Here is a 144,179-nt window from a genome sequence, read left to right as displayed (position 1 = left end):
TAAACAAACAGCTTCTCTGTAGATTGATTTGAGTGGCGTATTACTTGGTGACTGGAATGCATTACGGGGGCCCCCAAGCTCACAGAGGAGTAGCCTAAGGTCTGAGTCAATGGATAGAGAGTTTGGAGGCCGGTTATCTGGGAGGGCTGCTTGCACTGTGTCCATCTGGACGTATCACTTCTGGGGAAGGAGTATTGGGAACAAGGAGTGAATATTCGCTGTCTCTAATCTTTCCGGATTGTTACTTTCAAGTCCTGACCTCTTGATCATGAATCGCATACCCTTAAAAGACGTTAAAGGCCTGACTCCCCGGCACCTCGGAATGTGACTTCCTATGGACACAGGGGGCATGGCCTATGTAATTTGTTAAGATGACATCATGTTGGAATAAGGTAGACCCCTCGTCCAATAGGACTGGCAGCCTTTTCAAGAGGGGAAATTGGGACACAGAAGGTAAAGAAAGAAGTCACACGGAGGATGCCATGACAAGACAGAAGACAGGATGCCGAGGCATCGGGAGGGGATGAGACCAACAGATCCTTCCTGGTGCCTTCAGAGGGAGTGTTGCCCTGCTGATCCCATAATTTCAGACGTCCAGCTGCCACAACTGTGAGACAATGCATGTGTGTTGCTTTAACTCACCCAGTTTGTGGTGCCCTGTGTGGTAGCCAGCCCCAGGGAAAGAATACACTTAGCTCCATAGATCCAAATAATTTGGATGGGAAGAGTGGTGTGAGCCTACCCAAGCCAAAGAACACACATGTTCTTCTATTTTCCAACTTAGGTTCTTGGGCTCCCTGGTCTTGTACCACTGAGGTCTCAGAACTCTCTGGCCTATCTTGGAGGTGTTTAGGTTTCAGGGGACTGAATCAGCTATGAGCACACCTCAGGCCACATGACTAACAGAGGTCAGGATAGAACTAGACAGCTGCTTGGTATGATAGACTTCTGCTTTGAATTCCTACCTCATCCTTTTCCTTTATTCTGGAAGAGCAGCCAAGAGAGAAATGCTTCAAACAGGGGTTCGCTTTAGAGTCAAGTGTGGTTAAAGCCCCAGATGGTTTTCGTGGATTTTCTTACCTACTTGATCCATCTCAAGACCCTTTGTAGTAGATTGAAGTGTGTCCTTTAGCACTCTTCCCATGCCACCTCCCACCAATAACAGGTGCCCAAGAGGAAGTAAAGACCCTCCGGGTTGAAAATAGTGTATCCCCCCCCGCCCCAATCTCTCTGTTACTATCCTAGGTTCCTGAGGTCCTCACGAGTTCCTTTCTCCATTTGGCTATAGCTCCATGCTGGGGAAGACAACCAGCAAGGACATTTCTTTTGCCCTGTCCCTTACTTTTAATGGCCATCTTTAAAACCTTTGGCTCATGAGGTAAAAGGAACTCTAAAGATCAATATTAAAACTTTCCTATGTTTGCTCAGGAATGTTGAGGTCCAAAGAGGGAATTGAACTTGCCCCAGGTGCTCCTGCTTTAAAGTAGACTTTGAGTTCCCATATTCTGAACCTTGCTCTTAGACACCATGGCCCCTTCCTTCCTCTTCTCTGCAAGCTTCAAGGCTTGCCCCATGACTTGACAACTTCTCACTCCTCGGTCTTCCCCCAAACTTCCCTCTTCGTGCCACCAGACCACCTAGGATTGTTCTTTTTTTTTTTTTCTTTTTCCCCTATGGAGCCTGGTCTCTCTCCTGAGGCTACTTTTGTCAGGAAAGAAAGGAGACTTCATGTGTGCTGAACACCTGGTCTTTATCATGCCTTGTGCTGAGGGCTTTCCCCGTGTTAGCAGATGAGGACGCTGCAGCTCAAAGAGGTAAATGCCCAAGATCATGGCACAGCTATTAAAGAATAGAGCTGGAGAAGGTGCCTGGGGGCCCAGTCGGTTGAGCATCTGACTCTTGGTTTTGCCTCAGGACATGATCTCAGGGTCATGAGATCCAGCTCCAAGTTGGGCTCTGCTCTCAGTGCAGAATTGACTTGAGATTCTTCCTCTCTCTCTGCACCTCCCTCTCCATGCTCTCTTGCTATCTCTTTCTCTCTCTTTCAAATAAATAAGTAAGTAAGTAAATAAATAAATAAATCCTAACAACAACAACAAAAAGAATAGAGCCAGAATCCACATTTCTCTGGGGAGGCTCTTTCTCCAGCTAGAGAAAGGGGACCACACCCAGTGGTACCATGCATGGGTGTAGTTGTCATAAGCAAAGGGAGGGTGAAAATAGTACCTCTGTGCTACATTTCCATTCTCTGCCACGTTCTTCCAGCTCAACTGTTTCTTGTTTCCATGTCAACAAGGACATTTTGATTCAGTAAGAGCAATGCCTGCTATCTGTAAATGAGGTGATTTATTTTTTCCTGCTCCGAACCTTCCCATCATAAATAGAGCACATTTGGTGGCGGCATACACAGACCGCTCCTTTGCATGCTTATAGGTCCAGCATCAGAGTCAAAGCAAAGCAACAAATATTTGGTGGGTGCCCACGATGCCCAAGGTGAAAGGAGTGATGTGTGAGTTCCTCTGTTTGAGTTGGTTACTGGCCTCGAGAGGGATGACTCAGGTGCCACTCAACAAGTTGACGTGCCAAAAATAAGGATGTTCCATGAGGAAACCAGCCGTTGGCCACCCTACAATTCACCTCCAAGCCTCTTCTGTCACGTCTTTCCACTCCCAGCCTCATCCTGTTGCCATGGCCACTGCCACGTCCTGCTCACTCATTTTGGTGCCGTGGCTGAGATTTTTGCCCTACCTCCTCCAAAAATGTCCCGGTTGATGTAGTGGAAAGACTGGGTGCCTGGGCTCCTGACCCTCTGATCCTCCTCTGTAAGACGACCTAAGTGGGGCAAAAATCCACTGGATCTGGTTTTCTGCATTTGAAAATAAGGGGAGGCTCTCCCAAAGGAAATGAAAACTGGGTATGGAAAAGATATCTACACTCCCATGGTTATTGGAGAATTATTCACAATAGCCAGGATATGGAAACAAGGTAAATGTCAGCCAGTCAAGGGATGAATGGATAAAGAAGATGTAGTGTGCGCACGCGCGCGCACACACACACACGTTGTTCCGCAATGAGAAAGAAGGAAATCCTGCCATTTGCAATAACATGGACAACCTGGAGAACATTACACTAAGTGAAATAGTTCAGACAGAGATCGACAAATACCACGTGCTAGTCCTTGTATGTGGAATCTAAAAAAGCCAAATTCCTAAAAACAGAGTAAAATGGTGATTACCAGGGGCTGGGGCTGGGGATGGGGGAAAAGAAGAGATATTTTTTAAGGGCACAGATGTGTAATTAGGAGACAAATCCTAGAGATAGAATGCACAGTGTAATGAGTATGGACAACATTGTATATTGTCACCAAACTTGCGGAGACACTGGATCTTAATTATTCCCACACCACAAAAAAGAAATGATAATTATGTGCCATGATAGAGGTGCTCATGATCTCAATCTAATGACCACCGTATTATAATTTTTCAATGTATCAAATCAACATGTGCTTCACCTGAAACTCACACAATGTTATATGTTAAAGGTACTTTGGTAACAAAGAACATGGTAATAAGGGAGTTCTACTTAATAAAAAAAAAATCCAGTTCAAACCTTTATAATTTTTCTATGCCAGTCCCTGTTCACTCACTCTGTTCAAGACTTTAGCCAAAACTCTTTAAAAATTGTTTTCTCCTAACTCATTATAATTCACTTTGAACTTCAACCCAATTAACTAAGTAGATTAAAAAAAAAAGATTTTATTTATTTGAGAGAGAGAATGAGCAGGGGACAGCAGATGCAGAGGGAGAAGCAGGGAGCCCGAAGCAGGATCGATTCCAGGACCCCGGGATCATGACCTGGGCTGAAGGCAGATGCTTAACTGACTGAGCCATCCAGGCGCCCTTAATTAAGTAGTTTCTATATTGTTTTGTTTTTATAAGGTCCTAGCATAGTTTCACAATTGTATATTTTGTTTTCGCGCAAGACTGTTGACTACTGAATGTAGAATTGCTTCATTCATATATTTACAATCCCAGGCACTCGACAAATTTGTATAGTATGAATAGACTTTAACTGTGAATTCCTATGTATGAACTTGTCACTGATAATATTTTTTCATCTGGTTTTCTGTTCAATTCTTTCACAATTTAGATATTTTGTAAGTATACACTCCTACACTTGTGCAGGTAGAAAAGATTCCCAAGTGGGTGTCGGGAAAATGTTATACAATTGGGGTAATATGTTGGTCTCGGGTTATAAAATACACAAAGAAAGTTTATGCTCTTAATTTCCTCAGTCTTTTTAACTCTACGTCTTTCTTTTACTGGTATTTATTATTCATGAAGATAAGATGGTCCAGAGGATCAGGGTTTCTGGACTCTGGTGGTTGTTACCTCTCCCTTGCACCAATTAAACCTGGACAAAGCAAGGACCTTTATTCATTAGTTACAACAGATACTGATTGAGTCCTCATAAATGTCAGGTACTGTGCTGACCTAGCAGAGGGCAACCCTCAAGGAGCTTCAAGTTTAAATAGGAAGACAAAGCAAATAAAAATTATTGGAAATCATGACAAATAATTGAAGAAAGGAAATGAAGGCTGCTCACAGAATAATCAGGGTGGGGTGGATGGAGGGAAGCTGAGGAAAGGCTCTTTGTGGAGAAGGCATCGAAGCGGATACCTAGAAGAAGAGGGGTGCCATCAGGAGAAGGAGGGCAGGGGGCAAGGGACAGCGTTCCAGGCAAACACAAGAGTATATTCCAAGGCCCTGAGGTGGGGAAGACTCTGGTCTAAGGGAGGAACTGAAAGAATGTTGGCAAGTTTTCCGTTGTGGAGTCTGGGCGCAGAGGCTGAGGAAATTTTCAAGCCCACCCTGCTAGAAAGTGGGGAATCCGAGTTTGTGCTTTTTCCTGTCCACCATTCTTCAAGGACTTGCAGTCTGCTGGGCGTGTGTCTTTGTAAGGAAGTCAGAATGGATCACCTGTCAGGACTAAGGAGTCCGGGGCTTGTTTGGCAGGATGTGGAGTGTGTGTACTTTCTGTTTATTCTTGAAGTTTACTTCCCTGCAAATACATGCGTAGCTGCCATGCCCCTTCTTCAAGGAAGCCAATGCCGGCACACCATCGCTTATGAGCAGTCCTGCAAAAACAAATCCATATCCTCCATGCAACCCTACGTGCCGGTCGGTCAGGCCTGCACTGGCCGGGCAGCCCAGAGCTTAGGAACAATCTGGTCCTCAGGAAGGGAGGGAAGAAAAACAATTTCAAATTCCAGGCACTGAGGGCCTCTTACAGATGGCCATTGTTGGGAGAAAGGCAAAGTCAACTGTGTAAAGACGCCTCTGGAAAGAGAGAGGATATTGAGGTTAGGGACTGCTGCTCAGGCTGCGTGAATGGTGGGGCTAGGGACAGGTAATCTGAAGACAGGGCTCAACAGTGAGCTTGGGCAGCTTGTCTGTAAGGGGAGTCAGCTTCCCCATGTTTAAAATTATGAGAAGCATACTATGTGCCCTTGGGTTGAATACAGGAATGAGGATAGTCTTTTGAAAGGGTACCAGACTCTTTAGATGTCAGGAGTTCTGAAAGGGGGCTGCCTCTCTCTTTAATGATGTTGGTGGCTAGACTCTCTCCCTGGCCCACTCCAGAATGTCTTAATGACTGTCACCCTTCCGGGCAAAACCGTGTGAGCAGAGTCCTGTAGTTGTCTATTTCTGAAGATGAAGGTGGTGGGTGAATATTTTTCAGTGTGATCTAGAATGGCTTTGTTAGCTGCAAAATGGTACCAGTGCATCAAATCTTAAAACAGCAGGAGTCAGCTTGGAGAGATGTAGGGGCCTATTTTGACATTTTGATGACAATGATGATGATGGTGATGAAGAAGACGATGATGGTGATGGTTGCCCTTCACTGAGTTGACTGAATACTATTGCCCACCATGTGTCTTAGCTCAGGCTACTCTAACAAAAATATCACACACTGTGTGGCTTACAAACAACAGAATTTTATTTCTTACATCTCTGGAGGCTGTGAAGTCCAAGGTCAAGACACCAGCAGATACAGTGTATGATAAGATCCTACTTCCTCCTAGACAACTTTCTTCTCATGGGTAGTGCATATGATAGAAGGGGAACGCTCTCTTGTTTTAGGGCATTAACCCATTCATAAGGGCTTTATCCTCAGAACCCAAATGCCTCCCAAAGGTCCCACCTCTTAATACCACCCCATTGGGAGGTAAGGTTTCAACATACAAACTTTGGAGATATAGGTGTGGTCCATTCCTTCTGGTAACTCATACTCAGCACTTCATTCTTATTGTCTAATTTGGTCCTCAAAACAACTCTATGTTGCAGGTGCTAGGGAAGCCCCCATTTTGCAGATGAGAAGACTGAACCACAAAAAAGGTTGATAATTTTCCCTAGGTCATGCTGTTAGTAAATGGCAGAGCTCACTCTCAAAGCCATGTGTATATGACTTCAAAAAGGATGATTGACCAATTATATATGGATCATTTTTAAGAGATGAACCTTGAAATTTAAGTAATTGATAGCTTTTTAATAAACTTATATAGCATATAAACTACATTGAACATTTATTTGTTAAAAACTATCATATGGGATTGCTTAATTTATTGCATTGCACCCTCTTCCTTGGAGCTTTCAGCCAGACAAAATTTTGATATAATGCAAAAACTCAGCTGTGGGCTCATACTATTTGTTTTCCATCACATGCTTTCTTGTCTAGTAAAAGTTGGCCAGAGAAAGGAAAGGTGGGGAGAATAATTTCCAGACAGATAAAACAGTGAGGCATAATTCAGGTATCATGAGAAATATGGTAGGTTCTGGGGACTACAAGTCAGTGTGATGGTTGGACCATAGAGGGCTAGGGATATCTGGGGTACCGTGTGAGGTGAAGTTTGGAAAATAGGCTGGTTCCAGATCAGAAAAGGCTTTAAATATAATGTTTAGGACTTTAGAGTTAAGCACAACCAAATGAAGGCTATGAAGCTGGAGGCTGAAATTGGGATTTTAGAATGGAATGGTGACTGCAGTGGACCACTTCTCATGCTGTAGACCTAGATCCATTCCTTCTCCCACCCATACTCAGATTGTGAGAGCAGTTGAATTTTTTCATCATTGGGTCCAATACTCCACTGGTGCCTCGGAAGTGGGATGCCATTTTCCTCTTTGGTGTCAGAAAGTTGAGCTAACCACAGCCATTGGGATAGCCATGCACTAATGCACTGAGAATGTGGGTTCCCTTCCTGGTTTTCGGTCCAGGGGTGTGCTCCCCACCATTTCTCTTTGTGGGATACTAAAAAGACAGTTGCTGGGTTTCAAGGCTTTGCAATCTATTCATGATTTGTCTTTATGTTGAGTTTTGAAGAATGTTTAGCTGAAACCACTTGGGCGCAGAGACTGATATGAGGTCATAAGTGATTTTTCACTTTAGCTCTAAGTCATCCTACACATCAAGAAAAGAAAACATTGAAAAGAACCATGGGATCTCTTAATGACAAACAGGATGTGTGTCTCCATCCCTGACTGACACTTAGATCCTTAAATGTAGTCTCCACTATCGGCACTGCAAGTTACCCAGTTAAGCGAGAGGTGAGTAAAGATTTTTAAAAATTGAGCACATTGGCCTTTAAACGTGTCCAATTGACTGACCTCTCTCCTTGACTTTGCTTTTCCCTGAAGTCCATGACACCAGCTTTGTTCAGTCCTCATCAGAAACAGAAGGTCACTGTGGAAGGCATGAAGGGGAGGAGGGTGTCTAGATCCAGACTTGTTTTAACATTGGGAGTACTTGGTACTTTTTCTGATTCAAGTGTCCAATTTATTCAGATCACTAATAACACATCTCTTGAGGCTCAGTTGTGAAGGCCAACTAATCAGAATCAATGGGCCTGGGTAATGAATGTGCCAGGAAGCAGAGCCAGAGAATTCCTTCCTTGTTACTTCATAGGTGTCAGGTCTTCAGAAGGTGAAGGACTGTTGTTTGCAGAGTGGGTCTTTGTCACCTGAATGGAGCTTGGGAAACTTCGCAGCTCTTCTTCGAGCTCCCCTGTAAGAAGTCAGAGCAAACACTGGAGGTCAATGACTAAATCATGTCTTAAACCCTTTCCATGAAGTCAAATTCCACTGCCAGCTGTTTAACCAAGACATCTGGTGACTGGATGTGAAATTCTGACATCTATTTTTGAAGGAACTGTCCGGGGATGATCACCTGCTACCACCTTTTGACCAAAGGAAGAAGAAGGAATAAAAAATGGTAGAACATGCTGTATTGCCTTGATTTGGTTAAATGGTTTGACAGTCTCAGGGGCATATTTGAAGGTTGACCATTCATCAATTGTTTAGGATGACTTACTTCCCTTCCATTTTATTTTCCCAGTATGGCGTTGCTTCAAGTTCTGAATCTTATCTGTATTAGAAGCCGTGGTTAACTTAGGATGAGAGCAATATATTGTGATTAAGCAGACTTATGGAGACACACTTTTGCGCAGCAACACACTTACTATTTAGCTCAGAGATTCAGCTTTCTAAAAAGCACCAAGGAGAAATAATCCAACATGATGAATACCACTCTTTGTGTCTTCATTAACTCCTTAAAAATCCATAATCTCTGTTGGATGAACACAATGATGGGCAGACACATTTGTTCTTGGTATTTTAACCCTTTTCAGCTTTAGCTGGGCAATTGCATCAGTATTTAAATGCATGACAACATGTGAAGATTAGGCAGACAGCCTCTCCTCTCTGTCCTGCCTGATGTTCCTTGTGGTGTCTTCAATAAACTTCTATATTCTTTAAAAAAATATTAAAGATTATGTGTCAGACTTTGTGTCGGGTTCTTCAAGGACACCCCCACACCTAGTGGGTGTTATTCCGTAATGGGGGATGTATTGCAAGGGTCGATGTGGGGTCGGGGGGGGGAGGAATGCTATGTCCTTTGTCACAATGTCTCCCTAGATCTTGGTAGATCCACGCTCATGGAGAACTGGGCTTTAGAGACTAGCCTTCTCTTTGCCTAATGAGTCATACCTTCTCAAAGAAAGGATTTTATTGGACTTAGATGTCTCCATCTTACATGGAGAACCTTACTGGGCAGAATTAAGGAACAACATACCCAGAGACATTTAGCTTTTTTCATATCTAGTGTGTATGTGGCTATCTTTGGCTTATCAGTCCTTCTTTGGGGGTATCAGTTGTGGTAAGACTTCAGGAATGGCTGGTTTATCCATCCAACATGGCAGGAACTCTATCATAATATATAGGAATGAACCACTTTGGTCATTTTTCCTTAATTATGTGTGAACAATTAAGGCATCTGATGATTTGGTACATCTCCTGCAGTCCCTTTCTCCAGCCATTCTCATCTTATCCAAAGCCTTAGAGTATAAAGTCACTGGTGTGGCATTGCCAATGCATTTTGTCCCAGTGATAAAATCTGGTTTTTATAGGTGTATCCAAAGACTGCTCTTTGCCTAACTTGTATTCAAATAAGCCTATAAATATACCAGCTGGAAGCCCAAGGAACCTCGAGTGAAGACTGAGGAATAGCTCTGAGAACCACTAGTCCCCTCATCAATGTGAGTTTTGTCCAGAGACTTCTGGGAATCCTCATGTGAACTAAAATTTAAATGTTGATCCTGCTGTTGTATTGACTCCTGCTCTGCTCTAACATCACGTTTCCCTTGAGAGGGTTATGTTTTCAGTAGACATCATGACCCCATGAGACAAACTGCATTCAAGAAATGTTCTCACACTGTTGTTTCCTTCCTTGTCATTTCTTGAGGAGCTGGGACTATGGTGAGGTGAGCAACATACCTCGAGAGCAACATGTAAGGAAACACTTTCAGGGTCACAGAGGTGCACGGTTGGTGCCTGAGAACGAGTGTCTCCTGATGTCTTGCAACCTTGGTGCTTCATTACTTCACCCAAGCACAGAACAAAACCATGTTTTCATTCATTTTTCACAGCCATAATATTAACAATAACTGGAACCTCCTGTAATGTGGACTTCCAGGGATTTGGACTTTCAAGCCAGACATTCCCTAACACCCAACTCATCCTAACCCATAGGTTTTGAAGCTGTGAATTGCTGAAGGTCAAGAATTCTCAGAGAAGTTCTCCAATACGTGAGATGTCACATATCAAACCCCAAGATTCCTTTGTCTCAGCATGGTCTATTAGGCAACTGATCCTTGGACCAGTTCACTGATTCATTATTGTAACAAGTATTTATTGAGCCCCTGCTATGTGCTGGATACTGTTCTAGATGCTGGGAACACAGCCACGATTAAATTAATCAATGTCTCTGCCCATATAAATCTTACATTCTAGTGGGAGGCGGGGTGAGCAGATCAAAAGTAAACAAATGTGTGATACGATGCCAGTAAGAAAAATACAGTGGATCTAGAGGGTAGCGCATGTTGGGTGGTGGTGGGCGCCATGCTGGAGCAGTGGCCAGGAACGATCTCTCTGAGAAAGTGGCATCTGAGTAGGATCTTGAGTGACATGAAGGAGAGACACAAAATGCAAGCATTACACAGAAGTACAGTAGTTATTTTGTGAAATAAATGCTTTCTACAGTGCATTTGACTTTTCAGTAAGAAAGTACAAGGTCAACATGGACAACAATGTCACGACGAGGCCATCACTCACCAAGCAAGGTTTTCTGAGCTATTTTCATCTACTTGCTGTGGCAAGAGGGAGTAGATGGGGTAGATGGTCCATAAAACAGTTGGCTCCCTGGGCATCATTTTCAGACTGGGGATTTGAGGTCTGTTGAGTGATTCTCTGTTTGTTCTTCTGAATTAAATTAGAATTGGGCTGGCTCCATGTCGTGGTTTTGTTCTTTGGTCTCTGGTGGACCAGAGCATCAGCCAGTTTTCATTTGTGTTGACTCACTTGGAGGAAAAAGCTGCCTGACATGTGTGAAATACAACCATTTCTGGTTGATGGATGGCTGCAGACAGTTTCCATTAGCCATTCTGTGGGGCAACGTTTGCAGGGTTTTCAATGACGCTGCACGTGGCACGACCCAGGAGCGCTCATGTAGTGGATTTCTAAGTCCTGCCAGAGGCTGGGGGTGGACAAAACCTGCAAAGTCATTATTATGTGCCGTTGAAGGGGCTGGTGAATAGGTCAGGGGAGGTCCAGACTCCATCTGGATGGATGAAGCTCTAGCCTGGGATGAGCACTTTGGCTTGAAGACAGAGGCTGGTTTGGGAAGGCTTTTTCATCTTTTCCAGACTGGCCTTCAGTGTGATCCAGGTAAGTGTGACTGGGGGTGCTGGGAGACGCCTGGGACATCGTTGGCCGGAGGGAACACTAGCCCAGTTCAGAGCAAGATTTTAAATTTGGGTAAAATATGTGCTTTGCAGCACAAAATTTTCCTGCTTTACCTTGATGAGTTGTTAGGTGAAAAGGCTCAGGACCTTAGCTCTACCCGCCCCTCCCTTTGATCCCCTACTTCCTCCTCTAGCTGCAAAGTCCCCAGCTCATGGTGGGACCCCGAGTAGATGTAGGCCACATTCTAGGAAGATAGCTGGGAAGAACGCAGAGAAGAAAAAAAAAAGGCACAAGGGAAAGAAGGAAGTAGAAATTTCTAACCCATTCTGGGCCAGTCTCAGAGAGACTGTCCACGGGACACGGTGCCAGCCTCTGGAGTTAGAATGGTTGGGTTCTGCTTTCATCCTTGGCTGGAAGTCATTTGTGCCCTCAGACACCTTTCTGAGCCTTGGATTTTCCTCATCTGTAAAAGGTTCATTTCAGCAAAATAACACCAGCCAAATGATGCTGCGAAATTGCCTGTCTCATCATCCACGCATATAACCTGAGAGTTGTTTCTTTCTTACTTTATTTAGACACTGAGACCCCCACATCCAGGGGAGGGCACTGCCTGGTACCCCCATGTCCCAGACCCACAAGGTCTGTGGCTTTACCTAGCTAAGAGTTTTGAACAATCCCAAAGGTTCTGCAAATACAAGAACTTCAGAGAGTTTCAGATGCCAAGGAAGCCATTGAAAGCAGGAATGGTTGCTTTCATGTCAACCTGGCGAAGATAGAGCAGTGACCTGTTTAATTGAACAGTAGCTGAAACATGCTGAGAAGCTATCCTGCAGACGTGGTTCACATTTACAACCTGGGGTTCTGTAAGTAAAAGAGAGTACCTCCGTGATGTGGGTTGGCCTTGTTTAATCAGTTCAAAGACTTAGGAGCAAAAGCGAAGGTTTCCCAGAAAAGAAGAAATTTGCTTCAAGATTGCAGAATTAATCCACAGCTGAGGTTTTTTGTGTCTTTTTTTTTTTTTTTTTTAGATTTTATCTATTTATTTATTTGAGAGCGAGAAAGAGAGAGCACATAGAAGGAGGGGCAGGGACAAGCAGATGTCCCCTAAGCCCAGAGCCCAACATGAGACTTGACCTCATGACCTTGAGATCATGACCTGAACTGACACTAAGGCTTAGCTGGCTGAGCTACCCAGGTGCCCCCACACCGGCATTTTTAGCTTGTTGGGCTGCCCCGTGGATTTCGGATTTCCTAGTCCCCATAATCACATGAGCTGTTTCCTGAAAATAAATTTCTTTATTATGCACATATGGAGATCAACACACATACATACAATGTATCATGTAAAATATATTTTATTATTATTATGCATACATATAATGTATATATGTATTATATTTATTGTATATCATAAACCAATGTATTTATATTCACATATAAACTATATTAAAATACATAAAACAAATATTATATATATAAATAAATACATATTAATCTTCTATTGATTCTGTTTCTCTGGCTAACCCCGACTGGCATAGAAACTCATGAATTACACACGTACGTGGATAATTTTTAGCTGGACTCTTTTTTCAGCTCATCTATTATAGGACTCAAGACTTGAGTCTTTAATGAAAACAAACAGAAAAAAAGGATGAAGGCAGGAGCTTCTGGCTCGGTGGGGACCGGTGTGGGGAAGGATTTCCTAATCCTGACCTGAAAAGGGAATTTCAGGGTGGAATGGACAGCATCCCAAACCCCAGCCCAGTGTCCTGTCTCAGAAAGGCTCGGGGAGGAGTAAACAATTTGGGTGGGGTGTGCAGTTTCGTCGGCTCCATTGCCTGGCATTCTGGGCCTTTCCTCCAGGCTTGGTCATGGTGGTTTGTTTAAAATTAGTTCTTGTTTGGCCTGCGGGGGAAGAGTGAATTGCACAGTCTGGGATTTACTCGGAGACTTTTGCATTTTAGGTTCTGAGACTGGATCACTTGGCTATTTAAAAAGTGAACAGACGTGAGCCCAGGACTACCCCGGGACCAAAGCTCTGTCCCCATGGACAGACCTGGCTAGAAGCTGACACTGAACTGGAGGCTGTCACCCTGGTCCAACCAGGGAAGGATCCCCCCTGTTCCAAATAGAGCTCCCCACCTCCTGTGCTGAGATGTCCCTGAATCTTCCCAGATCTTTGTCCCTTTTGGGAATGATCTGGCAATGATCTCCCCATTGCGGAAGTGTCATCCCAAAGCTGCCCCTGACCATCAGCATCCACTGACGTTGAATTTCTTTTTCTTTTCTCTCTTTCTTTCTTTCTTTTCTTTATCTTTAAAGAGAAGTCTGTGTTGTTAAGGCTACAGATAGGCTCCAACTTTTGTAAATTTATTGGCCCCTTACAGTTTTCTTTGAATGACTAGCTGCTTTATGTCCTTTGCCCATTTTTCTACTAAGGCATTCATTTTTAACTTTTTGGTTTTTAAAAAGATTTTATTTATTTATTTGACAGAGAGAGAGAGAACAAGGAGGGGGAGCAGCAGGCAGAGAGAGAAAGAGGAGGAAGCAGGCTCCCCAACTGAGCAGAGAGCCCAATGCAGGGCTCGATCCCAGGACCCTGAGATCATGACCTGAGCCTAAGACAGAGGCTTAACCCACTGAGCCACCCAGGCGCCCCTGACATTGAATTTCATCTTAAGGGCTAACCGGCATCTCCTTAAGCAGGGTCACCATGGAACAAGACTCAGGATGGGCTCGCTTGGATAGGGTGGCTGTGAGGAAAGTTGAGACGCTAACTGCATATAAATACTTTGGAACTTCGGAAAAGAGGTCTGGCTCTTTGGGAGTCAAGACACAATCATTGAGGACTAGGGAGTGACAGATACTGCTAGATGGGCTTCCGCAAAGGGACAAGGGAGCGTAAGATCTGGCATCCACCCACTCCGTCAGCGTGTCTATAGCTGCCATGAAACCTTCTCTGACTCCAGAGTTGTTTCCTCTACATATATGTGTTTCCTCCTTTTCTGTAAAGTTGGTTTTGATTCTAGCATCAAAGTCAGGCTCCATATGGCTGACTATACAGAGTGGCTGGTCCCTGTGAAAATACGTAAAGCACTCTTGTGTTCAGGGGTACGGCTAAGGGCTGTCTTTAGTGCATTTACTCTGGGCAGCACATATTTAAGTCAAGAACCACATTGACAAGCCGTATTGCAAACACGTGTTGTCAGCTAATAAAACACACTCTCATAGACACACTTGCTCAAATAGACACGCACACACGTAGAAGCCATTCTGTTACGTTATAACCTGGGCTTGGTTCTAGTCAATTCATTTCAGCAATTCTTGATATCTTTGCCAGATATCAATGGTATCTGCCTTTAGACACCTGACGGCACCTGCTTAAATCTTTGGTTGGCAATTCAGTCTCATGGCTACCAAAACAGTGATCCTTGGGGTAAAAATAAGCTTGGTCAGAATGTTAGGGATTTTATTTCATTTTTTTAAAAAGATTTTATTTACTTATTTACTTATTTACTTATTTGACAGACAGAGATCACAAGTAGGCAGAGAGAGAGAGGAAGGGAAGCAGGTTCCCCACCGAACAGAGAGCTCGATGTGGGGCTCGATCCTAGGACCCTGGGATCACGACCTGAGCCGAAGTCAGAGACTCTAACCAACTGAGCCACCCTGGTGACCCAAGAATGTTAGGGATTTTAATGCCCTAGATGGAGTCAAATGAACAAAAAAGGAAGGGAGAAATAAGTGGAGAATTTTCTGTAAACTCAGATTAAATTATAATAAAAAATTTCTGCACAGCGGTCCTATAGGCTAGTAGATTTCTGTTCCAATCCCAGGTAACTATAGTCTGGCATTCAGTTAAATAGGTTTATGTAATTTGTATTCAGACAGATAAATGAACAACGAAAAAACAATGAAACAAAGAAATGAAATTTTTGCCATGCCTCCCTAATAGAACCCTGATTTGTTTGAGGTTTGGAGGAGTTATGTGTCCAGGGAGGTGGGCAAGGAGCCTGCTAAGGGGGGATCCTTGGTCAATTTAGGACAATCATGAGACTCTTGAACTTTCCCTTTCCATTGGTAAACTTGGATGTGGACAATCTAATCTTTACATATGAAGGATAATGGGAATATGCTAGAGGCTTTGGGGAAATATTGCATGAAAAGATTAATCAAAACAGGTTCTTCCTTTTCATCTTGAATGTTGCCTTATAGGAAGTAATTTTTGAAGCTTGCAACCTTCAGGGAAAGCCAAGAAACTCTGAGAGGAGCCAACTGTTGGGCTTCTGAATTAACCCTTCCTGGAGCCACCTACCTAATAACTTCTCAATGTGTCCCTCTTGTTTAAATCACTTTTGTCACTTGGTTCCAAAAGCCTTCCATTGATGTACTTGGCTCTATTAATTAAGATGAAAAATAAAGGCAAATTAGGTTCAGTCTTTGTATCTTTTTTGGTTCTGAGTCAAAGTAATGTGGTGGACAAAAAGTCAATTGTACTTTTTGTAACCATAGTAGCCATCATGTAAGAATAAGGCAATTTGACACCCTCCCACACATGTGCACGTGTACACACACGTACACACACACATTCCATTCTTGTGGCTGATATATTGGAGTGAGCTAGTATTAGATGTGCGATGAGCTGGTGATTCATTAACAGGTAGAGAAGGTAGGCAAGGGGTCCCAGGACCAATGGGGTGGGTAATCTCCAAGGGAAGAGCAATGCTCAGCCTTGTTGGAGTTCTCTTCTAATCATATCATTTCCAAGCTCAGAAGTCACCTTTGCTAAGTGTGCTTTGCAGGTAGAAAATTCAAGATGCAGAGAAGTTAGGACCTGCTCATAGGAAGATAATGGTCTAAGTGCTCAGGGCTCTGAGAGAATTTTCATTGCTGCACATTTCCTCTGGCTTGTCTCTTTTTATGAACAAGGGTGTGCATGCCTGGTCAGCCCTCTGAAGACCCATTGCCTCTTTATAAGCTCAGTAGAAAGGAGGTTAAGCTACTGGTGAGTCTGCTTGACTTGAAACTGTGAGTTGGTCACAAGAAAAATGGTTTTCATTTCAATTAACCCAGGCATCTGCACTGCTCAAGTCCTAATAGCCAAATGTAAGGAATGGCATTTGGAAGAAATTAATTTACTTTTGTAGTTTAGCTAGGGGGTCATACAGGTCACCCTCAGGGCCTTGCCAACACCAGACTAGCCACTGATGGAGATCTTAACTGGGTTTGACAGGTCTGAAAGTCATGTTTCCAGGTTGCTTTAGGGACACACTTCCTGAAAATCACCTCTGATTTAAAACTTTACCCTGACACAAAGGCACAATATCCATATTGTCCACCAAAGGAACTCAAGAAAACATCTACAGGTTCTCATGAACATTTCTAGTTCGATGGCCATCAAGTAATTTCTTAAAGACAAGATGTGTATGAAAAATAGTGTCCATGAGGGACTAAGATGGTTCAGACACTCAATATTTCTGAGGCATGAGAATACCACAGAGTTAGGAACCATTACAAACAACCCCTCTCCATTAATTAGGGACAAGAAATGAAAAAGTTTTGATACAAGCCTAGTAGGGAAGAGATACAAAGTCAAGGACCTCCAACTTTCTACCACTTCTACTCCACCTCCCTCTTCGTGACACTGTGAGGTGGTCACACTTACCCATGGTTATGCTGTTCCCTTTTCTTCATGGGAGTTGGGGAGTGTTAAGAGAGATTTTTAAATGTCCTTCTTTAGACTAAGACAGTCTAAAGCTTTTCAAAAATATCACTGTTTTTTTAAGAATAGATTTTTATCATAAGAAAACAGAAAAGTGTATGAACATGAAATGTATGTGTTTCCAAAAGTAATTCTTAGAAAACTAAAATATCCCTCTAGAATAGCTGCTAGGACCAACAGGTTTTGTCCTCATTTCTCTGGTTCCTGTTTCTGTCCCATTTGGTCTGGAGCTTTTTTTACTCCTTAGAAAGCAGTAGGCCTAAGCTTCCTGCTCTGATTAAAGTTGCATGTTAACTGGCATTTTTCTTGTTGTTCAAATATATGTGGTCCTCAGTGTGTATCATCTGAGGACAGGATTATGATTTAGAGGGAGAATCTTGTTCTGTGTGTATTTATGCAGCATATAGGATTAATAGACCTTGTGCCCAACAAAGGCATAAACTCTTCCTATTTTTCCTCTCACTTTCACTGCTATCTGCCTTATTCTTTAGATAAATCTGTGCCCTCCTTTTGGGAATTTTCTACCAAGAGTCCAAAGAAATCTGGTAATTGCTGCAGTGGAATTAATTATCATCTCCCAAATAATTTCATGGAACATTGATCCCCAGTGAACTGGTATTTCATGTTCCACCTAACAACACCTTCGAGAACCCATGTCCTTAAAGAAGCAATTTGGGAAATGTTGGAATGATGCAATGTTCCGGGGAAACACACAGGTAGCACTGAAAAAGTTGCCTTGAAATATTGGAGAACATTTTCCAAAAGAGGGGACGCTTAATCTTGAACCTGAAGACTTAGTAAGAACTCAGTAGGGAACTCAACTAAAGGAAGAGGCTAATGGCATACTAGTCTAGATTATGATGAAGTATGCAGAACTCAAAGAACTTGATATGTTTGGGACTTCGGAATGTCCATTATGGAGGCTACCTTGAGGGAGGGCTGGAGGGAAGTGAGGAGGAGTTTGGACCAGAGTTTGAAATGTCTTCAATACTCTGTTGCATTTCTTCCATGTGTCTCTTCAGGTCCCTCTTCACCCTTGTCCACTTTGTTCTTGTAAGGACATCAGTGGGTCTCCTTGCCCTTTAGCTTCTGGTTAGATTCTCCCAATGCAGAGCTCTGGCAGGAAGCTGGAAGAAGGGGGAGAAGGTGAAGTTAAAGTATTTACTCTGTTGGCTCCTTGAGAAGTCAAGGTGGCAGTTGGGATTGGCTGTTTCCCCAAAATGAAGGTTGTTGGCACTCTAAAGCTGGTCAAGTCAACTGGTCCTTTAAAGACCACGTAATTTTTGCCTTCTCTCATCCCAGTCAGGTCTTAATACTGGGTGTGTTAATAAAGATGCATGTATGTCACATATGACAATTTTGTTTTCCAAGGACTTCGATAGCCATATTTCCACATAATTTGTTCTTTTTTCTTATAATCCTATGTATTTCAAGTTATGCATTTAAACATATAAGTCTAGGGGCGCCTGGGTGGCTCTGTCAACTGAGCATCCAACTCTTGATTTCAGCACAGGTCATGATCTCAGGGTTGTGAGATCAAGCACCACATGAAGCTCCACTCAGGGATCCTCAGCAAGGAGTCTGTTTGAGATTCTTTCTCTCTCTGTCCCTCCCCCCACTTGTGTTCTCTTCCCCCACCAAATAAATAATAAATAAAATTTTAAAAATAAACATGCAAATCTATAGACTTTAACAAATTTCCAAAAGTGTTCATGGCACACAAAATTTTAAGAACTTTAGTTCATTCACAGATATTCAAGAAAATATAGCAAGGGTTGGGTCTCAGGGATATAGCTTTCCAGAAAACAAAAAAATAAGCCCCCAGGTAGAGAAGGCCTAGATAATTTCTATATGTGGAGTTTCTAGACTAAATTCTTAGAGTTCAGTGTGTTGAGTGTACTTAAATCATCCTAAATATTTGATCTGATTCTATTTTTTTTCTATTCTTTGTGTTTCATAAATGAATTTCCTATTTAGCGTTTGACTTCCAGTGTTAATAGCAAAACTTGTCATCATTGGCCTTATTTTAATTTTCATTATGTAAACCTCTGAGAAGTAACTCACAACTCAGTGTCTCATAACTCACTTCTGAAACATCCAATCAGAAACTGCCAAGTTCTTCACAGTTGTTTATTTTGGTCCCAAAACACTGTCCATGCCCTGGTTGAATATCTCGCCAAATTTCCTCCAATTTATTGCAAAACCAATTGGCAGAACAATGAGGAAACCTGTTTGGGGCCAATTTGAGGCAATTGATGGTGCCGCCTCTTTCCCTCACCCCCACTTTCCACTAATCCTTCAAGTTTCTTCCAGATCTAGCCATTCTTCATAGGAATATAACACCTTGGCTTGACTCTAAATATGAAAGAAACACATTCTTTCTATCCTCACCCCATTTCTCCCCTCCTCTCTTTTCTATCCTTTCCTCAATAATGACACTCCCCAACACTTAAGGTCTCTCAGTGGGGAAAATGGTCGACCTGGCAACATCCAGAATAAATCTCATTTTGAAAATAGGTGATTGTGCTCTTATCAATAAAGGAAATTGGAGATTTCAACCACTTCCTGTCAAGGTGCAGGGAATTTTTCACAAAGCAGTGAATCTGGAGTGTTTCCTGTGTGGTTGACATAAGTGGGAGGAGCTGTCTTGCTGAGACCATTGAGATCAAAACTGGTATCTTTACAGCCTGTTGATACTAAAAGTAGTTTTGAGCAGATGATGGTGTCTTTCCAACATAGACCTTGAAGCTCTTTCACATATACTTTCTGCTGCATTTTTAGGGCTGAGCTCCCATTTATGGTCTGAAGACTAGAGGCCACAAAGGGTTATGTGACTTGTTTAAGGTTATTGAAGCAATTAGTATCCAACCCACAGTGAAATTATTTTCTCTATTAGACTCTGCTGCCATTTTGTGTTTAAGAATATGTTGGGTTGATTCTCAAATTTCTCCCTAGGCAATAGGCAGAAAGAATCTTTGGATATTGCATTGGTTAAGAATAGGGTAGGAAAACAGAAGCCACAGTATGAATTTCAACAGAGAGAATTTAATATAGGGGAACACAGGAGGAGAATAGGGTTATGGAGCCCAAGAGATCAGAGGGAGGGCCCAGAGGAACTGGGGCACAATCACCTGAGAAGGAGGTTCTGTATGGCTGCTGACAGCCTCTGAGGGGCTTGGAGGAAAGGAGTGGTACTTCAGACCTTTGAGGAAGGCATCATGTTGCCCTGGTGAGGCTTGTACTTCTCAAGAAGCTCTTTGAGAGACACCTGGGTGGCTCAATGGGTTAAGTGTCTACCTTTGGCTCAGGTCCTAATCCTGGGGTCCTGGGATCCAGTCCTGAATCAAGGCTCCCTGCTCAGCGGGATGTCTGCTTCTCCCTTTCCTTCTGCCCCTCCCTCTGCTCATGCACTCGTGCTCTCTCTCTCTCTCTCCCCCTGTCACTCTCTCTCTCTCAAATAAATAAAATATTAAAAGAAGAAGAAGAAGAGGAGGAGGAGGAAGGAGAAGAAAAGAAGAAGTAGTAGTTCTTTGAGACTGGCTCTGGGAGGTGGAGCCTGTGTCAGTGACTGGCGTGAGGTAGCCTTGGCAGGAACAGCTAGTAAAAAGGGTGAGGGGAATATGTTGTTCATTCTCCTGCTCTCAGTCTCTCTCCAGTGTCCCTATTAAGAAGCAGCTAGCAAGGACAGAATATCATTCACAGAGTTCCTTTGCCATCAGAGGCAGAGGATAGGTTTTAGAGCGAGGGGACGATAGCTTACTACCTCACCCAGGTATGTGGGACACTTTCAGATTACCAGAGGAAGCATCAGTCACCAGTAGGGACATTTGGTATCAGGAAGAGGCTGATTTAATGGGAAGTCTCCTGGTCATGGAGGCATGGCCTAGAGCCGGCATCTGAGTCATTGGGATCTCAGAGTTCCTGGGCCCTCTCTCCTGTTTGCACAGTCCTGTTGCTTGGGGCAGAGAGAGTGGCGCTGGTGTGGGAAGAATGAGATTGCGGCATGCTGAGCTGTGGGCGGGGGTGCCGGTGCCCCTCGTCCAGCCAGGCAGGTACTAGAAACTCTAGAGCAGTCAGAACCAGGCTAACTGGGCTGAGCTGCAGTCTGGGGTTTGGCAGAGAGGAAACTAACAGAATATCCGAAGGACCAGACCGATATCATTTTCACGAGCAATCACTAGGTCTAGGGAGGCATCTGCACCTGCTTCTGGCTCAGGTTTCTGGAATTATAAGGAATAGAGAGAACCTTGATAATATAAATCTACAGATTTGTGTGGTCATCACATAATTATGGAAGGTCTAGTAGATGCTGCCCACCATGCTAGGTGAATCGGGTGAAGATGAAGCTGCCTTCAGGGGAGTTAATAATCAGGGAGCTTAATATTAAGAAGTGCATTTTTTTCTGGCAGAGTGGGAACGGAGTTGAGGGGAAGTTAACTTGATGAGGACACACCAGGGACAGCTTTGGAGAAAATACAGAACCTGAGTCTTGATATAACAATGGGCATTCAGTGAGTGACAAGGGGGAAAGAAGAAGCAACATGTACAGAGGCCCAGAAGTGTAAGAACAGTCTGGTGCACATGAGAAAGTGGGAGTGAAAACATGAGAAGCTGAGGGTCTCCACTAACACAACATCTTCAACCTCTTTCTCTGCTCAAACATGCTACCAGTTGGCAGCCTGACCGGTTTGGGTTTTACCTTCTGCTTGCCTCTGATGAGAGCAGTAATCATCACTATCCCAGAAAGCAACCAAAGGAAGAGGAAACAGAGACGATTTGGACAATACATCATTGGGATAATCAGCTCTTGGATGATTGAGAGAAGGTGGCCACGTGAAGAGTTTTGATTTACTTATGAAGTCGGAACCCAATGCCCTTGGTGTCTGCCTTTCTCTAGAACCAATCCTTGCTTTCCAAGATAGAGATGGCATGTTGGGACCTTTGTTTCCAAGGAAGAACCCCAAGAACCCTTTGGGGTTCTTCAGATTTTAGAGAGAGAGGATCCATAGCATCTGGGTATGCAGGGTGTGATGAGCAGTTCCCCGTGAATGAGTGGGCTGTTAGAGTCAGTCACTTCCAGGAAGCTGTCCTGATTTAAGCTGTAACAGCAGCCTCCTCTCAGCCTCCCTCCCCCACACAACCTTTGGCTTCCATCTGACCAGCCTTGACACCCAGTGTCTAAACACCGATAAAATTGATTCTCCTAAGTGTGGGAAAGTCCTAGAGCATCGATTGTTTCCGCCTCTTCACCCCCCTCCACTCCTCCCCATGCTCTGGTATTAGCACTCTCCCAGAAAGTACCTTGCTTGTTTGGTGGGATGAGGTCAAAGCCCTGGTGAAGAATGAGTGGAATTCCACAGGACTAGGCCAGTCTTGATAAATGACAGCAGGGGATGGTATGGGAGGGAAAGGATCCAGACGTGGGGAGAACTGATTGGCTTGACAAGAGTCAACTGTGGCCTTTACTTGTTCCACCAGTCTGTCTAGTGCTCTTAGAATGACCGAAGGCTTGCCATTATAAATACTTGAAGTTTCAAAGAGGGATCCAGGGACTATGTTTCTTTTTTTCAAGTTAAAATACTTTAAAACTTTTTTTAATGTTATTGTTAGACCTCAGAGCACTTGGAACCACTCGAGCAGGATTGGCTGTCATTGCTTTGGGGCTTCTTTTTATCTTGACACTATTTTTTTCTTATTGCTGTGAGCCTGATCAGCCCACTTTTAGCTGTGAGTATCCTATTGCCCTCTTCCCTGGGTTCTGCCATCAAGTAGCTCATGACCCTCAGCTTGCTGTCAAATGAGGGGTTGGGTGGTACCAGGATGAGACAGAGAGTCCTCACACAGTCTTTATATCTCCTCAAATCCGACCAGGGATCGCAGTGCCAACACACCACAGAGAATCATGGAGGTGTTTTTGGTTAGTCTGCCATGGGTAGGTTAAGTTGTCCCCTGTGAAGAAGATATCTGCCCCTATTATCAGGCAGCTAGATACAGATATGATACCTTGGTTTCAAATGCTATCCAGATATCCGACTTAGGACCACAAGTGCAGAGACCAAATGGCTCTTGAACTTATGACCAATAGTCTTCTTTAAAGGCCCCTCCCAGTCATGGGAAATGTCTTTTTATTACTTAAGCTTCTGCATAGATCAAGAAGGGACCTCCATTTCTGTCAGCTCTGAGTTTAAAAATCAATGAGGGACTTTGGTGTATAGGATTAGCTGGGATAGGATTGCATTTATATACCCTCTGTTCCTTGAAGATGAAGATGAGGATGAAGATTTCTGTCCATTTAGGTTCTCATCTGGAGGTGATCTTGTTTCCAATGGCCATTTGCAGTGTCCATAGACACTTTTGACTGTCAAACTGGAGGGATGAGTGTTACTATTCACATAGTGAATAGAGGCCAGGGTTCCTACTAAACAGTCTACAATGCACAGGAAAACCCCACACAACAAGAATTATTTGGTCTCAAATGTCAATGGTGCTTGAGAAATCCTGTGAGAAATCCTGTGAAATCCCGTGAGAAATAATGATTGAGAAATCCTGATTTAGTGCCTCCAGGTTCCAGAACCGTAGGACGGTAGTGGGGGTTGGGCTAAAGCTTTCCTGTGGTTTAGTGGGAAGATTCGAATTCGATATTTATATTTGGTTTTGCTTATGGCCAATAAGCCTGGCTGGCTGTGGAGTAAAAGGAAACACCTCCTTTATCAACACTGCCTTCAAAATATGGCTTGTCCCCATTTTCTGGTGAATCCTATCTCCATTCACAAGTGTGGAAAGAAGGAAGGAGGCCATTGAAAAGCTCCCCAAGGACATGATAACCGGATGAGGAAGCCCTAAAACCAAAGGGGTCCTAATGACCACTTCATCCATTCCTCTGTTTGGAAGATCCAAAACCAGGCTCATCCGAGATGAAATTATGAATTTTGCAATTTTCAACACTGCTTTCCAGAATCTACACTCCCCTCCATTGTTCACACTCCTCTTGGTACCTTCTCTTCTTCTGGACTCTTACCTGAGCAATATTCTAGCTACTTTGGATCGCCACATCTATGGAAGAGCACAATCCATTTGGTTATTTCATGACCAATGTCAGCAACTCATTGTGCCATCATGAGCAACCCTACTAGCATCTTTAAATGGAGTTCTTGAGGAAAACATAATGCTTAGTCCATTTTTCCAATGGTGCAGCACTAGGTGTGATTTTACCTGCAAGAAGAAAGCATTTTTGACCATGGGTTTCTCACATCTCTCTTCAAATTGTTGTGTGTAGGCAATCATTTACCCAGTAGCTACCTTATTGATGATAACACAACATATTATACATGTTATATAACATTATGTATCTTCCCTGGAAACACACCTGAGTATTCAGCAGGATGGAATCCTTTAGATAATGTCACTATATTTGCCTAACTCTAAACTCTTAAGTAGAATGAAAAAGTAATCCATCTGAATTGTCTCAGAATATTCATGATTTATAGCTGCTAAACAGCAAACCGGTGAAGTCTCCTGACATTAAACATGATTTGCCTCTAGGTGTGCCTTAACTAGCCCTTTCCAGCTCCCTCTGACATGGCGTCCCAGACCAGAGATAAGGCATGGGTGAGATGAGGCATGAGTGTGCCTCTGGCTCCTGAGTTTAACAGAAGGAAGGAAGATGGCACCTTGTGATCAGGGAAAGAAAAGTCAAATGAAGCTTAGGAGCCTACCCACCTCCCCCTTTCCCTCTAATTCCCTAAGGAAAAGGCTGAGTCTGGGGTTCTCAGTGATGAACCACACAGTCTGTTCTCATCTCTTCAGGCTTCCCCACACCTTTTATGACTCTGTTTTAGAGAAAGAAAACCACCCTTCAAAGGCTTGGCTCTACCAAGTTCTCCTACCATATGTTCTTATTAAAATGTTTACGACACTCTGTATCTTAGGACTATGAAGTTAGGACTGCCAACAATTAACAAAATATAGCAAACTATAACTTACTGTTGAGTTTTTTTTTTTTTTAATATGGGAGCAATGGTTTTAATCATTTTTTTTTATAAAGCTAGTCCCAAAGTATTTTCAATATGAAAGAATGTTAGCAGGTCATTGTTATTTTCAGGCTAGAAAAACACTGGATATATATTTTCTGATGTTGGGGTCACACTCCTTGTGATGCTGTTTGTCACAAGAACACACCAAGTGTATTCCAAGGCTGATAGCAGCAGAGTAGTTATGGACATAGCTTAGATATTTTTCAGTTGTCATTATTAGACAAATATGGCCTCTGTAATTCCTTTGATGTTGGTATTTTAACCAAGCAGTAATGTGTGATCGTATATTAGCATTAGAAGCACATAGTAAACACGCTATTTCCATTAAATGTTTTGATTGATTATTAAAGATACTATGCTCATTGTAAAGGAGAAAATATATATCAGTTATGATCCCATCACCCATTTATAACTGTGAACTTTTTGATATGTAGACACATTAGCATTTAACTATATCACATATGTGCACCCATATAAACGAGGAAATACAGACATATTTTGGTAATTCGATTGCATATATATTTTCTATACTTTCATTCACATTATATTCTGAGTGTTATCTCCTATCAGTGCAGAATTCTTTATAAATGATTTTTAAAGGTCTGGTAGTAAAGCATTATGTGGGCACAACATAACGTTAGTCTTAGCAGTTACACAAGAAGACTGGTTTCCATTTTTTACTCTTACAAACATGGCTACAATGAGCATCATTGTCCCAATCCTGTAGCCTTCGTGAAGATGAAATGAGATGGCCCATGTAAAATTTCTAATATAATAGTGGTAAACATTCAAAATGTTATTCTCTCCAATAGTCTCTGTCATCTAATCTTCTGTTTCTCCATCTTTAATGCATTTCCCCTAAAGAATAAGACCCTAAAATTGTAGCTATTTAGCAAAAGTATTGCACATTTTTAAGATCTAATAAGGATCCCTAGGTTACTTTGCAAAGAGTTTATACCAATTTTTCTTCCACATTGGGTGTTGTATTGTTATCTGGTTGGATTGGGATTCAGATATCCCTGTACAACTTTGTTATACTCTGTTCCAGGCTCAGGTTATGTTACAATACAAGAGGATGGGGAGCAGGCCATGCCCTGAGGTCAATTATCAAAGACTGAGAAGGGATGTGAGCAGGTTGCCATGTCAAATCCCTGTCCTCTTCTGGCCTTATCCAGTCGAAACCACCAGAGGATCGGTCCAGTTGATTCCTGAGCCAAGCTTGGCAAGACTGGAGGTACCTCAGGAGTTCTGTCAACCCCAGGGGTCAGGAGTTAGGTTCATTGTGGGTGCTGAGACCCAAACACCTTCCTGTCCACCAAACCCATATTATCCCTCCATATTTATTTGGCCCTTAAAATTGAACCTTTGCTCCCCAAATTCCTGACTTATACTTTGCTTCCTCCTTACAGTGGAAACCCTGTACTAAACCCTAGCCTAAACCCTAGCCTACCTAGCTGGGGGCTTAGCCACTGTCTGGTTCCTGTTGACCCCTTACCCCTGGGAAAGGGCCGTCTGTTTCCAATGGTATGTGCCACATGGAAGCCCACTGCTGTCATTCTGTCACACCAACTTGAAAATGTTTCTCCTCTCTCGCACCTACGAGGGCCAATTTCCTTGAGCATTTACCATCTTTAAGATAAAGGGTTAATTTTCCATTCTTCTTTGGAATTTTGGTCACCTCTCATCCCAAAGCACTGGCCCTGGGGTTGAGGTGACACCATGATTCCTAGCACGCTTCCCGCATTCTCAGCCAATGTCACCAAGCTCTGAGCCTGTCACCAAGCTCTGAGCCTGTCCGTGGCCAAGCCAGGCAACGAAACAACACCTTCTTATATGCTTCTGGCTGTTTCATGGCTACGAGGAGTAGCAGCAGCTGGCAGGAATCACGCTAAGTGGACCTGGCTTCTATGGGAATCACAGAGTTAAACATTCCCACCCGTTAGGCCATCTTTCACATTTGATTGATTTTTTTCGATTGGTTGTTTGCCTGACCTGATCAGAGAGTTTGGGCAGCAGTTTCTGTTGACACTTTATTTCACTTTGGGTAAAGTTTAAACATGACTTATCACAACCCTGACACATCTAGAAGGCCATGTTTTGCCCCCCTACCTCTTTCAGTGATGAGAACATAGGGTATCAAGTCATTTTTTCTTTTTTTTAATACATAGGAAGCAAGTTCATTGCTTTGGATCTTTTAGGAGAAAAGTCTTAGACATTCCACACTGTTAATGTATTGAGCTGTTCTTTTCTTTTGCTCTAGAGTTTAAAACTTTCACATACAGGTCAAAATCCTCCATTTCTAGGAGAAATGCTGCTATAAGGTCTCAGATCCCTGGACCAAGGCTTCTATGTGTCTCTTTTTTTCTGTCCCTTGAACTGGCTGAAGGTCTGGACCTGACGTGGCAAGGGTCACCATATCCCCGAGTCTTAGGTCTAGACTAAAAGCCATTCTTAAAGTTTCTCTTGTTCAACCTTCTGCTTAATGTGGAAATGTCTTCTACGACGACGTTCTTGCGTGGGAACCCTGGGCCTCTGTCCTTGTCTGGCATACTCTATTTGGGGCTCATTCTCCTAATGGAAACATCTTTCTCGTACTAAATGGGAAACTACGTCCAATTTCCATTCATTTCGTATTTGATCAATATCTCCTGGGCACCAGGCACGCTGATCAGCCCATGAAATCGAAAGCTGGGTAAATTCCAGGATTTGCCTGGAGGGGTTCAGAATGGAGCAATGGAAATGGTCACAGAGCATGATGCTCAAAGTTCCTGGGAGCAAAGGTGGAAGAGCATTTAGTTCTGCTAGGGGAGGTGGGAGGAGGTTCTGCGGGGCCATGTGACCTGAGAGCTGAGCCTTGAGAGGTAGGGATGAGATCACACTTCTTGAGCTGAGAAAGTGGAAGAAGAGTATATTGAGTCATAAGGAAAAGACAATCATCCCTCTCCAAACTAGAATCATCCATCCATAGCTGCTGCTTTCTGTGACAGGACTGTTATGGGCTGGATGATTCTGGAAAGCTGACCTGGAGTGAGATTGATATGGACCTTGGATGTCCAGCCAAGGGTTTTGAACTTTTTGCTACTGAGAAGAGGAGCCATTAAAGTGAGAAATGTAGGGGCACCAGCAGTATAACTTCTGACTGAACAAGAGAGCCAGGGGTTTGGGGCTGAGGCAGCAGGGAATTCAGTAATGTTTGGAGGCCGGGTCACGGAACTTAGCGGCCACTGTATGTGGAGGGTGACGGAGAACAGCGTCCTGAATTCTGCAGCACCTTGAACACAGCTTTCCTTCCCTAGGCGTGTTCCCTTCTCAGGCATGCAGCTGGTTGACTATTACTATGTGCTTTCTGGAACCGTCAACATCCTCAACATCTCTTCAAACACAGAGATTTGTTGGAGACCCCCAGAGTGAAACACATACACCCAAAGATGGCCCACCAGGGGAGAATGTAGTATCTTTTTCAGTAAATGAGACGCTTCTTCCCTGTCAATTCCATATTCTGTCCTTACCTCCGTTCGGGCTTGGGGGAGCACCTCTTTCCTCCCTAGGTCTCTGTTTATTCATCAGAGTCATCCTTGAAATAAGGCAAATGATCACTTAAAGGGAAAGTGGATAAAAATAATTTTTTAAAGATTTTACTTATTCATTTGAGAGAGAGAGAGAGAGAGTGAGCACACAAGCATGGAGAGAAGCAGAGGGAGAAGGAGAAGCAGATTCCCTGCTGAGTTAGAAGCCCAATGTGGGACTTGATCCCAGGACCGGGAGAACATGACCAGAGCCGAAGGCAGACCATCTGAGCCACCCAGGTGCCCTAAAAATAATTTTGAAAATTCACGTGTTCATTCTGTTAGGAATTTCTGATATTTACAATGTATAGGGCATTAAAAACATTGCCATAAATACCTGCTAGGCACCAGGCATAGCGCTGGGCCTATGGGAGATAATGAGGGAAATATTCCAGAACTTGCCTTTCATGAGTTTGGTCAAAAAGATGTCTAAAGAAAGTTTTCCACTAACAAGTGACTTACAGTCTCGATGGCAAGGAATGACAGCACCCGTGCTTTCATTCGTGTTGTACGAAAACGTGGCTTGCGTTGGATATATTTTCCGGGCAGGCTGATGTGAATTCGTGCCCTTAGTTCTCATAAAACACTTGGAGGCAGGTAGATATTCTTACTAACCTTCCCATTTTATAGAGGGGGAGATTGAGGCCCAGCTGCTCAGGCTCACACAGCTAGGAATAAGTGGAATCCGAAGGCAAATGTAGGAGTTTTGCCTCTGGACCCTGCACCCTTTACCAGTAGGTTGTATCTTCTCTTGCAAATAAGGTCGAAAGAGACAAAGGCCGTGAAAGAGAAAGCGAAGACTCCTGTGCCTGGAAAAAGTGGTCCGTTTTGATCCCTTTGTAAATGATTCACCCTTGGCGTGGGCTTCTCTCTGGCAAGTTTCCGGGTGTGGGGGAGGAGGGCACCCTGGCCTTGCCTCATACCTCTCTCCACTGCCACCTGTACTTAGAGCAGGAGGGCTCACACCCAGCTGGACCGTGGTGCTAAAGGGATAATGTTTTATGCTTCGGCTTTCAGCAGGTGACAATAAAAAATCAATGGTTTGTAATTACAGGTCCTTGAAGTTTAGCGTTGCCACAGACCGTAATGAAAATTCATTTGTAGGACGACAACCACGGATTAGCAATTTATCTCTCCCCAAATAGCAGGGTGGTTTCTTATGTGGCTGGTTTGCTACCTCTTACAGAAGGGACCAGATCATGTGCCAGGTTGTCCCGGTGAGTAATTGCCTGGCTTTATTATATGGGATAAATCAATCACATAGACTTCTTGTGTCGGCTTAATGAGGTTAGATCAGCGAGCACCGGGCTTGGGAAAGAGTTGTTGGTCAAGAGCTTCTGAACGCTGACAGAGGGCCCTCGAAGGGCTGAGTTTGCAGTGAACGCTCAGCAGTTGGCCTGAAGGTGGGTGGTAAGAATCTGGGGTTTGGTTTGGGAATTGCCTTTCAAGAGGGCAAGAGTTCTAAAATACAGTGGAACCCGCAGTAAGCTTTATCACGTCAGTAGATCAGCAACTAAATAAGCAAAACAAAACAAAAAACAAATAAAAAACCGTCTTCTTCCCCCACAGCCAACCCCACACTGGTAGCCCTTGCCACTTCCCCATGCAGTAATGGCTTTATGGCGGGGGGCAGTGTATAGAAGGAGAATGAATTATAGAACACCACAGTGGACTTCCAGGGGAAAGCATCTTGCTTCTCCAAGGCTAACGCGGCTTGGGGTTGGGGAGGGTGGGAGGGTGGGGAGTTGTTTAGAAATGCCTTGGGTTTCCAAGCTCCCAGATGTTGCAAGAGCCAACCTAGCTTGCTTGATTCAGGGTCATGGTAGACGAAAGGCATAGCAATTTCCTTCTGCCCTTTGTACACTGGCTGATCTCTAAGCGAGATTTCCTCTGAGCACCTTTCAGGCATCTGCCAACAGGGACACATCAAAGACCATTAGGACCTTCTTCTCCCTTCTCCCTCCTGCCTAACTGTCGCTGAAGCCACCCCATTTGCCTCCTTCTGTTTGTACATATCACACACTGGAGACTAAAGGAACCACAAGAGGCTGTGTTGAGGTTGCTAGAGCAGGAAGAAGCAGTCCGAGAGGAAGTTCATGGGATGTCCACTATTCAGGTGCTCAAATTCACAGTCATTTCTCACCTTCTTGGCGATTCCTAAAGAAATTCTGGATGAGGAACCTTGGAAGACTTTCAGCCCCAGGTAATTCATTCCATGTTTCTCTTCATGTTTCTACTTTGTCCTTTTCATGACAAGACTTAGATGTAGATGAAAAAACTGAGGCTTCTGTTCTCAACTCAGAAGATGGAAATTTCTTGATCTCTGAGCCCAGAAGGGGGATCACTGAGACTCAAGAAAGCACTTCAGGACAGGGGCCGTGACGGTGTATCGATCAGCGCTGGCTGCATTCTCTCAGTCAGGCTGGTGTGGGTGGTAACAAACATCACTCAGATAATTTTTAACCCTTCAGTGTAAAATAAAACACAGATATTGCAGTCTCCAAGAAATAATACTTAACACATTATTATAAGGCTAACACTCTTGTAACAGGCACTCTTGTTAGAAAATGGGGTTCAGAGGGCACCCCAGAAGTTCTTCCCGTGCCCTGTTTCTCTGCCCCTCCAAAACAACCACCTTCTTGACTTCTCCGTAAAAATACCCAAATCTTAATGGATTAAAACAATTAGAGTTTATTGTTTATTCATACTACATATTTATCACCAGAAACTGAGTGTTGTTCCCCGGTCATTGTACCCATATGCTGGGACCCAGGCTGACATAGAGTTTTCTGGAACATTGCCAGTAAGCATAGCAGAGGGGACAGTGCTTTCTGGGGAGACACATATTGGTCCAGCCTGGAGCTCATAAATGTGATCTTCGTCCACAACTCCTTGGCATTGGGCTAGTCTTAAGGCTCCCAGGAAATGTGATCCTACCATGTCCCCAGAAGGGGGAGCTGAGCGGGAAGGGGGGAAATATTTGGCAGGCAGCACGAAAAAGTCTACCACAGGTTTGGATTTGGACTCTGGGTTCAAATGTTAGTTCTACTGGTGGCTAGTTGTGTGTTTTGGACAAGCAACTTCTCAAAGACCGTGACCTCATTTATAAAATTTATAGAGTTCTGAGAAGTAATGCTTTACAGCCTTGGGACAGGGCCTGGCAGTTACAATCTTTCCTGAGAGCTTATTACGAAGACTGTCGAAACATCGCCTATTCAGGTAAGATGTTCAAGATTGGACGAGATTTCTTCCAACCGCTGCCTGAGACAGGGTGGGGAGAGCAGATCGGATGACTTGAGTGGTCTGAGTTGCTCTAACTCCGCGTGTAAACACAAAGTAACAGAACTAGGGGCCATTTTTGAAAGCACCTTGGAGTCTCTCTGTTTACCCCCCCCCCCCGCCCCCAAGACCTATCAGTTTGAGGAGGGGGTGGAGAGAGAGGCAAGACATCCCCATTGCTAGATCCCTTCGGGGTTTCGACTGTGTTGTTATTGCTTCAGGATGTTGGTCTTTCTCCCCTTTTTGGATGACAAGAAAGTGATTCACGTCCAGGGGAGGGATCCCATCTCCTCTCTCACTGACAGCGAAACTGTCAAAAAGCCCATCCCTATAAACACTAACCTGGCAAAAGACCCCACGCCTCCATATGGAAAATCAAAGTAAGGGATCTGGCAGAGAGTCGCAAAGATGGTTTGAATCAGAGGCAGAGACAGCCCATGGATACTGGGGTGGGGGCTCGGGGGCTGTCTGCGCCCCCGTGCCAAGATGGCTGGGAACCTGGGCCAGTGAGTTTCCATTCGTTGGGGAAGGCAGGCCCTGTCTGCGCTAGAAGCCAGATCATGGCAGGTCTCTGGTTTAAATGCGGCTCATCGGAGGGTCCTCCGAGCTAATTGGGAAGGAGTCGGGCTGTGTTTTCTTTCCTGCCTAATAACAAGGAGAATTGCTTACAGCTCTGGACTTTATTAGTGGGGGTGGGGGGAGGATTTGACATTGTTTGGTTGGACAGAGGCTTCTTCCAGGAGCTAATCTCTTACACCTGTTTGGCTTTGTTAAGGAGCCAAGGGGTCCTGGCCGATTCGCTATTGGTTGCTGCAGGGACGGATGTAAGAGAAAGAAAGGAGGGGACCCGAGAGAGGATGAGGGTTTTCCTCCTCACTCTGCACTCAAAAGATCTAGGGCTGAAGTGGATACAAACAAACATCACGGACGGCGTTAAGTCATAGGACTTCTGCATCTGGACCCATCCCGCAGCTACCTGCTCCGCGCCGGTCTGAGCCTGCAGCACACAAGATGGGCAGAATTCCTGCCCTTTTGGGAATTTATGCACTGGTCATTGCAAGAAAAAAAAAATGGAGCTGTCTCTCATGGTTCTAAGGAGCCGGGTCGCAGGAGGACAGGTCTAGGAACGGCTGCTGGCTCCTTGCCTGCGCACAGCCCCTCACTGGACTGCGTCCCTCCCCTGCAGCTACTTCACGAGGCCGGGGAGCCTTGCCCTGGATCCTCTGGGGAAACTTTATGCTCATTAGTGCTGCTGGAATTCTAGTCGGTGGAACTTGAAGAGAGTACGTGTGGGCATCTATACCTGGGAGAGAAGGGATAGATGCAGGGCAAACCTGGGGCTCACATTCCCTCTTCTTGTGACCTGGGTACCGGCAGAGGCAGAGTCCGTCAATGCTGGACCGAGAAGCTGGTTGGACGGCTGGGGAATAATTACAAGGCGCTGATCCTTGTAAAAAGGAGAGGAGGCTCCCCCATAAGGATCCATAGTTTCTTCTCTTGACTTATGGTATCTGGACTTGAATCTGAGCCAAGTCCAACTACATAATGCATAGTACATTGATGAGACCACAACCTCCCTTCTAGAACATGCTCAGAGTCAGGACTAGGGGTGTGTGAGAGACCCCCCCTTCCTCTCTCCCTCCCTCCAGGTGGGAATGGCTGGGCCTTCCTCTCTGGAGAAATACAAGGTGTGCACGTGACCCTGTCCCTATGTGCCTGTGCCACAGCTGTGGAAAATGATGACCAAACACAAATCTTCCTCCCACTGCTCCAGATAGTGGGTGATGGTCAGGGACAGGGGTGGCGAAGGCAAGACAGGCAGACCCAGAGTATCAAGGCTAGGAAGCAGGTGGACAAGAACCCATCCCAGGAACCCATCCCAGGAGGGCTGAGAGGCAGTGGGAGGCAGGACCACAGGTGAGCAAAGGCCCCAAACCCCTACACATGCTCCATCTGACTTTACTTACAGAACCCAAATTCAAAGACAAAATTATCAAGAATTTTAAAACAAGCACCTGTAGAACATTGCAGTCCAAGCACGGGCCCTTAGAATGTCCCTGGATGATTGCACAGGTTGTCCATCCAGGAAACCAGCCCCGGACTCTGCTTCACCACTAACATGCAGTAGAAGTTTGAGAATGTTACTTAACTTCCATCAGCATGCATTTCTCCATCTACAATGTCATGATGAGGAAGGCACCTATCTCAAAGGGATGTTATAAAACATTTATGGATTTGCCTGCTTGCTTTTCTATAGTAGGATGTAGGATTGAAACTTTATTTTTGTCCATTTAGGTCACTGAGGGACTGCTCTCCTTCCTTTTGGCCTTTTGTGGACAGTGGCAGAAGATTCCAGTGTATTCAGCCAAGCTTAAGGAGGAGACCCACCAAATAGAACATGGGGCCCTCTGCCCCCCACCACAGTATACACACACAGAGGCACATAGACAGACAGACACACACAGACAGAAGCACATACACAGAGACACAGAGACACACATGTACATGCACTGTCTTCATTAACACTAATTTTTAATTTAATTATTCATTAACATTAAATGTTAATGAGGATTTTTTTTTTAAGACACTTCAAGGAGACTAGGGTTCTTCAGTGGTGCTGTGAGGGTCCCCAGGAGCAGATTCTCTCCCCATTCGACCCCAGAAAACTGCCTTTTGGTCTGAACTATACTCTGCTGTCTCACAGATGATTTTGCTTGAAAAGATTAAAGGGGTTTGGCTATTCTAAAAAAAAAAAAAGTACAAAAGCCAGCAGAGAACAGAGCCTGTGGGCCTGACTCTGCTGTAGCTACTTGTCCATGGGGTTTGATTCTCTGGCCGGGTGGATACTGACCCAGGGTGGTGGCCGCAGGTGGGTCAGCAGACAGACTGAAACCAGGGCTCTGGTGTTAGAGGCTCTATGTCCAAGGACGTAGATCTAGGAAGTGTGACCGAGCTTGACAAGAGGACCTCCAGATTCCCAAGTGTCCTCTCTCTCCAGAGCATTGCCTCCTTACTTACATTCAGGTCTAAGAAAGATGGAACGTTCCAGAAGAACTGCTTCAAAGCAGGTATTGTGAACCTCTCTTGAGAAACACTGGGCTAGGAGTCGGATCTGGGTTCTACTTTTATGCCGGTCACCCTTCGTTGTGTGAGTACTTGGTAGAGTACGTAAGCTTTGGGAGCCTCAACATGTTCATCTGTAAAATGGGAAAGCTCTGTCTTGCCTTTATCACAAAGCCCCCACGAGGCTCTCATGATATTGTTGGTGCAAAAGTCCCCTTGGAAACTGTCAAATACTGTCCAGATGTAGGAAAATTTTAAGTGTGGACTCTTCCCTCCTTTGCCTGTCCTTCATGAGCTCTTGTTCTTGGAAGCCCCGACGAAAGAGTAGGACAGCTCATACCGGGTCATCTTTCTACCAATTCTTTCAGTGTTTCGTGAGCCACCTCTATTAAACCAAAGCCAAGGGACAAATCAAACACATCTACACGCACACACACGCACATGTTACATGTACACATACGGACGTATGCACATACTTCTAGGTAATAGTCATCCTAAAAATCATGGAAATTACTCTCTTCCCTCACATGTAGTTAGACTGTGGGACAGTGGTGTGTTGGTAGGTGTTAAACAACCAGCTCTCTGAAAAAAAAAAAAAGTATTCATGTTTATCCACACAAGGAGGTTAGGAATATCATTGACATAAAGGATGTGTAGCACACAATTTGCAAATCCCATATAGTTAATTGATCCCTTTTAAAAAAAGATTTTATTTATTTATTTGACAGAGAGAGAGAGAGCACAAGGCGGGGGAGCAGCAGGCAGAAGGAGAGGGAGAAGCAGGCTCCCTGCTGAGGCTGATGCGGGGCTCCATCCCAAGACCTGGGATCTTGACTTGAGCCGAAGGCAGACACTTAACTGACTGAGCCACCCAGGCGTGCCCTGGTTAATTGATTCCTGAAAAATATCCCACTGACTTTTCTTTTGCAGTTGAGGAAAGAGTCTATGCACTTTCCAACATGAACAATGCTTCATATTTTCATTTTTGTTAAGGAATGAGATAAAAGAATGAAGACATTTGGTGGGGCCTCACTTCTTGGTCGATGATGTAAAGGATTTCTTCTCCGAATCAGGGAATAGTTTTGAATACTGAAAGAATATTTACACAGTCTTTTTCTCTCGCACACTCACACACACACATATATTCCTCGCAATGTAACCACCGTAGAAGTGATAGACTTTTAGGTGTAAAATATTTCATTCATCACTCTCAAGTCTAGACAATTAAAAAAACCATAAATCAAATCCTGATTTGTGGCGTTTTTAGGTTACCATGTGTTACTGTTCTCCTCATGGCCAGTTTTAAGCTATGAATGTGACATCACTGACCACAAAGTGAGGGAAAGATGGACCGTGGTCAGCATTGCCCAGTATTTCCCCCGTGTAGACGCGATAGACCTACACAACCTCAAGACCAGAGATAATAGTACAACTTGGTTCAATAGTAAGGGAGAGATAGGTCCTTTACCTTGGTTTTTAGTATACTTTATTTCATTGTAAGTTTATAGAATTTCACTTTTAATAGCGGCTGTGTCTAAGAACGGGCTCACAAAATGCTTGTAAATCTAACAGTCAGCCCCTGTGAGTGGCCATGAGCTGCCTGCCGCCCCCCACCCCCTGTACATTTTTTTTTTTTAAAATTATTATTATTCCTTGAGAATCTGGAATGTTCCAACATTCAGAACGAGTTATTTGGTACCTAGCCGTGTTTGATGCTGGGATGTGGTGATACGGTCCTGGTTTTCATGGAGCTTACAGTCTCTTTGAAAAACAAGTAGGTAAAACAGTGATTTAAGAGTTTTCTAAGTGAGGGTTGGGTTTTAATGACGAGACGGACAAATCCCATTTGGTTCAAGTGCTGAGGTGCCCCGTCTTTATTTCCCGGTTACCTTATAGGCCTGGCTCTTTCTGTCTGTCATTGTTTTCCAGTTTTTCTGGCTCAAAATTCTTCCTCATTTAATGAAGAAACTTGGCTTGGGACCATGGTGCTTGGGGCCATGAGGGGCTATCTCCCAGTCTGCCTGTAAGTGGCTGGGCACCCACCCCATTTAGAAGAGAGGTCCCCTAAACCCCTGATTTGTTTAGAGCTCTGCGACAGCAAGTCACACAACCCCCGCCCTGCCCCTGTAGCCTCAGAACTTACTCCTGAGGCCTCCACACTCTTCCACGGGCAGAGATGCCTTCCAGGACCCACATAGGAATAAATACAGGAATTAAAAACTTGAAAATGCCCACTTACCCGCTGTTAAGAACAAAAATAGGGTTCATGTCGCATGGGTTTCCTCATTTTGTAGATTCCCCTCCAATCAGGGACTTTCCGAGCAATGGCTATACGTCTGCTCATGCAAGGTGACAGGGCTCTGACAGCACTGATCCAGAACTGGACGCCTGTGCGTGTGTGTGTGCACATGCGTGCACATACCTACACACACACACACAAACACACACTCACACACACAGGCAAAGAGAAAAAGCTTCTCTCCATGTATGATCAGTCATCACTTATAACAGCTCGTGGAATGAATTGGAAAACTTTAATCATGTTTCGGCCTTATTTTCAGCTTCTGTTATCTTTTGAACTCCTAGCAGGTCGGGGGATGGGTTACCCGGCAGCCTGGGCTTTTTCTAAAGAGCCTTTGTCTCTCGGCCCAGGTATTAAGTTGGTGTCGCAACAATCCTAGGTACATTTGGTTCACCGCCCCCCCCCCACGCTACCACCCCCCTACCAAGGGCCGTCCTGGGTCTGAATGTGGGCCTGTGTTCTCCTGGTCCACCGTCCTCAGCCCTGCACAGGGGACTGAAAGAGAATGGGCCACAGGAATGCACCCAGAACAGAGCCAAATTGTTCAAGCTGCGTGAAGAAGAAAGAAAAAACGAGTTGGGGGGGTGGTTGAGGGAAGAAGAAAAGGTTTCCTTGTTGGTTCGATTTCTCTGGAGGAGATTTCTCTTGGAGGATAACACAGCAATTTTTTTTAGGAGGGGCAGTGGGGAGCGAAAGGGAGAGAGCCGAGTTTTATCGGCACGGTGGCCTGTACCGAAAGGTGACATTTGAGAGAACAATTGCTAGGTTGTTTGGTCACATTTGCTGGTATGAATGAAGCTTAAGAAAAGCTGTCTTTGGATTGCTACGAATAGTCATCTTCATCATGCCTGCCCTCTCTCTCTCTCTCTCTCTCTTTCTCGGTTCCCTTATGAAATAAAGGCACACAGGTAATAAACAAAGCACTATAAAAGATCAGATTGACGTATTCTGTGGGCTCATTCAATGTCGCGAGCAAGGCTTCTGCACACCGTCGCTGGTCCTTGTGGCTCCACATCCTGACGCGGGACTGAGGGATAGTGGTGGGATGAGGCTAGACCCCCTGGTCCCCTTTTTGGAACTGTGCTGAATTCATCAGAGCCACGTCCCTGGGCAGCTAACCCACACATGACGACTGAGGGACAGAGGAAAACCTAGCAGGGTAGAGACCCGTGGATTTGCTCATTTGGATTTTTGGACTTTGACCTGACTTTCTTTGTCCATCCTCATGCCAGATGCAGGTGAGTAGTTGCCTGACTTAAAAAGCTGTGGTGCCCTTGAACCTGACTCCCCGCTCCCCAACTTTGACAGGGATTCAGTTGTGAGTCTTACTTGTTTTTCTCTTTGTGTCATCGTGGTTAGATACTCTTGGGGCACATCTCGCAGCAGAATGCTTTCTGGCCACCTGCTGTGAGAGAGGCAGGCGGAGCCCTGCACGGACTGGATTCGTGTCTAGGAAGGAGCGGGGTGGGTTCGCCTGATTGGGGAGGGCTCTCAGTACCGGGTGGATGGAGAGAATCACGAGTGATTCTTCTCCCGACAGGCAAGTTTTCTTGCTGCTGGCCTTCTCCACCCTGCAAGGCTCTGTCTTCTGCCTTCACCCCCTTCATGCTCCTCTTGTGCTTTCCATTTGCAAGATTCACCGTACGTGTAGAAGGGGGTGGTTGGCCCTGGTCTGGATTCAAAGTCAAGAAGTTTAGGCGAGCGAACAGTGGGCCCCAGTTGTGGCTCTGGTTCCCCCCCTCCCCTACCCCCACCATGAGTTGGTACCTAGAGCCCTTGTCTAGGGAGTTTATCCACACGCAGGTGCTGGTGAGCTGGGCTCCTGTGGGCTGTGCCCCTGAGTTGGCGAGTCACTAAAGATGCAAGGGGGAGATCCCAGGGTTTCGGGGCTCTGCACGTCCTCAGAGCCTCGCTATTCTGTGCACTGCTGTTCGCTCTTCTTTTCCTGGATCACCATAGAACCTCGTAATCGACCTCAATGAAATTGTATCAATTTTGCAGAGACAGGAATATGAGGTTGAAGTGGGGGTGTGCGTGTGTTTGTGTGCAGTTAAGCACAACGGAATGTGACATGCATCCTTCACAGACCTGCTTTACGAAGCCCCAAGAATGCCTGTCCCTCCTACAGACAGTGCGATTACATCAGGGGCTTAGAGCTAGGCATCCTAGAGAGAAAACCATTGTAGCATCTATGTATTCCTGTCGATCTTTTCATTAGTGAGTAATGCCAAAGAGGGGTTCGGTGTATGCGTGCTGTGAGATTAGACTCTCGTAAGTTTATACAATGAGGTTAGTCTCAGGATTTTAGGTATTTCCCAAATGGCCCATTTATTATTACTATTATTTTGCTTTTTATTTATTTTATTATTTTTAGCATTGTATATTACTGTTTTTTATTTTTATTATTTATTTATTTATTTGACTTAGAGAGAGAGAGATCAAGCACAAGAAGGGGGAGCCGCGGAGGGAGAGGGAGAAACAGGCTCCCCATGGAGCAGGGAGCCCGATGTGGGGCTCAATCCCAGGTCCCTGGGATCACAACCCAAGCTGAAGGCTGATGTCCAACCGACCCCTATTACTATTTTAGTTTTAACCTCCATTTTCCAACACAACTTTGAAAATGATTCACCAGGGGTTATTCAAAGAGAGCCTTTCTGGAATTTAACTGAAACCCAAAACTTCCCAGATGAGAAAGACTGTGTGTGTGTGTGTGTGTGTGTGTGTGCGCGCGCGCGTGTGCACATCTGTGTGCACGTGTTTGTAAAAACATGCACTATGGAAGTTGTATATAAACAGTGGTGTGGTGCTGGTTCTGTTTCGTTGTGTGTACAGAACGAAATAATCATATGGGAGAATAATGAGTCATTGTGATTTGGTCATTCAAACTCAGGTTCTAGACCTTTCCACAGAGTTTTTTCTGAGAGCATCCTGCTGCAAAGACATGCTATTAATTTGTAGGAACCGGGTTATACGTAATGCTTCATCTACATATTTTGTAGACTTTTGTGCAAATCTTAACATGTCCTGGTCTACTTCATAATCAATAAGAGCAGCTTGAAACCTTTCCCGATTTGTCGTCACTTAGAACATTTTCCCTTTGTCTGTTCACCATGGAGACTTTTCTCTGTGCCTATGTTTTCCAAATGGCACTGGTTTCTCAGAAAATGATGGGGCTTTGAATATGGCTGCTCTAAAAGAAACCAACAAACTGTCTGGCCTTCACCCATGCCGGGAATATAGTTGGGGTTCAGAAACCTTTTGAAGAATTAGGGAATGATTGGATAAGTGTCTGAGCTGCAGGCAGTGCTTGTTCCCCTCTGTATTTATTGACTCATGTAGGTACTCTCTTGAGTAGGATATCCACACAGTCATTGAATCTTTGAGTCTTTGAACTCAGCCGACATATTCTTTTCTTAGTGTCCTTTAACACATCTGCAACTTAAATCCAGTCACTGGATTGCTTTGGGGTTAGGTAAATATATCACCAACCAGAATCTGGCCTTGAATTTTCTTCTTTATGTGTCTCTCATCATTATCCATATTTAATCAAGATATAGTATGGATTTTTTTGAACTATCTCATATATATGTCAATATAGGCTAACACAAGAGTTTGCTTTCTCTGAGACGATGGTTTAAAATTCGTGTGCAGTGTAAGTGAGTGTTCACCAAGTCATCCCGTGGATTTTAATTTCCTTTCCCAATATATACTCATTACTCCAGGTGGGAGACTAGAGTAGCCAGCAGGAATGGTGCAGGGGTCAAAGGCTGTTCTTCACATAAGGTGAAAGGGGGAGAGAACACAGCCTTCTGGAGAGTTCTACAATGAACACCAACCATGCGCCACAAACTCAGCATTTCGACCTTGTGACGTTGGGTGAAGCGGTGGCCAGTGATGTCTGGCCCAGGGCATCTGCCTTCACAGACTTATGGGGGCATGGGGACCCAAGGCTCAGACATGTGTGTTAAGTCACTGTTTCTTTCTCTGCTTATTAGCCTTGTGGGTAAGGGCAGCGTTAAGCAACGGCCCAGCAGCCTTCAAGAACAACGTGGCAAAATGCAGGAGAACACACAGTCTTGTGTTTGGGGCTTTAAGAGGCTCTGAGGTGACTTGTGTTTGGGAGGATTTGAGAACAGATTGGCTTATAGCCATTACTGTTGGCTAATAATTGCACTAATCTTTTGGAGGGAGGTTTTGTGTGCGCGCGTGTTCCCCCTTCCCTCAATCCCCAAGCCGGAGAACAATGGGGGACTTGTGTTTCTGCGCTATTCCATGAGATAGGTCAGGGAACTTCCACTGGGCAGGTCAGGGCTGTGATGACTGACCCAGAGCCTTAGCCCCAAGCCGTCATGATGGAGCCCGGGACCCGAGCACGACTACTTCGGCCGCGTTATAGGGAGACTTTCTCTGGCTGAGCCAATGGAACAGTAGCTGTTCGTTCAGGGCTTATCAGACCCATTGCCCCCTGGGGAGGAAAAGGGCTCAGAACAAGGTGCAATTCTTGCTGAGAGGGAAAGAGCAAGGAGGGGTGCGTGCGTGTGCTTTCCTGCTCTCATACATACTGCATCCTATCTATATTTTTTCTCATCTAGAATTCACTCGGTAAAACTGGTCTGTTTCCTTTAAAATCGCTGGTACTTAACTCAGACTTGGAGTAGAGATGCTAAGTGGAGACGTTCCTACAGAATAAACTGTGTGTGTGAGCATGTGTGTGTGTGCGCGTGTAAGGGGGTGGGGGTGGCAGATACGTCGGTCTGTAATGTTAAAGTCAAGTTGTCCGCTGCATGAGGAGTGACACTCATCCGTAGGATCGGTCTATGATGAGGACCTGCTCTCAGATGCAGAAAATATCATTTACATGTTTTGGGGGTGAGGAGAATTCTCCCTATCGTTTAGAAAGCAAGTACTTGGTACGTACCTATGCCGGGAAGGTCAGAACAAGAATCTCCAGGGTTGTAAGATCCAGAGGGCAGCTGTACCTCATAGTACCTCCGTCACCATGGGCACTTATTTCCTACACTCTCCCTAAAGTGGAGCCCACGGTCACTTTAAACGTCCTGAGCCGACCATGTCCTTTTAGTGAATTTCCACGAGCTGGTTGCTCACTTGTGAGGCTTTGTGACAGCGGGGTCCTTGCCAACATAGCAATCGGGGGTGAGGGCAGAGCATTGTACTTCCACTCTGCCTCTCAGCCGCAGGTTGCCCTAGTGCCCACCTCGGGGGTGTTGAGCTCCTCTCTCCGTCTGCTGCCTGTTAAGCAGCTGCCGAGCTTAGTAACAAGGAGGCTGGTGTGGCCGGTGGATGGAGCGCTCCGTTCATGGAACTTGGCAAGAGGCTGCTCGCTGGGACCCGAGGGCAATGAAAAGAAGAGGAGGTGAGCATGATTCTACAGGACAGGGGTTGGGAGCAGACGAGGGGGCGCTGGCAACCGAAGAGGCCACCTAAGTGCCACTCATGGCTGATGCCCTTGGGATCTGCTGGTCTGAACTGGATTGAGATCCAAGCAGAGACAGTTTCTTCCCTCTCAGACCCCGGGAGTTCTCCAGCCTGAGTGTTCCAGCTCCCCACGAACATTTCCAAATTGAAAAAAAAAAAAAAAAAAAAGTGTGGAAAAATACAGTAAAAGCGACAGCGCCTTCCCAGTTTCCGACAGTTCTGTTTGACTTCATGATTAGCCAAACTGCAGTCCCTGAGTTGCTGGCTTAATGTGTGTCACCGTGAGTTATTAACCGTTTCCCGGCCTCTCCTGGTGGGTGTCCGTCTGGCGTCTTGCCCGCAGCTGGCTCAGTCATCTGTTATCCTGTGCCCTTTCCCTTGGGCTTTAGGCTTGACCTGAACAGCCCTGTTTCTCTTACGGGGTCAAATTTAAATTCACTCCACTGTCACCTCTCAGTTATGCTTTTTGCCAAGTGGTGGCTGAAACAGAAGACCAACGCATGCGACAGCAAGAATGACTGCAGAGTCAGCTCGCAAGGGTTCGGAGTGTCCCTCAGACACCAACCGTCTAGAATATTTTCCCTGATTAGGAGTCAAAAGGCAGAGAAGGGCTCATTCCAGAACTGGGAGGATGTAGCACAGAGTAGATGGGGAAGCAGAAGGAGAGCTAATCTTATGTATATTTTGTATGGGCTAACTTAGTCTTTGTGGCCCAGAGTCACTCCTTCTGGACATCTTATCTCTCCTTTTCCCACCATCTCCCTGGGGACACGTGCCTTTATTTTGTCCCTTGGATGCCCAGGATCTTCTTAGGCAATACCATGTATTCAGACCATTACCCAATGTTCTTTTATTCCCTCAAAACTCTTATGTCCCTGGGACCGTTCTCTTTGGAGCCTTGCACTTTGGGGCCATGCAACTTATTGCTCTGAGAAATAATCCACGCTAATAAATTATTTGAGGGCTACTGATTTAATGCATTACTCAAAAAGTGAATCTCAAAACAAAAGGATCTTTTAGAAACAAAGAACTTGATTAAAATTTTATTATCTTTTTTTTATTAAAGATTTTATTTTATTATCTCCTTAAATATTTTTATTATCTTTTAAAAAGGTTTTATTATCTTTTTTTTTTTTTTAAAGATTTTGTTTATTTATTTGACAGAGCAAGAGAGTGGGAGAGGGAGAAGCAGGCTCCCCGCTGAGCAGGGAGCAGGACCTGGAGCTCCATCCCAGGATCCTGGGATCATGATCTGAGTCAAAGGCAAACACTTAACTGAATGAGCCACCGAGGAGTCCCGCTCCCTCAACATCTTACGTTGTTACGTACATTTGTCACAGGAAGAACGTTACCACTCACTGCATTTCAGAGTTTCTTGGATTTTACCAGCTTCATTTCAATATCCCTTCCCTGCTCCAGGATCTCACCCAGGGCACCATCTTAAGTTCAGTTGTCGAGTCTTCTTGGCCTCCTCCAGTTTGTGACAGTTTCTCAGGCTTCCCTCGTTTGGATGAACTTGACTCTTTTGGGGGGGAAGAGGGGAGGGCTGCTCAAGTATTTTGGAGAATGCTCCTTAATTTGAGGCCAACTGGTGCTTTTTCGTCATGGTTCACCAGGGGTTATGGGTTTTGGAGAGGATGACCTAAGAGGCAATGTGCATTTTCATCATTGTATCATGGGTACATGGCATTCGTGTGACTTATGGCTGGTGATGGGACTCTGATCTCCTGAGTAAGGTAAAGTCTGTCAGGTTCCTCCACTGTCAAGTTCCTTCTCCTCCCTCCAATACTGTAGTCTTTGAAACAAAGTCACCAAATGCATCCCACACTCCATGGGGGTGGGGGGGTAGTTGTGCTCTACCAAATATGGCAGCCTACTTTACAGGCTTTACTGTGCCTTGCCTTTCTTTTTATCTTTCTTTTTTTTTTAAAACAACATATTTTAGAGATGGCCCTGTTATTGGTATATAGAGAAATTCCGTATTTGTTATTAATTTGCATTTATTTGCCTTATTCTGTGGATGTATGGATACCATAATTGATTTAACTAGCCCCCTTGCAATGGGCATTTAGGTTGCTTCAAATGTTTTGATCTTACAAACAAGGCTGAAACAAACATCTGGCACACGTTCGAGTGTATCTTCAGGATAAATTCCCAAAAGTTGAATTGCTGCTTGAAGAGAATGTGATGTGTAGTTTCTCGAGCTATCGCTGTACTGCCATCACCAGAGAGTAGATGGATTTCTATGTCCCCAGCCATGTTTCATCACGATGATTCAGTGGATGGAATTTCGCATGGGTGGAGGAAATGTTTTTAAACTGGTGGACCACTCGATGCTACTGCCGAGCTCCTTCAATCACAGTACAACGGGAAAAACTATAGGTAATCCAATTATCTAGGTGCAACATGGCCTGTGAGCGAATTTAATAGTCTAGAGCCCCCCGCCTTACATGCTGAAGACTTGATCTATCTCCAGCCTCATTCTGTAACTAGGGTCCCACTGTGGCCATTTCCTGGCATGCTCTGGATACCCTCTTTTCTTTGCCTAGAACATTCTTTATGCTTTCAAGACTCTCACCACCTTCTTCCCCTGCTATCCATATATCCATGGAAAGCTCACATCTTGGTTAGGCCCATCTGGCTCATTCTTGGTCATTTCAGCACAAATGCACTCCCCTCAGCCTTCTATGTTGCCATACTCAGACTTGGAAGTCATTGCTATATTGAACAAGGATTTTGCCTTACAAGTGTATTGTGAATATTCTGAGGCAGGGGGTTGTCTTTTCTCTTTATTTCATCATTTTCCAAAGGCTTTTGAACCCAACATGCTGTGAGTCTATGCTGTTGGTCATGCTGTCAATGGACCCTCTTCTCCTCCATCTCCTGTGGAAGGAAACCATTTCTGTGAGGGTATCTGCCTATCCATAGTCTCTTGGTGACCACCTTCTCCTCAGAATTACATGAGCGGGACAAATCATTTCTTTGAGGCTAAGGGATGATTTCCTGGAGGTGGTAAGAAATAGCTATAAAGGTCACTAGTAAGATTTGAAATTACCTGTAAATGTTGCAAATCATTGAAAACTAACTCTTGGCCACAGAAGGCATTGTGGATGTTGGGGACCATGGCTTCTCAGATGTGTGGGCACTGGACTAACATGAATTTATTTATTACCACTGGCTCGGTTGCCTACCGGGAAGGCTTTCCCACTTGGCATCCTACTGGGATCCTTTTGTTGTAAATCTTAGTTGAGGGAGGAATATTCTGTTCTCACACAGGTTGTCTTCTGCCTCAATCTCTGAAACCCAGCCTTCCTACCATCAGAGCCTTGGGAAGGCCAGTCTTGCTTTTGGGGGCAGACTTTTTTATGTGAACAATGAAACATCCCCCTCTATGCTTCTACTCTCTAACCCCCTTACACATTTCTATTGACATGGTTGTTATTCTATGTGGCTCCCATCCACTCAATCTATTTAAATTATGGGATTTTAGGATTTGCATAAATCTTGAAATCTTTAGGAAAAGGAACCCAGAAAGATAAAGTCTCTCTCAAGCCTCACAAAGCTGGTTGAAGTAGCCCAATGCTCAGCTCAGGTGGGTCTCTAAAACCCATGGGATTTTTTTTCTATCATGTTCCCTTATTTATTGAGTATCCAATAATAATAGCTAATGTCTATGGAATCCTTTCTATGAGCACAGCACACAGTGAAGGTTTTACCTGTATTATTTCCTTGTGATAGCCTTCTATGGCAGACAGCTACCATTTTTCCCACCTAGTAAATGAGAACATAGAGGAAACAGTGATAAAGATACTTGCCCACAATCACATGGCTAATTGTAGGTGAAGTCAGGACAGTCAGATTGGCAGAAAGTGCCAAGGCAGAGTGTGCCTTTCTGTAGTACATTACATGGCAAAGGAGCCCAGGGAATGGACATGTTAGGTTTTGCAGAGGCTATGGCAGAAACGATCTCTGCCCTTGGTGGTTTTCATTCTAGTCGAGGGGGCCCTAGGGTTGCCAATAAAATACGGAACGCCCAGTTACACTTGAATTCCAAATAAACACCAAATATTTTTTAGTATAATTATGTCTCAAACATTCCATGGAACATATTTATACTAAAAATTATTTGTTGTTTATCTAAAACTCAAATTTAACCGGGCATTCTGCTAAAGCTGACAACTGCACGGAGCACCTAGAAAACTCTGGAAAGCCAACGCTCATGCCGTGTATGCCGTACACGCTCCCTTATCCTCACGCCACAGTACTGCTCCCCTTCTTCCTTCTCTCCGTCTACGTCCCTTCTTGGCAGACCCCTCCCCATGGCATGTGCTCCATCCAGAATACACAGCCTGGTGGCATGGCGGGCAAGTTGTAGCGCTATGTCCCAGGCTGGCCAGCAGTCAACGTGGAGACATCTTCCTTTCTGCCTGTGTGCACAGCCCCGGGTGTGTCCTGTAGCTCCTGAGGCCTCCACTCTTCCTCTTGGCTCTCCTTGGTTGCTCTGCCCAGCCCTCCACCACCTCAGACGTCTGTTCCACCCAGGTTTCCACCCTGCCCAGTGGGTGCCCTGGTTTGCATCAGGTCACTGTGTGCTCATTAGTATTCACCCAAGTCACGGGGCCCAAAGGAAAGGAGACGGCCAAGTCATCTGGCTACTGCTTCCACCTCTCTCTGAGATAGGCTTTCACGGGAATTGGGGTGAGCTATTGGGGTGGGGTGGGCGGGTGCTCAGAGCACACTGGTGAACAGTCGCCGCCTGTGTCCTCTCTGGGATGGGGGCGTTCCGCTGGCTATTTTAAGGCCAGACTGGTGAATGTTGGGTTCCCCTTCGTTTACCTAGGCTCTCAGTATTTTCCCTGGCACGCTCCGAGGTGGTCACAGAATGTGGGAAACCAGGCAAGGGAAAAAATTAACGCTCTGTGATGACGCCCCTGGTAGCTGCTGCTAAGTTCCATGGAAAAGAGGGGAGTTTGGGGGGAGTTTGGGGGGCTCACTATCTTCGCCTATGGATGTCTCCAAAAACTTGTAGCTGTATTGGCACCTCCTCAACTCCAGAGATGGTGGAAAAAGAAAATTGGCTGCTAACTCAGTCCGAGGCCTGCCTCATAGCCCCAACTCCACCCACTCCTGTGGAGTGCCTTTGCCCACAGTGAATGCCCCTTTATCGTCCGTGAGCGATACTGACTTCTCAAAAATACTGTGTAGGCCTTGTGTCCCAGATGCCTGTGGCATGCTGGCTCTGTTTCCCTTTCAAGGCTGTTGGCTTAAAAACCCACCCAGAAACCTGAGAAAAATATCTCTACTTGGCAGCTCAAGAGGCTAACACCAACGGCCTTCTGTTTCTTAGTCCACTGGCCACAAGCTACCAAGTGGACAGTTATTATAAGGAAGGAAACAACTTGGGTAGTGGAAAAATGCAGCAGGCAACTCACAGTTGGTTAAAAGTCTGATGGGGAGCATGCCCTGCATTGCTTAGACTCACGTGGTGAAGACTTAGCTCATCATCTTCGTTGGCTTTGCAGGAAAGTTCCATTAGCTTTGTGCAGGTTTGGCCTTCTGGGTTAGCAGTTTTCTCTCAGAGCCTATAGTGGAAATTGAGTCCAAATGTGGGTCTGAAGTTGGGAGTGTGATTGAATATTGGGTTTTCCCATGGATCAAGTAATTTGTTTCATGTTTACTATACCAGGCCCTTGATGAGTGACTTAACAAACATTACATCATTTGACCTTTACAACTACACCTTTGGTAGGTGCTATTGGACCTGCTTTATGGGTGCCAGGCTGAGTATCTTGACTCGGCCACAGGCAAGGTCAGCCTGGACCACCTCCTGTGCTCTATCTCCTGTTACATGGAGTCTCACTAATGGGAGGACTTTTCTCTTGAGCTTTTTGCCCCCTCTAATTGCAGTGTCACTCTTCCTGGAAAAATCAGTCATGCCTGGATTGAGAGATCCATTTGAAGATTTTCTAGTCATTTATCACATATTTATAACTGAGTTTTATTTAGATGCAGCTGACAGAGTCTCATGACTCTTTAACCAAAGTGTGTAATGAATGCCTCACTCAAAAACTCTTGTTTTCTTGTGGTACCTGGATGAGTTCCATCAAGGAGGAGATCATGTGTGCATTTAACTGGTCAAAAGAGGGAGACTATTAAAAGTGGTCTCCAGCCGACTCACAATGGACTTCAAAACATCACAGGACAATCACTTGAGGCTGTTAAGAGTGGGTCCAAGGGATCCAAGGGGTCCATGAATCAATGCTCCAGGTGACCTCTTGTCCTTTATAAAGATAATGTCCAGCATATAAGATCTACATGCTGCTTTCTAACTTCCTAGTTGGAAGCGAGCAGTGGGGAAGGGCTCAAAGCCACTGGTATCTAAGTCTAGGCAGAGTCATCATCTCAGGTTCTATGGATTACTAGGTCCCCACTGGGATCCCAGTTCCCACTATTTCTTTTATCAACCAGCACACCCTCAGCTGTTGCTACCATTTCCAATTTTGGTGACTGCCGGCTTGTCTTCGTTTCAAAAATGCCGATAACATCTATAAGTGAAAAAATCCAGAGGCATTGGCCTGTGGCCACCCTCGTTATTTAACGCAAGTTATGATTTTTCGTTCAGTGCTTGACAGCCCGGAGAGCACAGTCACCTCATAATAGACCGACCTTCCCTCTGCCTGAAGCACAAATACCTGGAAAAGACATCGAGCTCCAGTTCTGACTACAGAAGACATCAACCCAGCCCCCTGGGAAGTGCAAGCAGGCAGCAGCATTTGCCCTGCCAGACTTACCTCCTGCTCCTCACCAGAGGACTTTCCCTCCCTTTATAAACACTTAATCTAACCTCATACCTATTTGGGGGGCAAGATGGCTCTCATATACATTTATTGAGTACTTTTCCCCCAAACGCTTCTGCCTCCGTTCTTTGCATGATGCAGCAAGTGACATTCATTCCATAGCATCTCTAAATTACCAACTATGGGCAAAGCCCTCTGCTTGATGCTCTGAAGAATGTGAGTTAGGTCAAGCGTGAACAAGGGAGGCTCAGTGACCGTGCGTGAACCTAGCCAACAACTGCAAGTCAACATGCATGTTGTACAAGCACGATACTGACAAAACATCATAAATACGTTCTTTTGCCAAAAAATCTGCAGATCAATTAACCTCATAGAAATGGGCTAGAAAAATACAACATGTCTTTATTCTTTGGTTCATTCAACAAAAATATTTTGAAGGTCTTAAGTCTCCAAACCTCTGAGTTCAATCGTAAGTGGAAAATGGATACATTTCCTGTCCCCAAGTTACTTATCATTAGGGTGTCAGGAGAGACCATAAGAAGCTCTTGTTTATATTTGTTTTGTAAAACATGAATATGGAATCTATTATTTGCTAGGAACTATGCTATTTGGGAAATGGAAGCACACTCGTTAGATTCGGACAGACATCATTCGTTTCCTACTCATTTTAAAATTTAAAAATATTATAAAATTGGGGCACCTGGGTGGCTCAGTCTGTTAAGCATCTGCCTTTGGCTCAGGTCATGTTCTCAGGGTCCTCAGATAGAGCCTCACATCAGGATCCTTTCTTGGTGGGGATTCTGCTTCTCCTTTTGCTTCTCTCATTGCCCCTCCTCCTACTCCTGCTCCCTCTCTCTCAAATAAATAAATAAAAATTATAAAAATTTAGAGTAAGGGGAAAGAAAAGTTGACAGTGAAACGAACATTTTCAAGAAGCAAGTTTCTGTGTTGAGGTCTTCAGCTGTCGAGGCATGTTGAATGTTCAAGGCGGGTGGCCGTCCTGAGTGTAATTCAGCCGAGAAACCCTCACAGGTGGCATGGATTCAAGACAGTTTTTGAAGAAGTTGAAGGGCACAGAGAGGCAAGCCTCCAGGAAGGGAAAAGGTCTGGGCAGAGTGTTGAGAGGAAGGAGGAAGTCAACACGGTGGTGGCTGGTGGGAATGGCGGGGGGTGGGGTGGGGGGAAGATTCATCTAATAAGACAGGAAAAGCAAAGCTATGTGGTAAGGAAGGAGAAGAATAATGAGGAAGGAATCTATGTAGGATCTCTTCAGAACCTTGCAAGGTTGAGGACTTTTTATTACTATTATTAGAACAAATTTGGTGGTAGTTCCATCCAATTTCAAAGTCATGATCTTTGCTTTGCAGTACATTGTGCCTACTTTATAAAGGGGAATAGAAAAAGCTGCCAGAAAAAAAAGGGCTCAATGTTGAGAGTTTACCTACAAATTTTACCTTGAAACAAATGAGAAAGAGAGTTTAGCATAGAAAGTAAAGGGTGCATGAATTCTAAACATAAAAATAGAAGGTGGAATAAATTTTCATATCTTCAGCCGGCCACTCTCAGACCCCCAGAAGTCTTTTTGCAACTTTACTGTGCTATTAACATCTATTTGATTAAAACTTTGAGGAATACTACTGTATTTTATTCAGTCAGCAACAATCACCTCTCAGCTTGTACACTTAACACAAGACATGCCATGAAAAACATTTGTACCCTCAAAATAGTGTGGTATCAAAACACCTAAAGCAAAGTGTTAGAATTTGCAAGAACAATTTAGGCAAAAAAAAAAAAAAAACCCACTTGTGAACCCAAATAAGCACAAACCCACAAAAAACAGCAAAGGGGGTAACCTCTGTTGGACAGTACTCCTTGAACGTCCCTTTCTTTCTTATGGTACTTTCAGAAACCTCTAAGAGCTGCTTCAAGAGTCAACTGTACCAGTAGTTCTTACAGCTGGAATATTTACACCAGTGGAAAAATCTGTAGTGTCTCACAAACTGGGAGGCTTAAGGAATCAACCTAGTTGGAGCAAAACAAGATGGCGGCACTTTTTCCTTCCAGGGAAAGAGACTCCGTAGGAGAGAGTAGGTTTCTTATTGGGTTGTTACCAACTTAATGGCTGCTAAACAGTCTACAAGTCTACAGTCAGTGAGAGAGAGGAGCTGTTACCCTCACCAGCTGATGCTATTGTTGGAATTAATTTTAATAATGATAAAAATAGCATCTAATATTTCTGGAACAATCACTACATGCCAAGCACTAGCATAGCAGTTCTCAACCAGGGGTGACTTCCACCCGCCCTGCTCCAGGACATTTGGAAATGTCTGGGGACGTTTTGATGGTCACAATGGAGGGGCCATGGCATTTGGCAGGGGCTTCTGGCATCTAGCTTGTACAGGCCAGGATGCTGCTAAACAGTCTACAAATGCAGAGGACAGACACCTACAATGATGAATTATCTCGCCCAAAATAGCAAGGGTTCAGTAACCTTGCAGCAGACAGTTTTTTGCACATATTTAACCTTCAAAATAACCCTATGAGAGACATATTCTTATCATCCCTGCTTTACAGACAAGAACATTTGGGCTTACAGGAGCTCAAATTTTTTTGGCCTTTGAATATTTTCAGGTTTCTTTTTCGAGATCTGTTTGGTCCTGTGACAACTGCAGAAAATGTAGGTTTGTTCAGTGGCTGGGAATTGGCTCCCTCATGCTCCAGCATGAAAGTTTCCCAACTTCAGCTGACCTAACCCTCATTCCATTCTGGGATGAGACTGGCTGACAGCTGGTGACCAGAGTAGGGGGATGAATGTATTATATAATGTCTACAAAGTCATGAAAAGTTGGTTTAACTTCTATGATAAGCAAGAGATAGAGAGATAAGATAGAGAATAAGAATCTGATGTGATTTAAAAATATGTTTTCAAACATGGTGGCCAGAATGTCCCCCCAAATCCCTGGTGCTCTATTCCTAACCTCTGATAGTGGCATGGTGTGTGCTATTAAGAAAACAAAGGTCCAGATGCCATGACGTTCAGACAAGAGAGGATGTCTCACTACTACAACCTTACATGGGATTAGGTCATAGAATTCTGAGAGCGTTGGGTCCTTTGGAAGACGACATCTGCCTTTCCTTTTTTTTTTTTTTTTTTTTGATAAATTCCAAGCTCCTTGTCAAAATATTTATGACCAGAGACAGGGAAATCAGATGTTTTCTTTTGAACCAGTTCTCTGCCTCAGGCTTGGGTGCTCGGACCACTTCTCTCTGCTCTTCTCATTTTTCTTTCCTCCTTTCCATTTTTGCAACTTTTTCTCACTAGTTGCATCTTTTCCACTCGCTTTACAGGATTTCTCACCTGCCTGTGTAAAATGTGGAACAAGGGAATGGAGAAGAGTTGTCTAAACACTTAGGCTGACTGTCCAATGGGGAGATTGTATGATCAGGTCAACGAGGGCAAAGATTCTCTTTTGTATAGTTAGGAGGCACCCACTTGGAAGACTTTTTTTTTTTTTTAAGATTTTACTAATTTATTTGAGAAAGAGTAAGAGAGAGCAAGAGAGTGCAAGCATCAGGGAAAGAGAGAAGCAGGCTCCCTGTTAAGCAGGGAACCTAGCACGGGGTTTGATCTCAGGACCCTGGCATCATGACTTGAGGTGAAGGCAGATGCTTACCTGACTGAACCACCCAGGGGGCAGCTGAAGACGCTTTTGAAAATTAAGGAAACCCCTTTAAAGTCTTTAAACTATAAACTGATAACAATAGGGTACAAATCCACATATTTTTTTCCCCCTCATGATGTTCAAAAACTTCTGCCATAGCCAATTGTCAGCTCTGTCCTGTCATTGGTACATATTTCAATGTTACTATTGCTGTTTAAGTTGACTGAATTCAACGGGAGCCAAAATGTAAGTCAATTTAACAAACATTTCGTCAGCTTGTATTATGGACCAAGATGAATATGATATAACAGACCCCTGCGGTGAGGGAGCTTAGCATTTTGGTGGGAAACTGAATAAATAATACATCCAATTGTCATATAGGCAAATGTATGAGTTATCTAGTACCATGTAACAAATTACCCTTGAGATAATACACATTTATCACTGCACAGTTTCTATAAGTCAGGAGTATGGACATGGCTTAGCTGGATCTTTTGCTTCAAGGTTACTTATAAGAATGAAACAGGTTGGTTTAGGGTCTATGGTCCTATCTGAAACCTCAACTACAGGAAGATTCATTTCTTAGCTCACCCATGAGGTTGTTGGAAGGATTCAGCTCCTTGATGTTTCCTTAAGGGTCTCAATTTCTGTCTCAAGAAGGCATTACTCAAGAGAGTTCCTTGCCACATGGGCCTCTCCAACATGGCAGCTTGTCATCAAAGTGTGCAAGCTGAGAAGACAGTAGACAAAACCAAAGTTACCATCTTATATAAACTCTTTTAGAAATGACAGCCCATCCCTTTTGTGTGTTCAGTTGATTAGAAGTGAGTCATTAGGTCTGGCCCACACTCAAAAAGAGAGGATTATGCAAGGACCTGAATACCAACAGGGAAATCACTGGGAGCTATGTCAGAAGCAGCCTACCACATAAAGGTTAAGAGAGTGTTAAAGAGAAGCTCAAAGTGGCTGTGATCCTGTCAAAGCAGGGAGTGGTGGAAGGAACCTTATCTCTAAAAGGAGGTATTTTCCGGGACATCTGGGTGGCTCAGTTGGTTAGGGGTCTGACTCTTGATTTTGGCTCAGGTCATGACTTCAGGTTCATAAGATCAAGCCCCATGTTGGTCTCCACACTCAGTGGGGGTCTGCTGGAGATTCTCTGTCTTCCTCTCCCCCTCCCCTTGCTCATGCACATGCTCTTTCTCTCTCTAAAATAAATAAATAATTTTTTTTTTTTTTTTTAATTAAAGGAGGTATTTTCTGACTACATTGGACTGCACTAGATTTGTGGAATAACCCTAGACTTGCAAAATTTGTGACTGGAGCCTTAGTAGCTAACCACTTAAGGCGTTATGGCCCTAATCATGAATAAAGAAACATGGAACCTCACCAAGGTTTCAAAAGTCCCATGGTTGTTTTATTCAATATCTGTCTCAAGAAAATTTTCCTAGTCACTTGTTCATTTAGTGGCTTACTTATTCACCTGTTTATATATCAGTTAATGCTAGATAATGAAACTCAGAGATGAATTACCTTGGAGGAACTGGATAATGGGACCAAGAAGTGAATGAGATTTACTTTTGAGGGCCTCTCCTCAGTCCTCATTGTACACAAAGGTTCAGGAAATTGTGTCCTGTGAGTCAAATCTGCCATTCCCTTCATCTGTTTGTGTATAGCTTATGAGATAAAAAAGGCTTATATATTTTTAATGTTTGAAAGAACAAACAACAGAAGAATAATATTTGGTGGCAGATGAAAATTGTATGAAATTCCAATTACAGTGCTTATAAAGATTTATTGGGACACAACCATGCCGGTTTATTGACATACTGTTTATGGCTGGTTTTACAGAGTTGAGACCACGTGATTCCCAAAGCGTAAAATATTTACTGTCTAGACCTTGAAGAGGAAGTCTGCCCACTCCTGGTCCAGAGAAAGATGGACATGCAAACAAGTAATTACTGTGTTGTGATATGTGATAATCTAGATGTACATACCGGGGTCATCAGGAGCACACAGGCATGAATTCTGTTCATAACTGCTTCCAGGTTGGTGACGAAAGGCTTTGTGGAGGTCTCCTTGAGGATAAGTGAGGGTTCTTCTGAAACGGGAGGTGTTAGAGAGAAAATGACTCATGGCGCTTGTTAGAGATAGTTGAGGAGGGCATTACTCAAGAGACACTGCTGCAATGTGGATTTTGTAGCAAGGGAAAGTGGACCCAACTCTGGGAGAGTCCCTCAGATGGAGAGGTTTGTAGGCAAGGAGCAACGTGGGGTCCCTTGGTGGAAAATTACTAGGAGGAAATATCAAGACTGGGGGGATTCTGGCTAAACCAACACGACAGGATTTTTGCTAAAACCTGGCCAGAGTGATAAGATATCCAGGGTACAAGATGAGGAATTTGATCAGATATCAAGGGTGGGAGAATTTTGCAAAACTGAACCAGCAGGATTCCTGCTGAAACTAGACTGAACGATCCAAGGACAGAACTTCAGGTTGGGGCCTTGTCAGAAAGGAGTCAGAAGAGCAGAAGAGTCCGACTCAAGTTTGGTTGAAGGAGAGAATCTTTGAGTGTCTGGCAGAAAAGAAAAGAGAGAAAAGACAGTCTCTTTCAAGGATCCTTAAATTGGTGACCATGGACTCCTTAGGGGGTAAGGTACCCCTGAAATTGTTTGCCAGACCTGTGTTTATCTGCACCTCCCCCCCCCCCCCCGCCCCACTGAAGGAGAGGGTCTGGTTCTTACAACAGGTTTTCAATTGTTTAGGAATCACTATTGAGGGCAGACATGGCAGCTCATGCAAAGCCACAAACACGTAAGAGAGAATAATCCACTTTGAAGGGTCAACAGTGAGGATACAAGATAGGTTTCTAGGGGTGCAGATGGAATTAAGGCTAACCACATGCCGCTCACCATTGGAGGGTGTAACGCAGGACCTGGATGGAGCAGAGGTCTGAAGACACAGTGGGATGAGGATCCTGACCCAAACCAACGTTAACCAGACTTGGCCTGGGCTCTCAAGGGGCCACTGCGTCTAAAGCAGCTGATGGATAGGCAGGAAGAACTCAGCCACCTACAGAGAGGCTGTGGGTTGGCAGTTGACTGGAGTAACCCTGGAGTTGGCCAGATATCCAACTCCTTAACCTATCGTTAAGCAAACCCCATCTCCCTTTCCCCTCCGAACCCAAACAACGTTGACTCAATCTGCCTGTGGTCCTCAGAATGTCTGGCCAAACAGCAAGAGGCAGGCACAAGACTCAGCTTCCTCTTCAAGGGGCAGGAGGAGGGGGGGTCTTTCCATGTGACGGTGCTGGGGGGCACACGGAACAACAGAGAGCTCTCCAGTCCTGGCAGGGAGAGTCCCTCAGACGGAGAGATGGAGGCTCTGGACGTGAGGTGTGTGGGGAGGAGGTAATGGTTTTCACTGAATTCCTTTTTATATTTTATTTAGATTAAGTTCTGCTCAGCGGGGTGATTTCTTAATTAGAGCCGCCCAGCCAGGCAGACCTCCAGCTCAGACCCCCGTGCTGCCTTCTAAAGTTTCATGAGGGACCTTGTCCTGCCTTATTTCCTGAGTTCTAATATTTGAATAGTGTGCCGTGGATTTCAATGGGAGGAAAGACATGTAATTTAATCATCTTTATTAGATTTTGCCTGTGGATAGGGAGAGGGGAAGGAAGGAGGAGGGACGTGTGTCCTCTCTTTGTTAATTTTTTTTTCTTTTTCTCTACCTTTCTTCCACTGGTCCGAGAAGGAGGAGATTCAAGGGCTGTTTCTTTTGCCTTCTTTTCTCAAACAAAGAAGCTTCACAGGAATATTAAGACCGAAAGAGAACTGTGTTCTTAAAAAAAAAAAAAAAAAGAAAGAAAGAAAGAAAAAGAAAGAAAGAAAAAAAGAGTTGGATGCGAAAGAGAATTGTGTTCGTTGCAGGACTTTGCAAGGATCCATGGAGAGATTTATGCAAACAGATTATTCAGTTCTTCCTTTGGTGACCTTGGTCCTTAGAGTGAACATGATGACCTTAATGGCTTTTTGCCCCTTCGTCAGCGCAGACGGCGCTCAGCAAGCCTTCAACAAATGGAGGAAAATTAAAGAGAGAAATGGCCCATGGTGTATTCTTACCTGACATAAATTGGCGTCTTTGGCCACCATCCAAGGGAGAGAAACCAGCCTATAGAAACAGAGAAAGAAGATCAGAAGCTGATGTAAGGAAGGGAGGTTTGTCATGTTGCTGTCCTCAGAACGGGAGAAGGAAAACTGAGCAGGAATTAACAGTAGCAAATAGTCAGCAGGGGTCTGTTAGAAGAAATAAATCTACTGGAGTTTTCCAACAAAGGGAGACAGAAGTCAGTATAGCACATCAAAAAAAAAAAAAAAAAAAAAAAAAAAAAAAAAAAAGAAAGAGAAAAGAGAGAAAGGAAGGAAGGGGGAGGTAGGAAGGAGAAAGAAAAAAAAAAAGAATCATATCCAGAACTGTTCCAGTTGTCCTGCTCAATGCACACGCGCACACACGCACACACACACACACACACACACACACACACCCTGTAGCCTACAATCTTCCCTCATGCCCCTATCCTGTTGATCTTTCTTCACTTAAAAATTATCGGCAAAGAATTGATTCATTTGGGAGAATTCCAGGCACTACATTCATGTTCAGTTCAAATGAAATAGGATCCAGACTTTTCAAACTGTGCTGTTCTGCAGATAAAACACCAAGGCAGGACCTCATTATCTGGAGACATGGTCCTTTCTTTTTCCTCTTGCCTTTTGTTTCTGAGCAATTTTAGGCTTGTTTGGAAAGTCTCGTAACGGGGGCAGAACATTTTTCACATCTATTTCGGGAGGGTTTTTAGTTAAGAGTAATGAATTTACCTCTAAACAGATGGGAGAATTTTACTAAAGCTCGAAACGACACTTTTACTAATATCCCCGATAGGCTGATCCTAATCCTCTGATTGTTAAAAATGCTTGGTCTACGAGAGTCTTATTTATGTGCCAAATGTCTTTATTAAATCATGAAATTAACACAGAAAAAAATCCTATTACAATGAGTTTCTGTGTATGATCAAAAGTTGTCCATGGCCCTACTGATAGCCTACTTATTCCAAAATTTAAAAAGGTGAAATCCCAGTAGAGCCCAGCGCTTGGCCAAGTTTTTAAAAAATTCATTGTAAAATGGCCAGAGGGGTTACGAGGTCCCCAGCCAGGAAAGGGCCTACGTTTTATCAAGGTAGTAGTCCCTAACAAAAAGACAACTGTGAAAAATAGGCCTCCCCTTCACCCGTACAGATGAATTCTTGGCAACATTGTAATATGATTTGACCTGTAGAAGCATAACGAGTCTCTGATATCGACTTTGATTTTAAAAACCTAAGGGGCAAATTCAAAGACAAATTGTGCTTGTTAATCCAGGGTTGTGGGATGTGAAAAGAGTTTAAAAAAGTCAAGAGACATGGTCTGGTCTGTTTGTATATTGGATCTTAAAATTAAACTAAAAAAATATATATATTTTCGAATGTAAAATTACTACAGGTATATCACAGAAGAACAAATTCCTTCATAGCCCTCCCCCTGGGAAAGTGCATTTGTTTGGGATTTCCAAACTTGATTCTGGCCTTTATGTGGACGGGAGCATTAAAGGTTCTGTGTTAGAGCTTAGTCTAGACGCGTGGGACCTGATGGACATTAGCAGGACCTAAAAAGAGAAGAAGAGATCCAAGTTGGAGGGTCTAAAGTCTATGGCCTGTCAGAAGCACTTGGAGGGGTAGGTGAACAGAGTAAGGGAAGACACCAGGAGGTCCAGATGAAGCAGGGGGCATGGTGGGACCATGCCTGATAGAACACTTTGGGTCAAACCAAGAGGTGGCAAATGAGATGGGACAGATGTGACAGAGAGAGAGAAAGGGAACATGTAAAGGGCTTGGCCCTGGAGATGCATTTAAAGTCCTTTTATCTTTCAAAGATTGTTAACCCCAATGACTTTTCTTGTTTATTCTAGATGCTTTGCTCTCTCATATTATTACTAGGGACCTGCCATGTTAAAAAGAAACATTTGGGAAGCAAGGGTGATTTTTCTCTTTTCTTTTTTAATTGCAATTGTGATGTGCTCCTGGCCTGACTTGGCATGAGGTCTGGCTTAGATTAGCCCCTGGCTGAGAGATCCCTGCTAATTTAGTGGCTGCAATTAGGCCTGCCTCTAGCCATGGTCTGCTTTTCCTGCATGCCCTTGGTTGTTTTTCTCCAACAGAAGCGGTGGTTCTGCCGGTCCTCTACGGTCGTTGCCCCATTGCTGAGACCACTGGCCAGGATTAGGGGTATGATCTGTGACCCTGAAACAGAGGGAAATTAATTGGAAGCGAGGGGGCGGATTCCATGAAAAGCGCAAGCACTGTGAGTCCTCTCATAAAAGACCCCAACTGCCACAGGTGTGCACCTGCCTTCCAGCCGTCACGATCCTTCCAATAAAAGAAGCAAAAAGGAACAAAATAGGAAATGTTTTCTAAGTAGCAGTGCCTTTCCTCGGGGCCTCAGCCGGGTCTCAGCTAGCCATGGGCTGCAGGTAGAGGCGTGCCTGTCCCTGAGAATTGAGAAGGACTGTCAGCCTTTGCTTCAGCCATCTGAAGAGGTTTGAAAAGAGGAAGCAACTTGCATAACTGAGAGCTGGCAGAAAGGGTGAGTGTGTGTGTGTGTGTGTGTGTGTGTGTGTGTGTCGGGGGTGGGGGAGTCCCCCTCCTGCTCTATTAATAAACTGCTGAAGCTCCAAGTTTGGGGTTTACACAGTTTGACTCCAGGCAAAACTGGAGAGATTGCACATTAAAAAAAATTTTAAGCCAGTTTAAAAATATAAATTAAAGAGCACTTCCCCCAGCCCCCCCCCAGGTATTATTTATTAACAGAAAGAAGTGTATGCCATGTGCTGTCTCTGAAGCCCTGTTCATGCTTCTTGATTCACAAGCGATCCCAAGGAGAGCGACTGTTTGTGTGTTTGGGGGCGATGGGGGATGGAGCCCAAAGCGTTGAAAGCTCACTAAAACTCAGCTCCGTCTTGTTCTTCCTGAGATGAGGAATTTGGCTGTGAAGCCACAGGAGGCTGGGGGGTGGGGGGGGGGGTAGGGGCTGGGAGCAGGAAGAGGAGGAAGTGAGCGCGGGGGTGGTGCCCAGGAGGGCTCCGGGCCAGTAACCAAGTCCTTTGCTGGGGGGCAGGTGGAAGTCTCCAGGGTCGGCACCGGGCAACCTGTGAAGGCAAGGGAGGAAAGAGATTTCTGGAAGTCTCCCGCTGTCCCTCCTGCCTGCTTCCCTCCTTTTCCTGGTGGTTGATTTGCAAGGAGCAGCGGAAGGAAGGATGTATCAAACCCAAAGAAGAAAGAACCCCTACCATTTGCCCCCACGACACCAGCTCCGAATGGCGACGACACTGTGGCCGGGGTGTGTTCCCGATTAGCCTCGGCCGGGGCAGGAGGCAAATCAGGGCTGACTGTTTTCTTTAGCCCTGAGAGCCAAGGGTAGGCACAGGCTCTATATCAAAGGTGAAGGAGATCCAGTCTGTGCAGTCTCCTAGACTGGGGGTGCGGGCATGTCCAAGTCCCAAAAGATGTCCATCAAACACCTGCTGAACTTCTAGACCTCATCTCTGTGGCCTTTGAGTGTGCAAGGGAAAAGTACAGTCACAGTCCATCCAGCTGAGCCACTGGGGACGGGGCAGCAACTTATCTTCAGGCCCTCAGGTGTAACTTCTGTTTTACTTTTATTTTTTAGGATTTTTGTTTGAGAGAGAGAGCGAGAGAGCGTGAGCATGTATGCAGGGGGAGGGACAGAGAGAGAGGGAGAAGCAGACTCCCCTGCTGAGCCGGGAGCCCTACTCGGGCTGCATTCCAAGACTTGGAGCCTCACCAACTGAGCTACCCAGGCACCCCTCTTTTGTTTTATTCTGCTTGTTTTCTGCCCCTGTGGAATTCCCCCTAGGAGACGGGGACGGCCTTGGCCCCCATTAAAATGGATTTCCTCGGAACACAGGATGAAGGCATCTGGGAAACCCAGAACCACCACCAGAACCTTTGGGGGAGCGGGCAGGGGAACTACAGGCCTCCACACTTAACGCGTAGTCAGGGGACATCCTTCTCACACCATCTCCCCTTGCAGACCTCAGAGGGCAGAGCACAACTCCATCCTATGCTGTCAGGTGGAGGGAGAGAAGCCGATCCCGAGGGGAATGATTTACTCTCAATTGTTTGGGCGAAAAGGAATCCCTTTGTGCTGGGAAGACAGCAGGGAAAGGCAGGTGAGAGAAAGTGCTAGAATGGGCCGTTTCTCATGTCTGTCCTGTTCCCTGCTGAGAACACCTTCTCCAGACCCCAGCTCTCATGGGAAAGGAAGTAAGACTGTGTGATCCGGCCTCCTAGAGCCGCCGGGTTCTAGTCTTTCCAGGTCTGCCAGGTCCCCTGAAGCTGTTACTGTCGTAAGGCTCGCAGCTCTCCCTCCTGGACGCGACTGTCCTGGGGGAGATCTCTCCTCTGTTGCATCACTGGCTCCCTTGAACAAACATTACCCAGCACCGATGTTGAGGGGACTAAGGCTAAAAACACTGTCTTTCAAAGGTCTATTTCTCTCAATTCCGTCTCCCCGACCCCCAAGACCCTGCCGAGCTTCTCAGAGTCCCTCCTTGAGAAAGGACGAGCGAGGCTTACACCCATCGGAAGAAACTCCTCCCTGTGTTTCCATCCTCCCTGAGCTAGAGGTCATGACAGGCTTCTGTGGAACCACTCGGGATGGCCAAGGCTCCTCAGGGGGACAGAGGATGCGAATTTTGAAAATAATAATAAAGACCGCTTAGGTGCAGAAAGTTCCTCACAGTTCCCAGGGGACTTTGATGTGTTTTTTTTGTGTGTGTGTTGGGACAGTTCCCCTGAGATATGCCAGGCAGGAGCTCAAAGCCATGATTCCCCTCTTGCTGGGCCCTACACTTAGTGTCGGGGCGGAAGCTGCCCCAGACAGGCCTCCTGGTGGCTCGGCAGCCCCACAGTGCTTGTGACGTTCTGGATACATGCCATGTCTCACTCATAACTTCGCAAACCCTTCTATCTGTGATATCCTTGACAGCCAGGGCCAAGCGATCGGACTGCCATCATCAGACTCCACAACAACCTTCTTACCTGGCTCGGTCTCCCCGTTGGCTGCTACCCCGTGTGGCTGTTCACTCACAAAGCAAAAGCAGCAGAAAGAAGGAGTTCATTTGAAAAGTCAGACGAACGGCGATGGTAGGCATGGAGCCTGGCTTCAGGAGTTTGGGTTATTTTCTATCCTTGTGGGTGTTTCCGACAATCCGCATCGAAAGCAGCAAATAAACAAAAAACCCCCAACGGCAAAACCATATGGTTCTCAAGTTTTGAGCCTTGTGCCATCTCGCCATCAGAAGTCATGAGACCCGCAATTACGGGACCCAGAAGGGCGTTCATCTTTGAAGGACAAATTAGAACACGTGAGGTTTTCTCAGGCTGTTTCAAATCTAAATATCTTTATCAGTGGTATATGATCTCCTGTAATTGTTTATTTAGTTTTATTTGTCTTTTTTTTTTTTAAAGACAGCTTTTAGGGTCAGCCTTCATGAACAGTGGCTTGATATCTCTACAGCGTCAGCCCAACCCTTGGCTTCTGCCCCAACCAAAGCGTGATGACCAGGGATGTGACATGTCCCCAGTGGGCCAATCAGCTTCCCTCCATCCCCCTAACCCTGGACCTGCTGCTCCCTTCATTATTAGGAGGACTCCGGGGGTGTGTGTGTGGAGAATCAGCAAACCTGACTGATTCAAATGGATTTCCACTCTTCATGTTCAAACATTCTGGGGTTGAGGAAACCCCAAACATTCGGAGCCCTGGGCACTTTTTCCATTAATTTTTTAAACTGATGTGTATGTCAAGGGAAATTTAATACGTAGGTTTCTGATTCATTTACACTGAACTCATCAAAATATTGTTCTGTAAAGAGGCGTTCGGTGTCCAAGAAATCTTAAGAGCCTTTTTATAAGCTTTTAAACTTCTTTTAAATGTTAAGAAACAGAAGTTGCAGTCTCCCCAATGTAAACAGGAGTGGATCCCTGGTGGCGGGGAGGGAAGCGGGGAGGGCGGAGGGAGGTGGAAGGAAGGCGCCCAGACACACTGACCTCAGTCCCTGAGGGACACCAGCCCAGGGCCCGCACTCTGCAGCCCCCTCCTGGGGCTCCATGCCTCACCCACAACCAAGGAAACAACTGCTTCTACCTTTTTGCATTCTGAAGGCAGAAGACAAACTCTTTTAGGGGTCCTGCTGTTAGCAGAGAAAGCTCCCAAGCGTTCTCCACAGAAGGATACAGACTCCAAGATTTTACTTCCAGGCAAGACCCCCCCCCCTTTTTTTTTCTCCTTCAAAGAAAGTGCTCATAATGTGTCCTTTCATTTATAATTTTATGAACGTCTCAATTGAACATGGAAAGAAAGTGGAAAAATTTGAAGTTGCCATGGATGTTTGGCATTTTTCCTCACTCTACTAAAATCTCCCTTCTCCCCCAAGTGAACTGGTTTCAGAGATTCCCATAAAAAGGGGGAGGGGGACAGTGAGGGCAGCCGTCTGGAGTCAGAGTCTTCGTGAAACACATTTGGGTTTTAATTATTTGCGTGTGATCTGCTTAGGTTTTCACTCTATTTCCCTTGGCTTTCTGTGTTAAAAGCAAACAGTACATTTCATAATGCCTGCAACTTCCGTAAACGGGTATGCGCGAATTCTCCCCTGTTTTACCGATGGATCGACAAAGTGCTGAATGTTGTAGACTCCAGTATCTCTTGTATAGGTTTCCTTGTTTCTTGCATATTGTTTTTGTTTTTCCACTTTTCTAAAAAAAAAAAAAATGGGGAGAAAACTCAAGAATAAAAGAAATCACCAGTGATAAAAATTTTGTTTTGTTTTTGGATTATTTTTTAAATTTTCATGGTTTCTAGGAAATACAGAAAGCATTCATATTCAGAAAAGAAACCAAGGAAAAATGTGGGACAACACTCTCTTGAGATTTATCAAATTTATTATTAAGGGAAGGCTTTTTGTCTTGGTATTTGCAGTATCCATGTTTCTCTTGCCTTGGTTGAAACAGATTCAGGCCCTCTAAAAACTGATGTATTACTCGCATGGAGATATTTTCTTTGATTCTCTTATGTGATTTCAGGTGCAGAGACCAAGATCACGCATATGTTGTAGGAGTTGGTGGTGTTGGAGCTACTCAAGAAATAAGGGAGGATAAAGGCTAAGCCAGGCAAAACCCATGTCCAGTGCAGGGTGAACGTGTTTTGGGAATGCCATGCCTTACCTGCACCTTAAAGGCCCATAGAGATTCTCTGAGCTCATCCTTTGCAAGGACCTTCCTAGTAGAACTTCTTGAGACATGTGTTTTGTAACCTGACCAAATGCTGTACTTCCAGCCTCGTGGGTAAGGAATGCCTGACACTTCCCGTGCTGTCTGATGGAGATGTGGATTGTTTTGGGATCAGATTTAGAAATTCTTCCAGGATCTCGAAAAGGAACATGAAAAACATCCTTCTGAAAAGCAGAGTAGACTTTTGGGCACGTGAGGACAGTCATCTCCCAGCCGTTATTTCAGTGTCTCTCTTTTAAGTAAAATTTCAGATAACATTATTATCCTAGTCCCTCCACCTAATTTCATGAGCAATCACAGTGTTTTGTGTTCTTTTCGTTTTTCTTCTTTTGAGAAAAAGTGGATATGATTTGTGTATCTTTATAACCGCTTTTGAATCTTTAAACTCTTCCGAGTATTTGATCTTATAGCATTCCCCAAAGCTTTGGTGTAGAGGACGCCTCTTACTATGACGAAGTATCAGTACCGTGATCTCCCATATTGTGTTTGTACTGCTTGACTTAACAGTTTGACAAGGGAAAGTCTTATCTGTGGGGAAAAAGGTCACGCAGATGTTCAGCAAGGTTTTGGATTTATTTAATTTTGAATCAAAGTTCCTGTTAAAAGACAAATCAACTGATGTTAATAGAGTCGACGCTCGCTGAATAATTACTTTCTGTTAGATTTGTGATCCTTCCATTTAACTGTCACAACTGCTCCACTCCATAACTGAGAAAACTATGGATTTTAAAGAAGTCCCTTGAGGGGCGCCTGGGTGGCTTGGCCAGTTGAGCTTCTGACTCTTGGTTTTGGCTCAGGTCATGATCTCAGGGTCAGGGGATCGAGCCCCGCATTGGGCTCCCTGCTCAGAGGGGAGTTGGATGCCCTCCCTTTCTCTCTCTGTCCCTCCTCACCCTTCTTCTCTAAGAGAAATGAAGAAATAGGTAAAGAAGTCCCTTGATGCAGATATCAAGTAGGTAGACCAAGACTGCTGCAATGCCAGGTTAACTGACAATGTTGTCTGGATAATCTTGTGATGTTTGTGTTAGTGACCCAGCATCCCTGGGGACTCCTGGAATGAGAATAAGTAACAGAGCTGTTCATAATTCCTGTGACATAGAATTCTTTTTTGAAGTTCATAGAAATAACTTTTATACCTAGAGGATATTTGCTTAGCCTCGTTGTATACGTATATTTTTCATTATTATTTCCTCCCTCATTCACTCACTTAAGGAGCGCTGACTATTGGCTAGATGAGGCAGAAAACAGAAAGATAGAAAAGCCGAGGTACCTGGGTCTGTATGTATTCTAGTAGGGGAAATATAGAGAGACATAATTAGAAAGCCATGTAAGAAGTTCTAACGTGGGTATCTTGCAAAAACACGTGGCTTTATCTGATGACTTTCAACTTGGACATGATCTCCTAATCAGGAAACCAGTATCCTCTTTTACTAAAAGGCTAGAAGAACCTTCATAACATACGAACACCTCAGAGTTAACCTGTTGTCTGCTCTATCAACTTCACTTCAAGGAAGGTCTTCGGTTTTGCCACAGAACATCAAATTAGCCCAAATGGAACTAGGATTCTGAATTCTGGAAATATGCAAATGAACCAAATGATGCTTCATTTTCAGTTCCTTCATGGCTCTTAGTTACTGGAGAGCAGGGAGTTGATTTCCAACTTACTTCCAGTTTTAAAACCTTTATTTGACATCAAACCCTGTTTTTCATTCTAGTTTGAGCTACAGTCCTAAAGTTCTCTTATAGCAATGTTAGAAGCCCCTTCCCCAAGTTACCCTCTTCTTTATGGATCATTAAACCAGCAGAAAACACTAATTAAATGATCATTAGCTTGAGGATAAGTAATTATACTTAGATTTACATGTTGCCTTTTATGTTCAAAGAACTGCTTAGGCACCAACTAATTAATCTACAAATGAAGAATACCCCAGCATTACTGTATAATTAGATAATCTCAGGAGGAAACAAGGGAATTGCCAGGGGGGAGGGAGAGAGTTTTGCAAGGCTCTGTGGCATTTATGTTTTCATTGCTCGGGTATAGTTGTCAGACCTGATTTCAATTGCCAACTCATTACTCCTATTTACAAATAAATTCTTTTTTTTTTTTCTCCTTCTTTTTTTGGAGAGAGAGAGTACCTGGGCACTTGAGTGGGGAGGGTGGGGAGAGGGGTGTGGGTGGGTGGGGAGAGTCTGAAGCAGGCCACACACCCAGCGAGGAGCCTGACACAGGGCTCCATCTCACCACCCTGAGATCATGACCTGAGCTGAAACCAAGAGTTGGACACTGAACCGAATGAGCCATCCATGCGCCCCACAAATAAATTCTTTTTTTTTTTTAAAAGACCAACGTTACCTAACTGATGAGGAATTGGAAATAAAAACAAATGAATAACCCCAAATATTGCCTTTTGGGTTATTTTTTAAGACTTTGTTCCCCATGAACAATGAACTCAAGTGAGCCATTTCATGATACGTGGTAGATTGTACTCTCTCTCTTTTCTTCATCCGTGTACTCGGTTGCAAAAGTTATTGCTCTTGCATGTGGAAGCATATGTAGTGAAGGCAGAGAATTACTAATTTCTCTCAAGTCTTCATTTTCTGAGGGTTAAGGATTTGAGAGAGGACATATTCTAAATATACATCAAGAAACTAACAAGCAGAGTTTTGCAAATGTTTTTGGAAAACAAAAGTTTGTGGCCATAAAAGTCATTTACTTGTCTGTATATTTACATATTGGATGTTGGACATTTCTTTGGTGCAATGACAGATTCAAATGACGTGGATGATATCTATAAATTCTTGACCAAGTTGTCAAAAAAAACAAGGACTACTAGTTGTAACAAAAGATGGCCCTCAATGTTCTCATCTGTACGTTGGGTTGGTGAGTATGTGATACTAAAATGTTTGGTGTCTGTGGTCAAATGGTTGTTTACTAAAGTTTCCCTGAAGCACAATCAATTTTCTCAGCTTTGAGAAATGGATGTAATAAATGAATTTGGTTCAAGTGTCTGGTTTTGGCTGATTTCAAATGAGCTTGTGTTGAATGCTAACATTTCTTCAATCCAGCAGCTAGCTTATATATGAAAATTAATTAAAATGTTTAGGGAGAATTTTTCCTATTCATTTTTAAACTTGTAGCTCAGCACTTATTTGTATGAACTTTTCTTTCCCCCCTTCACTCATTTGCAGTAAATTAAAGTGTTGAACTTTTTTTTTTTTTTTTTTTTTTTAAATCAGAGTTTGGTAAGTGAGTGTCTTTGTGAGTAGTAACGAAGTTTTCTCCCTATGGATATGCAGCTCCCAACCTGTTGAGATAAGTGTGCACTTAACATGCCTCGCAGGCATTCTGATATGAATTTTGGAAAACTGGGATTGTTGGAAGAGCTGGGAAGCACAGATTGTGCTCAGTTTGGACAAAAATAAACAGGAAACATGCTTTTTTATGAAATCAGAGATTAAATGAGTTGATGGAAGCAAGCCTAGACATCCACATAAGCCAGAGTGGAAAACTATAGACTAAAATACATCTGATATCAAAGAGAATGACTCTCTCCAAAAGCCCTCACTTTTTATTTCAATCAAGAATTCTTCATAAGTTCAGCAATATGTAGGATTTTAAAAAGAAAAATAAAATCCTCCAAACAGCATGGCTTTCATCCAAAATTTCGTGATTTTTCAAATGACCAGATTTGAAACTTTAATCATCTCACACCTAGGGATTTTCTTTTTTTAGGTAGGTTTTAATTTGTAAGGCATGGCCACAGACAAAATGACTCATGAAAAGCAGTATCAGCCAAAGCTCCCAACTGGCCCTATTCCTCTATCAAAGAAAGTTAATTTTGCCTTGGGATTTTAGAATGTCCCTAACTAGCCCTTAAATTTATGCAGTGCTCATATTGTCCTGATCAATGGTTTCTTTTGAAATGTACTTAAGCTTTTGCTTAAGTAAATCCATTTATGGACAATTGTTTGGGAAATTGGAAAATCCTTTTCCATGAGGAAACTTTCTTCCTGGGCCATCTTATAATTTGAGGTGATGACTCCTTTGGTTCATACAACTCATGGATTCCACTTTGTGAGTCTGTTTTATAGACTGTTTTGTAGGTAATGCATCTTTGAAATACATTTGGAAAGTATGTAGGAGCTAAGATAATGTCTTTTGAGAGTCACTGGTGGCCTTTGAAATTATAATGCACAGTAAATCACTGCTAGCCAAGATCTCTTTCGAATGGAAAATAGAAAAAACAATATAATAGAACTCTTCTCTTATGAATAAAATCTTGATTCTCTTAGAGTTGCTAGTGTTAATGTCATTCTCTTTTTTCCTCAAAGATAGAATGACAGTGGTTAAAAATGAAAAGTCTAATTAATTAACATTTTAGATTTTATCCCAAATCACTGGTAAGTATAACAACAATGGAACTTGAGAAAAAAGAAAAGCTCAACAACAGAGAAACACAGCCTAGCAGAATAGTAAACACTTTTTAAAAAAAGATTTACTTATTTGTTTTTAGAGAGAGAAAGAGAGAGCATGAGAGTGGGGAGAGAGGAAATCGCCAACAGACTCCTTGCTGAATGTAGAGCCCAATGTGGGGCTTGATCCCAGGACCCCAAGATCATGACCTAAGCTGAAATCAAGAGTCAGATGTTGAACCAACTGAGCCACCAGGTGCCCCTTAAATTCTTTAATAAGGAGAGCAATAGGTAACTTCACTCCTTTGCTAATGGGCTACAGCTTTTCCCCATAGGAGGAAGCTCTTTCTTAGTATCTTCTAATGGTTTAAAAACATAGGTTTAAAAATCCCAACAAGCCCAGGGGCACCTGGGTGGCTCAGTCGGTTAAGTACTCAACTCTTGATCTCAAGGTCATGAGATAGAGCTCTGCATTGGGCTCCACACTGAGTGTGGAAAGTCCCTCTCTCCCTCTGTTCCTCCACTGTCATTCCCCAATAGCACATGCATGTGCCCACACATGTGTGCCTTCTCTTTCTCTTAAAAAAAAAAAAAAATCTCCATTAGCCTGGCTAGCTGTGTGACCTTGGGACTCATCATGCTTCAGTTCCTTCCATCTGCAAAACAGAGTAAAAAAAGTACTTGCCTTGTGTATGCCTTGTACAGGATGACTAGTTGTCCCAGCTTGCCTACAGAAAATGGGTTAAGAGTAACTGCTCACCTGGCTTACATGGCTGTTGAAAGAATCTGGTGATCAGACACATATGAAAGCTCATGATCAGCTTGAGGTTTTAGGCAAATATACCTTCACTGCTCCTTCATTACACTTTTATTTGCTCACCCTCACTGCACAGCCTGAAACTGCAAACATTCTGAGAGATAACAGGTCTGAGCTAAGTGTAATCAAGGTCCCCTCTGTAATCAAGGATACAAAGACTTATTTCCTTATAAAATCTAGAGCTGATAATTGCCCCAAATTCCTCAGATCAATGATTCCCTGACTTCCCCCTCTTTTAAGTAGCACTTATTGTTGTGAGACACAAAACTTGAAATGAGGCCCCTAGTATCACTGTTGTGCAATACAAAAATGGACCATGCGTCTTTGAAGACAGGAAACAGATGATAACGGCCGGGTCGAGGATTAAGTTACCATTATACAGGCTCCAACTAATTAGAATTCAGGACTGTTCCTAGGAAGCCAACCAAACAACAGTGTCCTTAGAACACAAACTAAAACGAGCATAACACTGGAGCTTGGGTTTGCTTTGGATGAGAAGTCTCAGCAGAGATGGTGAGACAGCAAATTATTCACTATTCTGTAGCCCCTGGTGAGCACGCACCACACAACACTCACTCTGATTAATGGAGGCCCTGTATGCACACTGACATCAACATTGGAGCTCCGGAGCCTTAGGAATCTCACCAGGTGTGGCTAGTTTATTTTCAGGTGTGGACAGGATGGTCATTAAAAACAGAGCCAGATTTGGTCTCCTACCTAAACTCAACACCTCCAGCGCCCCGCCCCTGGCAGCATTTTCACGCCAGCAGAGGCTGCCTTTTCCTTGTTGGGCATGCAAAGCTTTCACTCATCAGAGGCCCAGAGGACTTTGGAAGCCTCCGATGTGTCAGTATCAGTCAACTAATGGAAGCCATGTGTTTGCGGAATGGAAAAAACCTGGCATCCTAGGGATCCAGACATGTCTCATCGTAAATGGGTCTAAAGCAGAGACTCTTTTTTTTTTTTTTTAATTCTCTTCTCTTCTTAGGTTGCTGGCCACCCTCGTGATTAGCTATGGATAACGCTATTCTGAATGACCCCACTCCTAAACACGAAGGGTAAGAGGGAAACAGTGAAGGGCAAGGGAAGCCAATAAGACTTAATGAATACATATTAGGTCCCGTGTGATTTATTAATATAATGATGATCACAATGATTATATCAATAGTTATGACTTTATTGTATAGACCTGTTACGAACTCTATGTTGGCTGATTTCCTTATGAGGTGGAAGGTTGGTATTGTCATCCGCATTTTATGGAAGGGAAATGCTTCCTCAGAAGGGTCAAGTAACATTTCTGCTAATGAAGAATGAGGGTATCACTACGAATTGTATACTTTTCCTCCTGTGGCCCAATAAATTGGAGAGATAGGAATTACAATCCTAATTGTATAGCTAAGGAAGCTGAGACTTACAGAGTTTGAATAAACTCTCCAAGGGCATGTGACTGGCAGATGACAGTAGAGCAATCTCAGTGTAGTATTTAAAAGTCAGTGAGGGATGCCTGGTTGCTCAGTCAGTTAAACAACCCAACTCTTGATTTTGGCTCAGGTCATGATCTCAGGGTCGTGAGATTGAGTCCCGTGTCAGGTTCCACACTCAGTGGGGAGTCTGCTGGAGACACTCTCCCTTGCCCTTTGCCCCTCTCCCCACTCTCTCTCTCAAATAAATAAATCAATCTTTCCTCCACATCCTCACCGACATCTGTAGTTTCTGGTCTTATTAATTTTTAGCCTTTCGAACTGGTGTGAGGTGGTATTGAGGTTTTGATTTGTATTTCCCTCACGGTGAGTGATGTGGAGCATTTTTTTTCATGTATCTTTTAGCCATTTGTATGTCTTCTTTGGAGAAGTCTCTATTCATGTCTTCTGCCCATTTCTTGCTGGATTATTTGTTTCTTGGGTGTTGAGTTTGATAAGTTCTTTATAGATCTTGGATACCGACCCTTTATCAGTTATGTCATTTGCAAATATCTTCTCCCATCCCAAAGAATCATTGAACACCATCTCAAAAATTAATGACACACTGTATGTTGGTTAATTGAATTTTAAATAAATAAATAAGTGAATAAATCTTAAAAACAAAAGTCAATAAGGTCTGCTGTGCTTAACACAGGACAGAGTTTCTATGTGAGAAGGATTTTGATTGCTCAATAGACAGATGGGGTACACACTTAACACTCCAGTACAATAGCGTAAGCATAGAAAAGGAGAGAAATTCTTCAAAGAATTTGATGATTTCACGGAAGTGCCAAGTTATCCAAGTAGTCACTTGGAAAAGAAATCTTGCAGACTTCTTATTATTTTATATTTTTTGTATCCTCAACAAAAAACAATGTCAAAATCCCCATGGCTGAAAATAACAAAGGCACACTTTTTTTAACCGTATTATACGTTTGCTTTGGGTCAGCCAGCAGGGGCTCTGAGCATTGAGGTGGGGTGGTTCTGTACCACTTTGTCTTTGTTCTGGGAAGCAGGCTGGTAACTAGAGCTGTCCTGGTCTCAGTGGCAGAGGGGAGACAACATGTGCAATTGTACATTGGCTGTTAAAGTCAGTCTTCTGCCTAAAAATGTCTCTAATGTCTCCTGTGCTCATATTCCATTGGCCAAAGCAAATCTCATGGCATATCTGACTTCAAGGAAGTAAGGACTGGTGATGTGCATGGAAGGAAAAAACCCAGCATATTGGGGAATATCCTGACAATCACAATTTTGTTGATACATGATTGTAGGTAGGTAGGTAGGTGGATAATGACAGACAAAGGACAGATAGAAAGATAGCCAGACAGTAGGAAAGGGAGCACAATAATCTTTTCAGTGTTTGGGGACCTCAAATGTCTTATCTTTCACAGATGGGAGGGAGAAAAGGCTGGAAGCCCCCTCCTTGGATTTGGATAAATGCATACAGTAAAATTCCAAAATCCCCTCTTCTCCTCTAGACCTGTGATTCCTAGACCTTGCTTTCTGTCTCCTTCCTCAGTCTCAACTGATAAGGACCTATTTTCTCACTGGAGTAGGAGCTGTGCTGATGATCTCTTTCACCAACAGCCTCTAAGTTGCTTTTTTGGGGAGGTTTGTAAGCAGCCTTGACGTCTGGGTTGTCTTCATTTCAGAAGGAAGCTAAGGGGTCTTGATGTTCTTGGTGTGAACGTGGCTGATCCTTTGCAAGGATCACCCTGGCTCCAAGATTCCCTTTTTACCTCCTTCCCAGACCTTCCTGATGAACATCTCTTCTCATGTTAGCATCTGGATCCTGGAGCAAGGGAGAAAGGTGCCCACTTGAGAGCCCAAGGGGTTCTGAAGGCTCCTTACAATGAAGAGGGCAAGTGAACCCTGGGTGTCATCTGCAGGTCCTATTCTCCCTCACTAGCCTGTGGGGTATGCCCCCTTCCTTCAAATGCATAATTATAAAAATGGACTGCTTTCTCAAGGAACAGTCTGCCTTCCTCCCTCAACACACTTACCCTCACAATGCAGTTGGTCACCTGGCTTCCAAGGCTCCCTCCCTCTGCCCTGTATCACTTGCTCTTACCAGCTTCATCCTTTCTGGAGATAAAAGGCTGTGTCTGAAAGGTCAGTTCTGATGGTCCTGGGCCCTTTAATTAAAGTCATCTGAATCGCTCACTTTATTGCACTCCTTCTATAGACTGGTTGAGCTCCCAAAGGAATTGCTTTGACATTTCTTCAAAAATTGGTTGCAAACTGAGCTGTTTTCAAAAGTAAGGTCTTATTTAAAAAAAAAAAAAGAAAAGAAAAAAGTACTTCCTTCTTTTTCTTTTGTGGTTCATTAGCATCTTCTATTTTTTTTTCCTTTTTCTTTTTCTCCCTCTCTTTCCCTACTGGAAACCAGCAGTATTTTACCCTGGCTTGCCAAATGATTTTTATCTCAGTAGAAAAAGAACTTGCTATTTCCTGACAATCTACCACCATCACTACCACCACCCCCCTTTTTAAAATACATTTTGTGCTGGGAATCAAAGTCAGGTAACTTGATAAGGAGTCAATGAAAACAAATTAATTCTGTCTGCATTTAAAAGAGAGACAGCTTGGTCTCACAGAGTTATCTTATTTGTTTCCCTGGACTTGGCACTTTCTTGATGTAACACTGCTGGAAACTCTAGGTATTTGGGAGAAATAAACAAGGGCATACTATTTTCCCACTGGAGTAAGGTGATTATGTGTGTGTAAGTTATTCAGATAATTTTGGGGGGTTGTGGGAGAAATTTCATTCCAACACATCTGGCTAATTGCATCTAAATTATCATTTTGACCCTCCGTTATGTGGACAATTTGCATTAAATCCTGGGATACAGAACACGAATTCTAAATAGCATTTGTGTGACAGCTGCAAAAACAGTATTTTAATCATCCTAGGTCTCTCCTTCTGGAATGGGATTGTATCGCAGTAGGAGAGATGTCATGACCTTCACTCCCTCCTCTCCTTTCTAAGCCCCGTGCTCCCAAGGATAGAACATGCTCACTCTATGATCATCCTGGACCTGGAGGAAGACTTCCCAATTTGAGGAAATCTGTATCTTTTGAAGCTGACAACTTTCCATACTCTTGTAGAGCCAGTGAAAAAAATGTTTCTCTGAAAGCAACATCACAAGGAAGGAGTCTAGGAGACAAGAGTCTACACTTGCATATCCAGTCATGCCAACTCATGTAGCTATGTGTCTTTGAGACTGGAAGAATGGTAGCAATCCATTGGAGATCATTGCCATATGCGGTATTGTGGGGGGTGAGGACTAGAAGACTGGTCATGCCCATGTCATTGTTTGGGAGATTAATCCTTACTCTTGGCTTCCAAAGACTATCAAATCAAAGTAGAAAGGATCAGAGGCTAATAAATGTTGGCATCCCAGGAGCCTTGTGTGGCTTTCTCTGACAAAAAATAAATAAACATCAAGAATCCCTTTTTTTTCTTTCTCTTCCATTAGTGGGTCCTTCTAACCTATAGAAAGCAGATGATGATAGAATAGGACAGTGTACAGGGTAAGTTGGTGATGTGTATGATGTCACTCCAATTCTTTATCCAGTGCATTCTTTCTCTTCCCTGAGGGACCTCAAACGAAACTATCTCTTTTCTCTTCATCAGTTGAAAGAATTTTAAGCTCAGCTAGAGATGTAAGGGTCTCATAGACTGAGATGAAAGTCCTAGGCTAAAGCCTAAATATTTCCACAAATGTTTCAGGTGGACATTTCATGTCCATCGTGTTTGAAGGATGCTTTCATTTTGCTTCTTTATGGATCTCATTCCAAAAGGTGAGGCAATGTTCCAGATCTTTAAGATCTCACCTCAGATGTTATATAAATCATTCCACCTCTTTGTAGGGTTCCCTCCATGTGCTTGCCGGGTAGCCTTTAGCCAGGATGTTCATGAACAGCTTCCGCAGAAACCACTGGAATCTTCTTCCAGCTCTGGATGTTTCAGTGAGGTGACTGGGAAAAGGGATGGTTCAGTGGTCTGATCCTGAAACCCAGTGGACAGCTATTTGCCTCAGGATTTTGGAGTTTGAGATGTTTGGCTGTTGTTTGAGAATGACAGAAAGGGAGAAACCCAGTAGACGGAAAAGAGGGTGCTTGCAATGCCAGTGGAATTTGGAGGGGTGGGGAAGGGGGCAAAGACTCTAACATCCTCCAAATAAGGTTGCCTTCAAGTAATTGGGCATTTGTGCCTTGGGTTTCTGGATTCCATTCTCAATATGCATGCTGAGTCATTCCATTTTCTTCCTAGGGCTTTTCAGTTTGCCTTCCAGGATTACAAATTGATATTATCTCCTCAGGCAGACTCAGGCTTGTTAGCCAGGGCTATTTAATGTTGAGAAGTGGCCAGGAGATCTTGGGGAAAGTGCAATAGAGAATTATGGAAACATCAATTTCGGTAATCTAAACCAATATCCTCCTTGTCCCGAGTTCTGGATATTTATTTTTTCTCTCTTTTTGTTTTGTTTTGTTTTGTTTGTTTATTGGTTGCTCTGAGTTATCAACGAGTCAGACAACTGGCACTGTCTTTTGATGAAACAGTTAGAGCTACCAAAAACTCATGTAAATTACTGTATTCCCTTTACATATACTATCATAACATACTCTCTTGTGGCCTCATTATTAAAGGTTTTCTTTTAATTTCAGCTACAGTTTCTGTGTCACCTGTGCATAGTTCTTTTGGTCAACGTTTCATTGCAAAAGAGTTAACCCCACTGTAGCCAGCAGATTGAGGTGAGGAGCTATGATTTCTTAAGGGCAATTGTCAACACCGTTGGTCTACAGATGAGACTCAAGGATGTGCTAACTATGGCAATCTTTCCCCTTCCAGGATGTTCTGGGGCACTCTTGAGATTAATTCATTTGGGTATTTAATAAAGGAGACTTTGGTGGTTACCTATATTGTGTTCTATTGCTGCCATCAGAAGTTACCCCAAACTTTGTGGTTTTCAACAACACAAATTCATACCTCATAGTTGTTCTAGGTTACATGTCCAACATGGGTCCCACTAGGCTCGAATCAAGGTGTTGGCAGGGCTTCACTCTTCACCGGAGGCTCTGGGGAAGAGTCCCTCTCAAGTTCATGCAGTTGTTGCTGAATTCCATTCCTCGGAGTTGCAGAACCGAGGCCCTTGTTTCTTTGTTGGCTGTCAGCAGGGGATGGCCAGCAGTTGGGAGATCCCAACTTTCTTCCTCCTTCTGTAAAGCCAGCAACAGAAAGTCAAGTCCACATTTAAGGTTTGGCTTCTGCATTGGCCTCTTTTCTTATGGTTCTTCTGCTCTATCTCTTCTGTTGGTTGGTCTGCCTTCCTCTTCTTTTAAGGGCCCACCTGGCCCACCTGGATAATTCAGGCTATTCCCTTTACCTTCAGGTCAGCAGATTAGTAACTTCAATATACCTGCAAATTAACACAACAGAACTTAGACTTAGTGTTTGAATAACCAAGGGCTGGACATCATGGGGGGTGTGGGGAGGAAGCATCTTTAGAATTCTTAAGAATGGTCCTACAGGAAACCAATTAGGCTATCAGCATCTCTATGAAATTAGCCTAGTGGATGGGTTTCCAGTGTTGTTGCCAGCTAAAGGGAGTGAGATAATTTTTTTTTTTTTAATGCTAAATGGACCTTACAAGGGAGATTACTTCAGTGCTTGGGATCAAGGGTTTGAAACTATTGGCAGGGAGCATATCCGGGCAGTGAAGATCTAAACTAGGTGATATAGACAGAGAAAGGGGCACCTATTGGAGAAAATAAAATAAAATAATAAAATAAGAGAGGTCACCAAGGAGAAAATCCCTTACTCAACATTATGAGACACATTAGAGATGGAGAGTTACCTACTGATAAGTAAAGCAATACCATAGAAATAGACACCACCCTCATTTGGAGTATAGTTTTGCAAATAAATGAAAAAAAAATATTTGAGTACGTTCAAAAATATTTAAGAAAATACTTGAAGAGATTTGCCTGAGCTAGATATGGAAGAAATCCACGCCCTCCCCATCACCCTCCTTAGTTTTTAAAATTGTGCCCAATTTCCACGTGAGCCTAGCCTCATGAAATATACTCTTTGTAGTACTATGTACATAGTTTTACAGATATAGATATGTAATGTTTAAATAAAATATATGCTATTTCCAAATATCTTCAGGAAATAAGAATCCCCTGCTGCCTTCTTTGACAATGTAAATATGTAAATATTTATATTTATATTTATTTATATTATGTAAATATACTGCATGTACATTTCTACTTGTCCATAAGTATTGCTATGGAGATATATAGGTATGGATAAATGTAGAAATTGATATAACTATGCTGTTATCATGACAGACATAAATATAAGACCCTCACTTTCTCAAATAAAAGCTATTGCAATATCACATTTAAACACACACACTCACACACACACACACACTCACACACACACACACAAGATCATCCCAAGTTTTGTTTTTACCCAGATTCCATGTTTACATACATGACCCTTTCTCTTTTTTAATCCCTCTTGGCGTAGATGTCGCTCTCATCCAAACGTCCAGAGTCATCCCGCAATTGCAAGTCCCTTTCCAGGACAATGGGAAATGTACTCCGTTTACATGTTCATTTTGTGGTCATTAGGGTTTCCTGTCCATGGTCCTTCTGTGAATTCCCTTCAGGCTTAGTTTGGCGCATGTTTGTAGGAGTGACTGGAAGACACAGAGGCGCAGAGTCTGACCTACCCACAGTACTTGGGGTTTTTCAAATCATACATCAGTCTGGGTCAAGCTGACTATTGTCCGGTGTTCAGGTCCTTGACTGGAAGGAACAGGACTAAGGGAGAAAAGAAATCATATCCTGTCAATAAGCGCTGAAAATATTTAGTGTGGCAAGCTCTGTGTTTTCTTTCTTATGAAAAGCTGATTAATATTCAGTGGTTGAAGGTTAATACCCCATTCATTTTATTCACTTTACATCCTGCACACAGCAGTGACTGTTCCAATTTCAACTCCTAATTCATACAAATCTGGTTCCAATCAGGAGATTAGTAACTTACTGCCTAAGCAGAAACAAATCACACAATTGCTAAGCTTATCTTTCTACCCATGCACAGACATATATATGTGCTTGAAATGGACTCATTCATGGAGAGATGCAAATGCACACAGACCAGCAAGGCCCAATCAAGGTGGATGTATCTAGGAAATTGTGTTTGCTTATGCAGGCATGAGAAAGGAACAGATAGATGAAACTAAGCCCGGAAAAGCATTGTCTAAATAAATTCATGTGTGCAAAGGTCTTTAACCTTATTCAATACATGTATCTCTGCAAAGTTTTCTGTATTACAAATATTCCTACGCTGAATCATATCCTAAAAGTATTACGATGAAACATTATTAAAAGACTCTTTATACTCTTTTTGTAGAATATGGTATTATTTTGTAAGTTACCCACCATCAGTCACTCTTTTTATAGCGCATAAACTTCTGATACTAGAGAGGTTTTCATAAAGCTGGACAGATCACTTTTTTTTTTTTTTAAGAAGATGAAATTGCAGCAGGGGGAACTCTAGCGTAATGATAATGAAGGTTTTTCTGATCATATGAGTAAAGCTTCAAACACAGGTCACCAAAGTAGGGAGGGGATTTGAATTTCCTGAAGATCTTTTGAAATCGTATCTCATTTGTCTGGAAAGGATTAAGGAGAGGCCTGCAGGGGTCTGTCTTAGGGCTCCTTCCAGGTTAGTGGGCCTGTGACTTGGGGATATCTGTCTGTAGTCACGGTAGGAAAGATAAGTTTAGGTGGACATATGCATTCAGGGTAGGAAGGAAGGACTGGAGGTATGTTAAGAAGTTTCCATTTTTGGAGGATGGCACACAACAGTTGACTTAAAGAATTGGTCATCTCAGTGACTGACAATCTAATGGTAAAGATAACTGGTACTAAGGTTTTTTTTCTTTCTTTCTTTCTTTCTTTCTTTCTTTTTTTAACCAACTTTTTTTTATTGTTGTTGTTGGTTTGTATTTCTTTCTGCTTCCACAACAGATATGTGGTGTGGCTGAAACCAAACCAAAACAAAACAAAAAAATAATAATTCATTGGGATAAAGAAAGTTTTAGTATTTTATGCCATGACTGCTTTATTCGAGACCTTGATTGTGGTTATGATTTTTTTTTTAAGATTTTATTTATTTATTTGACAGACAGAGATCACAAGCAGATAGAGAGGCAGGCAGAGAGAGAGAGAGAGAGAAGAGGAAGCAGGCTCCCTGCTGAGCAGAAAGCCTGATGTGGGACTCAATCCCAGGACCCTGAGATCATGACCTGAGCCAAAGGCAGAGGCTTAACCCTCTGAGCCACCCAGGCGCCCATGATCTTTTTTTTTTTTTTTTTTTTTTTTTAACAAAAATGTATTTCCTAAAGCTTTGCAGAGCTAGGTATCCATGAGATGCTGTTCCAGCTTGTCCGAAGGCGCGAATCTCATCTATCTTCAAGACTCCTGGGATTCTTTCCTTCGTTCCTTTCGTCTTTAACTCTTAGGTTCATGAAAAGGGCAAAATACAGAGTTTGATGCTTAAAAAAATGCCATTACCATAAACAAACACATAAACAATCCTGTCTTGGAATCGTGTCTCTTTCCTTTACCAGACCAAGTGGCCTTGCCCTCTTTTTCTTTTTCTTAAGATTTTATTTATTCGTGAAACAGAACGAGAGACAGAGCGTGCTCCCAAATGCACGCAAGTGGGAGGGGTGGGAGCGGCAGAGAAAAAAAAGGAAATGCAGACCCTCCACTAAGCAGGGAGCCTGATGCGGGGCCCCACCCCAGGAACCCAGCTGAGATCACGACCTAAGTCAGAGGCCTCACTGACTGAGCCACCCAGGTGTCCCTGGGCTTCTCTAAATGTGTGAGTCTGGGCTGAGGATGACATAATGAGAAAGATAAAGATGGCAATTGGCACGTGGTAGGACCTCCATGGTGACAGTTCACCACACCTTTGTTGTGAGGACCGTGTGGTCTATATTTGTGAAACATTTGGAAATCTACACACTGCTAAACAAATTATGCATCATTATTACTTCTTAGTGTGGCTATATTTCAAATGGCCAGAGTGGTCTACAGCTGCCCTGTATCTGTCTACTTTCCAACCAAATTCCAGCTCTATGGAATTTCAGTGATCAGCTGTGCTCTCTTGGAATTGTAGGAAACATAACCCCCTGAACTCTTCAGCTAAGTCAAACATCTTCCAGTCTGCGGAGGGAGGCCTGAGTCAGCAACAGCCTGAGGAACCAGGGAAGTTTCTATCAGTGAGAATTGTACTGCTAATAAAATTTATGACATCCCTGTCAAAAATGTCTGAAAATATGGAAGCCCAGATCAATGTCTGGATTTCTGTCATGGGTGCTAATTCAGCTCTACCTGGGGAAGAACTTGGAGTCTTAACTGGGGCTTTCCTAACCACCTTCTCAGCCACGCCACCCTTTTCAAGTTGTGGCAAAATACATATAACATAACAGTTATCACCGTAACTCTCTCCGGGTCCCTGGCAACCACCATTCTACCTCCTGTCTCTGTGAATGTCATTACTCTAGCTACCTCCTATGAATGGAATCGTACTGATGTCTCCTTTTACAACTGGCTTATTTCACTTAGCATCACATCCTCAAGGTTCAACCATGTGGTAGGTGCCATCCCTTTTTGTGTGAGCAGAGAGTGGTAGTGATATCCCTCAGTAACAGTTGCGAGGGGGGGGGTCAAGGAACCAGCATGTTTAGGGTCTCTATGAGGTCACTGGATACTGACAAGAATACAGTGTGTGAGGACAATATTAGCCTCGCTGGTAATTGGTGTTGATCAACCACGGTTAGCAGCTCCAGACTATCAGGGGTTCTGAAGAAAATTCTAGAAGACACGGACTCCTGACAGAAAAGTCCACACCCTCAGCAATCTGGGGGAGTCAATCACTTTGAGGAGACTTGGAGGTTGTGTTGTAATGGGGCTTCTCACTGCTGACCACCTAGCACTCTGTTTCTATTTTACCAATGCCATCAAGAGGGATTCTGGCTTGTGGAAATACCATGTTCTCTTGCTGCCTTCGGGTGACTGTAAAAACTAAAAAAAAAAAAAAAAAACCCAAGCTGCAGCTCCACACAGGGTGTCTAGCCAAAATGCAAAGTTTTACCACAGCGCACAAGTAGACAGTGTTTTCCAAGTGCAAGAACAGAGTGAGGTGCCTTTCAGCACCTTTTCTGCCACTTCTTTAAAAATGATTTAAATTGGAGGCAATAGCATCGAATGCTGAACATCTGACACTCAGACAAGACTTAATGAATCATGCACTTTAACAACATCACTCTTCTCCAGCCACTTGACTTGGCGTCCATGGTGGTTGTTTTTTTTCCCACAAAAACATTTGTTCTGCAGACCATTTGCTTGTTCGAGTGTCCTGGGCAACTCTTCATTCGTGGCAAGGAGAGCTGGCCCATTAGAGGCTGCAAACCCGAGCTCGCCTCCTGTCCAGTCTCGCTGGGTCCGGATTTCACAGTCAGAAGGCAACAGTGGTCCTCAGGAACCTGGCTGAGAACCACCTTTGGTTTCTTCCTGCACAGTCTGTTGCAGGGAATTTAAGCTGCACGACCAGGGGTTCCCAACCCTACAACATCCAGCATTGTTATTAGACTGGTTTGAAACAAACTAGCAAAAAAAGTAATGGTTTTGTGGGTAGGAAAATACCAGTCTTGGGAAAAAAAAGACAGCAATTCTGATATTCACGTTGGGGCATTATCCTCCTTGTCATTAATTACTCCTCCTTCTGTGGGGTATGGCTGTGGATCTCACGGCTTGCCTGGCAATTGTTAAGATCACAGGCAGAGAGGACGGAAGCTGCCCAGCTTCGCCAAGGACTATAGGCTTTGTCTCACACACTTTTTGGATGGGTCACTAATTCGGTGCTATTGGCAGAGAAAGCAGCGGGCAGGGGGTGGGGAGGGGAGGGGGCGTTCTCTCCAGGCTGTAACGTATGCAAACAATTTAATCTTCCGATCCAATCCTTAATGTAAATGTTTAATATAAACCTGATGTTAACACAATGTACATGAATTTACTGGCAGGCAAAGCTGAGATTTACATCACTCTGAAGATCAGATGTTCTTTGCAGCAGGGGTTGGGGAAGTCTTTAAATATGGCAAGGTTTTCCCTCTGAATGGCAGGTGCATCCCTAAAACACACACGCCCAGTGCTCCACTGGGGGATCGAGTGCTCACAGATGCCGGATTCCGGTGTGCAAGTTACAAGATCCTCAGTTGCTTCTTTGTATTCTGCCCCACTGCAAATGACACCTTAGATTCTAGCCCAGTTGCTGGCAAACTAAGGTCTGCAGGACAAATCAGGGCCACAGACTGTTTGCCTTCTGAACAGCTTTAATGTGATATAATTGATAAATGCAAATAATAGCCCATATGCAATGTGTACAATTTGATGAGTTTGGACAGATGAAGACACCTCCGAAACTGTCACCACCATTGAGGTAATAGACGTAGCCATTACCGAAAGTTTCCTTGTGTTCCCTGGTTTCTTTTCCCTTGTTTTTGTTTTGTTCATTTTCGTTCTGTATTTTGGGGATGAGAACACTTAACATGAGATCTACCTTCTTGACAACTTTTTAAGGGAAGGTATTTCATTGAAACAAGTTTGGTTTTACAAGATGAGTGTGTTCTGGACATCTTCTGCACCACATGCCCCCTGTCATTAACAATATTGCATTGTCCCCGGCCTGTTTTTGCACAGCCCACAAGCCAAGAAAGGGCTAACAGGTTGAAAGGAATAGAAAAGAACAGGGAAATAATGTTTCGGGACATATGAAAAGTACATGAAATTCAAATTCCCGTCTCCATCAAGTTTATCGGATGGATAAACTCAGAACGCAGCGGTGCCTGATTGCTTATTTAAGGTCTGTGACTGTCTTTGCAACATCCTAAGAGTCGAGTCATTGTCGTGGTGACTCTATGGCTCAGGGAGCCTAAAAGACTCACTGCTTGGCTCTTTACAGAAAATGTTTGCTGTCCCCTGCTCCACGCAGTGCACGCAGAAGTGATAATGTAATGGTGGTTAGCAATTATTAGTGGTTTCTTTACACTGTGCCCAGGGTACGCACACTGACTGCCCATCAACGCATGGCATGCCACGTGTTCATTTCCACTTAAAAGAAATTATATTTGCTAAGTGTTTGTGCGATTGTCCCCCTCACAGATCTCACCTTTGTCTACTTCTACGCCTCCAGCTTTGGTCATTTCTACATGTTAACGATCTCCTGAAAGAACGAATAGGAATAAGAGTTTCTTTTTGAATCCTTCCAATCTGACCGTGGCTTCAGATATTTAAAGCTGTGTAAATTAGGTAATTGCCCCAAACTGACTCATCACCAGCATTACCTCAGGAATGTAAGAAATGCCCCGGACTGAATGAAGAGGGTGTGAGGCGGGGACCCAGAGCTTTTGTCTGTTCGGTTTTTTCATTTTTAAGTTTTACCAGCGATGCTAAGAATGAGCCTGATGGCCTGATGTGGGAGCCACCAGCCAAGATAAGTATTTGATGGTACACTTCTCAGAATGATAAGGTCTATATTTTGGATACCACCTGATTAGGAACTCTTGGGAAGTGAAACTCATGTCCCTGTTTTTGTAACCTCTGACCTCCCAAGCCCCAAGTCCCTCCTACCCCCGGCCCACCACAGCCTCCAGTGTAATGAGACAGAACTTTGCATGAAGGAGGTACCCAAACCGGGTTTCTTGACGGACTTGATAGTGCAGTTCCTAATAATAAATGTTGACTTCCCTCCCCTGCTCAGGAAAGAATTTTCCTATGAAAATAAAAGTGTACTCACAGAACATTTGAATTCTTACATGAAAATATTTAGAGCAGTCTGGGACTGGCTCAGGTTATAGCTTTTTTGGTCCCGGCCAAATTTTCACAAAGGAATCAGCCTGACCCTAATTGAGACAGCAAATTCCTACCTGGCCTTACTGTAACCTCCTTGAAGGGTGAGTAGTAATTATCAACAGATTTAATATCTGCAGTTTTATGATAGGACCCTAATTTTTCCCTCTAAGCTTTTAGGATTAATTTCCCCAGTTTACAGGCTGTATGGCCTGTGGCCCCTCTGAATGAAATAATTAGCTACACATGCTATCCAACACTCTTCTATACTTTGGCCCCTCATTAGTTTCAAATCTCAATTTAATTTCCAGGAGAAATAGTTCAGGGTTTCCTGAGACTTAGCAATTGAATCTGACCAACGGCAGGGGGTCCCATACCCAGACTGCTTTTTTCCTGGTCGGCCTCACCACCACCTCACCCCCGCCTCCCATCAGATCTCTGTAAGATTCAATTTTGCTGCCTCTGTATTTGCAAATGGGACAGACCAGAAATTGTTTCCTGAAAACCAAACGCTTCCATTTGTTCTCTTCCTAATTGCTCCTGGAGTCTGATTTGAAGCCAGGAGCTTTTGGAACAGCTTTCCTTAGGTGGATTTGCGGTAAATTGGTGTGGCTCTAGAATTGAACATCTGAACTGCTAACTCAAGAAAAATGATGCTTATTTGCAATTCACTTGATGGTAATTGTATGCAAAGACCAATTTTGTCCCCATTGTCACAACTCTCGTGCTATTCCTCAAACCCTGGAGCACATGGTGGGTTCCATTCTTGGTTTCAACTTTCAGATGGGCACTATGGGTTTGACCAACCTGGAGAGGGTTGACTGGTGGCATCTTATCAATGAGCTCTGAGCCCCATTTTCAGTACCAGTTAAGTAGTAGATTTTAGGGAAGATAAAAATGTTTGAAGGTAATGCTTTGTTACTGTGATAAAGTATCAACTTTTAAAGACTACTTTGGTAAATTCAGATACTAGTTTTAGATAACCTCCTTTTCTTCTTGTCCTACAAAAGAAAAAAAATAAGCGGAAATTTTGAGATGTTAAGAAACCACGAGAAAGGAATACTATGTAAGGAGGCGGACAGGAAGGAAATAAAGAATGGTCTTGTTCTAACTTGCAAAATGGTGAAATGACGCTGGCCATCTGTCATGTCTGGGAAAATATGAACCGGTCTAAAGTGCAAGGCTTTGTGTGTACAATTTACATGGAAATGGGGAGGCACATTGTGTGAGACTTCCCTACTAAGTACTACTTCTGGAAATTTCTTTGACATCTTCGATCAAATGGAGGTTTTTTTTGTTGTCTTTTGTTTTGTTTTGTTTTCCTCCTTGCCAGGGGAAAAGCTGAGGCCTCTGATAACTATATTCCTTGCCAAGCAGAGATACTATGAGAAAAGTGAGAAAAGTATAGGTTTTAATGTCAGAGAGAAATAAGTTGGATTCTAGATTTAATCATCTATCAGCTGTGTCCAGAGGGGCAGGGATGTCAACCTTATAAGGCCTCGGTTCCCTCATGGCTTTCTTATTCCTCTATGTTTGTATGGAGAATTAGTGGAAAAAATATGTACTATAATCTATTAGTAAATATTACTTCTATATCAAGGCTCATGTTTCAGTATTTTAAAACGTGGCCATTTTTGTCTTAGGCACTTAAGTCCTCCTTATCCAGGCCTGGACACACTGAATTCTTTTTCTGCTGTGTAGTTTTGCTCATTTTTTTTTTTTTTAAACAACCTAAGTTATTTAAATTGTGGGGAAAAAAAAAAAAACAAAAAAACCTCATGGAGTGCTTGCCTGGTCAAACATACCCTGAAATTGGAATAATATGGATGTGATTAGCTGGCTCCAAAAAGAATAGTCCATAAATTTATGAATCTTTGCAAAAACAAAAGTACACAAACCTTTATGAAGCCGCCATGGAATTTTCCATGAAGCAGCGGTTGTCAAAAGAGGGGAGAAAGAGTATTGTTTGTTTTATTTTGTTTTGAATGAGGGAGAGAGTGAGGGGGGAAGAGAACAGTGGACTCAGGTAAGTAAGTTGAGGGCAGATAGAGAGGTTAAAGACAGAGGGCATCTGGCATCCTCCTCCTAAGGACCAAAGGTTACTCTCAAGCAGAGCTATATTTGAGACACTAGAAGGGGTTCCATTGGAAAATAGAGAATAGGAAGAAAGAGGGGTTTGCTGCACTTTTCCTGAAGATTAACAGTCTGACAGACAGACCAAAGGGAAACAATCCATTGGCTTAAGTCCATGCCCAGCTCCCTTTCCTCATGCTGGCTCCTAACTGAATGGACTTTCCTACTTGGGTCTGTGTCTGCAATCCATACTCATTACTACATTTGCAGGTTCAACAATTAATCCTCCAAAAATCTTTCCTGACCCACTACATCTCATGACCCATCACTTACTCATCGTTCTATTCATACTTAAGTATGTAGTATGAACTATAGTATATGAACACTGTTGTCTTCTTTCCAGTTATAGTTATTTAACACATACCTTTTCTCTTTCTTTCTCAGCGATAATTCTGAAAGCAAGAGGTTATATTCTGACGTTTTATTAATCCAAAAGATAATAGGACCTAGAATCATACCAATCACATAATAGGCAACTTTGTAATACCTGTTGGAGTGAATCTATTTGATTGTATTAAAAGAAATGACAGAATTACCTACTTGGTCTCATCCTATTGCTTAGTTCACAGCTAATTTTATTGCTCACTTTAGACTGTATTGGCTGGGGTTGGAGGATTTGATTTAAAAATGCCATTATTAAGCATGAAGGATAGCAAAGCGATTAGTCCTCACGTATCATGCTAAGTCTTGACTGGAAGTTTGTCTTCTTGAAGCTGAAAGAGAAAAAAGTAGAATCTGGTGGCCCTCCTAGAAGATTGTAGCAGTTCCTGGCCCACTGATTTGCCATGAAACAAGATGGCTTTAGGATTAAACCTTCGTGCCCTTTTTCTTGCTTCATTATCTGTAGGTTCTATTGCAGATGGGGGGCTGCTAGCTGGGCGCATTATCCCCAAATGAGCAAAACATTTTAGGGATGATGTCACACCAGAATTTCAGTTCTTAGAGTAATTTAAGTCCCTTTCCCCTCCACATACTCTTCTTCAGCGCCCCTCATCATCTTTGACCCTCTACCATCCTGAACGGACGCTTGTTTTAGAAATGGACTGAAAGAGAATTGTATCAGAATCCCCTAGGGTTCAGAGAGAAGAACATCATGGTATGACTGTCTTCATAAGAAAGATTTATAAAGTCCTATGGGACAAATGTCCCATGATAGGGAAATGCAGTTTTGATTAAGTCTTTTGTTCAGAAGTGGTCTTCAAGGGCATGAGTCCCTTCGGGCTGCTCTGTCAATCTTAGCATATTATTTAATATTATCTTTGTTGTTACTCAGCTCTACTCGAATTTCAAAGATGGCTGCCACAGCTTTAAGGGATCACACAAGGACCTGTCACCTCCCCTCTCTGGCTCTTCTCAGTCACAAGGAAACTTTTCTTTGAAACCTGTCCCTTTTCAGACTTCTCTTACATGTCTTTGGTAAGAAGTGGGTCACTTTTTAAAACCAATCACTCAAGGAGAAAAGAATTATGTAATTGAGTGGGGCAAATCAGTATTCATCCCCCTTCAGTCTCATGTTCAAGGAATGAACAGTTGAACAAAATCCAGGCAGGCTGGCATGGAAGGGTGAGTATTGCTTGGGTATGTGGGTGATGCCATTAATAAAGGGCAGTGTTTGCTATACTGAAGAGTGTACCACAGAAAGAATGCTTTCATTAAAATGAGGTACAAACAGATCTGCTAAAAGGCGACAAAGACTGGGGCACCTGAATTGTTCCATCAGTTAAGCAGCCAACTCTTGGTTTTGACTTAGGTCATGAATCTCAGGGTCCTGGTATTAAGCCCCACATCAGGCTTTGCACTCAGCAAGGAGTCTGCTTGAGAATTCTCTCTCTCTGTAAGACTAGGATAGGACAATGGGTACTCTCACAGGAAGTGATGTTGACCTCTTGCAACATAGTCATTGCCAAAGACACAGTGTGATCAATCAGTGTCCCTTCAAGCTTTTGCTGGATACCCTATCTCTAACATAAACAGCAGTAGCAATACTATATAAGAACTGCATTAAGTCTCAAGTTTGATTTAATGCCAAATCCTCCAAAAAAGAACTAGCATTGAGGGAAATGGAGATAATCAGAAGTTTAGACCTCAATTTGAGTTGTTTTTATTGGCTGGCATAATGCACGGATTCTTTCCCTCTTCATGGAATAAAATATGATACCACATTTCTTTACAATTAAATTAAAGCTAAGTATCAACAAAGACATTATCATTCATATAATGCACTTGAAAGATATTGCTGGTACTCTATTGGAGTAAAGGATGGAATGCTTTTATTTTGTTGCTTTATGAAATGCCAGGTTTTCAGGGCAAATCCTATTAAGGGGTTTGGTTCCTGCCTGATATTATACTTTGTTCTCTGTTAGCTGCCACTGCATGGAGATGTCTGAAGATTACTCAGGCTGTGGTTGAGCTTAATCTAGAAACTGGAATTTCTAAATTGGGGAAATTTGTCCATTCATTTATTCTCTCATCTTTTTATCAACTATCTATCATATTTATAATAATTTTATTATAATTGGCTGATTACTTATCAATTCCCTCCACTAGTCTGTAAGCTTATGGTGAAACTGGTTCCCAGTTGTATCTTCAGGACCTGATGTAATAAGTACTCAGTCAATATCTAGTTAGTGTTGGAACTCTCAGTGAATTCTAATCTGGGAAGGAAGATAAGACATTTAGTAAACAACAACAGAAATGAGATTTTAGTCTGAGGGGCTGCCACAAGAGATTTACTAGAATTTTGAAGATGGATAAAGATCCCAAATAATATCCTCATTCATGTTTTAGGGGAAAAATTATCTATTATCTATCTCTCTATCTCTCTTATCTATCATCTATCTATCTATCTATCTATCATCTACCTACCTATATAGCACACTTCAGTTCTATATTTAGAAGCTATAAACAAGCCAAGAAAATCTATTGTTAAAAAAAGTTTTGCAGAGTATAAATATATTTATGGCAGTGTTAACTCAGCCTGTTTTGTTTTTTTTTAATTTAAAATAAAGGCAATCTACATCAGTTTCTTAAAGTTGCTTTTCTTTATAATTTCTTTAAAGATTTTATTTACTTAAGAGAGAGAGAGAGACAACACATGAACAAGGGGAAGGAGCAGAGGGAGAAGGAGAAGCAGACTCCCCGTAGAGCAGGGAGCCCGGCCTGGGTCTCAATCCTAAGACCTCGGGACTGGACCTGAGCCAGGCAGCCGCTTAACCAACTGAGCAACTCAGGCACCCCAAGTGTTACTTTTCTATCCAATTTAGCACATCCTCCACTCGAGCCCTTAAGCCATTCACATTTATTCTCCTTATTGATTTGATCCTATAGAAGCCCACCATCTTGCTTTTTGTTTCTATTTGTCCTGTACATTTTTTCTTTTGGTGTTCTTTTCCTTCTTTTTTGGGGGGAATGGTTATTAACTGAGTACATTTACTTATCCATTTTATTTCATTTATCTATCTATTTATTTATACTGTATGATTCCATTTATATAAAATTCTAGAAAAGGTATACAAGTCATAAGTGACCGAAAACCAATCAGTAGTTGCCTGGGGATTCATGGAGAAAAGAGAGAGGCAGGAAAGAGAAACTATAAAAGTACAAAAGAGAAATCTGGGGGGTGACTGACATGTACATAATTATGATTGTGGTGATGGTTTTATAAATACATACATATGCCATAACCTAACAAATTATGTATCATTAATATGTGCAATTGAATCCATATCAATTATATCTCTTTTAAATGTTAAAATTTTTTGAGGGGAGAAAATAATATTAAGAAAATTGTACATATTCAGGCAAAATCAGATGAGTGCTTCAATAAGGGACCTAACTGCAAATATATAAATAATGATATCCAACATTTGGGTCAATGAGATAAAGGGTATCATTTATTTTTTTTATTTTTTTTTAAGATTTTATTTATTTATTTGACAGAGATCACAAGTAGGCAGAGAGGCAGTCAGAGAGAGAGAGAGAGAGAAGCAGGCTCCCTGCTGAGCAGAGAGCCCAATGCGGGGCTCAATCTCAGGACCCTGAGATAACGACCTGAGCTGAAGGCAGAGGCTTTAACCCACTAAACCACCCAGGTGCCCCGGGATATAATTTATAATATTGATGAAGGAAGACAAGAAAAAAAATGGGAAAAAGATAAGAAATTTTAACAAATCTTTCCTCTGTAAGGACAGGAAAATGGAAGTGGGGGCTCATGGATGGGTTATAAAATGAGTTTAGTGGATTGGGAGCCAACATTTATTAATGTATAATGTGTTATTTGCCCCAGGTCTACAGGTCTGTGAATCATCAGGCTTACACACTTCACAGCACTCACCATAGCACATACCCTTCCTAATGTCCATAACCCAACCGCCCTATCCCTACCCCCCACCCCACAGCAACCCTGTTTATTTCCCGAGATTAAGAGTCTCTTATGGTTTATCTCCCTTCTGACCAAATCTCATTTCACTTTTTCCTTTCCCTACACTCCCTCCTTTATTTTTATACTCTAGTTAGAATTAGTGCTGTGCCATTTCATTTACCATGCATCATAAATGTGAGAACTGTATTAGGATTCTCTAGAGAAACCAAACTAATATATACATATGGAGATTTATTATAATGAAGAATTGGTTCTTGCAACTGTGGTGCCTGCAAAGTTGCACTGTCTTCTGTCTGCAAACTGGACCAGGTAGCATAATTTCCAGTCTGAGTCCAAAGACCAGACAACCAGAAGAGTAGATGGTATCAATCCCAGTACAAGGGCAGGAGAAGACTGTTGGACTAATGATCACGGTTCAAACAGGTGGACCACAAAAACTAAGGGGACAAATTTCTCCTTCCTCTGCCTTTTTGTTCTACTCAGGCCCTCAGTGGATTGGATGATGCCTACTTGGACTGCGGGGGTTGATTGACTTTAGTGAGTCCACAGACTCAATTGCTAACCTCATCCAGAGAACACCCTCGCAGACACACCCAGGAATAATGTTTCACCGGGGCACCCCATGGTACAGTCACCTTGACACATAAAATTAACCATCACAAGAACCTGAGAGCAGAATGATATCTTTCTCACATGTTTTACTTGTGCAAATGTTATCAGCCCTAGATTGGATATTATTTTTGTTTTAAATAGTCTTTTGTCTTCTAATGAAAGCAAAGAAAAAAAAACCAATATTTTAGTATATATCCATATATGTACATTTTCAGTGCATTTCTTTCTTTCCTATAGATTCAAGTTTCCATCTTGTATTATTTCATCTGTAGGCTCAAGAAATTCCTTAGTATTTCTTGTCATTTATTCTCTTGACATTCTGATCTCATCCTCATTTTTGAAGAATATTTTCACTGATTAAAAAAAATTATGCAATGGCCCTTTTTATTTCTTTCACTTTATTTTTTTAATTAAAAAAAAAAAGACTTTATTTGACACAGAGAGAGAGAGCACAAGCAGGCAGAGCAGCAAGCAGACAGAGGGAGAGAGAGAAGCAGTCTCCCTGCTAAGCAGGAAGCCTGACTCAGTGCTCTATCCTAGGATTCCCAGGATCATAACCTGAGCTGAAGGCAGACACTTCACTGATCAGACCATCCAGGCACCCCTGTTTCTTTCACTTTAAAAGATATCATTCCATTGTCTTCTAGCCTCCATAGTTCTGATGAGAAGTAAGCAAAATTTGTACTGTTGGTCATCACTATGTAATGTGTTACTTTTGCTTAATTGCTTTCAGAATTTTCTCTTTATTTTGGTTTTTAACTGCTTGACTATGATGTGCCTATGGTATGATATTCTTTGTATTTATCCCGCTTGGAGTTTGCTCAGCATCTTGCATGTATAGATTGATGTTTTCCATCAAACTTGGAAAGTATTTGACCCTTTTTTCTTCAAGTTTGTTTGTTATTGGAGTTTGTGTGTGCTTTTGTGTTTGTTTTTGTTTTGTTTTCCCCCATAGGCTATGTTTTCCTACTGGGATGACAATTATATATATGTTAGATTGCTTGGCATTTCCCCACAAGCTACTGGGGCTCCATCTGTCTCAATCTTTTTGTTTTTCCTTCTGTATTCTTCAGTTTAGATTGTTATTTATCTGTATCCAAAGTTACTCACTCTTTCTTTCTCTAATTCCAATCTGCTGTGATGCCTCTCCATGCTTTTTGTTTTTGCTTTTTAAAATTGTAGTTTGAGGGGCACCTGGGTGGCTCAGTTTGTTAAATGTCTACTTTGGGCTCAGGTCATGACCTGAGGGTCCTGGGATGGAGCCCCATGTTGGGCTCTTTGCTCAGTGGGGAACCTGCTTTTTCCTCTACCTCTGTCTGCCACTCTGCCTGTTTGTGTTCTGTGTGTGTGTGTGTCAAATAAATAAATAAAATCTTAAAAAAAATTGCAGTTCTAGAATCCCCAACAGATTCCTTTTCTTATGATTGACAGTCTATTTTTTTCTCATTAAAACTATAGTTTTCTCTAGGTTTAAAGATATTGAAATGTTCAATATCTATTTTAAATCCTTGTCTGCTATTTACAACATCTGGGTCACCTTGAGATCAATTTCCATTGTCTGTTTTTTGTTTTTGTCTTATCCTAATTATGGATCACATTTTCTTGCTATTTGCAACATCTGGGTCACCTTGAGATCAATTTCCATTGTCTGTATTTTTGTTTTTGTCTTATCCTAATTATGGATCACATTTTCTTGTCCTTTGCATGGTTAGCATTTCCCTTAGTCCCCAGATAAATATCATAGATAATAGATTATAAGGCATCTGTATTATATTGTCTGTCTAAAGAGTGTTAAGTTTCACCCTGGCGAGTGAATAATATACTAGAGGTTCTCCTTGATCCTGTTGGAGCTTGGTTTTAGGCTTTGTTAGGGCAACCTAAAGTAGTCTTTACTGGAGCACATAGATTGACAAGGTTTACTTAAAAGGCTTGATGTTAGGGGTGCCAGGGTGGCTCAATTGGCTATTTCTGACTCTTGTTCTCAGCTAAGGTCTTGATCTTAGGTTGTTGAGTTCAAGCTCCATGTTGGGCTCCATGCTGGGTGTAGAACCTACTTAAAAGAAAAAAAAAAAAAAAGCAGGTTTGAGGACAAATACTTCAGGTTTGTAAGCTCCATTGTCTCTTAAAATTACTTAGTGCTTCCACTGTAGCATGAAAGCAGCCATAAAAATATATGTTGTTAGGCCTGACTGTGTTCCAATACAAATTTATTTACAAAAGCTTAACAATCCATTGGCCATGATTTGCTGATTCACTCTCTAGATCATGGGCCTTGTTCCTAGCATCCACTGGTATCCACCTGCATGCCTGGGATGTTAATATCATCTCTCCTCAGGATGCAAGAGTAATTCAGTGCCTCCCAGTACCATGTAACCCCTAGAGTCTAAGTTCCATTCTCAATCCTGAAGCAGGCTTCTCTCTGTGAGGGCTCTCCAAGTCTTGCCATGGGCATTTTCAGCCCAGTCCTTGAATAAGGTCTTGCAGAGAACCCTACGCAGACCTCTTGCCCCATTCCTCACTCCCCACTGACCCATGTACTCTAAATCTTTCCTGTACCATGCCCTGCAATCTCTGCTTGCATTAATAATTCCTAATCTCTGGTCTCTGATCCTGCTGCTTAGCAGGGCTGCCATACTCTTTGCATTCTACCATCTGGGGCCTTGCCTGTAAGTATTGCCTGGCAGAGAGCCCAGGTGAACATGGGGGCTTAGCTCATAAATTTTCCTTATCTCAAGGTTCTCAATGGAGGGGCATCCATTTTCCAATGGTTGCAAATAGTTGCCTTATATATTTTGACCCATTTAATTTTTGTTTACAGGGAAGAGCAACTCCAATACCAACTCTGTTATCAGAGATTGAAGAAGAAGTCACCTCTCATTTAAAAGTTAAAAGTCAATGACTACATTATATAAGGAACTAGAAAAACTAATACCATTCAAATGGTTTCCAACAGGGCTGAAGTGAGGAGGGCTCCACACGCACAGAGCGTGGGTGTGGCCCCCTTTATCACATTCTGCAATGATTACTGGAGCCCTCTACATATGCTCAGCCTGAAACAGATGCTCTTATGGGAGTTGTAATCTTTTCAACATTTGAATAATGGCTTCTAATCAGAAGTCAATATGTCAACGAGAAATTCCAGAGGCTTGTAACTGATTAGAACTCACCACAAAATTTATCTCCTATAGATTTATTGACCTTCCTTTTCCTATCAATTCAATAAGAACAAAATTTGCTCCTTCTGAGTGTTAGGCCATGTGCTAGGTACTGAGACCATGAAGGTTAAGAAGACAGGCCCTCGAAGACCTCATAGCCTAGGAGAAGACAATAAACATGCAAAAAGAGAGTTGTAAGAGTGTGAAAAATCCCATAAGGGAGGTGAAATTTGGAGTGGTACATCTAATGTATCCAGACAAGCTGGAAAATGTTGAGCTAAGCATTTGCTAGTTTGTAACAATTGATCATGCAGCAGACCCATGTATGTGTGATGGATATTTCAGGCACAGTAGAGCATCTGAGCACAGCCATCACGTAGCAAAGGGACAGTGTGTGCTCTGTGATTAATGTTTATAAACAAGAGATGGTAGAAGAGGCTGGAACAGCAAATAAGACCCAGCTTATGGAGAACCTAACAGGATGTAATAGGGAATTCACATTTTATCCTCAGACAATGAGAACCGGTTGCAGGATTGTTGAGAAGAGCAGTGATATGACCTAAATTAGCTTTTAGAAAGATCTAGGTGGTATGCTGGAAAGGTTCAGTTGGGTGGGAGATTGAAATCAGAGGGACTAATCTTTCTGGTAAGCAGACAGAAATCCTTCAGCTAGGGTGGTGACCCAGAGGCAGCGAGCAGGAGTTACATTTGAGAGATATGTCAGAAGGCAAATTGAGAGGCAGGGTCATTTTATGATGGGATTAAGGAGGGAAGTATTTAGAAAGAACCCTTCTTTGGGGTTTGAATAAATGGATAACGACAGTACTATTAGATGAGAAAGAGAGACAACGGGAAGAACAGATCTGTAGGGTATGATGCTTCATTGAGACTTTCCATCATTCAATCACTTATTGAACAAATATTTAGTGAATGGCTATGTATCAAATGCTGTTCCAGGGAAGCAGTGACTAAGACAGGCAAAGTTCCTGTTTGTATGTGTGGGGGGTGGAGGGGGTAAAACATCTAAAAAACGAATAAGAATTTTAGATATTGAAGACCACAGAGCAGGGTCTAGTGAATGATAGAAAATAAAAGTAAGGGAAAGAATAATGCTTTAGGTCAGAATAATCCTCTTGGGGGAATCTGACATTTGACCTGAGATACACGTCAGAATTTAAATATGCAAAGACCAGAAAAGTATTTAGAAAGAGTGAACTGCAAGTGATAGCCCTGTGGTTGGAAGGGGCTGGACTTACCACTGAACAGAAAGGCTCATGTGCTTGGAGAAGAACAAGTTGGTGGAGATGATGGACCTTTAGGGCATGATAGGAGAGAGTAAGGATGTGGATATTATTCAAACTGAAAGTTCTTCCTGAAGATGTATGTCTCAGGGCACTCTGCTCTTGTGAAAGAGATTTGAATTTGAGAGAGGCTGATGCTTGTCAGACACCTAAATTGGAGATGTTCTTCAGATGGTCATATGGAGCCCTGGAACTCCACAGAGATACAATGACTGGAGAAGTAGATTTGAGAGGGATGGACCAAAAGCATACAGGTGACAGTTGCAACAGAGGGTGTGCCTACATGCTCCTAGCAAGAGGCTGCAGAAGCAGAGTCTCAAACTAGCTGTCCATATGTATGGGGTGAAGACAGGCATTTCTAAGCATTAAAAGGCCATGAGAGATGGCAGTATCGTTTTTAGTTACAACATGAGCATCCAGCCAGGTACCTCTCTTTTACATCTGGTATGTTCCATTTATTTATTTAAAATTTGGGTCTAGTTGATACACAATGTCCCCTTAGTTTCAGGTGTACAACATAGTGATTCAATTTCTCTATACATTATGCTCTGCTCACTACAAGAGTAGCTGTCATCTGTCACCATACAATGCTATTACAGTACCATTGGCAGTATTCCCTACACTGTGCCTTTTATTCTTGTGACTTATTCATTCCATAAGTGGAAGCCACTTCCCTTTGCCCATTTTGCTTATCCCCCCAGTCCCCTTTCCTCTGGAAACCACCTGTTTGTTCTCGGTATTTATAGGTCTCGTTCTGCTTTTTTGTTTGTTTATTCATTTGGTTTGTTTTTTAGATTCTGTGTATGAGTGGAATCATATGGTATTTGTCTTTCTTGGTCTGACTTATTTCACTTAGCATAATATCCTCTAAGCCCATCCATGTTGTCACAAATAACAAGAGCTCATCATTTTTAGGGCTGTGTAATAGTCCATTGTGTGTGTCAGTGTGTGTATATGTGTGTGTGAATGTCCATATATATGTGTGTGTGTGTGTGTATGCTACATCTTCCTTGTCCAGCTACATGAAAAAGGATGAAACAGACCACTTTCTAATGCCACATACAAAAATAAACTCTAAATGGATTAAAGACCTAACTAACTATGAGACCTGAAACCATAAAAATCCTAGAAAAGAGCATAGGCAACAATTACTCTGACATAGGCTGTAGCAATACTTTTTCTAGATATGTCTCCTAAGGCAAGGGACACAAAAACAAAAATCAACAATTGGGACTGCATCAAAATAAAAAGGGTTTGCACAGTGAAGGAAACCATCAACAAAACAAAAAGGCAACCTATTGAATAGGAGAAGATATTTGCAAATGGCATATCTGATAAGGGGTGAATGTCCAAAATATATGAAGAACTTCTACAACTTAACACCAACCACCACCACCACCACCACCACCACCAAGAACCAATCTGATCAAGAAATGGGCTCCATGCATTTCAAAGAAGTATATATCCTCAGCAGGCACCCTAGTTTAATGAAAAGTAAGAATAAGCAGCCCATTGAAAATGAAATCTTGGAGAACACATTTTCAGACAGACCAAGCTATGGATGAACATCAGGTGTAAAACGTAGGCAATTCATATTTCTATATTCTCTTCTACTCCTTTATTTTATTCTGCTCTTACTCTGTCAACGCTAGCATCACTTGGGTAAGTAACGAAGCTATGTTGTGTGTGTTAGTAGCTGCAGGCTGTGGTCCTACACTGTTTTATACCTCAGCGGATTATTGGTTCTTAACTCTTGCGGGTTGAGAGTTTGGGATGGAGTCCAAGTATCTCTCTTGTCTTAAAAGTTGAGCCAAGGTGCTCTACTTCTATGAAGCCTCCCTTTATCTACCCTCAGTGTTTCATGTCTCTGGAATACTGATCTAGTTTGCATCACCATGTGGCTCTCCTTCCTTGTATGTTTGTGTACCAATTATCAAAATCCTCCCCACTTAGATAATTTGGATTTTGAGGTTATAAAAAATGTTTGCAAATTATTAAAGAAGAAAGTCTTGTTTAGCATTATCATCTTCTTTGCATCTTCCTGCTGATATAGTGGGAACTTCCTCTACACGAAATGATAAAGCCACTCGGTGACTCCACGAACTTGGACGGACCTGGAAGGCAATCTGGTGTCTCCATCAATCCTCTGACTGATTTCTTTCTGCCACTCATTCCATCTAAGAAACATGTTTGTCATTCATTAAATTGATGTAACACAGCATATTAAGTCAAGCTTTTCTGCTTAAAATTTGCCTAGAATCCTGCAATGGTGATAGTTTTGGCTGTCATGTACTTTCTTATAGACTGAATGTCAAGTAAATATATAGAGAGAAATAAGTATACTTTAATAAAGGATATAATATTAAGAGCAACTACTTCCAACAGAGTTTTGAATTAGAATGATGGATTTGTCAATCTTAAAATAAAAAGTGAACGAAGTAACACAAGCATATTACCATTGGGCGTGCAGACTCTGGTTGATAGTTGGTGGAACAGTTCTAGGGTCCTTTTACTGACATCCATAATCTTCCTGCAAGAAGCACTTTTTAGAGCAAGCAGAGGGAACAGTCTGGAGGTAGTAGTGAGCTTTCCGCTGGGAACTCTGTTGTTATTGATTCTGGCCTGTAGGCAAATTCCAGTGGTATCTCAGGGTCCCCCAGTCTGAGAACTGGATTCCTATAGGGACTGTAGCTGCCTCTGGCTATGACACACCCTTTGGCAGAAACTCTCAGCAGTTGTCAGTTGCAGTTTCAGTATAGAAATAAATGATTTATCATCCCCTGAAAATTGATGATGGTGAGCAAGACAGATGGGACAACTCCCTGAAACTTTATGGATCTAGAGGGGGCTTGAAGGGAGAAAGTTCGCTTTTACCTTGCTTTAAATTTTTAAAAAATTATTATTTTTTGACATTTCCTTTCAAATCATGGCTTTTTGGGGGATAGAAAACAGACAGAAATAGATGAAATATGAAAGTATCGTAGGAAAGTGTACAAAGCAAAAATTTTTTTGCACATAATAGGTGATCAGTGTTCATTGTATGTAATGTGGGGATTTGAATATGGTAAATAATAACCTGTATAAGTCAAAGAATACTCTTCCCTTTGAAAATGTATGCCTTATCTAAAATAGCTCCATGCAGTTAAAGGCTTATCTACATAGAAATGTTTTCTCTCCGCTGTGTGGCATAGGGGCTCCATCTGTAAAGTCAACAGACAAAAAGTTAGGAAAGAGGTACTATCAAACTCTTCACTGGTCACTACCCGACAAAAGCAGCCAGTAGAAAAGCCATATTAGATCAAAAGAGGCTGGTTTCGTGAGATTTTTTAATTACTTCTGTGAATTATAGAAATCAATTTCAGGAATTTAAACATTAAACAGTATTAAAAGGAAGGATCACATTCTATTTATCTTTGAGATCTGCTATTGAGAGGTCTCAATGAGAAATGTTAAAGGACTAATCCCTAGTTTGCCAACTATAGAGTCAAAGAGTCTAGAATCTTAGAACCAGTAGAGAAATTAGAGTCCATAGTTACTGCTTTAGATGTCACAGCTTCTTGGAAGAATTTTGGATGAGGTAAGAAAATGAGGATTTTACCCATAAGCTAAAGTAGATCTTTCTCTTTCCACTTTCTGAGATGCTGCTTCCAGACTTCCTAATGAGGCTCAAAGAGCATTAAATCTATAATATAGAAAATAAATTTAGATAAGTTCTTTTAAATGGCCCCAAACTGATGTAGTGTGAATCTATCTTCTTCCAAGGAAGAAAGAAAACAACTAACAGACTGAGGGGCATTCTGAAATACGTAAGTGTCCCGTGAGTCTTCCTGTTTTCCTTCTCAGGCCTCTCAACCTACTGTCCCATTGGAATGAGGCTTGCAAGATGCAGGGTAAGATGCATCTGGTCTTAACTGATGAGGTTTTCCAACGTGTCCAGGTTGCTGGCAAAAGTAAGATGCATCTGGTCTTAACTGATGAGGTTTTCCAACGTGTCCAGGTTACTGGCAAAATTCACCATTTTTTCTCTACCCTTAATGAAGGAGGAAGGAGTGGAGGGACACACACCTATAGAAATCAGAGTGCAGATGGATGATAATAGAGTGTCTTCATGTTATCCCCCAATGCCAGTATTTATAGAATTAGGACAATAGTACCATTGATCCTGTTTTTTTTTTGTTTTGTTTTGTTTTTTGTTTGTTTTTTTTTTGGTGAGATATAGTATATTTTATGCACACACATAGACACACAATATTACACACATACACCCTCACAAAAACTTTCTATTGTTTGCTTTACTCTTTCTGGCCAGAATTTTTCAGAACAATGTAATAGTCTATTCCTAGAAGAAGCCCTCTTTGACCATGAGATATAATCTTTTCAACACATAGATTTATTTGAGTTCCTCAAATTATATTTAGAATGCCCCCCCATATTCAGAAATGAAATTAGTGTGTAGAATGTGGATATTTGTACACTTTTGGTTCCATTCTTCTCATAAAGTTCTAGCAATGATATTTATAATACAGTGAGGAAAGAACGAAGTTAGTAAGTCACCTATTTGTATCTATGTTATGATAGAGCTTATAAAGTATGGGATTTATTTGTTCCTTAAATTTGAAGGGGAACTTGCCCATAAAACACTGGATCCAACCACAATTTGAAGATCATTATTTAGAAACTGTTTCCCATATTTCCTATGGCAATTGAGCTAATTCGCTACGCTGCCAATAGCATAAATCAATCTCAGCAATTTATATTTTCTTGGAAATTATCTTTTTAAATTTAATGAAATGTTCAAGTATATTATTAGTAAAGGATTGTGGATCTCTTGCATTTGTGATTATGCCTCCTTTCTCATTCTACATCCTTTTTTTTTTTGTAAAGAATCCAAAAATATGTTGCTCCTTTTAAGGAAGGTTGGAAAAGACTGCCTGAGGTCTACCCATTCCATTTTGACTCTGTTATTTTGAAAGATCTGTTGGTACAGATCTTTGTGCATACACACACATACACACACACACACACACACACATACTGTCACCAATGTCCAACATGTCCATTAATGTCATATATGTGCATGGTATATACATATGGCTTCACTCCCAGTTTTGTCAGTAGGCTTCGTCTTCTTTAATCCTTAATTCTTTAAATTTTCCTTGGATGTTCACTTTTCAGAAAAAGTTTCAGAATTATCTTCAATGAGAATAAACTGGTACATGGGAGGGTGTCGACAGCATGACCTGGATGAAGACACGAGGTTCATGTATTTTTCTGGAGGCTGGATATGAGCCTGGAAAAAACTTGTCTTTGCACTATTATCCCTACCAGAGAAGGGACTTGGATTTTGAGCTTGACTATAATCACTAGCTTCAAAGGACTGCATAATTGTCCTGGGACACTGGTGACTCCACTATGTGATTATATTTGGAAGAAGCCTAAATAGCACCTGGTCAGAAGCTGGCTCTCCTGGGGTGATGTTTGGGAAGCACCTTGCAGCCTCAGTGTGAGGCCTTCCCTAACTTCTCTATCTGGAATGTGATAGTGTTAATCCTCATCCAAAAACCCTGCTTGGGTCAGGGGGATAGCTGAGTAGGAGATCTTCAACGAATTGCTTAGAAGGTGGTTTTATAGAAGGCAGATTTTCCTGGACAGATATAGCCAATAGTCGATTGGGGGAGACAATGGAGGACACTAAATATATCCTATTTTTCCTGCCACAGCACAGTCCTATTTATGAGAGTTTGGGTCAGAAGAGGCTTGGCCAAGAAGACACCTCATGGGTGGAGTGATACTCACCTAACCACACCTCTGGTATGCTGTGACACCCCAAGGAGCATGTGTGGCAGGTAGGGACACCACACCCTGAGTCAGCTTCCCTCCCTGCTGTGAGAAAATAAAAAAGAGCCTCTAGAAATCATTCCTGCTTTCCCAGAGGTCTACCACTACCATCTTGGAAAATAATGACGAGAGAGAGGACTGGCATGTGGGAATGTTTTCCTGGGGAGTTAGAAACCTATCCTCCCCAGATACTTATCTGAAAATAATTCAAGTAGTTCATATCTCATAGAACCTTGTACACTTTGGCATGTATGACTTGGCAATAAAGTGCTAGTTGGTTTGTTGAGGATCCCATTAATTGTCTATAAATGAGATATGTTTCCAAAAAATTCATTTCCATTCTCTTTCTGATTTTCTTTTCAGGTGTGAGTTGAGATAATTTGACAGAGGGACACTCCTTTTACTTCTATCTTCTGGAGAATCAAATACAGCTAAGAGGTGACATTTGCAAGGCACTTAATACATACTAGACATGTTGGTTAGCACTTCAGAAGCAGTAGTTTTTTATCCCTTTTATAAGGTGAGTGCTGCAATTTCTCCATTTGACAGATGAGGAAGAAATCAATACTCAGAGATTCAGAGAGTTGTTTATGATCACTCGGTTGATAAGATGATGTTCTTGTCAAAATGATCTAGATTATGCCATAGTCGTCAAAAATCCTCAAAGTCCACCAAATCGTCCTCAAATTTCATGGATTAAACCAACAAAAGTTTATTTCTCATGTACACTACAGGCCCACGTAATTAAAGACCTAGACTGAGGGAGGCTTCACCATCTTGAAACTTTACTATCTGGAAACATAGTCCCCTGGTTGCCATGGCAGCGAAGAGATGCTTGAGAGTCTCAATAACGGTTATGTTCTAGAAATAACATGCATCACTTCTACTCACAACCCATTGGCCAACACTAGTCACATGACCCCTGCCTAAGGGCAAGCTAGTGAGCTGGAACTCCTCCCCATGCTTTGAGGAAAAGATGAACCAACATGGCTGACTAATAGAAGAAACTATGTCAGAGGCAGATTTTGAGCTTTTAACCACAAGGTGATACTTCCCTTCAGGAGAGTGACTTAATGCAGGATAAACGGATCAAAGTGGCTATGCAGTGCTTCCTTATTCATTCTCCCTCATCCGACTTTACCGTACCATGTCCGTTATTGGATCCCAAGAGGTACCTCCGCTCCGTGGTCCTGCTGGCCTCTGCGGGCTCCTGGGCTGCCCCAGACCAATATTTAATGCTCTGTGGCCCCTGGTTCACCTTTGGGATTCATGTGATCCTCACCCACACAGCTGGGAATCACTGAGTCACAGGTTGAGTCGCTGCTTGTATCTTTTGTGCCTGGAAACAGAGATTTGTGGGGCAGAGTGTATCTGCCTCCTACACTTCTGGCAGGCTTCTGTGGTTCTGCATTCCTGCTGCAAAGCTCTATGGAGTGTATTTTTGACATCTCAGGGAAGCATTTGACAAATGCCACCATCCATAACTGACAGGGCAGAGTAATCTTAGATGTGGAAGTCTCAGATGGGAGCATCTTGGCAGGAATCTCCACTGTGTTTCTGGGTATGGGGTTCAGGGAATAAGTTCATCAGCCTCTCTCTTTGCAATTCACTGACTTACGGATTCATTCACTTTTGAACTTATCCTCCAGGTAAGATACAGTTTCATTTGGCCCAGAAGTGAATAGTGAGAGAGCCAAGAAGAATCCAACATCGAAACTGTTTGAAAACACTGCTTTTGGATAGAACGCTCTTCCTTCTATGACAAGTAGAGAGTAAGGGGGAAAAAATTAATATCACAATGTGGGAGGCAAATAGTCAGTGTAAAGAAAACAACTGTATCCTGAGAACTAAAAGAAAAGCATACCTCTGGAAATTACTCTATAGGAGGTAATAAAATTAAAAACAAACAAACAAATAAAAAAAAAGCTCTTTGTTTCTCAATCTTTCTATTTTGACCTGTTCTCTCCTACTGGTTTTCTCTTTTGTTTCACAGACATTTTTGCATCCTTGGAGTAGAACCAAGTCGTTGGGCAGAGAATATAGAGGATATTGAAGAGAGACAACTGCAAAGAAACAGAACTTGTAATGTCAGAAATGTCTGTCTGAGAGATAGTAAATCATGGATTTGACAAGTGAAATCAACAAACTTAAGACCAAACTTCAGAAACTGCAAGAATGCAGTAAGAAAGGATAAAGAGAGTGAGAAAACTGTAAAAGGAAAATGACCAATATGGAAAAGTGAGAATAAAGACTCAGTAAAAAAATTCTGGATACTTTTTATAGAAGGAAATAAGAGATCCATTTCATTAATGATTATTGGTAGAAAAATCACACATGAAAACCTTAATAAATTGTGCTCCCAGAGCATCAATTCCTTAGTTAGTAAACTTCCAAATTCTCAATCCAAATCTAAATTAAGAGTTTTTTGGAGGCCAATTATGATAAAATACTAAGAAAAAATTTATTAAAAAATTCAAAATAAGATTTGGATAGATATTTCTGGTCAGAAGATTGGATGCTCCAAGATATACATTCTTCCTATATTATGCTATAATTTAAATAATTTTAATAAAAATCCTAATGGTATGGGCTAAAGGGAAGCCTGAAAAAGCGAATCTAACATTTATCTGGAAGCAGAAATGGTGCAAGTATCCAGGATATTTTTTAGAGTTATTATAATAGACTGTAATCAAAACAGCATGATGATAGTAAAACTGATAGGCAAAGAATGAAGGGAAGATGTCCTGGCACAATTTAATGATTCTTTCTCTGCTAATTTTGAACGCCAAATTTAATCATAAACTCACCCCTCTACATACACCAAAGTCTATTTTTGGAAGAAGTGGTTAACCATTTGAAATAAAGTTGGCATCATTTCTCAAAGCATATGCCACAATACAGAGACCAAAAGGACTAAATAGTTAAACACACAAAAAGAAGCCAAAATAAAATGTCTATGGATATATCTCCGATCTTGAGCTTGGTTTAGTGTGTCTACGTATAATGAGATGGGGAAAATTTTATTCACCACAATTCCATTGATGAATGGAACTCATTTGTTGGAGAAAGTTCACGAAGTAGAGAGGGAGGCAGGAGAGGGGGCTGAGTAATAACCATTGCTCTGTGGAAGACAAAGAGAATTTCCTTGATATTCCGGGAAGGAAGAGAGGAGGAAGACAAAGAAAGGCAAAAAAGGGAAAAAGAAAAAAGAAGAGACAAAAGAAACAGGAAAAGGAAAGGAGGGAGGGGGGAGGAAGGGAAGAAGGAAGGAAGGAGAAAAAAAAGGCATCATAATGTGTGTGGACGGGAAGAGGAAGTCTTGTCTAGAAGAAGCAAGACGCTGAACTGTTACCAACTATGAAATTGGTGTTTGGGCTGGTTTTCAGCAATTCCTACAGGACAGGAAGTGCCTATCAAGGATCTGAGTTATATAAAAGCAGTGGAGAAAATCTCAAAGAGAGGCAATTGGTGGATTTTCCAACATAAGATTAGACATTTTTTTTTTACATCGAGGGTCTGCAAACTACAACCCATGGGCCAAATCCAACCACACCCATCAATTTATGTATTATCTCTCCCTGTTTTCCGGCAACTGGGCAGCGTTGAGTAGCTTTGATAGAGAACATATGGCCTACAAAGTCTAAAATATTTACTGTCTGGCCCTTTATAGAAAAACCTTGCTAATATAGCTCTGCATAAAAACATCATAATTAAAAGGCAAACAGCAAACTCAGAAACAAAATGAAACATGACACAAATGTTCCAAAGCAAAGAAAATGGACCTAACTCTATAAAGGGCCCTTCCAGGTTTATCGAACAACTTCCATACCACAGGAGGCAGAGGACATAAATATAGTTCACTGAAGAAAAATACAAAGGTACCAGCGCATGAACAGAAGGGAATTTGGACTCCCAAGTAGGCCATCAAAACCAGCCAAATAAATCACAGTCCTATCAGTGTTTGGGGTAAGGAAGTCTCAGTGTAGATGATTTCATAGACTAATTTTTGGTTGGGGGTTCTGTTCTAAAGCAGTTTGGCAGTTTATGTTTGAATCTTAAACCTCCCCCCTCCCTCCAAAAAAAAAAAAAAGGTTATGCCCCCCCTGAGAAATTCCACTTCTGAGAAACCTTTTGCAGATCCATAGGCGTAAAGGTGAGCATATTTCCTGAAGGAATAGTGTCCTTGGTCCACCTCGTACTAGCTGGGATGGCTCTGTGTGAGCCACCAAACCTTGCTAAGCTTCCATTTCATTGTGGGTGAAATGTGAATTTAAAAATAGTACCCTAATTAATTAATTAATAAAAATAGTGCCCGATCATAGGGCTAGGATGAAGGTCCAGTAAAACGGTCCATGGACATTTTTATGAAAACATAGAATACATGTCACAAAGTGGTAACCATATCAAATCCCAATGATTTTTTAAAAATGAAATAATGAAAAAATTAGTAAAATAAAAATGAGAGCACCTCAGCTGGTCATGTGTCCGACTCTTGATTTTGTCTCAGGTCGTGGCTTTGGGGTTGTAGGATCAAGCTCCGAGTGGGGCTCTGTGCTCGGTAAGGAATCTGCATGGGACTCCCTCTCTCCCTCTCCCTCTCCCCCTCCCCACCATGCTCTTTCTCTCATTCTCAAATAAGTAAATAAATCTTTAAAAAAATAAAAATAAAATAATGAGGAAATAGTTTCATAAATACTGGTATGTCCTTGTAAGGGAATATTATCAGCCATTAAATTAATGAATTTAAGTCATACTGATGATATAGAAAAAAGCCATGGTGAAAACAAATCAGAGTACAAAACTGAAAGTGTAATATTATTCCAATGATGGATAGACAATCCATAAATGCATGTAAATGCACTTAAAAGGACTGGAAATAAATACATCAAATATTCAGAATGGTCCCTGACTGGCAGGAATAAGGTTGACTTTATTACATACTATTTTTTAAAAAAATCATTCTAAGTATTATTTTTCAGAACCAACCAACAAGTAAATATATTTTTCTAATAGAAATTAGAATAGGTGCAGAATGACTAGAAGAGTATATATGTTGAGTGTTGAGGGAAGGAATAAAGAACAACATATGTTGACTCTTTTAACTTGGAACGAGTTGGTGGGAGAGGCAAGGTCAGTCTCCCATGAGTGGAAAGCAGCCTCCTGTCTAATGTTGGGCCAGTCTCTCTGTGTTAGGGCTCAGGAGGAGTGGAAACCATGGCAGATTGGGAGGGTAGGAGGTCCATGTTGATCATAATTCATGTTAAAAAATTATCATCCTTGGGATGCCTGGGTGGCTCAGTTGGTTGGACGACTGCCTTCGGCTCAGGTCATGATCCCGGAGTCCCGGGATCGAATCCCACATCGGGCTCCCAGCTCCATGGGGAGTCTGCTTCTCCCTCTGACCTTCTCCTCGCTCATGCTCTCTCTCACTGTCTCTCTCTCTCAAATAAATAAATAAAATCTTTAAAAAAAATTATCATCCTTTATGTCGGAAACCAGGGGTCCCCAGACTTCTCTTGCTATCTCCCCCCAGTTTCTTATCATTCCTCCAAGCTCCTGCCATGCACATTTGCATATCTCCTCCCACTCCTTCACCCAAGCACACCTTGAGCCTGGCAGTTCTCCCCTCCAGCTCACCACCCTCACCTCTTCCATCATTAGGACACTTTCTCAGATCTTAGCCCTCCCAGGCTGACTTGCCACATTAACTGGTAATGAGGCTCCAGTCCACTGAATAGCCACCGGCTCCCCTTCATGATTACCACCAAAAGGGGATTGTAAATTCTTTTCTTTGACCTCTAGGATTGCATGGACTTTTTAGGAATTTGATACCTCAGTTCACATCACTGAAATCTGATTATAAAATTCCTCAAATTAAAACTCGTCTCTTCACCCTGGTCTACAAGGCTTTAGTGACCTGGCCCTTGTTAATCTCTCTGGACTTCTGGCCTTTCAAACACCTCAGGCCTAGGCACTTTTGTTCCTTCTGCTTAGAATGCTTTGAACAGCTATTTCCTTTCTTCTGATCTTTACATGGCACCTCCTTAGTGGGACGTTTTATGGTCCCCCTATCCGAGCCAAGTAGCTCCCCCATCACCCACTTTTTCTTCCCCAGAGCCCTCCTCACAGTATTATTACTATGACTTCCATGTTTATTTCCTGTCACCTCCTGGTGGAAGGTGAACTCTTTGGGAGAGAGGCTCTGTCTTTTGTCCTATGTTCAAGGACCCAGTCCAATATAGCACTCAATAAATGTTCACTGACTGACTAATAAAGATTAGTTCTAATGACTTCAATTTACCCGATGAAGTACTTCCACAGAGAAGGGTAACAGCTAGCCCTGAAAAAGAAAAGACACTTAGAAATACACCCATACTATCTTTCTAGTTACTGTTGCATTGTCATGTGTGGGTTGGTATAAACAGGCATCACCATAACATTGAAAATGGGAGAAATGGGAAATAGACCATCCTAAGAGCTTGGAGAGACCAGAGAGATCACTGGATCCTGCCCTTGCCATTTCAGGAGAAGAACTGACAAAGGCCCACACAGGGGTGAAGAGATCCAGACCATGAACCAAGATAACAACTGATCTTGCCTAAAGAACCCATGCCAGTCCCAGTACTTTCAAAAAGTACCCCCTTCATGGATGTTTCCGTATCTCTGGTGAATCTGGGAGAGTTTGAAGAATACATCATCTTTTGGGCTAAAAGAAGCCTATGGAAGCTTCTGTTCCTGTTCCGGGGATATGGGCACCAATAAGAGTCACTTCTATCCCAGTAAGAAGGTGTACTGGACAAGTGAACACAATGGAAGGAAATGCCTACTCAGGGCCTGGCTCAGAGATTTGGCTTTCTGCCCTTTCGAAATTGGTTTCACCTAAGCCAAGAAACCAGTTATCAGATAGGAATGGCATTCCATCATCTCGGCCTTGGGTCACCAGAAGCCTAGAGGTGAAAGCCTTTGGGACATATTTCCCTGATTAAACATTATGGCATGCTTCTGACACACAAGTGTGGAGGGAAGGAATGTGTTATGGGGACTCAGTGAACTCATCTTTTTACAGCATGACGTTGGATGTAAGGATTTGAATGCCTGAGTACTGTGAGCATGCAGAATAAATAAATAAATAAATAAAGCTTCAATAAAGAGCTTCCCAAACGTCGTCCATGTGAGATGGAGGGGATAATCTAAAGAAACTGGAAAGATCTACCTTATTTGTAAGCAGAAGAGAGGACACAGTTTATGTCACTGCTGCTGGGGACGGACAGAGGGCTAATGGCCTGGAGGAGGGCAGAAGGCAATATGGACCCTGTGACATTGGAATCATCCACCGTAGATTTTAAAGAACACGGTCATTTCTGTCATTTTGGGAATTACTTAATTATAGTCATTTTTGAAAGAAGAAGCCTAGACCTGAGTGGAGGGATCAGTGCCAATAGGGATAATACAGCTTAATCTGACCCAATCATGAAGGGATTAACATTTATTGATTGTCTATGATGTGCTGGACATTTTCCAATCATTGACCCATTAATCTTCCACAGCATGCCATGAGCTCACTACTATTATTATTATCCTCCTTTTCAAAGGAGAAAGAGGAAACCCAGGAGGCTAAGGGAATGGTGGGATGCAGATCAGGGCTGAGAACAGGAACAACCCCCACTGTCAGATACTAATCACTATAATTACGTCATGAAATTGGGTATTTTGTTAACAGGAAAAAGTAAGGAAGGAGGCCTTCTCTTTTTAGAGCCTAGCACCTGGGCCTTTCCATAGTTGTGGCTCATGCTCTGCTTCCATAACCTTCCAGCTTGGAGCCTTCTGGATCCCCAGGTCCCCTTCTGCTGGGCCTTTTCCCTGTGAGTTTCACAGATGGGGCCATGATCACCCGTAGTCTCTCCTCAACTGTCCAGGGTAACATCACACCAGGATGACCTCTGCCCACAGATGGGTGGAAAATTCTCCACCTGAGTGTGTGCTGGCCTGACCCAGCTTTCCTTTTTGATGTTTATGGTCCTGACCTCCTTGGAGAGCCCTGGGCTTTGTGTTCCTTTGACCCATGGTGACTTGTCAGAGCCCCATTTTGCCAATACATGGAAGCCATGAAATCACTTATGTGCCCTGCAGGGTCCTGTACCCGGGCACCAGCCTCAGAGGGGAAGCACTGTTTAAGAAGGTAGAAGGAAGCAGAGAGGGTCCAGATTCCCTGAGGCTGGTGGGACCGACCAGGACAAAGAGAGATCATCGAAATGGCCTGAAGGAATCAGGCAGGCAGAGAAACCCAAGAAGGCCTCCTGGCCATCTGTGTTTGTTCGGTGATTCACTCACATGGTGTAATAACCGGCAGATGTGCTCATGATGGACCGATGGGAACATAAGGAGAGTACTCTGGGCCGAGGCTTATCCACCTGAATAGGTTTTGTATGGCTGTTATCCCAGAGGATCACAAACGAAACGACTTATTACCTTATTACCTTACAGTTCTGGAGTGTGAAGTGGGTCTTATGGGGCAAAAAGCAAGCTGTCAGCAGGCCTGGGTTCCTTCTGCAGGTTCTGGGGGAGAACCCATTTCCATGCCTCCTCCAGCTTACAGGTAACCTTTATTCCTTGGTTCATAGGCCCTTCTCCATCTTCAAAGCCAGCAAGCAAAAGTGGGCTTCTGCCTTCTCGTACGGCCATATTCTGACTTTAAATCCAGGTAATACCAAGGGATGGATCAATTAGAATGCTCTCGTAGGATTTCTCTCTCTCTCTATTAGGGATTACATGTCTGTGTTTCTGCTCCCCCTCCAATTCCTGTGTTGAAATCCTAACCACTAGTATGATGGCCTTAGGAGACAGGGCTTTGGGGAGGTAGTTAGATTAGGGCCCTCATAAAAAGACCCAAGAGAGAGCTTGCTTCCTCTCTCTCTTTTCCACCAAATGAGGTTACAATAAGACAAGGATCTGTGAACAAGGAAGCAGGCTCTCACCAGACACTGTCCACCAGCACTTTGATCTTGGACTTAGCATCCTTCAGAACCGTGAGAAGTCACTCAGTCTATAGTGATGTGGTACAGTAGTCCAAACTAAGATACGATCCAAGGTATTAATTAAGAAAAAAGGAAGAAAAGTAAACATTCCTTGTTGGAGCTATGTTCTACCTCCTCTAGTGTAACTGCTGGAGTCTTTGAGAATAACTAAAAGCTGGGATCAGGTTCTTTTTCTGCTGATAACTAAATATTTGACCAGAAGAAGTCAAGTCACTTAACTGCAGGCCACGGTTTGTTCATCTTTGTAATGGGCGCAATTCCCCTGGTCCCACTATCCTCCAGGATTACTGTAAGAATGGATGAGATAAAGAAAAAGGACTTTGAAAAAGATGTTGTTTAATTGAGCAGTTTCTGTGACCTCACCGAGACAGAAGAGAGGTCCATACTTGCTCCCACCCACCGCCCAACACCCAGTCCACCATTCACCCCCACTTTCTCCTGTACCAAGGCCATGGATGGCTCTCTTGTTACAGGTGTTCCATTGAACTAATTTATTGTTATTACTTTGCCTTTCAAATTTGACTTGACTTACATATTTAATATACAACGATATCTCATAAGAAAGAGGGCATCGATTAGGTCATAGTGGGCCCTCCATGGATAGTGAAGGAATAAGAAAAGAGCAAAAGAGAACACAAAATGGGGAAGTAGGAATAAGTGTGTGGAAAGGCAAGTGGTAGAGTCTCTCTGTGCTACCTTTGGGTAGAGGAAGCTCTATTTTCACTCTCTTTGGGAGATTTCTTTAAGCTTACCTTCTAGCCAGGCCCTTCCTATCTGAAAGAAGGAGAGAGTCTCGAGGAAACCATGTGCATCTTCAGACATAGGCCATGGGCGTCAAAGGACCTCCCTTAGACTCAATCTCAGGTGATACAGAGGAAAACTCCAAACCCCTATACTCATTGCCCCCAAGGCAGCTTTGTTAAAAGAGCCTTGGTTTCTAGGGAACTGGTTAATCAATGAAGTACCAAGTAATCTCAAATCTTCCTTACTGAGGGCATCTAGCAGTAGAAGTTCCTGAAAATAAACAAATTTGACAGTTGAATGAATAAATGAGTCCAGGAATGATGTGTCTCAAGCCACCACAAAGAGCCAAGAAAACACAGAACACTTTGCAATTGCACAGCATGATAATTACTGATGGCAATGGATCATTTCAATCCTTTGGGCCACTCAGCAGTGTGCCAGGGGGTTCTGCTCTAACTCTGCTTTCCGGGTCTTGCCGCTGGGCTCCTTGGGTGGATCTCAACAGTCTCAACAGAAAGGAGCTGAGCAGGCAGATTAGACCCATCGTGAGACCCTCGGGCTGCCAGAACCCTTCCCTTCGGCAACCTTTGGAGAGTCTAAAGCAAGCGCTGTGTGCCCTGTGTGTAACTGTCCTTCCCTCTTCCCTCCTCCTGGCCTCTCCCTGGAGCTGGGCAGCAGCTACTCCTGGCAGGGGAGAAAGGAACCTCCTCTGAGTCAGGGCTGAGTGAGGAGCTGTTGCTTCACCCCCAGCCCCCGAGGGCTTGGAGAGCAGAACTGCTTTGTCCACAGGAAACTGCAGAGCGAGGACCAGCGCAATGGAGTAGTTGGATGTGAACAAGTAAAAAAAAAAAAAAAAAAAAAAAAACCAAAAAAAAAAAAAAAACCCAAAAAACAAAAATGAGAGTGTTCTTCAGATTGAATAGAATTGAAAGCAACCACCCACCCCCACACACTCTTTCCTTTTGGGTGGCATGGTGGTCCGGTGGCTGCTTCTGCAACTAAGTGGGAAACAGAGGCTGGCCCCCCAAACCCAGAAATGGAAGCCTGGAGCCCCAGGGCGCAGGACCACAGGTCTGGAGAAAGATGTGGGTCTCGGAGCAGCCAGCCGGCTTGGGCTTCCTGCCTCCAGCCCTGAAGTGAAAGAAGGCAGCAAGCCGGGCCAGGCCTGGTTGGGCGGGGGGAGCCGGGAAGCCCGCGGAGGAGGCCTGGCTCCCTTGCCCCAGCAGACACCCGCAGGACCAGTGAGGGAGCTTTCCATCCAAGCATTGCAAAGCGTCTCCGAGGAGGAAGGGCTCTTGCAGACGAGCCAGGAAGGCAGGATTTGAAGCTGCTGCTGGCACCGGCAGGGCGCGGGCTGGGGCTGTCTGTTCTCCCACCCTCTGGCTCGGCCGGGAACCCCAGGCCTCTCTGACATCATGGCTGAACATCAGGCCTGGCTTTCATATGTTGGGGCTGCCCCGCCCAGCTCAGCCCAGCCAGCTGGACCCTCCCAAAACGGGATCTCTTGTCAGCTGCCTTTTATAGAACTATAAAACCAAAAGTTCAAGTAAGAAGCCTCAGATCAGTCATCAAAAAAGGCAAGCTTCACCTCCTCCCTTGCTCTTCCTGCCTTTTCCCCGAGACTGCTGCAGCTTCTCCCATAGGCCACTGGCTTCCACCTCAGCCTCACAGAGATCCTGCAACCCCAGAGGCACAGTGACCTGCCAAGCAGGGGGCTCTGGGCATGTGCTTTGGACTTAGAAGAAAAGAAAGATGAGTGGAGCTTGTGTCACAATCCCCCCCCCCGCCCGTGGGGAAAAGGAAAGATAATGTAGCGAGATGGAAGACAGAATTGGAAAGTGTCCAAGAGGCAGCATAGGACCACAGTCACAGAGGGCAAGCAAGACTTCTGCCAATTAACTGTGACCTCTGCTATTGCAAACTCTCTTTAGGCAGTTAATCCTTGGCCAAAATATAAGTGAAAAGGAGGTGTGTGTAACACCAGATGACCCTCAGCTCAACTGAGTTTAGAAAGGAGAATGCATTAGACATTTAAACCTTGAGAAAAGAGTTGAATTCACCTCTTTGCCCAAGACTGGGAGAGTTAGCTCTGAATCACTAATGGTGGCAGAAAGAAGATAGGTAAACTCAGTTATTTCTACCTCCTTCACAAAAAATTGAACTAAGATCAATGATAACAGTCTTTATGGTTCCTGAAGGAATGAGAGTCCTTCTATAGTTTTGGAAGCCCCTTTTATGTTCTAAGTACATGAGAAGAAAAATGAAAACCAAATGGAACTCACCCAACGACCCAAGATAGTGGTTGAGTCAGCACAGCTGCTCCTATGAGACCATCTTGTCCCTTGGCCTTACTTTTTAAGCATGGAGTCTAACTGCAGCTTAAAAGATTAATGGTAAGTGGAAGGAAAGGTGTAATACCCTTCATTTGCTCAAATTAGATCAGTTATCTTGACCTGATAAAAGGACTTTTTTTTTTTTTTTTAGGTATAATACATAGGACCTTTCTTCTCCTGGCTTTGGGATATTAGTGCATACCTTAGGGTTCACATTCCTGTGGGTCCCTCAGATTATATCAGGCTGTTATGTAACTGGCATTATAAGATTGGAAAGGATCTTAAAGATAATACCTAGGTCAAGGTCTTTAATTTATGAATGAGGTTGAGGGAGGTCAAATGACTTAGTGCTTTTTATACACCTACAGTTATTCATCAAAGATTATTATTCCATCATTCATTTTGTTCTTGTTGTCATTATTATTCAGCATCTACACACACTAAACCTTGTTCCATACACTGGGGAGTCAGTGGTGAATAAACGGGAGGCCATATATATATATATATATATTTTGGTTGAGCTTACAGACTGATTAGAGAAACAAAGATTGCATAAGTGAACAAATGTGAAAATGGTAACTTTTCAGAAAATAATGATGAAAATGGTGACAGAGGGGAGTTTTGTTGGGTTACAAGGGTCAAGGAAGGCTTCTTCAAGCAAGTGACTTCTGAAATGAACTCTCTGTGATGAGACAGAGCTAGCCATGAGAAGCTCTAAAAGAATTGTTTTCCAGGCAATGGAGTGGGAGGTGTAAAAGCCCCAAGGTTGGAATAATCTAGGTTTATGGGGTCTTTTCTTTTCTTCCTCCTCCTCCTCCTTCCCCTCCCCCTCCTCCTCTTCCTTCTCCCCCTCCCCTCCCCCTCCTCCTCCTCCTCCTCCTCCTCCTCCTCCTCCTTCTTCTTCTTCTTCTTCTTCTTCTTCTTCTTCTTCTTCTTCTTCTTCTTCTTCTTCTCCTTCTCCTTCTCCTTCTCCTTCTCCTTCTTCTTCTTCTTCTTCTTTCCTAGGGCAGAGATAGATGAGATAGGTTTAGTAAGTAGAATGAATGAGGAGAAGGGCAACAGGAGAGCCACTGCCTACCACCACCCTACTCAGAGTTGTCTGTAAAGAAGGTCCATGGACATTTGTGTAGTCCTGGAATTATTGTGTCCTTTGTGAGACCATCTCTTCCCTGCTCTAATACTCCCCAGCTTGTCCTATAAACTCTTTCAGAGAAAAACCCCAAGATGAAGTCTTCTTCCCACCCATACATTAGGTTGCAGTTGACCATGAAAAGTTCAAGCCCACAGGGACATGTACTGCCACTTGGATCTTCAGATCTTGTTTGAGTGGGTTGTGTCCCCGCAAAAAAGATATGGTGGAGTGCTAACCCACAATACTTCAGAATGTGACCTTATTTGGAAAAAAAATTTTTTTTTTCAAATTTAATCAAGTTAAAATGAGGTCTTTAAGGTGGACTAGATTAGTCCAGTACAACTAAGGTCCTTATAAAAGAGGAGAAATTTGGGCACAGAAGTAGTCCTTCAAAATCCTTCCACTGTGACTGGTAACTCAGAGTCCTTATCAAAATGTGCCATATCCTTACCCTTTTCTATGAATATTCTCCTTGAATGTCTGCTGTGCCTGCAACCAATCATCCCTTGAGGTCAGGGCTTCCCTTTCAACCTTCTCTGCCATTGGCTCTTCCTTCCTCCCCATGGACACGGGGCCTAGAAGGAAGTTTTATCTTCCTTGTGCCACATTCCATCCTCCATCCTCTCTCCAACCTCAGATCCTTTAAGGCCCATGGTGTTGGACTATATGCTATCGACCACTCCCGACTTGGGTAAGTCAACAACTGACACCCTCTGAGCTTCTCCTCATCTATGGATGAGCAATTCTTTGGCTCTACAGAGACCTTTAACCTATCAACTGGTCGATCTGCAACCTTCCTTCAAGTCTTTAATGGCCTTCATTCTATTATTTCTACTGTTATGGTCAATACCTTGCATAAACTTGCAGCTTTCATCCCTCCCTCCAGCCTGCTGACCTAAAAACTACCCTGCTTCAACCTAGCTCTTTGCCAACTCAGAATTCGCACAGAGATTTTGAGTATGGCTGGAGGAAAATGCAAACAGGGCTGTCTGGTCAGGTGTCAGTTTTTGACCACCAACCTCAGCTGGGCCATCAGCATTGCCTGGCCATTCTAGTACATTCCCTTGGTCAACTCGCAATCCCATATTCCAAAGTCACTATTTCACATCTCCTCTCTTCTTCCGTCCTCCCCCTCACTCTCAGTTGATGACCTCATCTTTTATTCACTGAGAAAACAGAGGCAGACAGCAGAGAACTTCATCCACCTGCAAACGAGTCACTTACCACCTCCTGAAGTCCCCATTCCTTGCAACCCCGCTTGCTCCCATCTGAGCCTTTGTGGCTAGTGCACCAGATCTTGCCTTGAATTACACCAGATTCCATCCTCAACGACACTGCATCCTGCACTGAATTAAAAACTCTTCTTTGATAATCTCTCCTTCCCTCAATATAATCATTTCCCTCCACTGTCTCATTCTAAGCAGCTGGTAAATGCACTGGAATATCTCCCATATAAATCATTTCCCCCTTTCTTCATAGCTTCTTCTAGCCATCACTTTATTTTCTTGTTGCCACCTCTCAAAACTCCTTGAAATTGTTACCTGTACTCTGTGTTTTCACCTTCACATTTTTGCTCTTCTCAATCTCTTCCTACCAAGTTTTGTCCTCATTTTTCTGCTCTTCTCTCAGCCTTTGGCCAGGCTTAAAGACCAATTCTCAATCTTCATCTGGAGATTATAGCAGCATTTGAAATGGCAATTTTTCCTGACTTGGCTTTTTGGGTATTATACTCTCTTGGTTTTCCTGCTACATCAGTGGAATCTCTTTTTCCATCTTCTTTCCTTTGTCCTTCCTTTTTTGTTTTCTCCAGGGCTTAGCTGTGGCCCTCTTCTCTTCTGTGTCTACACTACCTGGCTGAGATCATAGCTTTAAATGTCATCTATATGTTGATGACTCACGAATTTTTATCTTCAGACCCAATCTCTCCCCTGAATTCCAGACTTGTATATCCAACTGCCTTCCAGACATCTCCACCCTGACATCTAATAGATATATTAAATATAACATGTCTAAAATAGAAATATGGATTCTTCTCTCCTTCTCTCCTCCCAAATAGCTCTGGAATGTCCCGCTACTAATGGATGAAATGTGGGAGCTAAGGGGTAGTACAGAATCAAAGATACCTTCTGGAGATCCACTTCTAAATCTTTCCATTTTATCTCATTGCTTCTTGGGCATTTCTTATTTGTCATTCCTTGGACAATACTAACATTTATACTTGTATTAAAGTGAACAGGTAAAATCTGTTTGCTATCAATGGAAAAATAAGAAATACGTCCACATAGTGGGAAATACAGTGACCTCCACTCAGAGAGCCCCGGTTTTCTGTTGAAACACAGAAGTCCACCTGCACCTCAAACCAATCTTCTATCCCCCTCAAACTCAGTAACTCACCAAGGGGTGGTGCAGGGCAATGTGGGAGTGGTCTTCTCAGATAAGGAGGAGTCTTGTATCACTGAAATTGTTTAGAATTGCCAGTGCAAGGGGCCAATAAAAAGCAGAATCAACTATTAATTGTTTTCTAGATTGCTTTTAAATTCCCTACCTTCATCTCATTTTTTATTGCCTGTGCCCAAGAGCAGACACACCCACTGCCCCCATTCCCACAATCAGTATCTTCTAGGCATCCCAAGAAAACAAGGAGGGCCGTTGAGGAAACACCTTTGCATCTGAAAAGTGAGACCCAGATGCTCACTCCTAGTTTGCTTATAAACTGTATAGGATATTGAAAAAATGTCTCCAGTTAGGAAAAAGAGGAAGGAGAACAGGAGAGTAAGGAAAAAAAAAGACCTCGTGATTTAGGGCGTTAGGTATCACTGAATACCTGAATATCCAGAATTTTCCCAAAGACAGGCCCTGACGGATACAGAGTAACAAAAGCAGCCATAGGGACCCTTCATCTGCTGTTGAGCATGAACTGAACACAAGGGAGGACCCTCAAGGGGGTCGCCTGTGTCCCCAGCGACTTTCCCCTCCCCCTTCCCTGCGCCAGCGGGGGCAGCCGTTCCCTCCCTGGGAACACGCTGTGCTAGGGTTGCTGCAGAGCCTTCTCAGTGTAGCCATAAAGTGCACACTTACAATGTTGGGCTCGGTGACAAGAACAACATGAAATAGCGCTCTACCCACCCACTGAGAAAACCGAGTGTGTCACACTCCTCTGTGTCATGGTTTTAAAAATATCTCCTCTGACGGTCCAAGTCTCAGGTTGGGTTTGAGGGGTGTTTAGTGCCTCACTGTGCCAGGTGGAAAATGTTTTCATCGGGATCCCAAGGACCTGAGGGATGGACGTCTGCTGGCTTTGCGCGCGCGTGTGTGGGTTGTGTGTGTATGTGTGTGCACATGAGCATGTGTTTAAGAAAAACGGAGGTGGATGGCTATTTCTTTGCTCATTTTTTTCCCTTTTTCTTTCTTTTTTAATTACATGTTCCTGACAAAGAGGTGTGGCTCCTGGCACTGCTGCCGAGACTCTCCTCCACCTCTAACCACACGGGGAGAAGAATACAGAGGGCTTCTCAGCGCTCAGCTTGATTCTCAGGATCTGTGGAAACACACTCCAGGGCCAGCATAGAGCGAAGGCTTCCCGCGAATGAGGGGTTTGGAAGCTTAGTGGAGAGTCTGGAGCAAGAGATGGGCTCCTCCCAAAGGGCTCTACCTCTTGGTTTCCCTCTATCTTGCTTCCGTGCTTAAGAAGAGCACCGCCAAGGCTACATCTCCTGGATTTTTGAAGAGGGAGGGTCAAATGACTGGGCGAGCCTTTGACCCCTTTGTGGTTTAGTCTCGTTTACTTTGGAATCTGCAGCGCTTATCAGCAGGGCAAACGTGGCAAGTGGTTTAACCTTGCAGCCTAAGTTTCCTGACTTGTAAAAAGGGACAATAAGACGGATACATTGAAGTTGTAGTGACAGTAGACGATGTTAATCAAGGCCAGCACTTAACAAAGAACCCGACTCCTAGCAATCACTCGAGAAACGTCCATTGTGCTTGCAGCTTTGGAGATCACAAACACATGGAAATCAAGTCTTTCCCCTGAAAGTCACGCAGGCAAAATGTACGTGAGGCTCCCTGTGCTCTGGTCCCCACCTTTTCTCTGACCCCATCTCCATTCCCTCGGACACTGGCTCACTCTGCTCCACTGACCTTTGGGAATTTCCTTACACACATCAAACATCCAGGCCTATCCTTGAGCTGTTTTCTTCTGTCTGGAATATTCGACTCCCAGATATCCTCATGACTAACTCTATTCCCTAACTCCATTCCTCCATTCTGATACTTGCTCAAGTGTCCTTTATTGGACAGAGACCTTGCTCTCCTCACATTCTAAAATGGTGCCCCACCCCATTGTTCACTCGCCATTCCTCTTCCCCGTGTTATTTGCCTTTCTATCACTCCCTGCGTGGTACACGTTTCCTTATTAATATTTATTACCTAGCTTCTCTGCTAGAATGTCAGACCCAGGAAAGCAGGGGGTTTGTCTTTTGTTGTCATTTACTGCAGCATTTCTAACATCTAAAACAGAGGTCAAAATCCAGAAGGCATACACTAAATACCAACTAAATGAATGAACCAATAAAACTTGTACATAATTCCCGTTGTGCAGAGGAAGGTTTGCATGGCTAGACAGCCCATACATTGTGGAGTCAACACTCACACTGGGATCTTCAGATGTCTTTCCAGTTTATCCCAATAATGAAGAATAATGAAAAAACACTTAGACAATCAAGAATATTCTGGGCCCTGCTTACCTGTATAACTTTTGACATGAGGTAAATCCATGTCAACTTAAATCCATGAAATTCACATAGGAATCCTTGCAATCTTTCCTAAACTTGGTGTTTTCAGCCCAGGTAATATACTATTTGATTGGAGATATTTCACATATGAGTAGGGAAACCTTTTTTTTTTTTTTCTATTGACCAGAATTCTTCTTGCATTCTAGATATCTTCCCAAAGGTCTCCAGACTTTTATAAAGCTCCCAGTACTTAGGAAAATTTGACCTTGCTTCTTCAGACTTCCCCAAGGTTACCTTGAAGGAGACATAGAAGAAGGTCTCCTCTCTGTGACTAGGTTTTTGTGTACTATGCTGCATGTCTAAAAAGACCTCTCCCATCTGGGCAGTGCAGTATACCCCAAATCACATATATAAACATGATTTCTGGACTTCTAGGATTTCTATATAATGAAGCAAATCATGCCAATTCTTAAGTCTCAGAAACTGCATCGGAGTCAACCATGACCTATAAAAGTCATTAAGCAAGACATTGTAGGACCAGACAAGAGAACGGTGGTATCTGCTTCAAGTTCTGAAAGCACATCAGATGTCTTTTTAGTTTCTGCTCAGTTTGAGGACACCTGAGCTGGCTAAGTGTGATTCCTACTACCATCACATACTGAAAAGTAAACTCTCAGGTCATCGTTGGAAAAAGAAATCAGCAGAAAATTGGCTAAATGCTCATATGTCCACCAACCAACCCATGCTTTTACTGTGGACAGCAGAGCTTGGATCTTGTCCTCACCAACAACGACCCTAGCTTTGAAGGCACACATTCTCAAAAGTGCCAGCACAGGGTCAGCACAGGAATATTTTATCTTCCTTTTTTTCAATTCAGAAGAGAAGCCTTCCTCATTCTGCTCTGGATCCAAGTGTTCTCAGAACTTTCAGGACTGGATGAATTGAAGACACAGTTGGCTGTAGAACTTTTGGGACTGGGTGAATTGAAGACATGGTTGGCTGTTGTGTTTCCATTTTGGACATAGCAAGTCATTTTCTCATTATATCTGAAACAGAAGCTTGATTGTTTTCTATCTGGGCAGTGGAACTTGTGATCCTTTAGCAGCCTGGCTCTTTATAATGACCTATGGGCATTTTCCTCTGCCCTTTAATGCTTATGCAGTAGGCAACACGTTTAAGCCTTCACCTCCTTATTTCTCTTTCTACTGCTGAAGGGGTTTAAAATGTGTGGAGTTCAAAAAGAGGAAGCAACAGCTGGGGCTTCAAAGCCCAAGGATTTGGTAGGGAACTCTCCTGAAGGCAAGTTTATTTGATGGATTCTCTCCACCCTCATCCATCCCCCTGGTTTTTCCAGCCCGTTTGCGCCATGGCATCTTCACAGAGACTCTCCTGAAGAGGCCTCCTTCCAATGACGATGGTAGCTCCAGAGGCTGCCATCCGGTGACATCAGACCTATTGGCAGTAACCACAGTGGCGTTTCTGACAATCTGCCAAGAGCTGTAGGAGCCAGGCATGAGGTGGGTAGTCCAAATAACCATTCCTGCCCAAGCTGCCCTCTGCTGAGACAACCCACCACTAATTAAAGGCCATCTGTTTATACCATCCAGTCTATCCTGCCAGAAGCAGCCAGATGTCAGCACATTACCCTCATCCGTGACCTCTCTTAGGATATTAACATGGATTATTTATGGGTGGGCTGAGTTGGTTACCGCATATGAGCCTCCTTCCTGGTGCATGGCTTAAGAAATTATATTATATATAAACTTTATGATGATACCATTAATTTTGGGTCTTGCCAAGTTCCAGACCTATATGCTCTGTAGTGGGGTTCTGGGACTGTTTCAAAAATAACATTTTTTTTTTTTTTTAAAAACACTCCAGTGTCTCATTTCTCTTTGTTTTCCATGGGTACCCCCTAAGTGTAGATATGAATATTCTCTTCATGGAAAGTCACTGGCAATGAGTTCTCACAGACTACCTGTGAACTACCCTCTCTTCTTTGGTTAGAGAGTAGTGCCAAGTGAGTGCCTTTTTTGACCCAGAAGACAACTTGGTGGCATCGTTCTCGATGTTCCGTGTTCTTCCAAGCTGCATGTTCAAGTGCCTTCTTTCCAAAGCAGATGCTGGGCCGATTTGTTTACCCCATGAGGGGAGGAAATGCAGAATTAAGAATCAGAAGGTGGAATTCTAGTCCTGGCTCTACCATCTGTATGTCAAGGGAACCTGAGCAAGTTGCTCATTCTTTCTAAGTCTCAGACAGTTCTTACCTGTATTCTCAAACTACATGTCTTATATATAAATGAGGGTTAACAATAAACTCTGCAGTAAATATACATTTTTTAATAAAAATATTTCAGTGGATTGAGTAATACCTATCTTTCATGCTGAATCTGTCTTCTGTGAAATGCAAAATAAGAAATGCTGAAGAGGGTTAAGTCTACATGAGTCCAGTGTACTTACATGTATATTTTTAAAAGATTTATTTATTTATTTTAGAGAGAAGGCATGAGTGAAAGGGGCAGAGGGAGAGAGAGAATCTCAAGCAGACTCCACACCGAGTGCAGAGCCCTGCACTGTGCTGGATCTCACAACCCCAAGATCATGACTCTGAGATCAGGAATCCAAGATTATGACCTGAGTGGAAACCAAGAGTCAGATGCTCGACCTACTAGGCCACTCAGGCATCAGAGATCTAGTATACTTATATGTCAGTGTTTGTCCTGCCTTCCTGAAGAGATGTCACAAAGAGAAAGTGAGAAAAACTAAGGAATTCTGATCTGATGCATTTAAAAGTGCTGTTCCAAGCATACGAGGTCATGGTTTTCATGTTTACATTTTTCCTCGAATGTTGTTCCCATCACAATCAATAGCCAAGGGTCCCAAACTCCATTTCTATAATATCTCACCCTTACCACCCAATATATAATTATAATTAGATTCTCAAGTTTAACCGTTCTCGACTCAAGTAGCACCACTTCTTAAAGGATGGCTTGAAAATGGGCACTTTGGGGTGTTTCCATATGAAGTGGTGGAGATTCCAGTGACCCTGCACACATGGGGGCCACCATGTTGCTCATTCTGCAATGTGTTGGCCACTGTTTCACAGCAGAGAAGTACCCTGAGTCCCATACCAGCCCTTAAATATTTCATTGAACATTCACGTAAAACCTGCTAATAATTACTTGAGCCTAGAAGCTAACTCCATCTCACAAATAAAATACAGTTTATTGTGTTTTAGCATTGTATGAATATTCCAGAAATGCAATTTTCATGTAAATTAAAGGAAGGTTGAACCATGCATCATCTGTAAATTCCCAAAGAGTTGTCTGTCGGTTTAGAAAAATCAACGCTGAGAAGGGGAACGATACTGGAACTGTTAATAAAACACATTTGTAGGGGCACCCAGGTGGCTCAGTGGGTTGGGCATCTGCCTTCAGCTGCGGACAGGATCCCAGAATCCTAGGATACAGCCTCACATCAGGCTCCCTGCTCAGTGGGAAACCTGCTTCTCTCTCTCCCTTTGCTCTTCTCCTCTGCTCTTGCTCTCTCTGTCTCTCCAGTAAATAAATAAAATCTTAAAAAAAAAACACACACATAAAGAAAAACAAGAACCACTTTTGTGTCGGGTTGCCACAAAGGGCGGTGTAGTACTCATAGCCCTGTTTGTATCTATGTATTTGCACCTGATGTGTTCACATGTATACATGTCCACCTAGTTCATTATGTTTGTGGTGGAGTGACTTCTAAGTATTTATATGGTAGAACAGGCAGGGTTGACTTCATGGATGTGGGTGGACACTGCTCATGGTTTGACTTGTTATCACCATCTTGACATTCTTAATAATTTTTTCAGGAGCCTGCATTTCCAGTTTGCACTGGGGTCACACAAATGACATAGCCATTCCTAAGAATAGGAGCTGGCAGATACTTCCTGCCAAGAGCAAGATGGTGAATACTTCAAGTTTTGAGGGCCAAGAAGGCATCGCAGATACTAGGCAGGTACTTCTATAATTATTTTTAAAAATAACTACTTAAAAATGAAAAAAAATCATGTTTATCTCATGGGCCATATAGAAACAGGTGTAGGGCTATATTTGGTAGTTTAATGACTCCTGTGCTCGAATATTTTTATTGTAAAATAATCACCTCATTTCTTCTTGATGTTACAATGAGGGCATTACACGTCTTTCTCTGTTTGTAGGCTGAGAATTTCATTCTACGATAGTCAAGGAGTCTTTAAGAAATGCAGGTTACCGAAAGAGGGCATTGGATCTGGGAGCATTGCCTCAGACCATCCCATTGGCCTCTCTACCTCCCTTCTCTTCCCTCTACAATCCAGCCCTCACGTGGCTGTCAGACTGATTGTCCTTGAAATGCAGCTTTAATCATGTCACTGCTCAAAAAATCTTCCTTGCCGTATTTTCTACTGGACGGCTTGTGGGATTTCAAACCAGAATTGGAATTCCTCTGCAAAAATACCTTTAAGATCAAACCTCCTTCTATGCCTTCTCCCCCAAGGCGCAATCATGTCACTTTCCTATCCATTATGCTTTAATGCAAGTTTCCAAGGCTGGTTCTTTCAGGAGAGCATCACACTGGCGACTCTGGTCTCTGGATCTTCCTCATAGTGCCCTTCATGTTTGTGCTTTCACTTGCTTAGTTCTCTTTGATATTTTGGAAGCACTTCGGAAGCAGTCTCAATAGACCTCCAGCATCTTCCACAGTGCCTTGTTGATAAAAAGTATTAAATAAATATTTGTGTAATTGGATTGAATTATAATACTTACAAATCCAGGGTTTAAACCTTGAGATTATTTGTTGGATGAAGCAACTCATCCTGGAATTTTTCTTCCAAAATCCCTTAACTGACATCTGGTACAGATGTCAGTTAAGTTTTCACCTTCCAGCTTGCCTTCCTTCTTCCTAAAAATGAGACAGACATGCAGTCCGATTTTGTTCCTGTGGCCTCCCTACCCCCCTCTACAGGACATTTTGGATTAGTCTAAATCAACTGGGACCCCAGTTGCCAGAAAAAATATGGAATGTCCAGCTGAATTTGAATTTCAGATAAACAACGAATAATTTTTCAGTGTAAGTATGCTCCTAATATGGTCCGGCTTGACTTAACTCAGGTAGACCAAAATTAAAAACTTATGTTTCATGTTTTGGAAAGAGTTGTTCTCTCTCTCTCTCTCTCTCTCTCTCTCTCTCTCGGGCTGGACCAGAGCAGGGAGCCTGAAGCCACTTGCAGCCATCTTGTGACAAGCAATCTTAAGTCATAGCAGATGCTGAATGAAGAAAAGCAAATGCATTTAAAGAAAAATCTGAATCCTTGCTGATGTCATTGAGCCACACACCATATCTTGCCCAGAACCTGCCTTATCTCTGTATTTATAGCTAAAGAAATGAATAGATAAACTTTTTTATTTAAGCCAGTTGAATCTGGGTTTTCTGCTGCTTGTAGATAAATCCATGCTGGTTAATTTATTTCATTTTAGTTCAACAACAAATATCTCAAGATTCTAGTCTCTTACCACTAACATTTAGGTCCTGGATTTAAGTTTTATAAAATCCAGTGAACGAGGCTGTTTCATGGAGCCACAACCACCCCCACCTAAATAGGAACAAGACAAGGAACTCTGAATGGAAAGTCCATTAGCTACCACTGGACACAGAAGTTAATGTCCCCTCATGAGTTTCAGGGCATGGAAATCTGGTTAGAACCTCTACTGCCCAGGCTCTTTTGAATCTTCAGCCAGGTATCTCCTTTCATTTTTCTCCTGACACTACTGATGTCTTTTTAGAACACTGGAAAGCTTTTCCACTTGTCTCCCTTCTCAAATAAAAATACTTTCATTTTCTTTCAGAAAGCACCACTTTGGAATTCTTAGATTCTGCAGTTTGGATGGCACTGAAAAACGACACAGCCTAGCCCAGACTCATTAGCTTACGTATTTCTTCAGATCACTGTGACTGGTTCAAAAGTGTCCATGTGGTCATGTTAATCCAAGGAGAGCAAATGCTGGGATTTTTTAAAAAATATTTTATTTATTTATTTGACAGAGATCACAAGTAGGTAGAGAGGCAGGCAAAGAGAGAGAGAGGAGGAAGCAGGCTCCCCGCTGAGCAGAGAGCCCAATGTGGGGCTCGATCCCAGGTCCCTGAGATCATGACCTGAGCTGAAGGCAGAGGCTTTAACCCACTGAGCCACCCAGGTGCCCCATGGGATTTTTTTTTTTTTTTAAGATTTTATTTATTTGTCAGAGAGAGAGAGAGAGCACACAAGCAGGCAGAGTGTTAGGGAGAGCCAGAGAGAGAAGTAGTTTCCCCACTGAGCAAGAAGCCCTACGTGGGACTTGATCCCAGGATCCTAGGATCATGACCTGAGCCGAAGGCAGTAGCTTAATCCACTGAGGCACCCAGCTGCCCCAAATGCTGGGATTTTTGTTGGAACTTTGGGGAAGAAGTTCTTACTCTCTCTGTGTTATTGAAATAATGTATCCGGAGCCTCTGAGGATAACCCCATAGAAGGAAGCCAGCACAAGATAGAGCAGAGGCTGCCAATGAGAAGGTAGAGACATCCCCTTTGCTCCCACTTGGATACTTCTTGCTGGCTATATCTGTAGTTAATTCCACTGTGGAACTTTACATGAGTTCTGTGAGGCAATGAGATGTTGTGTTTTCTAACGGAGGCTTCAGGAAACTTTTTATGACAGAAAGCTAACCCATGCATCATCTCTAGCTTGCTCATGGATTAGGAGAATGGTCTTTCGAGGGAAGGAATTATGAATTGAGCTGTCACCAGAGTGTTATTTATACACTTTATGGTTTCTAATCCCTCCCCCAATATTGTTCACTTGAGAGAAGAAGAAGAAAGGCTCATAGAGTTTAACTGTCTGAGGTCCCACAGCTGATAAGAGCCCAAGGCAGGATTTAAACTCAGGCATTACTTCCAAGCTAGTCCTTGGGTTTAGGGAGTGTGAGACCAGCTCCTTAGCAAAATTAGCAAAGTGTTGCATAGGACATACTGTGGGCCAGGAATTACTCTATACATCTGATACATATGCCCCTTTAATCCTCACAACAACCTTATAAAGTAAGAATGCATATTCCCATTTCATCGATGAGAAAATGGAGGCACTGAGAGGTCAACTAAGTTTCTTGAGATCCCACACTGAGTTAGTAGGGGAGCTGGACTTCGAACCTGGTCATCTGACTCCACAGTCTAAACTCTTAGATAACTCAATAGATTTTCTCTTCTGGATCCTGCAGGTAAAGGAACAGTGTTCCATGGCAGTTTATTTAGGAATAAAGGACCTTCATATTCAGTAGAGGTGGGCATCTCATCATCTCTTCCATGTGACTTTGAAATACCCTTAAAGAGATAAAATAAACCAAGGCTATGTTTATAGGGTGAGGGGCACCTGAGAAGCTCAGTCAGTGAGGCATCTGACTCTTGATTTATACTCAGGTCATGATCTCAGGGTTGTGAGATTGAGCCCCATGTCAGGCTCTGTGCTGGGCATGGAGTCTGTTTAAGATTCTCTCTCTCCCTCCCCTTCTGCCCCTTACCACCGCCCCACCTGCCCTGCACACTTTCTCTCTTAAAATAAAGAGGTGATATTCACTTCACTTAGATACTGCTTCCTGAATTTGTGCAACCAGGAAATTTCTGAGAGAGATGCCCTGAGTAGGAAAAGCCCACACCAGAAGGTAGAGGAGAGAGGATATGTGTGCTATAACTTCACTGAGCCTTTTCTAAATGTCATCGACATTAACAAATTATTCTGGGGAAGAAACTGTGCTCCTGTTTGTTGTTGGTCTCAAGCATTACAAGTAACACCTCGGAAGTTTAAAATTTACTGAGTACTGACTGTGCACCGGGATGTTTTATGCATTTTTATTTTAAGATTTATTGTACAGAGAGGGAGAGCACACAGGAGGAGGGGCTGAGGGAGAGTCTCAAGCAGACTCCCCACTGAGCAGGGAGCCCAAGACAGAGGTCGATCCTAGGACCCTGAGATCATGACCTGAGCCTAAACCAAGAGTCTGACACTTAACGAACTGAAACACCCCGACACTCCTCCTGTTTTATGTATTTTTAGCCAGCCCGTTCATGGGAGTTATGGACCTAACTTGAAAGGTCTTAAAACTTTCTCTTCCCATGAGCCTCTTTGTATTAACAAGGGTAGGTTAGGTTCTGTGCAGCAACAAAGCACTGTCCACATTTCAGTGTTTGACACAGTGAAAGTCAGTTTCTTGCATTTTGAAGTTTATTGCAAGTCCAGGTATAGGACCAGTGTGTTCCATCAGGAGCCCAGAGTCCAGACTGTTTCAGTGTTGTAACACCTCCATGTCAACCCATGCTTTGTTTTCCCAGTGATCCTGGTGGAGGAAGAGAACATGCAGATTCTCTCCCTATTCAAATCACACAAGTAGCTTCTGCTTACTGTTTCCAGGCCAGAACTGGTCACGTGGCCTACCTTCACTCCAGGAGGCACCACGGAAGTGTCTCCCTTCGTAGTTTCCAAAATAAAAGAGATGAAGGCTTTGACAAATAATACCTAGGTCTGCTGTCTGCCAGCTTAGAAGTGACCCAGACGGTCAAATAACATGTTACCGTGACTTAAGATCAACAAAATGTTTAGAAAATCCTGTAAAGTCCAGAGGGCTAACATATGAGACATTTAAAAACCTTCCTTAGCTGCCATTTAAAACATCTTAAAAAATAATTTATTTGGTTAAGTTCACATGACATACAATTACCACTGTTAAGTGGCACTCATTACATTTGCTATGTTGTACAAGCACTATCTCTCTCCAGCTCCGAAAGAGTGCCATGACCCCAAAATAAAATCCATCAAGCAGTTATTCCCTCCCCTCAGCTTCTGGAAGTGAACCAGATCTGTGTTCTGTCCCTATGGATTTATCCGTGCTGGATGTGTCATATGCTTAGAATCACAGAATATGTGACCCTTCGCATCTGGCTTCTATTGCTTAGCATGTCTTAGGGGTTTATCCATGTTGTAACACTTACCAGTATGCCGTCCTTTTCGGTGACTGAATCATCTTGCATCTCATGTGTGTACTACAGTCCATTTGCCCATTCATTCATTTCTAACTTTTGGCTGTTGTGAATAGTGCTGCTGTGAACACGTGTGCACATGGACTGTTGGAATTCCTATTTTCAGCTCTTTGAGATGTCTACTTGGGCAGGGAATTGTGAGTTCATGGTAATTCTGTGTTTGACTTTTTAGGAAATACCACACTGTTTCTCCAGTGGCTGCACCATTTTACATTCCCACCAGCATTGTATGACGGTTTCAATTTCCCATATCCTTGCCAACACCTGTTATTACTTCTTAATTATAGCCATCTTAGTAGTTGTGAAGTGGTATCTCCTTGTGGTTCTGATTTGCATTACCCAGACGAAAAATGATGTAAAGCATATTTTCATTTGCCTGTGGACCACTTATGTATCTTTTGAAAAAATTGTTCAAATTGCTTGCCCATTTTTAAATAGGGTTGTCTTTTTGTTGTTGAAATGTAAGGTTGTTTGTATACTCAGAATTCTTGATCCTTACCAGATATATGATTTGCAGATATTTTCTCCCATTTTGTAGGTTGTCTTTTCACTTTCTTGATGTCCTAAAGTTTTTAATGTGGTAAAATCTAGTTTATCCAGTTTTTCTTTTGTTGCTTTTGCTTTAAGTGTCTTACTAAGAATTCATTGCCAAACCCAAGGTCATAAAGATTAAACCCTATATTTTCTTCTTAAAGTTTTATGGTTTTAGCTCCTAAATTTAGGTCATTAATCTATTTTGAGTTAAGTTTTATATATAGTGCAAGGTAGGGATCCAACTTTATTTTTTTTAATCTGGATATCCAGGGGTCCCAGCCCCTCTCTTGAAAAGACTATTCTTTCCTCATTGAATGGTCCTGGCACCTTTGACAAGAATCAATTGGCCATAAACATATGAGTGTTAATATCTATTTTTAATATATAAAAAACTCACAATTATATTTAAAAATTTACATCACACCTAAATCTCTCAGGTTTGAGTTTAAAGACATTTTCTCTCTTCTGTATTCTTTACAGAAAATGGAGGAAACTTTGCCCTATAAATACATATAAACTACAACAAATGTAACTACCCAAATTGACATTCAAACAATATCTGTGGACAGCTTACTAAGTGAAAGGTAATGTATTTGTTTCTGGAGAACAATATATGAATAACATATAGTTCTGGCCTACAGGACCATCATAACCAATCGGGTAAGAAAAGCACATATAGAAATAACTGAGCCCAACTTTTACAAAATGACACAGAAGGGGCATCTGGGTGGTTGAGTCAGCTGAACATCTGTCTTTGGCTCAGGTCATGATCCCAGGGTCCTGGGATGGATCCCCACATCAGGCTCCCTGCTCAGCGGGGAGTCTGCTTCTCCCTTTGCCTCTGCCCCTCCTTTTGCTTGTGCATGTGTGCATATGTGCTCTCTCTCTAATAAATATATAAAATTGTTTTTTAAAAAATGACACAGAATCCAGGAGAGAATAATCTGCTTTGACTGTGGGTATTGAGGAAGATATCTTGAAATAGAGAGCAGGTAGCATGAAGTGTCTTGGGTAATATTAATGAAAACTTTTTCAGATGATATTGTTTTAAAATTCTAAAGCAGATCATGTTATATTAACTCTGACCTTAGATCCCACTAAAAAGGGCCAAGATAGTAAATATTCCAATGGTTGTATCCAGATTACAGCTATTTCGTTGGCCTATAAGGAGACAATCCTTCCAAAATTTTCTCCTAGTTTATATATTTCATAACAAAATGCTCCAGTATAAAAACACACAAATATTTTAGTAGTGTGTTGGATTTGATGTCTGTGGGATGGTACTCAAGAAACAAAACTCTTTTTTTTTTTTTTGTAGCATCGATCTAGGCGATTTGCTTACATGTGGTTAGTTGGGGAGGGCTCTGGAGACGCCATCTCTAAAGGAGTAAGGAAAGCAGGATTGGGCAGAGAGAGAAATTAAACTGAAATGTAGTTACCACAGAGGCACCAGTTGGTCCCAAAGGGAGCTCTGGAGCTGGAATGGCCAATCAGAGATGACTAAATTAAGATAAGCATATTGGATCTTTGTACACTGCAAATGCCAGTCATTGGATGTGCACTGCTCTTGGGAAGAGTGTAGAAACTTGGGTAAGATGATTCCTTTAGGCTGAAGGGAATTCCTGAAGACAGATTGGTCTGGGAGCTGTCAGCAGGCAAGGCTTCCTACACCTGGGGAAATAATTTCCCTAGTCTCACAGGAGGAATCTGGGTCATGCATGACAACATCCACTCTAGTAGGTACGACCGGTATTACTATGGTTACTGTTTTCAGAGGAGAAGAATGAGACTCAGTAGTTTAATTGCCCACCAGAAGTCCCACAACTATGAACACTAGAGTTAGTACCAAAACCAAGGTCTTCTAATTCCGAGCCAGTTTGCCTTTAAGCAACATTATTGTCCCTCAAAATTTGTAGTACCATTTCATCTCAAAAAATATTTAAAGCCAGGTGAGCTTCAATCAATGTGATTTCACAACTGTTACCTGGGATTTCCCCTTTTCCTTCCAACACATAATATTCAGTTCTCAACTTGTCCATGTCAAGGAATTCTTCTGAAGCTCCCATCCTAAAAGTAAGGCCATTTTCTTCCACAGAAACACATGCATTCTTTGACCACAGTATAGGACGAAAGCAGAATACTATTGGAACTATTATTAAATTAATAGAACAACACAGCATCCACATATCTGTGCTATTTTCAGACTAGCATTTATGCTGTGCTATTTTCAGAAATAACACAGCATCAACATCTATACTATTACTAAATTGATGGACTAACCCAGCATTCAGACATCGATGCTATTTTCAGACTGCAGTATGGGGGGAAAAGTATTAACAAAGGAGGATATGTGTGAAGATTAGGGGGGAGAGATGCACAAAGTGGTTGAAAGGTCAGCTTGAGGCAGAAAATAATTAACTTGAAAGCCAGAGGGAAGGAAGCATTTCCAGGCAATGTTCCCTTTATTTCTAACATGCAACCCTGAGATCTAAGAAACTAGGCAAGTTTCTGCCTCTAAGGGCCTGCAAGCCAGTTACCAGGTGCTCGAGTTCTAGCCCTTAAGATTCTGTCATATTGGAGGAAGGGGGCACCTGAGTGGCTCCGTCAGTTAAGCATCTGCCTTCGGTTTAGGTCATGATCGCAGGGTACTGGAATCAAACTCCCAGTTGGGCTCCCTGATCAACAGGTAGCCTGCCTCTTCTTCTCCTCTCTGCTCACGCTCTCTCTCTCTCTCTCTCAAATAAACAACAACAAAAAAATTTTTTTTTAAAAAGAGAGAATCTCTCATATTGGAAATCAAGAGACAGTCACATTGGAAAAGCCATTGACATTGAAGCTCATTAAAAGAAAGTAGTGTGTGGTGCTTGAAGGTAGTCTCAAAAAGATTTGGATCCTCCCTCCACCACTGCCTAGCTGTATGACTGGGGCAAGGGTCTTAATTGCTTTAAGAAACGAACTTTCCTTATCCATAAATGGTATAATCCTTTTACCAATTTCATAAGGGTGTTGTATGATGAAATATACATCTCCTAGTATTGAGCCCATGTGAGTGGTTGATCTAGTACTCTGTTAACTCTCATTTTATGTCTATTCTATTTATGTGTGTGTATCAGACCTAAAAAAGACTATATTTCACTATTAGTGCTTGGCATTAGAAAACGGCCCTGCCAGTAGAACTTTCTGTGAATATGAAAATGTTCCGTATTTGCGCTGTCCAACATGGTAGCCACTGGCTACCTGCAACTATCCAACACGCTGGTAGAAGTGGAGGAAGTGAATGTTTTATGTAATGTCCTCTTCATTTAGCTGTAAGTTTAAATAACCACATACGGCTAGTAGCCACCATCATAGATTGCACACGGTTACTTCAAAGTGGAAGACATTTTAGATATTAATCCAAAGTCATCATTATGGGGGAGAAGATATATTTCAGAGAGATATGAAAGAACACGCTCAGGGTTTCACAACCACCAGAGGGTTGAGCCAACATTCTGATCAAGCTCTAATACTCCAGATCCAAGGCATCCTATTGCCACATGGCATTGCCAAGTTAATGACTTAAAGACATAGGAAGGTTAACAACAGATGGGGGGTCATGTCTTCCAAACTCCAGCAGTTATAATTATCATCAGTACCATTATCACATTAATTTCCAATGTCCAAGCCCCTACTCTCTGGTTGGCAGAGAACAACCAAGGACTGTTCTCTGGACCCCTATGCTAAAATGCTTCCCTGCTGGAACCCTAAAACTCTAACATGGCTCCTGTATCTTTGTAGGAATTATCACCTGTTTTGGAGCATGTGTATATTGCCAAGGCCTCCAATATGCTAGTCATTTCTTGCTTTTCTGGTCGGATGAACACAAGGTTATCAGTATAGTGCACTAATGTGTTTTTCTGTGGAATGCCTACATGGTTCAGATCTCCTTAGACTTTATCGTGACAGAGGGGAGACAGTTAAGTTAGCCCTGGAGCAAAATTTTAAGTGTACTGTGCTGTCCCTTCCAAGACAAGCAAACTGTTTTATATCTCTCTTTCCTGCTAAGGCAGGAACAGATTACACTCCCCAGAATCATGGCACATACTATATCTAGGACTCAGGCCAGTCTTCTCTAGCACAACTACTACACTTGGCCTAGTACTTGCAGTTGGGGTTAACACTGAGTTCAGTTTGCAGGGTCCCACCATTGGCTTCCAGAATCTGTCCCTTTTCTTGCAAAAGCTAGATTCCCAAATAATGGAGATGTAATGGAGACTATTTTTAAACGTAGATGTTGGTGAAGTTTTTCATTGGCTAGCTAGTAAATATTTTAGGCTTTGTCGGTCAAGTGGAAAAGTTGAGACTATTAGTTACCTAGGTACCTCCACAACCATAGAAAATGTACTCATTTTAAAAAATATGAGACCATTCTTAGCTCACAAGCCAGGGTGGTCTGATATGATTTAATCCTCTAAATCTTTTAGGGTAGCATTACTTTGTGCCTTCCTTTTCAAGATGGATGGGATATTGATATCGTTTCACTATCTTGTCCTGAAGGCAGGAGAGTTTCAAAGTTTCCTCTGGTCCTGCTCTGCCCTGTAGGCCAAGGACCCATTATGAGGAATAGGCCAAAAGCCCAGTGTATCTATTCCATTTACACATTCACATACTGAAGAAATGACCATCCAGGGATGCTGAAAACACAGAGGCGCCTCTGTCAGCTGAAGGCAAGCCAGGAATCCATTGATTACTTGGTCCCCCTAGGCTCCTATTCTAACGGAGGGGCCGTGATTATCCTCGGGGATGTGGGTTATCTATGTGAACTCAGACCCAGTGTCCCACAATCATCAAAATGTTTGAGTATTTCCTTTTTTCCTGTGGGTACTTACTTGAGGAAGTGGCAGTAGCCTCCTTTGAGGAAGGACCAGGGGACTCACCATGGTGTAGAGGTGTCCCAAGGCTCTTCTTGGAGATCCTGCTTCTTCCTTGTTGTATAGGTTTCAGGGCCAAAAATGAGCTCAAGTCTAAACACAGCGCAAGGCATTGTGACTTTTTTCTGGGATGATTCGCTTTACCTAATCTCCCATCTTTTTATTTATTGTGATTGTGAAGGTTGAGTGAGTCTTTGCTGGATTCTCATTTATTTTGCATGTCCATGACTCTGCCCACCAGAGCTTCTCAGCTGCCTTCCTTCCTTGCAGCTCATTATGACATTTGTACCCACTGGTTGTAACGCTTAAGCATTGTCATCTGGCCTCTCTTGTTTTGAGGTCTCACCTTTTCACTGCTATCACTGAGCTTAGTTGTGCATGAGAGTCTTCTCCTGTCGAGCCTGTCCTATGGCCACCCTTGAACTACTAAGAAGGGTATTCCTTTTTGTTTTGGAAAGTGGCAGTTCTTCTGGACTGTCCACAAGCATTGTTTCCAGGTGGGATTTTTTTAGCCACTTGAAGCTGTCCCCTTCTCTGGCCATTTATCTCCTCCTCAGTGTCTGTCTTGGGAGTTTGGGCACTTGTACCTAACTTAGTGAGGGGGCCACCACTCTCCTGTGCATTGAGGGGCCATCCTAATAGTGCATTCATGCCATCTCCCTAAGTCCTTGGTAAGGTAGTTAAATGCTGTTTTTTTGGGGAGACTGCATCCATCTCAATGAAACTCTCTTGTATTCAAATTCATGTCATGTTCCCCTAGTCTAGCACCTCCATAATCCAGTTCCATGAATGCTATCCCAGCCCCTGCCAGAACATGCCAACCAGGGTCTCTAGCTTGTGAGGGGAATAGGAGAAGGCCCAGCATCTCTCTGGTTGTGTTGTGTTATGCCATATCCCTCGTTAAGCCCAGTGGCTGAGACAAGAGGTGGGCACAGATCTTAAAAGTAAGGCCCATTATCTTGTAGAAAAGAGGCCATATTGTTTTAAGCAAGGAGCAAGCACTAGCCCATTAGGATTGGGATGACTTCTACAGAGTCAAAGAATTCAGGAAAATCTGGGGATCCAAGAGTTATGGGTATTGTCATCCTAGATGTCTCCATCCCATGAGTCAAGACCCCATTCTTGCCAACCAGGGCCGTGGCCTTGGCACAGCCACCCTGATTTGGTTGAGAATTAACCTTCTTTTGTCTAGTCCCCTGCTTTGTTTTCCTTCTGTTGGAGACAAGAATAGCCTTTTTCTGCTACCAAAGAAAGCCCTCTGGTCTTTCCACTTAGCTTTTAATTGCTGACTCATCACTCTCAACTTTTCTTCTGTCTGTCAAGCTTAGCAGTCACCAACCCACTCTACTGTCCTGATAGTTGCTCGTTCTTCTATATTTTTAAAGACCTAATCCATTGCATCAGCTAGTGTATTGCCTTCCAGGTACCTGCCCCGCCCCGGTCCACCACTGATGGAAGTTTACAATCACACTATTTCATGGTGCTTCAAGTGGTGTGGGTGGAGGCGTCCTCAGTACCAGCTGGGTGACAGGGGATCACAGTCCTAACTCCTGTCTTAGTGACTGCTTTGTCAGACCATTGCTGGTACCCACTGTTGCAGGCTGAGTTCTCTGGGAAGCTGACTCCCAGGTAGATAGTAGTGTGTGGCACAGATGCTAGGGAGAGCTCCTAGGAGTAGCATCTTGTGACAGAGAGGGCGAGGGAAGAGGATCCAGTGGAAGGAGAAGCTGAGCAGTAAAGCAGAGTCCAGGCCACGAGAAGCCCAGGAGCTGGGATTGCCTTCTGAGTTGTCCAGAGGTAGGGTGAATGGGTTGGGCTTTTATAGCTCACCATGATCAGTCCCTGGGTGAGAGCTGCCCTGGAAATAGGCACAGGCTTCAGTGAAGCATCTTTGTTCAGTGGAGGCACTTCTTAAAGGAGGCTGACAGGGGCACCTGGGTGGCTTGGTCAGTTAAGTGTTCGACTCTTGATTTTGGCTCAGGTGATGATCTTAAGGTTGTGAGGAGGAGCCTGCTTGAGATTCTCTCCCTCTGCCCCTGTCCACTCACATGCATACATGCCCGCTCTCTGTCTTTCTGTCAAATAAACCTAAACAAATAAATAAAATAAAGGGGGCTGAGAGCCAAGGTCCATGTTAGCACACCCAACACCTGGAGAAATGACCTCCATTCCTGAAGAGAGATCCAGGCAGCACACAGCCATGTCCACTTCTGATGATTATGAGGCATTACTAGTATATTTCATTTTTCAACAAAGGTCTAAACCTAAGAGTCATGACAATTTGAGCTCTGACAAGCTCGATCAGTGGCAAACATTGCCTATGAGAAAAAGAAGCATTTTGAGTAAGGGAAAAAAAAAGTCAGTTGACAGAATGAGCACAGGACATGGAAAAATGTTCATAAAAACAAAGGGAGGGGAGCTGTGGTGAGGAGGCAGGAGTGGGGGTTAGTGTGTGAAGGTGGGTGGGGATCTAGCCTAGTAAACCACTAAAAAGAAATCTTTTTTTTTACAGCAGCCCCAGGAAACTTATTGAGACCTCATAAAATAACGAGAACCAAGGAAACAGCACTCTATGCTGTGTCTCTTTCACCGTTTTACAGACTGGGGAAAGATTTTATGAGCTATTTGGCTTTCCCTTTGGATGCCTCCTTGGGAGAGGTTCCTGGTTCTTTGGCCTGTTATTTCAACTTTTGGCCAAGGAGTGAGAAGATTCTGACATGAGATAATAGCCATTGAGGCTCTCTGGCCACGTTCTCCAGATGCTGACCACAGCAGACTCATAGCTAACCCACAGGGAGTGGAGAAATTTCCAAAATGAGATAGCTACATGTGCGTCCCCTTGCATAAAAGGATAAGGTTGGGTGGCTCTGGGAATATGACACTGGAGGAGGGGGTCCCTTGATTGCTCCAGGGAGTTCTGGCACCAAAAACTCTGTTTAGGAACAAGTCATCAGACATTATTCCTAAGTGTCTTAAATGGCGAGATGGCTTCAGCATGGAAAATGATGTTGTGAGTTCAAAGGACTTAAAACCCCCTCTCCTTTCAAGATGGTTTGGTCATCAAAATGGAAGGAGGATGCCAACCCCCCCTTATCTATCTACATTTTTTAAAAAGTGCAGTGACCTCTTCTTGGGTAGATCTTTGGTTTACTCTAGGATTGACAGAGATCCGAGGAACACAGGCCATTAGTTTGAAAGATTAGGGATTCATCCCAATCTTCAATGTACTTCTTGAATCATTTTAGGGATTCCGAAGCAGATGACTCACCAGCACTCTTAGATATTGGTTTTGCAGTGGGAAGCGACAAGCAGAGCCATGCTTGGAGCACTCCAAAATGCAAATGGTCTACACATCCACTTTGGGGCCCTCTCGTTAAGTCAGTTCCACACTTGGGTGGAATATTCTGCTTAAGGTCATAAATAAAGAAATCCATTTGACTTCAAGCCCTGGTTTATTAGGGTATCATTGTAATCTCCTAGGTCGAAGAGGCATAAGTGTCTCTTCTCCTTCAGAGACACTCAGTTTTCTTCCTGAGTCAAGGAATACAATATTTCAGCGACCCTGGGCAAACAGGACTTGGCAGTAGCAAGAACAGCTAGGAAACCATCAATATCATCCAGAGAGCTCCTGGATAACCTGCCGGCAGGACCTGTGAGCGTTCTGTTCCCACCACTTCTCGTGTCTAAGCCTCTCTCCCCCACATTCCATCCTCACTTGGACCAGCATCTTCTCCACTATTGATATCATAAGACTTTCTTGTGTGCGTGAGAATTAAGTGACCATTTACTTATTTATTTATTTGCTATTAATGGAAGTTTTCATTTTTGTCACCATTACGATCACTGAATACAGCCCTGTGTTTTGAGTGGCAAAAACATCAATTTACGTTATAGAGAGAAAGAAAATGAGGGAGGAAGCAGAGATGCCTTTTATAAAAAATGTCAACAAAAAATCTTTAATGAGGCTCAATGTGATTTTATTACACTCTTTGATGGCTTTATACTCATGAAGCCTGACACCTCTGTATGCTGGATTCTGTATGTTGCTCTGTTCTGCACCCTTCCTGACCCAGTGCTGCTTGCTCAGAACTATACAAAAAAGACGATATTTGTATAACTGTCCCTGTAAAAGATCTTCACAACTGATTTTGGAAGAGTATCAATAATGTTTTTGAGTTTTGTTTTAAAATGCAACTAACTGTGCATGTGATTTGGGCTCCTTGAGGGGAGAAAGAGCTATTCTAAAAAAAACTCCAGTTTGTTAAATTAAAAACACAAAGAGGGCACCTGGGTGGCTCAGTGGGTTAAGCCTCTGCCTTCAGCTCAGGTCATGATCTCAGGGTTCTGGGATCGAGCCCCACATCGGGCTCTCTGCTCAGCAGGAAGCCTGCTTCCTCCTCTCTCTCTCTGCCTGCTTGTGATCTCTCTTTGTCCAATAAATAAATAAAATCTTTAAAAAAACCAAAAAAACCCACAAAAAAGGACACTTGCCATAGGATAATGAAGTTGGAATGGGCCTTGGATATTGTTTAATTTTTTTCTTTGAGAGGTAAAGCAGTGGAGAGCTGTGAAGATTCATTAACTATTTAGTAACTAAAGAGCAGGGGCTCCGCTTGCCTTCTTCACGACTGTGTCCCTCCCCCGCCAGCAGTGATCCTCAGCTAGGTGGCATTTGGCAACATTTGGTGACATTTTTGGTTGTTTCAACTGGAGATAGGAGGTAAAGGTGCTTCCCGCATCTAGAGGGCAGGGATGATACCAACGCACGCATAGGGCTGCCCCATAGCAAAGAATCATTTGGTCCAAATACCAACAGTTTGGAAGCTGAGAAACCCTACTTGTTGGGGGGCAGGGGGGGGGAAGCAGTGGACAGTGAATGCACGACCTCCCTCCCAGGGTCTGAGGAGCTGGAACTAGCTGCTTACCCATTCTCAGCAGAAGCCATGTTATTACTGGGTGAATCGTGATTCTTTCTGCGCAAGTGGAAAAAATACCTCACTCTCTTTTTAGGTCTAGAGCACAGATACAGATGCTATATATAAATGGATATACAGTGCATCTGGGGCACTAAAAACAATTAGGGGAAAAGATGTCTAAGGAGTTATCTTGGGAAGGAGAGGTCGGGGTGGAGGGTAATGAGGGGAGGGAGTTGTGAAGGTGGGAAACACTGAGGTAGCACGACAGGAATTCTCTCCCTCCGTCCCCACCTGGTGCCTGATGTTTGGAACAGGTGCCCAGCACGCTCACCACAGTTGGCGACTCTGCTCTAACCTGAGTTCTCCGAGTTTTTCTCTGCGTACTGCCTCGCATGGGAACACCAGCCACAGGGAGGCTGCTGTAGGTCATTCTTCCACATCTCTTCTTTTCTTTTCTGCAAATGAAAGGTAAGAGACACAGGGAGTTGAGAGTGGAAGTGAGAAAGAATGTGAGGAGACAGCGTGTTGGCCACCTCCCAAATCGGGACCGAGTGAGAAAGGGGAGGATGGGCAGTTCCCCAGCTGACATGCGTGGTGGTAGCCAACAGCTGGACGGTCAGTGGGCGCACCAATCTCATGAGGTCATTCGTCAATCGTGGGGATGCTTTTGTTTGTTGTATGTTTCCCAACCCACCCACGAGACCTGAGAGTTGATGACAGTAGTCTCCGACTCTTGACAGGAAGTTGTTTATCTCAATGGTCTTTTTCTGGGTTTTCATGAACGTTTACTCGGCAGTCGTGAGAGCCTCCCGCAAAATGCTACTTGGATATTTTAATTTCAAGAGGAGATTTAATAAATCTGCTTTGATTCATTTTGGATTTGTGGGTGAACTCAACCCATTTTTTTGTTTGTTTGTTTGTTTGTTTGAAATTATTAGCATTGTTTTGTGCCTTCTAGAATAAAGTTTGGGGCTTCAGGGAACCAAATCTGGGCTTCTCCAGACGAAAGAGTGAGTGGCTTGAGGTAAGTCTCTTAAACCTAAGTGAGTATTTCAACATCAGTGGCATGAGTGATTCGCTGTGGCCATCACCGGAAATGTGTTTGACCCAAGAGAGGTTTCTGGAAATGTATGTAGAGAGAGTGCATCTAGGAAGTTAAGAATGGAGAGGGAACATTAAAAGGATATTCCTTTTTTTTTTTTTTAAGGTTTTATTTATTTATTTGAGAGAGAGAGTGAGAGAGAGCATGAGAGGGGAGAAGGTCAAAGGGAAAAGCAGACTCCTGCGAGCTGGGTGTCTGATGTGGGACTCAATCCCAGGGTCTGATGTCGGACTTGATCCCGGGGCCTGAGGACTCCGGGATCATGACCTGAGATGAAGGCAGTCCCTCAACCAACTGAGCCAACGAGGCACCCCTGAAAGCATATTCTTTTCTGGACATTCCCTCTCTCTACACAGAACAGTGCCTATTAAGCCACAAAACCTTGAGAAACAGGGCAGTAAAAAATAATGAAATGCAATATTCAGAGTATGTGGAAAAGCAATGATTTACTTTAATCCTAGGGACTAGGAATAATACACCTGCCTTGGAACAGGAGATGGCATAATGTTGGCATAACATCGGGGGTTTAATAATTTTTGACCACATTTTATAGACTCTTTCCTGCAATTAATGCTCAATAAAGTCAACATCTTCTCCACCTGCTGCTGGGTTTGGGGCTTTCATCAGGGGCGACTCCCCTCCGCTTCATTACCCAGGATATACCATGTTCTTGTTTAACTTGCTCTTCTTTCCTTTCTTTGCCCTCCACAATGCCTAGAACTATCACATGCCCTGTCTGTGGTCTATGTTTTCCCACGCCTTCCTTGAAACCATGAAGCTACTTGACTTCAAAGTACTAGTCCCATCGCTGTGATCAGAAGGTCACTTCTGCTTACATGATGTACTTTCCCCCTTAATGATGTATCATTTCTTCTCATCCTATTTTTAGTTGAAATAAATGAACCCAAATGGCTATTCCTACACCTTCCCCCTGCCCCCACACAGACACACGAGCATTGCAATTTTTTAAATTCTGTCTCTCTCTCCTCTTTCTTAGGTGGAGTCTTGAAACGTTTAGAGTTTTTCTAGGGAATGGGATTCTCTGACTATGCTAATGTAAAGTTTAGCCACTTTTGTCATAGATGTCTTCTTTCAAGGATTATGGGACCATCACTTGGGGGCTCTGGCCCAAGATCTTACCATGGAATCAACACTTGATGGGCCATAGAACATATCCCCTACAGCTTGGGGAAAGGGAGAACCACCTGGATTCTAGCCTCCCTCCCTCCTGAGCCACGCTGAGTTCAGAGGGTAAGCAGTGCAAGATTAACATGAATCTTCATTTTGCAAAATTAAGGCTAACCAAGGGAAACACAACCTGAATTTTAGGGGTGTGTGGTGTGTGTGTGTGTGTGTTTGCTTTGGGGGAAGGAGCTGAAAGTATTAGCTATAAAAACCATTAGCAATTCCTAGTTGATTCAAATCAATCTCAGCATTCTTCAAAATCTCGCCTAGGTTTTTACTCTATTTTAAGCCAAATTGAGGGGATTAATTCACATAGGGGGCTGTTTATTTAATTGTAGTAATAGTATATAAAGCCAATCTGTCTAATGTCTTTTTTTTTTTTTTTTAAATCCCAAATGGCGGTTGGTGAGCAAGGTTGCTGGTTTTATAGCTTCGTGAATTAGTTCAGCTGAAAAATAGTCTGGCCTTTTGCATTTGGGAGTCAGTGGGGCCGGGAAGTGGGGGTGGGGGCAGGACAGGATTTGTTAGCCAGCACTAATCGGTTCTTGGCCTCTAGCAATTCTCTGTGGCAGAATAAAGGGAAGAGATAATTATTCCCCTTAATCACTGCATCAATGACTGCATTTAGAACCTCTCCTTAAAGGCTGACCAGATTTCCCAGAGAATATTCTCAACCCTTCACTGATCTGATTTTGAAGTAAATGAATGTTCTGAAAATATCTGCTAGCAGGGTTTTGTTCTCCTGGGTCTCTCAGAGACAAGGAAGCTCCAGTGGCTTCAGATGGGTGACCTTTCTCGTATCTGTCACCAGGCTACTAATGAGGGTGGGATTTTGCATCTTGGCAATAGGGAGGAATTACCCAGGAGGAGGGTCCAGAGCCAGTTGCCTTTACATCTGTTTCTCTCTCTCACTTTGGGCTTCCTTCCTTTCCCTGCTATGCCATTCTCATCCGAATCTGTGGGTTTGTGACTTTAGGAATGGATGAGTGAGAAGAAAAACAGGAGAGAAAGAAGACAGCGCAGAGGCCACAATGTCACCATCTTCCTGAAAGGAATTTGGAGCCTTTCTGGGTGTATGAAACTACACCCAAGGAAAACACATGGCTCTAACTTACTTTTCTCTCTTTGATCTGTCAATACAGGAAGGTCAATGTCTTTGCAGAAATCCACCTGAATTTCCATGCAACTGTCGCCCAGCAGCTCGATGCGTCAACAGGTCTTGAAAAACATGCTAGCCTGCCCACGATTCCTGTTTCCTGGGATGCTCCCCAAATTCTCTTTCCCAATCCTATCTGTCCTTCAAGGTTTCCCTCTTCCACGAAGCTTTAGTTTCCCAATTTAAAAATTTTTTAAATTTATTTTATGATGTTACTATTTTTTTCCCCCCCAGGAAGCCTCTCCACAACAGGTAACCCTTCCTTGCAGTGAGTTCACTGAGTGGGCCCTATGTTTATCTTGCCTCATTTACTTCTGTGAAAGTATTAATTAATTATAGAGGCATAATGCTTACCAATTAGTTTCCGGAGAAAAAGGAGTGCTCAGGGAAGCCTAAGGAATGAAAAACAAAAGAGAACACTAAAAACACTTGCCCTTTGTTTCAGAGCCCAGAGGGAGAATGAGAGGGGTGTAGTGTAGTCATGGCACTTGGGAAAGGGCTGGGAATTGAAAGCTAGTTCTGGGGGAGGACTTCCATGCTGGGTGACCCCAGGTCGTTGACTGGACTGCTCTGGGCAGGTTTCTCCAATGGTAGGTTGGAGATAATACCAGAATCACTTTTTACTTTATCAATGAGGTGAAATGAGTCAATCTATGTGTAAAATTCTTAGAACGTTGCCTGCCACATCCCATAGGAAGCCCTGTATCAGCCTTAACTATTATAGGACTCTGTCTTTGTGCTGGCTACTAGATGCTCACTTAAAGATGTGGCATACAGCTGGTGTTTTTTTTTTTTTTTTTTTTTGAGGGAACTGGATGACATCATCCCTACCCTAATCCTACCTTAATCATATTTGTCTTCTGTTAGCACTGTTTCTCTAAATTATTTTAATGCATCTTTGTGTCTTATATGCAATTTTTTAAAAAATAGCCATGAACCCTTTTTGAAACAAAGAAGGACATCAATCCATACATAATCAAGCTTTGTATTTTCAGAGAGTTTTTATGGGCACGCCCTTTCTCTCCCACCACGTGGTGGCCACGCTAAGGCAGAAATCACATCTTTAGTCCCTCGTGTCCTCTGTCGTTCTTTGAAGTTCTGTTTGTACGTGACAGGATTGAGTGATTTGTTGCTCTTTTGACTGTTGTGAGTTGCTATTACTGATGCGTTGTGTAATCTTGTGGTAGCCATCGCCCAGCCTAAGCAGGGGGCCGAGGGGACGAGTTACATTTTGCATTTTACTTTGTCTGATTTCAGTAGAGCAGAACCCAAAGACATGAAGTATCAGGATGTCCTTGAAGACATGAACTATTAGGGTGCCCTTGAGGCTTAGCCCACTGTATGCCGGGACTTAGATTTTTCTTAGCATCCGCAGTAAGACATCCTGCAAGCAATCTATAACCTAAATTCTCTAGCCATGTGGCAAGAACTGTGGGTTCATTTCATTCCACCTCTTTTTTTCTACTAAAGAGAAAAACTGAGGCCCAGAGAGTCGGCGTGTGTTTGGGGCTAATAATAAACTCAGAGCCAGAAACAGGTTCTCTTTAAGTTCACGTCTGCTCTCGTTGCCGAGAGTACAATGATTGGAAAATGTTCCTTTGCTTTGGTTTAAGTCCTGTGGTAGCCTTTCTAGCATGTTCCTTGGGATTACTTAAGTAAACTCATTAGTAAGGTTAAAATAATGTGTGTGTGTGTGTGAGTGTGTGTGTGTGTGTGTGTGTG

General features: G+C 43.0%; 1 long non-coding RNA gene across 4 annotated transcripts; it reads left to right on the top strand.

Annotated features, from left to right (window-relative positions):
- Positions 1–38,174: 38,174 nt before the first annotated feature.
- On the top strand, positions 38,175–106,062 carry LOC101692218. Of its 4 annotated transcripts, none has more exons than XR_001178876.2 (6): positions 38,175–38,497; positions 70,768–70,837; positions 101,478–101,603; positions 101,959–102,033; positions 103,245–103,482; positions 103,589–106,062. It is a non-coding gene; the product is annotated as an uncharacterized LOC101692218 (long non-coding RNA). The 4 variants fall into 4 exon arrangements; XR_001178873.2 differs by having other exon boundaries at positions 101,959–102,115; XR_001178874.2 differs by lacking the exon at positions 70,768–70,837 and having other exon boundaries at positions 38,176–38,497; positions 101,959–102,115.
- The last annotated feature ends 38,117 nt before the right edge of the window (positions 106,063–144,179 follow it).

This window comes from Mustela putorius, unplaced genomic scaffold (genome assembly GCF_011764305.1).
Source record: "Mustela putorius furo isolate JIRA1106 unplaced genomic scaffold, ASM1176430v1.1 tig00001999_pilon_pilon_pilon, whole genome shotgun sequence".
NCBI classification, from domain to species: Eukaryota; Metazoa; Chordata; class Mammalia; order Carnivora; family Mustelidae; genus Mustela; species Mustela putorius.
This window is presented reverse-complemented; position numbering and strand designations above follow the sequence as displayed.